Source organism: Vidua macroura, chromosome 4 (genome assembly GCF_024509145.1).
Source record: "Vidua macroura isolate BioBank_ID:100142 chromosome 4, ASM2450914v1, whole genome shotgun sequence".
Lineage (NCBI taxonomy): Eukaryota > Metazoa > Chordata > Aves > Passeriformes > Viduidae > Vidua > Vidua macroura.
Window position 1 is genome coordinate 38,554,594 of NC_071574.1, and position 144,179 is coordinate 38,698,772.

The 144,179-nt window shown below is 35.8% G+C and overlaps 3 protein-coding genes across 21 annotated transcripts; 2 read left to right on the forward strand and 1 right to left on the reverse strand.

Annotated features, from left to right (window-relative positions):
- The first annotated feature begins 1,842 nt into the window (after positions 1 to 1,842).
- WDR17 (WD repeat domain 17) lies at positions 1,843 to 67,664 on the forward strand. Of its 7 annotated transcripts, none has more exons than XM_053974918.1 (33): positions 10,416 to 10,484; positions 12,766 to 12,883; positions 14,060 to 14,160; positions 22,081 to 22,209; positions 23,163 to 23,346; positions 25,106 to 25,336; positions 28,366 to 28,617; positions 29,341 to 29,463; positions 29,791 to 29,978; positions 31,225 to 31,393; positions 33,373 to 33,464; positions 37,745 to 37,827; positions 38,720 to 38,806; positions 39,519 to 39,683; positions 40,565 to 40,767; positions 40,899 to 41,048; positions 41,147 to 41,277; positions 43,071 to 43,196; positions 45,382 to 45,537; positions 45,816 to 45,880; positions 46,256 to 46,388; positions 47,624 to 47,715; positions 48,849 to 48,948; positions 50,061 to 50,200; positions 52,561 to 52,581; positions 53,535 to 53,646; positions 54,347 to 54,488; positions 54,576 to 54,678; positions 55,531 to 55,632; positions 56,656 to 56,751; positions 56,919 to 57,102; positions 58,819 to 58,942; positions 67,637 to 67,664. In XM_053974918.1, exons 2-32 carry the CDS (start codon positions 12,796 to 12,798, stop codon positions 58,936 to 58,938), a joined length of 4,068 nt encoding a protein of 1,355 aa, XP_053830893.1. In that variant the 5' UTR covers positions 10,416 to 10,484; positions 12,766 to 12,795; the 3' UTR covers positions 58,939 to 58,942; positions 67,637 to 67,664. The 7 variants fall into 7 exon arrangements, with proteins under 7 accessions (XP_053830896.1, XP_053830897.1, XP_053830893.1 ...); XM_053974917.1 differs by lacking the exon at positions 67,637 to 67,664 and adding an exon at positions 60,546 to 61,300; XM_053974919.1 differs by lacking the exons at positions 52,561 to 52,581; positions 67,637 to 67,664 and adding an exon at positions 60,546 to 61,300.
- Positions 63,910 to 104,637, reverse strand: ASB5 (ankyrin repeat and SOCS box containing 5). Of its 13 annotated transcripts, XM_053974931.1 has the most exons (12): positions 103,885 to 104,273; positions 103,415 to 103,560; positions 103,242 to 103,288; positions 101,619 to 101,870; positions 97,735 to 97,888; positions 74,572 to 74,639; positions 71,137 to 71,216; positions 69,980 to 70,087; positions 68,492 to 68,642; positions 68,224 to 68,358; positions 66,043 to 66,234; positions 63,910 to 64,634 (listed from the first exon to the last, which is right to left on the reverse strand). In XM_053974931.1, the coding sequence occupies exons 6-12, from the start codon at positions 74,627 to 74,629 to the stop codon at positions 64,507 to 64,509; spliced, it is 852 nt and encodes a 283-aa protein (XP_053830906.1). In that variant the 5' UTR covers positions 74,630 to 74,639; positions 97,735 to 97,888; positions 101,619 to 101,870; positions 103,242 to 103,288; positions 103,415 to 103,560; positions 103,885 to 104,273; the 3' UTR covers positions 63,910 to 64,506. The 13 variants fall into 13 exon arrangements, with proteins under 13 accessions (XP_053830906.1, XP_053830903.1, XP_053830904.1 ...); XM_053974928.1 differs by lacking the exons at positions 103,242 to 103,288; positions 103,885 to 104,273 and adding an exon at positions 104,549 to 104,634; XM_053974929.1 differs by lacking the exon at positions 103,242 to 103,288 and having other exon boundaries at positions 104,081 to 104,273.
- On the forward strand, positions 104,397 to 112,234 carry SPCS3 (signal peptidase complex subunit 3). The gene is made up of 5 exons (XM_053974937.1): positions 104,397 to 104,623; positions 107,135 to 107,208; positions 109,753 to 109,829; positions 111,265 to 111,380; positions 111,791 to 112,234. The coding sequence occupies exons 1-5, from the start codon at positions 104,481 to 104,483 to the stop codon at positions 111,921 to 111,923; spliced, it is 543 nt and encodes a 180-aa protein (XP_053830912.1). The 5' UTR covers positions 104,397 to 104,480; the 3' UTR covers positions 111,924 to 112,234.
- The last annotated feature ends 31,945 nt before the right edge of the window (positions 112,235 to 144,179 follow it).

Here is a 144,179-nt window from a genome sequence, read left to right on the forward strand (position 1 = left end):
GAGTCATTCTCTTTTACTATATTATGATCCTGTGAATCAGTGAATCAGTCCTTTGATCTGCAGACTGACACTTTTCTAGGAATAAGCTCTAGGCAGTTCCAGTCACCCTAGGCCAAAAGAATGACGTTTAACTAGAAAAGATAAAGGCAACATGTGTGGTAATTTGCATTTATCAGTTAGATCTTATCTAAGAGTGAAAGTTGGTTAGATCTCTTCAGCTGGTGGAAGGTTTGGCTGAAAAGAGCTATGAAAGCATGAACAGAAAAAAACTGAACAGGAAATTATTTGCTATCTATTATTAAAAAGAGAGCACATGGATTTCCAGATGGATGTTTTAAAAATAACAAATGCAAATGCTGACTTTAAAAATAGTGTTCAGTGTTGTGGGATGTTTTGGAGATCAAAAGTCTAGGATGATGGATAAATGTATGGGGTACATAACCATGACCTCGAATGCAACATTTAGTATAAGAATCTCATAGTTTATTATTGCCAAAAGATACAATATTAAGAGTGAAAAAATACATTTATTTTCCTTATATTTTTTTGCATTTACCTCTGCCAGAACCTTTTCTTGAAGTATAATACTTAAGGCCCTTTTGTTCCAATCTCTGTCTGCACCCACTTCTTGTACTGACTGTTGTTGGATATGGAAAATAGTGCTTGGGACTATGACCAAGTATGGTTGCTATGATCTTCAAGATCATTTAGGATCTACTACAACATAACATTGTCTTCTAAGGAAGGAAGAAAATTAAAGTTTCACTGGCAGATTATGTATATTGTAAATTTTCTGCCCAGTAAATCATAGACAAAGTGATTCCTTATCCACCTCTTCTCAGTTCCTTCTGCTAAAGAAGAATCTGTCAGGAATTACACGCTACAACAAATCAAGAACTGTCTTTGGGACTGTAGTTTTACCCACTCTATTGGGTACCTTCCTACTGTTTGCATCACTTTGACATAAACACAGCAATGGTGATAAACTGAGTTGGACCGGGAAATTCTTCTGTCTGAAATATAATACGAGGAAAAATACTTTTCACTAAACAAGTTCCACACTGCAAGCCACCATCCAGCTGCAGAAACAGTTGGAGGAGGGAAAAAGTAGAAGAGAAAAACAAGTGGATGTTGTCCAATAAGTGTCTGTGAATCTTAAACCCACAAATGTACGTGATAACTGCAGGTGGATTGGGATCCGGTGGAATGCATTTTATGACTCCTGTTTGATGGGATTAGTGCGTGAGTCTGCAGTTCCTTTCAGCCCCTCAGCATGGAGCCACGGTCTCTGCGAACGAGGTGCAGTTGCAGCTAAATGAGTCAATATTCATGTCACTTCATCAAACTGAGTCAATTTCATGTCACTTTTCAAGTGCTTGGCTTGACGTCTGGGGGTGGACCAGCAACCCCCGGAGATCCTCGGGGAGCGCAAAATCGGCCCTTCCCGCCTGCCGGTGGTTTCTGGTGCTCTGACAGTAACGGGGAATGTGGCTTGCGAGCTCTGAAACCTCCTCTTCCCAGCCGCCGCCCCAGCCGGAACCCGCACGAACAGTCACGCAATGACAGCATCACTTATGTTGGAAGAGATGGATTTGCCTTCAAGGCCACCCAGTCCCATCGCAGTAACCCCTAAGCCACGACCCGCAGGCCCAGCCGGTGTCTGTGTCTGTGGAGCAGGGGCAGGGCCGCTGACCCCACACGGCCCGCGCGCCCCGCTCCGAGCAGCCGCGCCGGGGCCGCGCTTGGGGTGCGCGCGCGGCAGGCGCGTTGCCCGGTAACGCGGCGGGGGCGGGCGCGCGGGTTGCCCGGAGACGGCGCTGCCGTGCCCGGCGCTACCGCGGCCGCGCTGTGGGCGCTGCGGGCGGACAGGTGAGGGAGGCAGGGAGGCAGGGCTGGCGCCTGCCCCCGCGGAGCGGGCGAGAGCTCGCCCGTCGAGCCGGGTCGGGCAGGGCAGAGGAGGTGCGGCGCAGCGCGGCGTCCCGGGAAGTTGCGCGGGGCTTGGCCGCGCCGCGCCGCCCTGCGCCCACCTGCGCTCCGGGGACGGAGCGGCCCCGGGGAGCTCTCGGGGCTGCGGGCGGTGTCTGAAGCATCCAGAAGCCGTCTGACGGTACTGTCGGGATTTTACACTGTTTTGGGGACTGTCCTACTCTGTGTGTGTCTCTTTACAAACGTGCTGGTGCGGAAACGCGAACTTAAGATCGAGTAAAGGCGGAGGCAGCAATCTCTAAAAGAAAGCAAACGCTTGCCCTACGCTGGGAGGGAGAGCTTTGGGCTTGTTTATACTATAAATGCTTTTCCCAGCTGGCACGAGGGTGGGAGGGGGAAGCAAAATCAAGCTTCGAGAGTTAAAAAAAAAAAGTCATTCAAGTACAAAAGCAAATTACAAGCAAAGTAAGCAAAGCTTATGAAAGTGAATTTAAGACAGCAGACTGCAAACGAAGAAATAAGTTTAAGGGTTTCTCTTTCTGTACAGTAAATTCTTCTGATATCTTAAGAGATGTTGCTTCACATAGACATTGTCATGCAACAATTTGAAAAACTGTTTTGGAAGGCTTGAAGATGGCAGGTATGAAATCAAAGTCTGTGTGAGATCTTTAATTACTTGTAATGCTGCAGTGAAGAACATAATCCTGGATTTTAGACTCAATAAAGACCATATTGTTCTTAATAATGGGCTTAACCATGGAATGATATAGAAAATAAATACTTGGCAATGTCCTTTTTGAGTGCTAAACCCTGTTGGTTCAAGAGTCTTTTTCTGTTTGCCATGCACTTAGTCTTTCAAAAATTTAATGGGCTGGGAAGTTCATTGTATCTCTTTCTAACTAATTTTAGAGGGTTTTTATAGGCGTGTTGAGCCTTGTGGTTTTGTACCTTGTTTAAAAATTTTGCCATGAGATTATGCAGCTACCTGCTTATTCGTAAGAGTATAATGGGGAAGAATTCTGGTAAGAAACACATAACAGTAAAATGTTCTTCAAACTTTAGTACAGTTATTTCTGGTGAGGCATATTTCCCACTGTTTTAAAATAAGTTCAAGGTTCTAGTCCTTGCACTTCCTAATTTTTTGTAGTCGTAAAGTAGGGAAAATATACATCGGTTGTGATGTTTCTTTCCTAATTACAGGCACAACTGTATAAGTTACTGATACATTTTGAGGTTTCTGTTAGAGAATAAGTGCCTTGGACAAATCAGTCTAGATGACTTTGTGATATTATATTTTGCATTTCAAAACTGTTCAAAAGCTTCAGTTAAGACTGTAGTCATCTTCAAAAAATTGTAACCCATATGGAGACATGGTGGTATAAAGAACTTGCAAAGGTAATTTGGAGTATGCATGGAAGAATACAGATAATGCAAAAATTTTAAAATATCATGGGGCTATTGTTTTAAAATATCATGGGGCTATTGTTACTGTTTTTTTTTTTTTAATTTTTACTTATTAGTTATTCTACAGTCTTTATCCTCAGTTTCAACATTCTCTATGTTCTATTATACCAAATCTTGGACTCTTTGAGTAGCCTGGCTGTTTAAAGGACTCGTAACACACAATAAATTTGTCATTTGGTCATCTGCTATGAGGAAAATTCCCAAATAGCAAGAACAATGTAAGAAGGTCCTTGGTGAGTCCTAATGGTCCATTTAATTCAGTATTTTATTTCTAGCAGTGGTAATAGGAGATTATAACTTAGGGAAAGCAGTATTTCCTCTTCTTGCAGTCTGTGAATTAAAGTTGATGTGGCCAGTAAGAGTAACTTCACCAAGACCTGGTGGTGATGTTGTGTAACTGACATTATTTGTTACAAAGCAAAATATAGGCAGCACAAGAAGAGAAGTAAATATCAATATAACATTGGAATTACAGAAAGTGGCTACAAGAACTGTAAATTCCCCTGTAGGGTACAGGCAATTCAGTGACATCCTATCACTCAGGCTAGCCATTATTTATGGTAGCAGCTGAGCTGTAATGCGGGCACTGGAGAAAGACAGAAGCTTTTATGGTAATCTTTTCCCCACTTGCATCCTATAAGTACACCTTGGCTTTATCCACTGGGGCCGTTTATTCCTTATCCTGTTCTAGTACTGGTTGGAGAATTTGTTATTTCTGGTATGTGTGGGATTTATTTGATTATCAGTAAAGGCCTGTAGAACTTTGCTGACTTTTTTTATTTGTTGAAAATATCATGTATTAGTTCTTGAGGCAGTGTCAAGTGTGGGAACTTGCCTCTTCTAGTTCTTTCTTTGCTGGTATTTTAATTTATGCTGATGACTTTGCACTGTTGTGTCTGCTAAGTCTTCTCCTTATATTTTTTCTCTTGAACTACTTTAATTGTATGTGGAAAACTGTTTGTAAGCAAACAAGTTGATAAATAGCAATTTTTTAGATCTTCATCAGTGGTGAATCTTTTTTGTTGTTGTTGTTGTCCAGAATCTAATTTTCTATTTATTGATGGTAGAGGCTCTCAGAAGCAGTTGTTGCAGTGGAAAAGGATTGATGTAATCTTTTTTTTTTTTTCCCTTGTGCTGTATATTATATGTCTATTGATGAGGCTAGTAGTGCCCTTCCCCTACTTCATGAAGTTTTTTTTCTTAATGCTTCTCTTGACTGTAAATTTGCTTCAGGTTCAGGAACCTTTACCTACCTTCTAGCCACCGTGACCAATTTGAACCCAACTGCTTAGTATGTATGATATCTTGATTCAAATAACATTTCTATATCTCTGATAATTGCCTCCTTGTTTCATTATTTTTTAAACCCCTGTATTTGAAGTCTAAATCCACCTCTCTTGAATGGGCTAACCAAACATAATGTATGAATGACTGGTAAAATGGTGTTAGGCCTCCTTCTGTGTTGACAATATCTTTCCTAACATATTGTACATCTCTTCTGGCTACATCCTGTTGGTGGCTCATACTTTTCCTATGGTTTATTGCATTCAATGTTTGCCTGATTTTGTAAGGGTTTTTTTTTTTTTCCTCTTTCTCTCATTTTCACTGATTCCATTCTGCTTGATGTACTGTAGTTGCGTAGTATGTACTCAATTTCATGGTCTCTTAAAACCCACCATCTCTATTTGCTTTTTTTTTTTTGGGAGGGGGAAGGGGACACACCACACAGAGTGTTTATCTTGTCCCTTTGATTTATATGTTTTAAGATCCAGTTTGTTTCTGTCTTAGGTGTAATTGTTGACATTTATTTCTACCATTAGATAACGTGCTCTGTAACACCTGTCTTAATGAGACATAAATGGCCTAGTTTGTGGACAGTCTGAAACTTAATTCTTTGGTTTTAAACTTATGTATTTTCTTTTTCAATTTGGCTAAAGAATCATTTGGAGGTTTTATGTTAGAGTTGATTATATTTAATTTTTTAACCCCACATAGGTTAATCAAGGTCTAAGAGAACTAATTAATGCTACTATTTTCCTTCTTGTAACTTTCTTTTCAAGTTGTTACCTATTGTCTGAAAATACCTGTGATGGAGGACTGATAATGATTGAGTGAAAGAGGATATGTCAGATCCAGGAGATCAGTTTTGATTGGTTTTGATTTCAGGAAAGAAAGATTGAGACATCTGCTGTGAAGTGTGAGGTTAGTGTTGAGAAGAGCTCTTCTCAACACTAATCATTTGTTGCTAACCTAAGCACATCTTTTATACCTAACTTCTGGCTGTCATCAGGGTATGTAGTTGTATCCCATTCTGGTTTCCCAGAGAATAAAGGACAGTCTTTTTGCAGTTAAAGAGTTTCTTATTTTGGGGTTTGTTGTGATGTTTGCTTTTTGAGGTTTCTTTTGCTTTTATGGATATTTGGGCACAAGTGGTTCTGAAGTGTCTGAATAAACCAGTTAAACTGACTGCTCTGAAAAAATTCCTAGGGCAGAAGATCTTATGTTTTAGAACATCGTATTGGAGATAAACTTTTTAAGAATTGACCTCTTTTTTTAATAAAATAAAGTTTTTCTTGCCTACATTCAGTTTTAACTAGTTCAAATTTGGAAAATTTTTAAGTTGATATACAGCTGGATATCATCCCCATTTTGACTGTTCAACCGTTCTTATCTCAGCAAATCCATTAACAAATACAGTTGATTTTAAATATTACTTCTAGTTTCACAGCTAGAAAGAATTTAGTTTATTTCATTAAATTATTTTCCTACTTTCAGTTTATTTTCTTTGTGGTCTTTTTTGGGCTACAGATGCTGACATTTTTTTCTTCATAGAGAAGTTTTTGGTACATGAGAGAGTGTTTGTTATTTCTTATATCTGCCTTAGAAATTTACTTTATAGTAATTATTATTTAATTTATATTTATCCTAACATCTGAATCAGCCAACTATAGTATAAAAAGTCGATATAATTAAAATATTTACTTTATAATGTGTGCATTATAATTCCAGACAGGGATTTGCACTATTATAATCTAAATCAATTAGAATCTGTCTCTGAAGAATATGTTACAATGAAATGATTTAGCTAGACATAGATAAAATCTTGTGATCGTGATACTAAAAAATACGTGCAATATGTTTCTTGGCATATGAACTATTTGCTGACAGACCAAAAAATCATTAAGTGGCTGTGTGGAGTTAGCTATCTGCCAGGTTAAATCTTAACTGGGGCACTTTAATGTTGTCTACATTCAAATTTTATACAAGTAGTAATTATGAAACTAAGACAAGTATTTCAATATAGACATAGTTTTATGAATAAGATTGTAAATTTTCTCTGTAAATATACTGTGTGTCCTTTTTGTCTTTTTTGGTCAAGAACACAATTGGAGATATTTAACTTTGTCATTTTTATATGTATTCTTCACAGAATTAGAATGGCATCTGATAAGCCATAATAAAAGTGGTACCATAAATATATATAAACTTATAATTTTTTTCTTAAGCGATGTTAATTTATTTTCTTGGAAAAAAACTATAAAGCTTCATGTAATTTATTTTTACAATCCAGTCGTAGAACATCCTTAAGAAGATACATGATCAAGTCCAATCCACTGCTATTGTTGGTAGCTAAAGCTTAATCTCCTCTTGTAAACTGATAAAGCTTAATCTTAAAAGTAGCTTGTGACAAGGTTGTGTGAAAGTCTCAGCCCAGTGTAGATCTGGTGGTGATGATAGTGTTGTACATCTGTTACTAACAACTTACTCTAATCACTGTGAGGTGGCCTGGTTGTTTTGTATGTCATCTTGTCCTGATAAATCCATACAGCTTGTTGGGAAAGAGCAAGTGAGGAAAAAAAAAAAAGAAAAGGACAGCTATTTAGAGCCATGCTGTGTTTGTGCCATTAGTAGCTTGATAGGAGTTGGAGAAGTCCAGGGAAATCTAATTGTTGCCTGACCTCGTATGACATAAGATCACTGAGGTATAGGTTTGCTGTGTCATTATCATATGATTGGTTCTAGCACAGCTTTACTGTAAACATTGTATTTTAGGACTTATTTTAGGATACATGGCATCATTACATGCTTTGTGTTCTCAGTGTAAAGATTCTTAAAGTGCTAGTTAAGAAATAAAGCCTGAGGATTTAAGTGACTTCTTTACTGTAGATGTTAGTGTAATGAATTTGCATAATGGCATATAAATTATGAAAGTAACTAATTTCTATACTTTTGTAATTAAAGGAAATTTTAAAGTATTTTATTCTTGGGTTATTTGTTGTGCATTTTTGTTATGAGGACATTCTTATAATGAGTTTTGTGTCTAAAATGCAAAGTAATTCAGTAGTTAAGACATAATTTTTAGAGTTTTGATGGGAGATATTATGAAATTATGTCTACATGGATTGGCAGGAAATTTTCTCACAGAATTGACTACAGCAAAAATAAAAAATTCTGAGGTAAAAATTGAATTAATTGAAAATAATTTTTAATTTTGAAACATATATAATGCTACTGATTTATGGCAAGAATATATCAAACATGACTTTTTATAGAAGTTAAACAGAGAAATGTCTAAATATTTCTGTATATAATAGTTAAGCAGAAACAGAGCAGTGGGCAAAGATGTATTTGAAAAAAGTTCATGGTTGGTTGTACATGGTGGGTACAGTATATCAACTTCAAATTATTAATTAACAGCAAATTTGGCAATAAAAGTGGAAGATCAAAATAGAGGTTTCTTACCTCTCATCAGTTTCTGAAAATCTTTATTCATAACTCAACTGCATTGCTGACTTCTGATATTGCCAGATAACATGGGAGAGTAGCATCAGTTTGCTCATTTTGATGCAATATAGGACATTCTTTTCAGATGTAATCTTTTATCCCATGTTTTCTATGTAAATTTTACATGTATGTTGTATTTAGGTACAGGGTTTTTTTAGTGTGTAGAGATTGAAGCCACTATACTCTCCAGCATATTCTTCCTGATTCCTAAGGTCATGTGTTTTGTAAAGGGCAAGGTAGTAAGTAGCTTGCTTTCATAGTAAACAGATATCTGCACTGGAATGACCAGAAGATCAACTTTCATATTAAATATAAAGAGAAGATAACCACTGTTTTTCTTGTGTTTTTTTGTGTTTTTTTTTTTTTTTTTAATTGTTTTTTTTAATGATTTTTTTTTTTTGAGGAGTGGGGTGGTTGGTTGTATTTAGTTTCTTGTAATTCTTGATCATTGTAGTGCTGAACTTTAACAACACATTGTGATGTTATACTACAGCATTATTATTATTTTCAACATCCCTTACACTTTTTCCTTCTGACTCTTTTAGTTTTTTTGTATTTAGGCCTATTTAATATGAAATAAGCTAAAATAATAGTACTTAGTTCCAAAGGGAGGATTGTGAAATGTCTGCAGCAGAAGTTTGATCATAGAATCATAGTATTTCTCAAGTTTGAAGGGCTCTGTAAGGATCATTGAGTCCAACATTCTGCTCCTTGCTAAACCACATGACTAAGAGCATTGTCCAGATGCTCAGTGAAATCTGAATGATTTTGTGTCATGAAAGCTTCAGGAGGAATCTGTCCTAGTGTCTGACCACACTCTCAGTGAAGAACCTTTTCATAATGTCTAACCTGAACATGTCCTGACACATTTTCATGCCATTTTCTTGTGTCAGCTCAAGAATTAACCAATTGTTTCTGCATCAAATTAAAAGGATGTTTTGATTTATTTTATTCATTCCAGAATATTGTAAACAAATTTATTGGGCAGTATATTATGTATAAGACTTTATATGCCTTGATGATGTCTCTTTTGGTCTGATCTATTTGAGATCAAAGAACACTTAACTGGAGGTACCAACTGGACTTTAGGTTAAGAGCATACTAAGTTACTTATAAAGCATTTAATAATATTATTAATTACAATAATTTAAGGGATCAAACACTTTGAGGTTTTAAATATTTTATTATAATATTTAGTACACATAATTTTATTAATCCTACAAACCCACATTTTGTTATACCTGTATGTCATGGTTTGACCCCAACCAACAGCCAAGCTCCACTCACCCACTCAGCTACTCTCTCACTCCCCCACCAGCAGGACTGGGGAGAGTATCTGCAGGGTAAAAGCCAGAGAACTTGTGGGCTGAGATAAAGACAGTTTAATAGGGAAATCAAAAACCAATCACACAAGCGAAGCTAAACAAGGAATTCTTTCACTGCTTCGCATGGGCAGGTAGGTGCTCTGCCATCTCCAGGAGAGCAGGGCCCCATCAATGGTTACTTAGGAAGACAAACACCATGACTCTGAATGTCTCCCCCTGCTCCTCCTTCCCCTTGCTTTATGTACTTGGCATGATGTAGTATGGTCTGGAATATCCCTTTGGTCAATTGGGGTGAGCTGTCCCAGCCTGAATTTCCTTACAACCTCACATGCACTCCCAGAAAATGCCTTGGCTCTGTGTAATCTATATTAATTATAATCTCTGTGTTGTCAATTCTGTTCAGCACAAACCCAAAACATATCCCCAAACCAGCCACTGGGAAGAAAATTAGCTCTCCCCTAGCCAAAACCTGTGGCTTTGCATTCTTTTCCCCAGTCCCGGGCAGCTTGGGAGCCCCACTAAAGGCACTGCTTCTCGGCCAGACCGGGGTGCCGCATGGCCCAGGCGCTCTGGTGTTCAGCACACCAGTGTGGGGCTGGCTGCGCTCTGTAACCAGCACTGGGATGAGGCAAAGAGGCGAAGGAGGCACACCTTGTCCTGCGTGGCTGGAGAGGGTTTATTGCCACGTGGTGCTGCTATGGAGAGCAGCGTCTGCCCTCTGCGCCCACATGGACAAAATGGCAGCGAACAAAGGAATGCATGGGGGTTTTATAGAGGGTAGGCAGACACGGGCGGAAACCCCCCTCGCCCAATGGGGACAGGCAACGGGGGAGTGACGTAGACTGCGGCAACCAATGGGAACACGACAGGGGTGTGTACAGAGTTCCAGGATGAATGGGAATGCAGGGATGGGGTAACAGACACAGAACTCTCAGGAGTGGACAGGGGGGATGGTTACAGGAGTGACATGGGGATGCTCCAAAGGTAAGTGATGCAGAGCAGACCATAGTGCAGGGGAAATGGGGGTACACAGTGGTATACAGAACCGGCTAACTAACATTTATCAGAACCCGTAACTAAAACCCAGCTCGGGATGCAACAAAAACTGGTACACTATAGTATAATAGTTTTCCCAGCACTTGGAGATGAATCATGAAATAGGCAAAAACATATAATTGCCTCATAATACATTTCCAGTATTTCTTGTTTTTATTTTTTCATGTATAATTTAACACCAAATTTCTTAATTTATTCATGGGTAACTGCAACAGATATTTTTAAGCTATTTAATTTCCCATCTGCTATCCTGAGAAGATTTTAATTACATCTATACTTTTGAGTTGAAGATATTTACCAGTTTATTGAAAGGATAATACAGTATCCATATCCATTTTAGCCCATGCTTCCCTGATGATGCTGAAACTAAATGTGAGTCACAGTGTTTGTCTGTCTTGTGAAACTTATTGTTCTGACAGGTTGGTATTGAGGCTAGAAAACTCAGATCACGTAGATGGTGGAGCAGCTACAGGCTGTTGTAGTTTGACACTGGCCAAACTTCAGGCACCCACAAAAGCCACTTGCTCACCCTCCCCTGCCACAGCTGAGCAGAGGAGAGAAAAATTAATGAACTGTTCATGAGTTGAGATAAGGATTGAGAGAAAAAAAAAAAGCCCAAGGGCAAAACAGGTTCAACTTAAAGGTACAAAGTGAATTTATTGCTAACTAAATCAGAGAAGGATAATGAGAAGTAAAATAAGCCCTTAAAAACATCCTTTCTTCCCCCAACCCCTTCCTCCTTCGCACCGACAGTGCAGGGAGACAGGGCACGGGGCTTTGGTCAGTTTGTCAACCCAGGTTTTCTTCCCCTGCACAGGGAGAGGAGTCCTCCCCCTGCTACACCATGGGGTCTCTCCCACAGGAGAGAGTTCTCCATGAACCTCTCCAGAGTGGGTCCACTCTCATGAGCAGGAGTCCTCCCAGAATTGCTGCAACATGAGTCCCTCCCACGGGCACACAGGCCTCCTAAAGCTGCTGTGATGTGGGTCACTCTTCCACAGGGTGCAGTGCTCCAAGGACAGGCTGCTCCAGCCTGGAGGCAGGAAGCCTCTCTCTCCATGGGTCTCCCACCGGGTCACAGCCTCCTCCAGGCATCCACCCACTCCAGTGTGAGCACCTCCTCCACGGGCTGCAGGTGGATCTCTGCATCCCCCGTGGATCACCACGGGCTGCAGGGGCACAGCTGCTTCACCATGGTCTCACCACGGCCTGCAGAGGAATCTCGGCTGCGGCGCCCGGAGCAGCTCCTCCCCTCCTTCTCCACTGACCTTGGTGTTTCTGTTGTTTCCCTCACATGTTCTCACCTCCTCCTCTTGTCTGACTAGAAAAAAAACTGGGCACTTTGTTTTGATTTCTTTCTTAAATATGTTATCACAGAGGCGTTACCAACCCCTTTCATTGGCCAAGCCTTGGCCAGCAGCATGTCCATCTTCAGAGCAATCAGGGATTGGCTCTGCCAGGCATGGTGGAAGTTTCCAGCAGCTTCTCACAGAAGCTGCCTCTGTGGCCCACTAACTACCAAAAACCAGAGGGTGCAAAACCAATACACAGGCATAAAAAAGAAACAATTTTTTGTAGATGGTGGAAAGTACAGCTACAGGCATAAAAGAGAAACAAGTTTGATACTATTGAACTACTTGTAATTAATTGATCAAGATTCTCAGTGATACTATGTGCCCTTGTAAAAAAGACAGATAAACCCTGAAAGCAGAGTTTCCTTAATGGGCAAATACTAATTTACTTGAAACCATGATTTTCATATGTAACAAGCAGTAATAATGTGGATATGTTTTAACAATTTGTAAAATTTTTGTTCACAGAAGTAGTACCTCAGTAATGTTTTTCTTGTGCTCATAGACCATGGTTATGGTCAGGGATTTCTTCAGCACTCTCATTCGAGGTGACTGATTTGGTGCTGTATTTCTCATACAGTTTATGAGACCATGCAATTCTGTGCACTTTGTATACTTAATGTTTGAGCTGAAATCTCAAAGGACAAGTAATTTGAAAAATTTCAGCAGTATTGCAGGAAGTTCTGTATATTCTTGTGTCTGTATCCATTTACATGGATGACTGTATAACTACAAAAAAACCTGATAGTCTTGGAATGCTACTTCCTATTACTGGGTGTCTTGATTTAAATATTTATGGTTTTGTGCATGTGGTTTGTATTTTTAGTTTGTTTTCTTTTTTTCTCCTTGGCTGTCAGAAATTCTGAGTAAGAGGTTGTGAACCAAAAATGTTGCTGTTTTTCTTTATTCCCCTGGAGAATGCCACCTGCCTCTATAGTACCCTTAATGGGAACTACACATTCTGGGATAGGACAGGTAATGACACAGAATTACTCTGTGAAAATGCTAAGTAATGTCGACCAGTTAGTCATTCCAGCTACTTTTCCTACTTTGCTTTGTTTATTTCTTGATTAAACAATAGACTTCCTTGTTTAATATTTGCATTTATTATATTGCAAACTGTGGGGAACAGCTTGTTAAGTCAGTATAGAAAGGCAGAGGTTGTCTAGATCCTAGGTTTCTTAAGAGACTGGGTTTTTTTTAGGTCTGCACAATCTCTGTTGAGGATTTGATAGTTGCTGTAACCATGCAGTTAGGAAAATTTGTATGATAAACAGCACAGCTGAAGAAGTATATTTCTGCAGTACTGAAATGTGGTAGTACAGCTTTTATTCTCTTTTACCTTTCATTTTTACTGGCATAATGCACTGTGAAATCAAATGTGAAACTTGGAAGCATACCAAAAAGGATGCTACCTGCGGAAGGGATAAATGCTGTCAGATGTGTGAAACTCTTCTGAGGAAAAGAAGCAGATCCATTCCGATGAATTAATTAAATTAAGCTTTTTACATTTTTCAGCCAACAGTGATGGCTGCAGCTGAGCCCTTTAGGCTCTGCTGGCTGTGAACAATGGAGTTGCAGATTTTTTTTTCCTCTTAAAAAAAAAAAAAAAAAAAAAAAAAAAAAAAAAAAATTAAACCGATGCTTGGTATTTGTGATAATTTTGGCCCCTCCTACTGTGCCAATTGAAGCCACTCCCTACATAACCAAAACAAATCATTCCCCATGATTCTAAGGATATTTTACATTTCAGTACAAGCTTTTGTGCACTGAGCTAAATTTTGTAGATAGTACATTTTTAAAAAATGAAAGTAATTTTTTAGGAGACAGATAAGAATGACTCAAACAGCACCTCATTTTCGGAGCTCAGAAGCACAGCAAAATCAATCTTGAAGCACTAACCTGCTGCAATTTTAAATACTGGAATATATAATCTAATAATTGCTTTAATATTGAATTCTGTTTTCCATTAGAAAATTCAATAGGTGAAACATTTAAATTGCTGTTAAAAATATTTCAGATTACATATTTATGAATTTAAAACTTATTAATCTCAAATCATACCACAGACTTCAGATCTGATCTTTGAGTAGCTTCTTGTAGTGTTGAGTAAATTTTAACACAGATTTTATTGTACTTATATGTGTTCAGGTTCCATATTTTTTATTTCAACTGTGCCTTCTTTCATGGCTTGGATGACTTATATTTCCCACTGGTTTGATGAAGATGATTGGTATGAAGGACAACAAAGAGTAAGAATTGCTTAAAGTAATATTTTCTCTTTTACTATTTTTATATTTTTCTTCTTTAAGCTGCCCTTTATTATGTTATTGATAGTGTCAAAAGTAGTATTTCTATAGTGGTATAGGAAGAGATTTTTAGTAGTTTTAGTGAGGTCTTGAATCATAAATAAAGCATATCCAAAATTAGTTTTTTGAAAATTAATGTTACTAGCTGGTTAAAAGGTACTGGAAGTGTGACAACCACCTACTTGCATTTCTTAGGTTGCATAATTTAAAAAGTAGAACTTTTTTAATATGCAATGAGATGGAAAGCAAACATTTCATTCTGTTGTATTAGAAGGAATTAATATACTATGCATGAACTAAAAAAAAAAAGTTATAATTAGTAATAGAGTAAGACAAAAATATTTGGGAGAGATTATATTCACCTAGGGTCATTTCCAAGTTGTATCTTGTATAGCTTTATGTTTTTATTAACATTTTTCTGAGGAAGAGTTGTTACTATAGCAACATTTTCAGGATAACTTGGATTTATTTTTAGCATTTATTATCTGCATGTCTACAGCTGCTTTCATAGATTTATGGTGGGAAATGAATATAAGTCACATTTCTTTCAGTGTATTAAGCTCATTTATGGTACCTTATATTTCTGTGATTTCTTTTTCTTGTTTTCAGAGTATATGGTCAGCTAATGAATTAGAATGCAGGAGATGCTGGTGAAAGCAGCTGCTTTCATTGTATTATTGTGTATTAATTGATAATGCCAGCTATATGCTCATAAGTATAAAAAAACTGCCAGGTATTAATACTATTCCACTGTTCTCATCTTACATGTCATTCATTATATGGATACTTCAGATGTAGAATCAACTTTTAATAGCTGTCATCAGGGATTCAGATGTGAGATGTGTCAAGAGGTAACTTTATCTGAAATCAGAACAGTCTTGGCAATTTGCCAGCAGAAAAGCAATCTTCTGGTGATTGTTGTAGCTCTGGATTGGAAGATGCGAACAGAATCTTATGCAAACTTAGATGCTTCGTACTGTGATCAGACATGGTTATATACATATCTCTGTATTGCACACAATATTTGCAAACTATGATTAAGCAATACTCCACAGATAATGGCTTTGTTATCACTGCTAGATGGTTTCATATTGATTAGGTGTGTAGTCTAACATTGCTGGTGATTTATTGTTAGAAATATCAGCATTTCTCCATGCTTGGGGAAACGTATAGCTAGTATGGCTCTTTAAATTATCTTGTTAAGGTGGCACAATAAAGGGTATTCTAGTTAAATGTACAAATAGTATAGTCAAGACAGTCAAAATCACTACTTTGTAAGACTCACTATGTTACAATTTTTTTAATGTTATTGTCTTATGTTTTCTAAACAGGGTATCTGTCTTGGATTAATATATTTGGGTTTTATTTTGAGTGTTTGTTTCTGAAAAACAGTCTCAGGCTGTGATTTCAAGTTTCAAGCTTTAAGGAAAGGTCCAAAACTTCTTCCCTTGTGAAGCCAGAGATCCTGTGGTTAAATCAGTTCTGGTAGTGATTTGGGTCCAAGTTTATTGAGGAGGTTTAAAATGGCTGTGAACATAGTAGAACATTTGTTAATTTCAAATAATCTTTTAAATCAGAGTATTATTTTCCTGGTCAGTGTTTGGATAAGTGAATGCACATCTTGAGCACTTGCTAGCTTGTCATAGGTTAGGAAACGTCATCTGCAAATTCTGGTTGCAAGAGTCTAGCCAAAGCTTCAGATATTTTTGAGGAATCTTGTTGAAATTCAAACCCAAGGCACCCTCTTCCTGACTATGGTTAGCCTTTTGATTATCTGGGATCTATACATGGCCTGTGTGCCATGAATTGTATACAAAATTAGAAAAAACTTTTCCAGTTTTTGCAAACTGTCTATACTGCTTAGTGGTAAGCCAGCAACTAGCCTGGAACTTTAATAAGTAGTAGACTATCTTGGTAGAATTCTCCTGGAAAGTATGAAGGGCTTCACTTGTGTAGAGAAGTACATGTGTAAACCTACATAATTATTCTACATTGTTCTACATTGTGGCTGTCACTACTGTCAGTATAGGCAGACTGCATTCATCTTTTGCCCAGAAGCAGTTGCTTGAGTAGTGTGTGTTGTCTCAGACTATTCAGAGACCTGCATTAATAACTGCAGTTTAGTAAGCCACATCAAGACTGCAAATTGGTTAGCATTTTGAAGTATTCCAAAGTAAGAAGAACTTTTGTTTGTTTGTCAAAATTTTCATATTGTAAGTTATCTGTTGGCTTTTAAGCTATATACGTATACCAGAGTATTTCCATATATACCAGAGTATTTCCAATTACCCTTATTTCATGGGTCAGGAAAAATTAATGAGCATTTCATTTCGTAACATGGCTATAATGTGCTTGGTGTTTCCCAACTCCACTGGAAGACCACCAGTGCTAATTATGTTTGTGGTTTTACATGTGTCTCAGTGTTGTTGAGGCATACATTGTCAGTCAGAAGTCATTTTCTGCTCTGTCTTGCAGACATGCCAACATTTCTTCATAAGTTTGAAGACTTTCATGCTTTTAGCAAGATAAAATGATTGTCCATTATCTGGTGCTTCTAACTGGTCCCACTGGATAGGGTAAAGAATTTGAAACTCTGTGGTTCACAGGTGACATTTTCATCTCCAATGGATTTTCTCGCAAAGATGGGTAAATACACCCGATGTTTTTAAGGAGAAATAATGTGATATAATGTCTTTATATCACTGAAGATCTTACTAATTATTATGTTATCATTCATTTGCTGACAAAAATATTGGTACCTTGGGACAGTAGTCTGGATGAGATATAACAGTTTTATATGTCAAACATACAGGAGTGACAGCAAGCTTTCCACATAAGAAAAGAGACAAACCTGATGGAAAACAACAATAGAGTGAACAGAAGCAGAGGACACTAGCACTTTACTGTTGTAGCTGTTAAGAAACTACACTTTGTATACACAGAAGCATATTGATTGACATAAGGCTACTCCATATACTACACTTTCGTATGCATGCCATATTGCATATTTGGATAGGTCATATACCACATGGACCACAATCAAAGCACATGTGAGCATCTGGTGTTACTTGTGCTTGATGGTTCAACATTTATGGATACTGATAACATAAAAGCACTGTATTGATAATGAAAGTGTTAAGTGACGGGTTTAAAGAGCTATTATTATTCTACAAGTGTTATCATAGTGCAATTGGGAAATACAGTGAGCAATGAAATACACTCAGTAGCTGAAGCAGAGAAAAAGGAGTTACATTAAAATTAAAATGGTGCCTGTTAAAGAGCTGCAGTTGCCAGGCTACTGGCACTGCAGTTTTGTGTGTGGTGTGACACAACAACACAACACTCAGTCTTTTCTCCTGCATCCTGTAGTAACTGCATTATTCTGTGAACATCAAGGTTTAGTTCCTCCATATGTCAGGTAAAGTGATTTCATTCTACAATGAGAACAATATTTTCCATTTTTGGTACCAGCAAGGTATTGGAATGAACATGGAAATTCTAAAGTGTTTTGCAAAAAATGATACCTATACTAAGGTAGGGATTATTAGGCATTTATCTTTAAGTTATTGATATAAAGCCATGGTATGTATCTAGTCAATTCAGTTGTTATTTTTAAACAATATTTATGATATACCAAATTTCAGTTTATTGTGGTTGGTTGTTGGGGGTTTTTTTCTATATTAAGCAACACGGAAGGACCTAGAATGTTGCTACTTCTGCCAATTGAAATGAAAGTGTTCTGTTGTCCTCCCTCTTTCCTTGATCTCCCTGGAAACTGTGAGCACACACTGCTAGCTTTCCCAATATGGTATACGTTTTTTACATGCACAGGGTTTTTTTTCATTGTATACTTAAGAGTCAAATATTATTACTTGTACATCCTTTATTTCAAAATAAAATACTTTTTTACAAAGTATTAAAAATATCCGTTGTATAAAAATGCACCATGTGTGAAATCATGCATATTTTCAGTTATGCTGCATTTCTATGTTTTTGTCATTTTACTCAGGCTGTTCTGATGAATACATCTTTCTCTTTTACACTCTGCTTACTCTGTTAATTATGCATAACAGAAATCTATGATGTTTGAAATGATGTGCAGGAAATTGCTTTAAGACATGATACCTATGAGAGAGCACATCAGTATTCCACAGAACTGTCATTTCTTCTTCTAGATACTATCATACTGAATTTTAAGGCAAATGCTTCCTCTTGTAAAATGGTATATCATTACAAGAAGCAGGAAATGATAACAAGTCTTAAACAATAAATATTACTAAATAAAATGCAAGTTCTTTTCTGTAATAAAGCTCAGAATATATTATATATGTAACTTTTTTATATATACTTAAATTGGGAAAATCTAGTTGTTGTGGGTTGGTTTTATTTAGTCAGATGTTTTATTAATGTTAGTTAGGTTTGTTCCTTCTACTTCCCCATTTTTCCCCTCACAGTGGTTTATTCCAAGTTGTTTACCCCAAGAATTCCCACCACTCAGATCCACAGTTACCTGTCAGTCTTCTTACCTCTCCCTGTTTTCTCCTTATTTGGTTCCATCAGTCAAGGTTTGTCACTCCCTGTTGAGTGTCAATCTTGTAACCACCCCCAGCTTCTTCATGAAAGTTCTGTATCAATCACCCCACCTTAGCCTTTCTATTTGTCCCAGGACTCTGTACCCACCTCTGTTATGTTACCATTGGTTGTTATAATCTATGTCGTTTCTCTATCGTTTGTCCCCATTGGGCGAGCCAGGTTTCCACCTCTGTCTGCCCACCCCCTACTTAACCAGTTGCCAGCCTTTGTTCTCCGGCATTTTGTCACTGCATCCATCCAGGGAGCATTTTGTTCCAACCACGCCTGGGGGAATAAAGGCTCTTTGGGCCTGCAAACAAGTGTCCTTCTCTTGTCTCTTCATCTCCTCTCAGCATGTGAAGCTACCAAAGCTGGGTAACCCACGCCGCAGCACTCAGCGCTACCAGGGTGGCAGACACCATACCCCTGGAGTGTCCACTCAGGTGGCGCCACCCGGCCTCACACAGGCAGTGCTAGCCAGCTTATTTCATTTGCTTGAGGTCGTGGCAGGTAGCCACTGCATCTAATCAAAAGTTTAAGAATACTTATTAAGCATGAATTCTTAACACAGTGAAATAATGCTATATTACAAAGAAACATTTTTCATCTAAAATTGAAAAATTTCATCTATTAGCAGTATTTTTATAGAGATTACCGCAGAATCTGACAAGACAAATCTGTTTTTACTCTGAAAGAAAAATCTGTAGAATTCTGTTTTAGCATCTGTAAGAGATCTTAGCTTTATGATTAATTTTACATGTACTCAAACTGAAAATTAAACAAGACTTAAATCATATTTTCTTACTGATTAAAACTTCATAAATCAAGAATTCTTAGCTCCCATATGAAAAGGTAAAAAAGAGTATCTGTACAAAGTGAGAAAAAATATTTTATTATTATGAAGTAAAGGCTTGTGTAGTCTTAGGTTCTATATAGTCGTTGACTTTTTATCAATCTCACATGATGGTTTTCAGGTGGTAAACCTGCAAACTAAACCTATGATAATCTAATATTTTACAGCTAATCCTCCTTCACCATGGCTTTTTATTCAGTTCCTTATCAGTTTGCTGACACACCTAGAGTTTTAACCATTGCTTTCTCTGGAGTCAATAGCAGAACGCAAAATTTCTAGTTCCAGGTGTTCTGTGCTTTTCTAAAATAGTTATCTAATCAGCTGGAGGACTTTAATTTCAGTAAAAGAGGTTGTTAATGGTGCCAGTTATTTTTTCATGGGAACTAGAAGATGTCTGTTCTGAATGCCCCAAATCAAATTATTTCTCTGCATATGTGATTTACACTTTAATTGCACAGAAGGGACCTCTGGAATTTGTAATTTTACTGAACAGTAAAAGAACACTAGAAATTTGGAGGCTATTTTTGCCACTTGATGATATTGATTCTTTAAATAATTAGATAAATTTCTCTCTGGGGAACTCATATAATTTAGAACATGAGATGGATTGCAAAGAAGCTCTAAGATCATGCAATTTATAGAAATGTTCTCTCTGGAATCTCTAATTTGCTGCAGAAGTCAGAAGACTAAATATTATTGACAGACAGAAAGGAAGTCTAATAGCCAAAGCCCTAGTCTGCAACAAAGCTATATCTTGTAATTTGATTTTCTATATATTTCTGTTCTGCTGTTGCAGTCTCTTTTACCAAAATTTTCAAAGGTTACATGTGAGCATTTCATTTCCTTCAGTAGTTTGGTACTCACTCAGAATGTTTAAGCACTTTAGCTAGGGTCAGTGATATCTTTGAGATGATCAGTCTCAAACATTCAACTGATCCTGATCTTCTGCTAAAGAAGTCCCCAAAATAAATCACTCTCAATTATTTTCTTTTTCTTTCACACTTTCCAAAGTGAGAGAAACATGATGTTATGAAATTTGCTATCTATAATTATTCGTTACTGTTTACCTGCCAAGCAGATACACTAAACAGAGGAGAAAAATTTAAAATAAAATTAATCATTCAACTTTTTTTATCCCTAGTATAAATGCATTAAAATAAAATTTTGATAACCAAAACTGGCAACCAGTTTTTAGTTGATAGTGACCAATAGGTTCCTTTGGTTACTGTAGATCACTACTGCAATACTTGTGTAAGGTTTGTTCTGTATGTGCCTTAATACTACTGTCATCCAGAAGAATATTTCCCGGTCTATACATTTCACATCAAGTAGGCCAAGACTGATCTACAGCAACATATCTGTGCTAAACCGTTACACAGCAATGCATTGAGTAACCAACCCTTGTACGTCATCAACAGTTGCTCCCTCAAAATGCTTGATTGCTTTTGAAGTCTCATTTCTCATTAATTCCCTTTCCTTTGTGGAGCTTGAAATGGTACCCAACACTTGGTAAACTTAACATAGCTCTCCTTCTGTTTCAGGATTATAGTCTTGGCTCTTTGACCTAAAGATGTCATCCTCCATATTCCATGTAATATTTTTCCACCTAATGTCCCTCAGTCCATTAATCTATCCACAGATAAATGTGACCCTGAGACATTCTGTTACTAGGTAATGTGTTGACATTATCTGGAATGAAATGGGGGCTAGGTAAGTTATTGGTCTGGCCCAGCAAAGCATTTCTTGCATTTTTATGTTGAAGTCCGTTTTCTCACTCTGAGCACAGCTAGTACTGTGAGATTTGTTCTGGACAGAGAAAGCATTGTTTGCTGTTCAGTAATGTTACCCTAAGCTTTGCTTTTGATTTTTCACAGCTCCCTCCAATGTTTTTGTTAAACAGTAATTATTAAGAAAATTTAGAAAGCTTCTCCAGAAAGGATGATAATAAGGAGGATTATATGATAAAGAGTTGTTCTATGCAAGTGGTTTGAAGACCTTTCTACATGTCAGTTTTACTTAAAACTATTAGTATATGGTTTATTTTGTCTGGCTGTCAGTGGGAGATAAATGGGAGAGCAGAAGAGGCATTAAACTGTAATAAAGAAAGTACTGAACCAGACCACAGAAGAAAATGGACATGATGAACAGTTTCTGCTAGTATAAATCAAGAACTATTCAAGTTTTTATGGGTGGGATCTCTTGCCCCCCTTTTCTTCCAACTGGATTGTTGTGAATGGTATTAGGCACCCTTTCTTGTGTGGCACTGAAACCTCTGAACATCTACTTGTATTTATTTTGGATACATTCATTTGTATCTCAGGCGAGTTATATTTTTAAAGTAGACATTTATAAATTATTTATGGGAACAAAAATGTATTATTCTATTCTTTAAAATTCTGTCATGCAGTCTAATTTAGTCTAGAATTTCTGTTTTAAAGGCAAAAATGTCACATGTGAAACAAGTAGGACTTTTAGCTGCTGGATGTCAGCCATGGAACAAGGATATATGTGCTGCTAGTGGGGACAGATTTGCCTACTGTGCTACCCTTGCTGTTTATATTTATCAGGTAAGATTATTCTTGTTTATCAGATTAGTTACACTTTTACATTGTTTTTGATGTCACTTTGAATCCTTTCAAAAAATGTTTCTGCAATGCTTTTGCAAGTATGGTTGCTGCTGAGATACCCTTGAAGTTGTGTGTGTCAAGAATTATTTTTAGAAGACAGTGCAGCAAACATTTGAGATGAGTGAAGTTCAGTGATAGAAGACTGGCTTCTGAGGGAGAAATTAAGTAATTCCACAATTCCATTTGAAACTGTAGTATAAAAGAGTCTTTTGCACAGTGGTTTAAAATATTTCAAAGTTGTGGATTCCGTGTCTCGCCTTTATTTAATTTGGTGCCCAAGCACCTCAGCACTGTGGTCTTCTGAAGTTTGCAGTTTTTATACATCAACACCTAACTAAAAGCCAGAAATGCTGTGATACAGGATTTTCCAAATTTTCTGATTGAGACATATGTGAGGAAATAAAGGATGTTCTTACTTTAATTTTAAGAGTTATACAGGTAGTAGGATTAAAATGTGTCATGTTTGAGCATTTTTTTAATATATGTTTTTAACTGGTCTAAGTAATTTAAAAAATGAGAAGGATTTCAATCTTATTTTTATATTCTTTCCTGTTTACCCCTTTGGAGATTACTAAATGATTGTTACCATGCCTATAAATAAAGCATTTTAGCATTTTTTAAGTACACTTCTAAATGAAATATAATGATTTATAAGTGGCAGGAAGATAGACATAAAACTGTTTTTTGATAGGTGGATATTGGGCAACCTTTCTTTCCAAGTCAAATGTATGAGAATTTATTTTATTGAGATGTGAAGTACTGGCAATAGTTAAACACACTATAAATTAATCCATAAGTCTAATACTGTTATATGAATTATTCTCCAACCCAGAGGTATATAAAGTAAGTTTACAAAAAATGTATTTCTAAAATGAATTTTACTATTTGTTTAGCTGGATCACCGATACAATGAATTCAAGCTCCATGCGATTATGTCTGAGCACAAGAAGACTATCACAGCCATATCTTGGTGTCCCCATAACCCTGACGTGTTTGCAAGTGCCAGTGCAGATAGTTTAGTGATCATTTGGAATGTGAATGAACAGAAAGTTGTGGCCAAGCTGGACAATACAAAAGGTATTTTAGACATGGAGATCTGTTTTATCCATACAACTTTATCCATGGGTATGACAAATACTTGATGTAGTGTAAACTCTATAGTTGGTAGGTTGGAGTTTTAACAATTGCCTAACACAATAATAATTGCCTAACACAATTTGACGATATTCTTGTCAGATTTGTTGCAGTTCATTCTAGAATATAATGATAGTGTGTTTGAGTAAATTGCCTTCAACCATTTTGTATTTGGTAAAGAAAGACATTATTCTTTTTCTCTAAAGAACTTAACCAGTTCAAGGATTAACTCTGCTAGTGATTTCTTGTTGAGCAGGGGAGAAAAAAATCCTAAAGCCAACATTATTTTCATAATAAACAATTAAATTTTAAAATAATAAATTTCACAATGACTTTAGCTAAGTAAAAGCAAATAAAAGGTAGCCATAACAGATTCAAGTATAAATCATCAGTGAATTTGAAAAACAGCTTTTGTTTAAATACCCTAATCCTTGTCTACCTGAATCTTGTCTCAGGCCTTGAAACTGCAGGAGATTGTATTACAAGTCTAGGGGGTTAAGCATCTGTGTTACAGTTACATTTCTGTGCCCAGTTCTGCTTTATGCCATTTAGTCAAAACCAGTACCTATATTTCTGTTCTTACAGTCAATCTCATCAGGTGTCCTTGACTCCTGCATTTTCATTATTGGAAAGTGGGTGCAAACCAAGAACAGTTAGAATCTCAGGATCTAATAAGCTATTTTGGGACTCCCTACTCTGTTCTCTTCAGAGCATTTAGGGATACCTCTGGAAATCTTTTATATCTTGCATATCATGCAAAAGAAAACTCCACAGTGATTTAATCTATTTCAAAAGAAATATTGTATCAGTTTATGCATAAATAGAAATGCTCATACTTATTTTTCAATACATAGCTTGTTTAAAAATCTACTTTAGCCAACGACTACACATGAAGAAATGTTATTACTATTTTCATATTTTAAGAAACTAAATTAAGATAATATGTTGGAACCTTCTATTGCTTTCTCTTTTAGTCCCTTTTACACTGCCATATAAAAATGTCTAAATACAGTTTTAAGTTTTCAGCTTGAGGAATTTGTCTTACTGTCATTTATTCCTTTAGGCACACATTATTAAGTTATGAGGATTATGAGGGTTGGAGATATTAAGATCAAAATTCTTAAATGGAACTGCCTACAGTTAGGTATTAGACAACAGAATTAAAACTGTCGTGTATCCAGAAGAAAGCTATCGAGAGTTCCCTTTTATTATGGAACTAGCTTTCAAATTTTGTCACAAATATCTGCTTCTGTTAGATTTATCTCTAAATTTCATTGTATTTTGCTAAAATACGCATTTTGAAATTCTCAGTATTTTACTATCTTAGTAGTAAATAACTTACAGCAAAACATAGTAGTGAATGAAATTCTGAATGAATGAAAGTATTGTTTGCAGGATCAGGCTTATCCTCTTTCAAATGTGTGATTCTCTTTGTCACTGATGAAGTATAGATATCATGAAATACGGCCCATCAAAGTAGCATAAAAGTAATTTGGGAAATTATTTTACTTCCTGCCTCTGGAAGTCTAGTTTACTTTTACACTGTAAGATGTTCACACACTTCTCTAAATTTCAGTCTAGCAATTTCTATGTAGAAAAATTATTTCTACTGTTTTTTCAAGACATTTGCTGATACTGGGTCAAGGAATACTACACTGAATTTTGTGTCCTGGTTCTTAGAGGGTTTACCTGTATGTTTCAGGAATTCCTGCATCCCTTGGCTGGTGCTGGAGTGCAGGTGATGCAGTTGCATTTGTGTCCCACAGAGGTCCGCTGTACATTTGGACTATCTCAGGACCTGACAGCGGGGTAACTGTGCATAGAGAAGCACATAGTTTCTTGTCAGATATCAGTCTGTTTAGATGGCATCCAAAGAAAAAAGGAAAGGTCGTATTTGGACATACTGATGGAAGCCTATCTATTTTTCAACCAGGTAAAAACTCATATGACAAAATAGTTTTATATATGTATCTCTAGTTTCTCCATATGCATGTAATTCTTCTTTTTAAAATTAGATTCCATAATGTAGATACATATACATACAAAATATTTGTTCTTAATTCATAATATTCCTATTCTTTCCATATCACAAAAATATGTTTTCTTACATAAAGAATTCAGAGCATTTTCTTTATGTCTCCTGCCTTTTGTGACCAAAATAAGACTGCATTTTTTTCACAACTGCAGTAAACACTTTTTTTTTGCAAATTGTAACAGCCATGATCTTCTACTGAACTGTATTTTCCTGCAAGTGTATTTTTCTGAATGGAAAGACTTGAAGACTTGTTTATTTTCCTACTTTTGCATTTGTTCTGGAGTCCTCTGTTTCATATTCTAGAATCCTCTGTAATTTTATAGGTAGAGTCTCATGTCATACTTAATAGTATCTTCATGGTTCTGTACTGTCAAAGGATAGATGGGAAAATATTCATCTCTTTTTGCCTGAAATCCACCACACACATTTGTGCATACTTTGTAAATAGTCTAGTTCTCTGCTAAGAAGGTGTCATGTTGATAAGGTCATTTGAAGGTAAAATTTCACTTGCTTTCATAGTTTTCTTCAAAGACAGATATCTGTATTAGGTTGACTATATTAATTTTTTCCTGACTGCTTCTTCCTTGAATAAAAATTGATTTTCAACTTTCTGAGAAAAACTGTTCTTTAAATAATGTGTTAATTTTACATAGAGTTGTTCTCCAACAGCCATGCAAAATTTATTTTCCTTCAGTTTACTCTACTAAGCTGTCACACAGGATGTCACAGAGAATAGATTCCCTTTATTCTTGCTGACTGAATTAGCATTGATGTTGGGAAAAGGAAATCAATTTTAATATGATAACATCTAAGTATTTATCAGACTGATACTTTTCATGAAGTCTGTCTAAAATTATTTGATTATGAAAACAGAAATAATAGGAAAAATATTTAGAATATCAGAATTATGTTCTGCAAATGAAAATAGAATATAGGGTAAAAAATCTAGGCAGTGGTAGTTTTGTATGTACCACAATTCAAGTTGTTGTAAAAAACGTATTTAAGGAAAATTATTACTGTTGGGGATAAAACTATTTGCATCAACTCAAAATTTAGATAAAATTATCAAAGGAATGCTGCCTTTCTCTGTATTTAGGATAGTTTTCTTTACTATTGTAATATTACACATCTTTATTAAAATAATTTTAAAATTTAAAAAAATATATAAGTTGTTTCCTGTTCTCAGCATACATAAGATTCTTCATTTCCAACAAAGAAATAAAATTTAAAAGTTTATATGCAGCTGGGTGAAAATCTTCTGCATAAGTAGCAGACTACACAATGTTTATTTTAATTGTTGTTACCTACTTAGTTTTCTCTCCCATGGCTGTATTTTCTTTCTTGTTAATTCTAGACTATGCATTAATGTATCAGAACATTTAGTTCTGATACATAATTAGATACATAAAGAAAATATATGCAAGAATATAAGATTAATACTCAATTCTTAGGGAGGTTCAATGCAGTCATATAGAGCCAAATATTTTCCCTTTCATTTGTTCTCAAAATAAGCACAGCTTACTTAAACGACCTGTGACTCAGTTACATGATTCATACTGTTTATGTCTTCTTTGAAAGGAAAACAAAATTTAACAGTTAGGTTTTTCATGAGGTTTGCTTTTAGACTCTTTTTTTGAAACACAGGTAAAACTGAATGACTCCTATATAGATACTCTCCTATACTCTCCCACCAGGTGGTTGTGCTTTTTTGGGGCTGAAGTGTTTGAATATGGATGGCTTCAGTCACTCAAGGACTTTTTGCTTTTAGTTCTTGTATAGCTAACTGAAAAATGACAATTCTGCTTTGTTGTCTGTTCTTGTTTTTCATTTCAGTGTTGATTTGCAGTAAAACAAAAAGGTGACAGAGATGTAATGTAAACAGGGGACATTGTTTAAAAAAAAGTGGGAGTTCTCAAGTTTTTGTCAAATTAAAGCAATTATCATGCTTCTGCTGTTATTCCCAATGCTTCAGAAGAGTGAAAAAAAATGGAATTGAAAAATTGGTTTATGCTGTTAATTGTTGTGCAGTCTTAAATTATTTCTCCCATTTCTGGTACCTGATTTTATAAAGTTGCCTTGGATGTAATGTTTATGAACCAGTACTAAAACTGAAAATTAGATTGAAGATGAATAATGGAAGGTGTCACTTCCTTATTTCTAGAAAAGCAGTTGTTTGTTTTTTATTTTTGTTATAAGATCACAACTTCAAAAATACAGATCTATTTCATTTGGACTGTACTCTGTCTTATATAACTGAGATTCATCTCTCTGGAAAAATAAAAAGTGGGAGATAAATATGATATTAAAAATGATATTAAAATATGATATTAAAAATGTGGGTTTCAATAATATGGATCATCAAGTGAAACATCATCTTTTTTGTGGGTGTCAGACTAGATACTTAATGGTCTGTTTTGGCTACAGAATCTATAAACACTTTATACCTGCACACACAGTTTTAAAGAAGAAAAAAAGTCTAAAGGCAGTTCTTCAGAATAAGCCTTTACTGCCACAGTGTTTTTCTGGTTCTTACTGCCTTTATTTTGCCTATATGTGCTGTGGTTTGAAGATTTACTTACAACCAAATGACTTGTATTTTATGCTGTGCTGCAGACCCTTACTCACAGAAATTCTTAGAACAATATATATGATTTAACATTCTTTCCTTTCCTATAAAATTATATTTATAAATCTGATAGCTGTTTCTGTTTTCTGCTGCATTAAACATAAAGTCGAATCTGATAGAAAAAGTAATACAGTAAGTCAAATATTGCCAAGATATCTTCATTAATTTCACTGCTGCAGACAAGAGAGCAGGCTAGTGAAAATTTCGGGGAGAGAGGAAAAAATTATGTTTGCCAACCTTGTATTGAAATTGTGTATTTGATTTAATTTTTAAATAACCTGTTTTCTTGTGCACTTTAAAGGTTCTAAAAATCAGAAACATGTCTTAAGACCAGAGTCTCTTGAAGGAACAGAGGAAGAGGATCCAGTTACAGCTCTGGAGTGGGACCCTTTGTCAACTGATTACCTTCTTGTTGCTAATTTACATAATGGTATTCGACTAGTTGATTCTGAATCTCTGTCCTGTATCACAACTTTTAGTTTTCCCAGTGCAGCAGCATCTGTTCAGTGTTTAGCCTGGGTTTCTAGTGCACCTGGAATGTTTATAACTGGAGGTAAGGCTTTATATCCTGATTTATACAAAGATAACAAATACAGGACTGAGTCTTACAAGTTTGATTTTTCTGTTTCATAATATTTTTACAAGTAGAAGAACACATGAATTGTACATAAAAAAGACCATAACACAAAGCCAGAAAATAATAAAACTACACTTAGCAGTATTTTCATGTTTTAAAAATATTAGCTACATAAATATATGACTTTCTACAATTTTTTATGCTAAATAATATTTTCCTCATGCATGCTTTAGCAAAAAATATATTAATTACTTTGGGAATAGGAATAAAAATGCATTGTACTAATTGATGTCACTTCAAAGATTTAAAAAATTAAAAGAAGAAAAGGATCTAATTCCTGCCTCTTTTCTACACCATTGACATTATGGCTCAGGTTGAACTAATGAATAAAGAAATTAAGACTGGCAGAATATTTTATAAAAAGAGAGGTAGAATTTATCTGTGTTTAAATAGCTAATGTTAATAATGATTGTTGTTAATAGTGATATGGCCATGATGGAGGATAAATAGGATGCCATGGATGTTACACTAGATGATCTCCAGAGGTTCCCTCCAGCCTTAACTATTCTATGATTCTGTGGAGTTAATGGTGCCTGCTTAAAAATTATTCTTAGGACTTGAAGTTTAATTCACTGCTGTTTTTTGTATAAATCAGTCCTCAAACCACATACCTCTGTGTTTTGTTTTCTTAAACCTCAGATTCTCAGGTTGGTGTGTTATGTGTTTGGAATGTTTCGCGTACAACACCTATAGATAATTTTAAACTGAAGCAAACTGGTTTCCATGGCTTGCATGTGCTAAGTTCTCCTCCGAAAAAAAAGTGTAAGTGAAATTTTGATTGTTTTTCATTGTGATGGCTGCAACTTAAGAAAATCTTATTTATGAGTCCAGGTCAATCTCTTTAGCATTGCTCAGCTATTTACTTCTTAATTAAAGTACCTTCTGCTGCTAGTGGATTAGACAAATACATAAAGGATCAAGTACTTTATAAGGTCCTTCTTTATTAGGCCAAGCTTCATACAGGGATTCTCATTTTTCTTTTGTTTTGAATCTCATTAGAATACAAGCATTTTACTCTTTATAATTTCACTTATTACACTTTAATAAGAAATAATCTTCTCTCTTTGTCTTTTGCTTTATATTATTAAGCATGTTCATCACAGTATCCTACTAAAAATCGACATACATCTTCAACAAGTGAGGCTGTTCCTCCTCCAACTTTAACCCAAAACCAAGCATTTTCTCTTCCTCCTGGTCATACCGTCTGTTGCTTCATGGATGGTGGAGTGGGGCTTTATGACATGGGAGCCAAAAAGTGGGATTTCCTTAGAGATTTGGTATGGTTCATCTCTGTCTTTGAATAGAGATTTTATTTGGCTTATGCACTTTCTTCTAACAGCAAAAAACTGGAGAATGAAATATTTGCAGTACTGTAGAGCAGTTTCTATTGTTAAAAAGAGCCCAAATTTCTAGGAAACAAAATGAAGTTCTGAAGTTTAAAGTAATCTTTTATTGGAAATTACTGAATTCTGTTGGAAGTATTCTGACAAATTTTTTTTAAACCTGAAATAAAGATTTACAGACTTGTTTTTAGGTTTTTTTTTTATTATTTTTAACTGAATTTTTAGTTTGATGGCCTTCTCAGAAATTTTCTCTGATGGGTTTTCTGAAATTCAGAATAAAAGTTTGAGTCTAATCAGAGAGCCATATGGTGAATGCACTCAGTTTAACATTACAAAGACTGAATTATTAAATTTTCTGTGAAGCTGAAATTCAGAAATAGGTTTAACATATATCAGATGACCCTTTTCTTCACCAGGCTTTAGATTATTGAGGTTTTTGAGGATATTTTTCTTTTTCTCTTTCCAAGTTCCCTTTTCACTGACAAAAAACCCCAAACAAACAAAACCCAAATAATTTTCAGCTGTACTCCCATATGCATTTGAATAGAGGCTGCTGGTTGGTTTTCTCTTTCCATTTTTATTGGGTATGGTCCTATAAAGCAACTGAGGCTTAAAAAGAATTCTTACACAAGAATACTTGTGTTTCATATATCTATCAACTTAAATTCTACAAATGCATGTCTTGGAAAACAACCAGTTGATACATTAAACTCCAATAGATTGATGTTTAAACTGCAATAGAGCATAGACTGTATGTAGAAACACAGAATATTCAGTGGGGTACTAGACAACTTATAGAACATGTTCAACATATAGAGCTTTATTTTTTCAGTCAGGTACTTTTTACCAAAAGGGAAAAACTGTCCCTGTGTTAAAAAATTAAGTTTTTTTTTTTTTTTTTTTGCTTTGTTTTTTAATTCAATTTTTAGCAACACAGTTCCAACATAAAATGCTAACAAGTTCCTGGCATTGTGTACCCTGTGGTTTTAGGAAAGATTTTTTTTTTTTTTTTTTAATAATAATCTATGAAAAAGCATGTTATAGTCCAAATTATTTTATGCCTTTTAATTTTGACTGACAATTAAATTAAATACTATGTATTTTAGAGTTTGATCTAGAGTTGGACTTATGAAGAAAATCAAATGTAATAAAAATGGATTAAATATTTGTTTCATTTAAGGGACATATTGAGACCATCTTTGATTGCAAATTCAAACCTGATAACCCTGATATTCTTGCTACAGCTTCATTTGATGGCACAATAAAAGTTTGGGACATAAATACTTTATCAGCAGTTTATACATCTCCTGGTAATGAGGGGGTTATTTATTCCATTTCTTGGGCTCCAGGTAAGAATATTTTGCTGTGTATCTAAATGTTCTTTGAATTAGCATTGACTGCAGAATTTGTCGTATAAAAGTATTAGTTTTATAGAGAAAGGTATCTTCTAAGTTTTAAACAAAACTTAATTATCTGTGAAACCAGCAGAATTCAATGCTTCAGACCTTGTTGAAGCTTACCCTTCTGAGTAATGCTCCTAGTATTTCATACTCAGAATGGAGGGAGGAACAACTCCAGAACATTTCTAACATGGTATTATACAAGTGACAAAATGTCTTGCTTTGCATGAGAAGCAGCATTTAAAGGAATTCAGATTATATTTTATGCTGAAATAGTGGAACATATATGCATTTAGCTCTTTTTCTTCTTTCTTTGTGTAGGAGTCTAATCACTGAAGAACTCTGCTTTAACCTTATTAGAATAGGAAGTGTCTTTTCTGCAAAGCATCTACTTTTTCTTAGACAAATCACTGGACTCACTGGGAAATTTTGTTTACAAAGTTGTTCTGTAACCCTCTTTGGTATACCTGAAAATACACTTCTGATAGATGTTAATAGTTGACAATAAGTTTACTTCCCCGTTGTGTTTTATTTCATTGGACAGCAGATGTATTTTTAAAAGATCTAAATAATTCATCTCTCTGTTCTCACCTGCACTTTTAAACTCTTAAGAAATAATAGCTGACAGAAGAAAGTTATTGTGGTGGGAAGCTTAATGTAGTCTGCATATGTGAAATAAATTTGCACTTTTTATTTTCAGAGAGTCTCTTGCAACTTATATTTCTCTTCACAAGTAATTTGTCTTGCTATATGGAAATCATAGCAATATGAAATACAGTGCTTATGCTTGGTTATTTAATTTTGAAGTTTAAATTCAATTTGTAGTTGTATCTCACACTGAATGAATGTTTGTTGCAGGTGGGGTGTGGGTTTGTTGCTTTTGGTTTTTGGTTTTTTTTTTGTTTGTTTGTTTTGTAAAGAAAAACAAAGTAATTTGGAAGTACATGCTTCAGCTTTGTTCTTTAGCACCCTGACCAAAAGCTCCTGTTCCTCCCAGCCAGAACTTTTGGTGCTTCTTGCATCTTACTCCCAAACAGTTCCTATCTGCCTTGTACTTTGTTCTTAATATATAATCTAATGCATGCCACCATTTGTTTGGTCTCAGACCTTTGAAAAAAGTGATTGCTCCTTTTTCTTTTTTCTCCCCCATCATTCTCCTCCTACCTGAGTTTATTCCCATTTTATATATTTACGTTGCTAGACTCCTCCTGCACAGATTGTCTTTTCTGCCTCTGAAGCTTGGAATAGAAGAACAGTCAAAACTTTCCTATAAATCTGCTATTTAATGCAAAACATAGCTATATTGGGATAGAGAGTCACTGTGGTGAGGAGAATTTGGTGGCTTTTGGATTAGACCTGAATTGAATTTTCTGGTTCTCACTGTAGAGTTTTTTACTCAGATTTTCCACCCTGTAGAGTGTGGTTACAGAATCAGGTACATTCTTGATGGTCTTAGGTACAGCAGTGGTGCAAGATAAAGGAAAAAAAAATACTGTGAGGTGTTCTCTCTAATTTTTATGATTTGCCTTTATATGTAGGGAACTCTAAAGGAAAATGCTCTAGTTGCTACAACTTTAAGCTTGAAACACTAAGGTTACCTCTCTTTCAATTTGAGTCATATGCATCATGATCATTAATTTCTTACATGCAAGACTTTTAGCAGGCATTAAGACACTTTTTACGGGAATACAATTTTTATTTGTCCATTCCTCAAAGCAGGAATGTAGAAAAACAGGTCAGGCTTTCACGGAAATTGATGTTTGTGACTTAGTAGCAAATGCTGGCCTTAAACTATGGAAAACTCATGTTCATGTACCATGGATGTCTTATGTTCATATTACATTTCTTCAATTTAAAGTAGAACCGCTGTCAAACAATATTGTGATTTTATAATTATTGTAATATTTTACAAACATCTCTCTTTAAAGGAAATTTGAACTGCATAGCGGGTGGAACATCCAGAAATGGTGGCTTTATCTGGGATGTTCGAAAAGGCAAAATGATAACCAGATTCAGTGAGGTAAAATGAGATTACTACTTTTTTTGTCTATATGAAATGTAAGTTAGTCATTCCCTCTAGTGTCCATAAATAGAGATGGCCAAAGTACATATATTTTTAAAAGGTGCTATAGTATTAAAATCTATGGAGTTATGTTGATGCCAGTTTACATGTGTGGCAGAAGTATTTTTACTTCCTCAGACTGGATTTGTGATATGAGACTGGTGAAGCATCAGATGGACTCCGTTATCTTAAAATTGGTCTTGTAGGGATACCTGGAAAAAGCATTGCTGATTCCTTAACTGTGTAAACATATATGGACATACAGACTCAGCATCAAAATGAAAACTGTCTTCTGTATTTTCAAACATAAGGGCGAGAAAAAGCTTTCAGTACCTGATGTCTAGATCAATAAAGCTTCATTTTGCAGCACATTAAGCAGTATGACTCATTTAGTGGCTTGCCTTGTATTACCTGAAATTTATCCAGGCATTTTTATGTCCTGAAATAGTAACATAATTTTTATTGGCAGAAGGAGTTGTGTAATACTATGCTGTAGTATTTTACACTATTTTGTGTATTCCCCGTGTATAGCTGTGAACTTCAGATTATACAGACATAATCATTTAAGTATAAGATCTGCATCAATGTACAGGGAATGATCTTTAAGAAGAGAGGTGGGGGAGTGAGGAGAGGCACAAGCAGAAAACAAATATACCTACCTTCAGGAGTTCTGGCCTTCTAATACTGATATTAGCATTTGTGCTACTAAATACTTTTCTGTAATACTGGTCCTAATACACGTCCCAATTAAGTTTTCTCATATCACAATTTTTCATGCCCATATACTCCATTATTCCAACAAATAACTAACCTTTATTCAGAATCACTGAATGATTAACACTGGAAGGGACAACAGGGAGTCATCTGGTCCAACCTCCCTGCTCAAGCATAGTCATCCTAGACTACTTTGCATGGGACTGCATCCAGATGGTTCTGGAATATCTCCAGAGAGGGAGACTCCCCAGCCTCTCAGGACAATCTGTTCTAGTGCTTGGTCACTTATACAATACAGAAGTTCTTTTTCATATTCATTTGGAACTTCCTGTGCATGAGTTTCTGCCCATTGCCTCTTGCTTGGCACCACTGAGCAGAGCCTGGCTCCATCCTCTTGGCACACTCCCATCAGATACTGACAGACATTGATGATCACCTCTCAGTTGTGACTTCTCAAGACTGAATAGGCCCAGCTCTCTCAGTCTTTTCTTGTAAGAAAAATAATTTTTGTTGACTCCTATTGGACTCTCTGCACAAGTTCCATATCTCTCTTGTACTGAGGAGGACAAAACTGGGCACAATACTCCAGTTATTCCTCACCAGGGCAGAGTAGAAGAGTAGGATCACCTCTGTTGCCCTGCTGAATGCTCTTCCTAATGCATCCCAGGACACCATTGGCCTCTTGGCCACAAGGTCACACTGCTGGCTCATGGACAGCTTGGTGTCCACCAGAACTCCCAAGACCTTCTCCACAGAGAAAGAATAAACTCATGTATCAGCACAGGCTGGGGCTAATACACTGGAAAGCAGCTCTGTGGAGAAGGTCTGGACCCTGCATTTGCCTTTGCTGAATTTCAGCTGGTTCCTCTCTGCCCATCTCTCCAACCTGCCAAGGTCCCTCTGAAGGGCTACACAGCACTCTGGGGTATTGGCCACTCCTCCCAGCTTTGTGTCATCACTCAACTTGCTGAGGAAGCATCTCCCCCTTCATCAAGTCATTGATGAGCAAGCTAAACAATTCGGGGACCGATATTGAATCTTGAGGGCCACCACTGGTGACAGGCCTCCAACTAGACCCTGTGCCACTGATTACAACCCTCTGGGATCTGCTGTTCAGCTAGTCCTCAATCCACCTCACTCTCCACTCACTCAGTCCACACTTCCTGAGTTTGACTATGAGGACTTTGTGACAGTGTTGAAATTCTTGCTGAAGTCAAGGTGGGCAATATGCACTGCTCTCCCCTCATCATCCATTGAGGTGAGGCTAATTGGCTATTAGTTCCCTGGGTCTTCTTTCTTTTTGAAGACTGGAGTGACATTTGCTTTCTTACAGTCCTCACCTCAGACACCTCTCCTGATTGCCACAGTCTTTCAAAGATGACCATGGGCAGCCTCACTGTGGTGGTACTCTTCCAGCATTTGTGGATGCATCCTGTCAGGGCCCATGGACCTCTGGATGTCAAATTTGTCTGTGTGTTCTCTAACCAAGATCATCTTGATTAAGGGAAAGTCTTCCTTCCAGCATTCTTCTGTGCTGGTCCCTTGAGTCAGAGATTCCTGAGAGCTGGTTCTGTCAGTGAAGACTGTTGTAAAGAAGTGTTCAATAACTCTGCCTTTTCTTCATCCTCTGCTACCAGAGTCCCCCCTCCATTTATTAATGGGCCTACATTATCCTTGGTTTTCCTTTTGTTATTAATGGAGTTGAAGAAGCACTACTTGTTGTCCTTGACACCCTTGGCCAGATTTAATTCCAGATGAGCCTTTGTCTTCCTTATCTCATTTCTACTTATTCTGCCAACCTCTCTGTACTAATTCCAAGTGGCCTGACCCTGCTTCTATATCCTGTGCTTTTCCTACATGCACTTAAGTAATGACAAAAGTTCCTTGGTCATCCATGAAGATCTCTTGCCCCCTTTCCCCAATTTCTTGCTCATCGGGGTGCATTGTTGTTGAGCCTGAAGGAAGTGATCCTTGAATATCAACTGTTTCTCTTTGACCCTTTTTCCTTGCAAGGTGTGTTTCCATGGAACTGTTCAAAGAAAATCCCTGAAGGGACTAAAGGTAGCTCTGCTGAAGTCCATGATTGTATCTAACTTGCTGCCCTGCTTCCACCTTGCCTGATACTGAACTCCACAGTCTCAATGGTCACTATAGCCAAGATTGCCCCCAACCTTCACATCTCCCACAAGGCTTTCCCTGTTTGTTAGTATAAGATTCAAGCAGCACATGATTCCTTGTGGAATCATACACTACCTGTGACAGGAAGTTGTCATTTTCCAGGAACCTCTTGGACTGTTTGTGCTTCACTGTGTTGATTCTCCAGCAGATGTGAGGGTAGATAAAGTGCCCCGCAAGAACTAGTGCCTGTGACTTTGGGGTGCTTCTAGCTGGCTGTAGAAGGCTTCATCCACTTCTTTTTACCTATTAGGCAGCCTATAGAAAACACCTACAACAGTCTTTTATGCAAACCATAAGCTTTCGACTTGCCCATCATCCACCTCAAGACAGAGCTTGATACATCCTAAGTGTTGCCTCACCCAGAGGGAAATTCCACCCATGTGACTTCCTGGCCTGTCTTTCCTAAACATTGTGTAGCCTTTTTTGGCAACATTCCAGTAATGACAGTTATCCCACTGTGTCTCTGTAACCACAGTGCAGTCAAAGGCTGCACACAGATCTCTAGTTCATCCAGTTTGTTCCCCATACTGCATGTGTTGGGGTAGAGGCACCTAATAGAAGTATTTGATTCTCTCCACATCCCAGTGGAGGTGCAAAGGGATGCCCCATAGTCCTGTCTAGTGATTATGTCTTTGGCTGCTTGTGCTTGCTCCAGGTACTGCCTCTTAAGCCTCCTAATGCTACTAGAGTGGTTCCTATTGTTCTCTCCATCCCTACACATTCTCTCTGGCAAGCCTGGCCCTGGTCTCTTTCCAAACTAGTTTAAAACTCTCGCAGTGAGCGCTCCTGAGCTACAATCCTTTTTCTCTTTGGAGACAACTGGACCCCATTTGTTGCCAGCAGGCTTGGTGTTGTATAAACTGACCCGTGATCAAAACTCCCAAAACTGTGCTGGTAACACCAGCATCAAGTCCAGTTGTTCATCTGCATGATCTTCCTGTTTCTTGCCACATCATTTCCTGCAACTGGCAGGACAAAAGAGAACACAACTTGTGCTTCACATCCCATGAGCAGTCATCCCAAGGCCCAAAGGTCCCTCTTGATTGTCCACAGTGTTGTTTATTTAAGCTTCAGGTTTATATAGTTATGGATTCCTCATTCTTCAGGTTTTGTCTCTTAGATCCTGGAGGCTATAGCAGTTTTAATACTTATCTCCATAGTCCCAATGTTTTGAACTTGGACTCTCAAACATCAGGTACTCATTATAATGTGGTTTTGTACAGTATACTGTACTGGAAGAAAAGGGCTGAAGCCCACAGGAGAATAAAGTAAAAAAGATGAGTCAACAGATGAGAGAAAAAGGGGTGAATTATTTCTTATTGATAGGTATTTTGCATTTTTTGAAGCATGGAAAGAATGGAATCTTCTGCATTGCCTGGAGTCATAAAGATTCCAAAAGAATAGCAACCTGCAGCAGTGATGGATTTTGGTGAGTGTTATTGGAAGAAAAAAAATTGATAAATGCACTTCTCAAGTGTTAAAATAAATTTTGACAGTACTCTCAGTAATTAATTTTAAAACTTTTCTTACTGAACAAAAATTATATTACTCTTCTGTACTTGTTAGGGTATGTTTTTTATGATTTTAAGAAAAAAAATAAAGGAAATGTTTTCAAAAGGAATAGTGTCTAAGACACGCTGATAATGAAACTAAATACTGATTTTTATTTGGACAGGAATATCCTTCTAGATTTCTTATCTCTAGAGGACACTTTTCAAAAGCCATCCAACTTTACTTGTCTTAATTTTAATTTTTTTTTTGTTTTTTTTTGTTTCAACGACTAAAAAGTACTGTTTCAGAAGGAAATAACTACAAGTGCACTATCACAGGAGTATAATACCTCATTTCTAAAAATGCATAAATGTCCATTGAAAGCAATTTTGCATATATTTTGTTTCAGTACATTTCAAAAATCCGTCTTCATTTGTTTCCTCTGCTACCTGTGTCATTCCAGCTTGAACATAATGGGCAGAAATTCTAGAAAACCATCAACTTCCTTTTAATTCATAAAGATCTATTTGTGCCTTAAAGCCATGACTACAACTTTGATTCTGGACTATGAGGATATAAGAAAGATGTACCACAGTGAACATTTTTAAAGCCCCTCTGAAGAAACATAGATACTGAAGTCAAGTTAGATGTACAATCAACATCCAGTTAAATGTTGTAATTGAGGGGCTGATATTTTTGGTGGCTGTTTCTCCTATTCTTTGTGTATATCTTTTTGCTCTCTGGTTTATTTGCACAGAATAAAACTTAATTTTGGACAGACTACCCAGAATGTATTTTTCCTTGTAATATCACATTATAACTGTTTTCAGTATTATTCGAACCATTGATGGCAATGTTCTTCACAAGTACAAACATCCAGCTGCAGTGTTTGGCTGTGATTGGAGTCAAAACAACAAGTAAGTAAAAAGTAATGCAAAAAATTGACAATATTTAGTATTTTAATTGATTACCAGTAAAGTAACACAAAGTTAGCTAGAATGTGGTATTCACTGTGATAGTGAACACTGAAATTATCTCTTCCAAAGTAGGATATACCTATAGCAGCTCTCTCTTCCCAGTAGTATATTTCATTGACCACCATGAACTTTCTTAACTTTCAAAGGAGGATTGTTTTATGTTGATCAGAGAAAAAAAAAATTACTTAGCTGAATATATAATGGGGGGGAAAAAAGCAGACAAAAAGCAGACATTCAATACCAGGAAAGGGGGGTGTAGATTGGTGTCCTTGTAATGACTACTAAGGTGAAAATGTAGCAGACAACTAAATACATTGTGATTATTGTAAATTTTGTAGATAATTCCTAATAATGACTCGAGAGCTTTTTGTAAAAAAAAAATAAATACAGTAATTCAATTTAATAATAGTTGTGTATTGGGTGCATAGTCAGACGAGTGCAAATACATTCCCCATGGCAACTAATGGATCTTTATCAGGTTTTTTCTGATTTAGTTTTTTTTACTGGATTATTCATAGCTACATCTTGAAGAGATGGAGGAGCAAAAATTTGCTATTAAAAAAAATTTCTAATTGCACATAATATTTTTCTTAATTTTAAAAAAGCATTCATCATCTCTGTGACCAAGGATTTTGCTGCTTTTGTTTTGCAGAGATATGATAGCTACTGGTTGTGAGGATAAAAATGTTCGTGTTTACTACTTGGCAACCAGCTCTGATCAACCACTGAAAGTTTTTACTGGACATACTGCAAAGGTGTTTCATGTACGGTGGTCTCCTCTCAGAGAAGGAATCCTCTGCAGTGGCTCTGATGATGGGTGAGTATTTCTGAATTATTAGAAAACTTAAACCTCAAGCAGGACTATTGGAGAAACTTACATCTTTACTTGTAATGGTATTGCCAATACTTAATAATCTAAATCTCTGCCTTGTTCAGATCCAGGTTTTAGCTTTGCTCTTATCTTTATGTAGTATTTGGGCAGCAGGATCATTATCTAAAACTGTCACAACTGCTGTGGTAGTGCAAGTTTCCATATGCTTTCACAAAAGTAGGATCAATGCCTGATACTGTTACTGCAAGGAATATCACAAGGAGGATACCACATTACATCTGAAGAAACAAGTGCAAGACCTGCTCTTATTTGATATTTTTCAAAAGTATACTTAAGTAGAATCTGTAGAGAATTTTAATGAGTATCGGATACTTCTGTTTTTTGGTTTGGTGCCATTGCTTTTGAGGGAGAACACATCAGTGCATGGTAAGCTGGAGGAAGCATTTTTCTATGATTCTAAGCCACTTCCCTGCAGAGTATACAAGATATTTTTGTAAGAGATATTTTGTAATGTTTGGAGTATTGGCTTCTATTGCTTTCCCATTATCATTCATTAGAGGTTTATGCTTGAAGCAAAATCTATTAGTTTATAGTGTAGTAATTCATGACAGGAGACAACTTGATAGCAAACTTCTTGACAATAAAATACATTGAACAGGACTGGCCCTAGAATTGAACCTTGAGGAGCATTGCTGCTGACCAGTCGCCAGCCAGATTTAGCCCTTTTCACTACAACTCTTTGACTCCTGTTTTGATGCAAATAAATATTCTGATAAATTTGAAGCTTAAAATATTGCTGAACTAGGGACATAATTATATTTCAATAGGTGATTTGATGCAGATTGTTCTCTTTTATCCTGTTTCAGTACCGTTCGGATATGGGATTATACACAAGATGCTTGTATAAATGTTCTTAGTGGACATACAGCTCCAGTACGTGGACTGATGTGGAATCCTGAAATTCCTTACCTTCTAATATCTGGCAGTTGGGACTATACAATTCGAGTCTGGGACACAAGAGATGGAACATGTTTAGACACAGTTTATGATCATGGTGCAGATGTATATGGTAATATCTTTCAAATTTTATTTCTGTATTGAAATGCATTCTAATATGTTTTAAAATTTATAAAGTAATTTAATCAAACAGGTTATTAGATAAACTTATTTGACTACACTTTTAAATATCCCCTCTACTAGGATTAACGTGTCATCCTAGTCGTCCATTTACTATGGCATCTTGCTCTCGTGATTCCACTGTGAGACTCTGGTCATTGACACCTCTTATAAACCCTCTACAAATAAATATCTTAACAGACAGATGTTGGGATGACATTATTGGCAATACAGGTAAGCAAATCACATAAGCCATTGTTTTAATTTTCTTTATGTTCATCTTCCTATTCCTTTTTGGTTTAATTTCATATATAAATCTTTGTGTGTGTTAGATCGCGCTGTGGAGTGTGGAGCTCCTCCTTTGCTGTGTGGTAAAGTTTCCAGGGATATTAAACAAGAATTGGAAAAATTGTCAGGAAGTCCTCAAGGAAAAAAACTAAGGTGGTTTTCAGAATTTTTTTCAGTAAGTATTCTTCAAATTAAGGATGTTGTCAATGTGCATGACTTTCTTTTCTGAAGTCAATCTCCAAAATTGAGATTTCTTTTTTTCTCTACCATTTTTTTCTCTCTTTCTTGAAGGGAACTTAGAAAATAGGCAGAAGTAAGTTCATTTCTTAACAGGTCGGCATATAAAAATGTCCATGATTGAATTGTTTGTCAGTTGTGAAAAACAAATTTCACTAATTTAGCATTGCAAAAAAGAAACCAGCTTTTTGCAAAGTTAAATTAGTGAAATAATATTATTTTCTATAGGAAAGGTTAATTTGACAGCAATTTGCTATTGAAGAAAATTAAATTATGTGTTTAATCAAACTGCATTAGAGTTTTTAAAAGAATACCCTCATTACTGATAAGTTTTGAACTGCCCCAGTGTCTGTGCCCAAACTGCTCTTTATGCTTTAGGAACTGTAGATCCAGATGACCTGTGCCTCAGTATCCATCTATTGACTTTTCTCCATTGCATAGTAATGTTTTCTATAAATCATTGCAGCCTGTCAGTGCAAATGAGTTAAAAAATATTGAATCCTGCGAGTTCTTACCTGAATAGGAGCTGCACTTGAGGTACGACAAGGACAAAATTACTTGGAACTACAGGTTCTATTACTACTGGAACTTGTGTCAAACAGTGTTGTAATTGAAATCAAAACACTGATCTTTCATCCAAAATATTTGGTTTGAGTTCTAGCTACATTGAAGTGTATAATTTAGAAATGATGAAACAATATTTCTCAATTTCAAACTTAGACATTTTCTCTTTTGTTAAAAATATATTTATGGAATTCCTTGTTTTACAGAAGTTATAAATTTTGATTTCCGTTGTTGATTTGACAGTAAAACTATTTTAAGAATACTTTAATTTTCCAAGAACAAAAGCTTTTTTGATCAGGTATGGTCAGTGCTTTTTGAGTCCAGAAATTAGGTATTGTGCTAAACAATGAGGAGTCTAATAAGAGTTTTAGTGGACAGAAAAAAGAGAGAGTAGTCTTTTTTTTTTTTTTTGGGGAGGGGGGGGGTGAGGTTTCCCTAGTAGGATTTTATGCTTTTTACCAGCTCAGAAATAATTGGACTTCTAAACTCATGATCCTGTTATTCTTAGAAAAGCTTCTTTAGGTCAAAGGTTTAATGATTTTTTTAAGCTTTTGAATACTCACTCTCTTCTAGAGTTATTCAGTGTTAAACTGTTGTCCTGTTTCTACAGAAGGGTTGATTCAAAGGCTAGACCAATAGAAATGCTTAAAATTTATTTTAAAAAATTATTTTGTGCATATACTGTTATACTATATGTGTCTATTTTAAAATTTACTATTAAGATAGTAAACCAGATTGTGACATTAAATCCTTGAAGCCCTTTTCTACTTGGCCCATGCCTTTGTTTTACAGAAAGTAGTAAACAAGTCCTGGGTGAGCTCCTGCATGGCAGCAGCTGACTGTTGGTTTGTGCCAGCAGGAGACACAAGATAGCTTGTATTTATTTGAGAGCAAAAGGGAAAACTAATGGCTCAGCTATGAGCCCTCAGCTATGTCCACACATACCCTAGTACGTTCATCGATCTCACTGTATCTTTACAGCCTTCAAGAAGACTGAAGGACTTGTAGTCTCTTGAACTAACTCATGTTTGCATAATAAAGGTTCTAATATTGAAATTGTCTGAAATTGTATTTCTTGGAGTTGACTGATGAATGTTTTCCAATATCTTTAGAAGTTGTTTCTCTCTTGAACATAACTGTAATAAAACTCTTCCCTAACAATTTTAGCCTCCAGGAGGCAGCAAAAATTTATGGGATTTGGTTGCTGTAATAAAGGGACAGGATGACAGTTTGCTTCCACAAAACTACTGCAAAGGAATTATGCATATGAAACACCTCATTAGATTTAGACTGGTAAGTGAAGCACAAACAGTATGTGAAAATGGTTGTTAGTCCATATAGTATTTCACTATTTAAAAATAACATTCAATGCTTTACAAAAGCTCACAACTTCATCCAAAGATATTTGTGTAATACCAGTTCTTCACTGCAATACTAGTCTTACAATAGTATCTAGCTGTACATAGTATCATCCATACTTAGTGTTAAAATCCTAGGTTACAGTTATTAACTAGAAAAGCATTTTTCAAAACAAAAGCAATTGCAAGGAATTATCACTACAGTTTCAGTTATGAAGTGATTTGCCTTGCCTTTTATATACACTGTATTTCTATGTCCAGTAAAGTCAAATTATTTATTTGTATAAACATGAAGTGTGTAGCTATGTTCAGATGCACAGATAGAGGAATTAATGTCTGAAAATGAGGAAGGGTCAGCAGAAATATGTTCTGTAGCTCTCTAGAAGAAGGAATGGCAAGAAACTGTCCTTAATGCAGATATGCAGCTTGAGTGACTTGGATGAGAAAAGGAAAATCAAGTACTAGGCCATAAATTTATTAGTAGCTGCATTTATGAATATGCAACCAGATACACACTTTGTGTAGAATATGAAGATTCATCATTCTGTCAGGAAGTTCGTAGGAGTACTAAAGAATCCCATATTCTAATGATTGGATTGTAAATAGAGGAAAGATGATCTACTGGTATGAATCAGGGAATGCACTTTCCAGCCCCAGGGCTAATACTTGCCAGGTATCACCTGTTGTTTGCTGTTACATGCTGTCTCTTTTGTAAAATCACAGGCTCTTTTAGAGTGTCCTATGTTCCTTATGACTCTCAAGTGATTAAAGTTTATTAGTGTTGTTAACTGTAATAATAGCAGCTGCTCTGCTAATCCTATGAAGCTCTGTTTGGGTGTCCATGTGTCCAAAAAAACCAGTTTTTTCAGCCAGTTAGCCTGAGAAGACATTAAATATTGACTTCTGCATTGCCAGCAGTCTGTTTACCCCTGCAAAATGATTTTATGCATTTGTAACTCCAGTGACCTAGAGTAACTACAGTAATTGCTGGTCATTCAAACACCGGATTAAGTGTTCACTTTAATTAAAAGCTTTTTTTCCCCTTCTTGCTGACACAATCTTGTTTGAAAGCTTTAAGAGAAAGTAAGGGGTAGGGTAATGCTGACTGCTTGTTAAGGACTGCTAATACTCTCTTTTCCTTAGGAAACTAAATAATGGCGCTGCAGCACCTATACATTTCAGGATGAAGTAAGGATGTAGAGCAGCTCTGTTTTTTCTGTTTTTAGTACACAGAGAGGATGCATTGGAGACTTCAGCATGTAAATAATAAAAAAATATAGAGTTGCTGAGGAAAAAAAATATTATAGTATGTATAAAAAAAAAAAAAAACAGATTCTTGGGAGCTGTCATTGGTCTACATGGCAGTTTACTTTGGTGAAGAATGTTCAAAATTTGTTCTCCATCTTCCATATATGGTACTGCAAAGTCATGAATAACCAAAAGCCATCATTGTGCTTTGATGATAGAATTCAACTGAGAATTCTTGAAATGGGAATCTCCCTGTGTTGGTTTTTTTTTTAGCCTGTACATATAATTCTGTTGCTGCCTGTTTCTCAGACTCTGCCAGATGAAGAAATTTAGTCTTATTTTCCCAACTAATATAAAAATTGCAGAAGTTGGGAATATAAATAATTTTTTGGCCATAAGGTTAATGGGGCATGACAGGTCAGATCACAGAGCTTATTGTCTAACAGTTAAGCCTAATGTCTTTGTTACTCCTTTGTGTGGACATTATTATAATGGTAATATGTACAATTTTCAGCCCTGTATGGTTTATGTTCACAATTTTTTTTTTAAGTTTCAAAATATCAAGATTTTTATGAGGGACATCTGGATGAATGATTATTATATATGACAATAAAAAAAAATAATTTATTATAGGAAGATAATAAATGAAAATGTATATGAACCATAAAATACTAACACATTTACTTTAACAGCATAAATACGGTTCACTGTAATCTCATTGAAATCTCCTTCAATTAGCCTTTTTGCTAAAGAATTTTTTTCTTAAATTGTAACCTTTATATTCTGCTGTAATATTTAGCAATAGTTCATTCTTAAGGAAACTTTTTTCATTACAGAAAACTTCTAAATCTTTTTTTTTTTTTTTTCCTCAGTCCAAGGCACAAGAACTGACAACAGTAAAGATGTCTAAATTTGGAGGTGGTATTGGTGCACCAAGCAAAGAAGAAAGACTCAAAGAAGCTGCAGAAATACATTTAAGATTAGGACAAATTCAGCGATATTGTGAGCTAATGGTAGAACTTGGAGAGGTAAAATATCAGAACACTATTGAAGAATAAAAAAAATACGAAGGTTTCTGAAAACCAGCTACCCTAGCAAAGATGGGGAGGCAATGAATGGGTCACAAGTCCCCAAAAAAGTAATATTGTCCCACTTATTTTTAACATATGCAGTGTAAAGCATAAATCATTCCTTATTTAACTCTTGAGAAATATATTTTTAATGGAAGAAAAGTTACACTAGTTTAAAATATGGTTGCTTCTCAAATGAAAATTATCAAGTTAATTGTATTACTGCTTTCTTCTAGTGGGACAAAGCTCTCTCGGTTGCACCTGGTGTATCAATGAAATATTGGAGGAAGTTAATGCAAAGGTAAGTTAATTAAAATGGGATGGCAAATTGTAGCTTCAGTTCATAAAAGGACACAGACAAGTAGGAAGGATGGATACTATTACCAGATATTCTTGTTACAGCATTCTAGTGATGTTACTTTTTGTTCAGTAAGCTTTGGGATAGAACTGTGGAGGATTTCAACAATAACTCTGTGTACAAGAATCAAAGGGTTGAACATAAATTGCAACTTTATAAACTCTTTAGGGGCAGTATTCACAGTTTGTAAGTCTGGAAAGGCAGATGGTTTCAGTGAACTTTATTCGGCTTCACTCAACAGCTATCCCATGTAGTTAAGTTTGGTGATTGTTCATATATATGGTTCTTTCTTGTTTATTTATTCATTTGTTTAATTAGGAGAGCTGATCAGTTAATTCAGGAAGAAAATGATGATGTCATCCCATACTGTATAGCTACTGGAGATGTGAAGAAACTGGTTTCTTTCTTTACTTCAAGAGGTCAGCTTAAAGAGGCTCTACTTGTTGCACAGGTATTACTACCAGTATATATACCAGTGTGGGAGATGTATTTAGCTCTTAGCTTGTAAGTCAGAATATTTAAAAGGCATATTTAAAAGGCAAAATAGCTGAATAATGATGCCCTAGTCTTTACTTCCACGTGGTATTGACCAGTTTTTATACAGAAATCATAAGAAGGAGTTACCTCATGTTTGCAGATTTAAAGCCTGATTCTTCTAAACTGCAATCAAATGACCCTAATGAAACTGATGTGTTCAATTTCAATTGAAATGGAACCTGATTTTCAACAGCTGGTATTACCCTTAATGTCAAATTCATGTGGGATTTGATTTCTCTTGAATTTCTATTGAGAAATCATCTTTATATTTTAGCTAAATAGCTGAATAATGTACAGAATGTAACATTGACACATGCTTAGATTGTTTTGAACTATAGTTCAAACTATAGTGTTTGAACTTTAAAGCAAGTTAAAGCTCCATAAAGATCTTAATTTTTCATGTAAGAGAGGTATTGCAGAGCTACTACAATTCATAGAATAGTCTTTGTCTCAAAGGTTTAATAAGATAATAATGAGCAACAAAATGCCAGGATTTACCTTCCCTTGTAACTGAGGCCTGAAGTTTAAGGCTGTTATCCCAGCTACATCTTAAAGCATGTGAAAGAATTAAAAAAAAAAAAAAAATCACAGAATCAATTAGGTTGGAAAAGATCTCTGAAATCACTGAGTTCAACCCTTGACCAACCACCACTTTGTCAGCTGATTTCATTTTAACCCACACTGATCTCTTTGTATTTAATGTTAGAAATAAATTATTGTCAGATACAAAGAAAAGTTTACTGTAAGCCACTATATGCCAAATCTTTCCAGATTTGCTGGTATACCTGCTGAGAAGTATCTGTGGACTTCATTCTTCCCTCAGAGCTGCTTGCTCCTTGGGGTGTAAAAATCAAGCTTGTAGCCTTCACCATCTATTATATCCAAATGCTGAAGAATCTGGCACAAATGCATAGGAAGGAAGAAGCCTTTTGCTATGGTAGAATTCTTGTATGGCTAGATAAAACTAGCTAGCTAAATCTTAGCTATGAATAAGTTCATTAGTTTAAACATTCAAACATTTTCTTTGTTATAACTGGGATTTAGAAAGTTCTTTATATATCTTAGATTATTTTTATTGTTATAGAAAAATTTCATTTCATCTTCAGTTTGTATTCTGCATTAATTAATCTATATTTTATTCATTTCCAGGCAGCTTGTGAAGGAAATATACAGATGTTACCACTCTCCACAACAAGTGGAACTTCAAATTCTGGTGGAAACAATACGGATGATTATAATGAGTAAGTTGTTCTAGTTTATAACTATAAACCTCATTTTACTGCAGAGTGTAAAGTCATTAAGGGTGACAAAGCATAGTGGTTTAATTTGGCATCAGCAATGTAGAGTTCAACAAAGTATTGCATCTTCTAGTACTTAGTAGAGTTACTAACTACCTGATGCTACACTAATTCCCCTATTGTGCCTCCTGGCACAAAATGGATTTTTCATATGTGTGTATTGTAATTATAAACGTCCTTTTCACTTGCTCAATATGTAAGATGCATTCCTGTGCACTAAAATATATAGCATATTAACTGAGAACTTCTGGTGAGTAGATTTAGATTAACAAGTGTCTATGATCCCCTGGTATAACACATAATCTCCTCCAGAAACTTTGCTGTTTGTCACCAGTGAAGGTTCTGATAACATAAAATAAAATCAACCTAAGAGAGTAGGTTTAGATTAGATATTAGGAAAAAATTCTTTACTGTGAGGCATTGGAACAGGTTGCCCAGAGAAGCTGTGGCTGCCCCATCTCTGGAAGTATTCAAGGTCAGGTTGGATGTGACTTTGAGTAACCGAGTCTAGGGGAAGGTATCCCTGCCCATGGCAGGATGCTTGGAACAGAATGATCTCTAAGGTCCCTTCCAACGCAAGCCATTTTATGATTCTATGATTCTCATTGTCCATGCTCATAAAAAAACCCCAAATATGCACCTCTCATTGTCTAGAACAGCACTCAAAAACCTGAATTACATTATCAAGTTATAGTTGTAGTAACAAAAACAGTTTGGAGGCTGTGTAGTTACTTCATTTACATGAGCAGTTTTTGAGCAATTAGAGAAGTACTAGTATCAAGTTTACAGGTACACATTAGATATCCAAATATTTGATTTTCCTTCTGTCAATCTGAAGAGACATTTCCTACTGATGGAAAACTATGGGAAACTGACCCACCTCAGTATACACCAACACAAGTAGTGGATGAAGCTCAAACAGATTGCATTTTTCAAGCTACTAGTGTCATTATCTGTGAGCCAAATATAGCAACTTTTAGGGTACAGAAAAAAATGTGGTGAATTTTACATAAATTAAGACCCAAGGCACTCCAGCCTTGAAGTGACCTTGCAGAATTCATTTTTTGTTCTTGCAGACTCCTGCAGAAGGTCAGTAAAGAACTGGCAGATTGGTATTTCCAGGATGGCCGCGCAGTGCTGGCAGCATGTTGTCATCTGGCTGTTGAAAATATAGAGGTAATTTTTTTTTTCTTTAATGATGAAAAAGCCAACATTTACTTCCTTTCTACATCTCTACACATTTTTTAAAATGTATGTATCACATTCTAAAATTGTATTTGGCATTTGATTTTTTTTATATTTATGGAGAATTAGGTAGTTTTATTATTAAAGTTAGTAGCAGAACTACCTTGATTCTATTAAATTCAAGGTTTCTCTCATGCACAGAAGGTAACATGTTGCTGCTGAATTTTATTTACAATATCTTGTTATATTAAACAATATAAGATACTTAAGTATCTTAGATATATACATCTAAGTGTTACTGTTTATGATGACCCAAAATACCCATTCAGAACTGGAAGTTATTGTGCTAAAAAAGATGCACTCATCCACCTTGACAAATCTGCAGTCTAAATTAAGAAGTATATAGGAAAAAAAACACCCCACCCCTCAGTAGAAAAATAGAACTGACATGTAGGAAACATTTTATTATGTTTTTTATTTGCTTGTAGTTTTACAAATTGTTTCTTTTCCTCATTTTATCTGGATTTTGTTATTGCTGAATTAACATGTTTTTCCTCCTCTATCCCCCCAAATAAATATAATTCCATCCCAATGAGCTATTCTGAGAGAAACTGAGAATCAGTTAACTCCTGTATTTCTAAATAGGCATATTTGAAGTTGTTGTATAGTAGTCTCATATGGTTTGACATTCTGCTATGGCTATCAGTGATTATGCTCAGAGAGAGTAAGAACAGGACAATCTTTCCTGTTTTCTGGGGTTTTTGAGTCTCCTTTCATTGAAATTACACACTCTGAATGCTAGTGTCCTTAAGATTAGACAGGATTCCTAGTATGTATTTTAGTTATTGTATTTGTGTGATCTCTGTAGTTGAATAAAGGAAGATTCTGCTAAAGGAAATCTATTTGGTTGTTTAAAAACACATTAACACATGGTGCATAATTATTTACTCACTCAAGAGACCCAAAATATATATAATTGAGTTTAACTATTGCATATTTTGTCCTTCTGTAAAAAGTGTCATAAGTGAATAAAATATGTTCAACATGATGAGTGCCCAAAACTGCTCATGTCCCTTAATGATATCATTTTTTCATTGAGCAAGCTTGCAATGGCAAACCTGATTCGTGGAAATGAACTGGAGCTGGCAATCAGTGTGGGTACTGTCTTGGGAGAAAGTGCAGCACAAGCAACACATTATGCCCTAGAATTACTAGCAAGAAAATGTATGGCAGTAATAACATGGTAAGAATTTCTTAATCCAAATAAGATTTTTTAAATTTTCTCCCTGATAAAGCAATCAAGGTGTTTCATTGTGAAACTTTTGTAGAGATCAAACCACCATAGAAAGGGAGAATAAAAATTGCTGCTTGAATAAGAATTGCTATATTAGACCTTTGAAGTACAAGGCATGCAAATGTTCTGTTTTAATCTCAAAATATATTATGTATGCATTGTAAATGAGAGAGGAGTCATTGTCAGAGTATGAAACCTACTGAAAAAAACCCTAGCTACTTGGGCAATAGGTAGCTTATGAAGTTCTAGTTTGTACTGAGTAAAAAGAACTGGATCAAAAAAAGTAAGGCTAGAACTGAGTTAAAAAGTCAAAAGGAAGAGCTCAAGGATATGTGAAATGATTTTTAAGTACTTGATTGAAAAATATAAAACTGTGAGTCTGAGGAATTGTCTTTTAATGCTGTTAGGAACACAAGACTCCTGCAAAGATTTAAGGATGAAACAGGATTCTATTTAATTCTGCAGAAGTAACTTCTCTCTTGCATATAGGGGAAGCCTTTTGTGGTAAATTTTCTTTTCCTCATTGTAACGGTTTTACTTGGAAGAATACAACTTCTTGTTTTTTATCTAACAATGAAAAAGCAGAAAACCCTTCTAAGATGTATTTGGCAGCTGTATAACTAGTTTGTAATCAACATTTCACAGAAAATGTGTACTTAAACACTTAAAGATCATTTTTTCTCTACAGTTAGTATTTGCTAATGTATCTAGAGGTAGCCTGGGAGAAACTCCTCTCTACAGAACATTTAGCTTTCATTAGATAATGAAGCATTGTAGAAAAAGATAAAATAAGAAACTGGTGACTTGCTGCTTTCATTTTGCAGTGGTTTTGCATGTCTGCATTGCACCAGTCTTAATAGGGTTGTTTTGGCAACCCCATCTGCAGCTTTTAAGGTGTCTGAAGCTCCTTCATTGTTAAGGGTGATTTTTATGTAGCCTCCAATAGGAAGCACTGGATGTGGAGTTAAAAAAACAGTGTATATTTTTTTCCAGATCCATAACAAAAGCTTGTTCTGATCTCAGGGCTGTAATTAAAGCTTATAATGGTATGGCATTCATGTAAACTTACAGTATGTGTACACTGAAGTCTACATGGTGATAAAGTCTATAAGTGATAAAAATTTTAAATGGTATACTGCATATTGCCCAAGTATACATCTGGATTTTTCAATGGGTTTCACACATTGTACTAAACACTTTGCAATCCTGGATTCTGATTTGCAGCCATTGCAGCATATTTTTTATATTCTGTAGGAAAATATCAGAGATTCATGAATCTCTTTGTTTTGTAATAAAGAGATTTTCTCACAGCATAATCCCCTTGGTTAACTGCACTCATAAGATCACATATAGGGAAGCTGGAGTTCAAGGGTCTCTGATATTTGAAGGGCTCCCTTTTTATTTTTACTGGTTGTTATGCTTAGGGATATCCATCAGTTAGAAACAATTCACTGTAGCAAAGCACTTTATTGTAGACAGCAAAAGGAATACCGGAAGGATCCTGATGGATTCATAAAGAAATCAGTTACTGGTGGAATGTTGCTTGGGTTTTGGTTGGCTGTTTTTAGAAATGCTCTAAAATATAAAATAAAGCCAAAAAAATTATTTAAAACTAAACTTTCATGCACTTTCCCAAATATAGAGCCTTGAGAAAATGTGTGAGTGTTTAAGGACACATTTTTATTTGTATTTAACACCTAAATACTGTCAAAAGCAACTTTCTACTGTTGAAAAAGCTAGTCATATTTTACCTGAGATACTGTAAACTCAGCCACCTTATTTTGATCTTTATACTCAACAGTGTTTTCAGTTTGATTCTTAAAAATCATTCCAGTTTCTTAAAAATTCCAGATTCTTAAAAATAATTTCAGTTAGCACAATTTGTAGGCCATTATCTTCTTTGAATTTTTTTTTTTTCAAATGAACGTAGGATTTCAGTTTTTTGACAATTTCTAATCACTTTAAAAAAGTTTAAATTCCATATGAAGATTAGTACATATGAGTGACTGATCTTGAAAATAGCTTAAGAACTTGTGAAATATCCTAGATCCTGAAAGAATGTTTCTGTAACTTGGAAAAGTGGCTATTACACATTAGTAATATCACAGATTTTCTAAAGACCTTTTGGCATGAGTTTCTTTATGTTGTCAGAAGGCATAAAATAGAAAGCTGTTTTTTTGTTTTTGCTGTTGAAGTCGGTTACCTGACCCTTAGATTTGCTGCTGTAGTTCAATTATTTTCTATCAGATTTTTTTTTTGTAAAATAATACAAAATTTCATTCAATACTATTTCAATATCTTCCTTTTAGCTTCCCATCACTTGGATACAGGTATTTTGCTTTTTTGGAGAATGTTTAAGCTTATTTTTCTCATAATAAAGTCACAAGCTTTTCAAATTTCTCTAAGTGTCCAAATTTTTCATTGTGATTAATACTTGAAAGTGAGATAGAAAGCAGTTGCAAATAATGGATAATAGCTTACTTGAACATTTTTAAGCTAAGGACCATATTCTGAAAATCCAGAGGAAATCAGTAGGATTTTTAGCCTTACAGAGGGGCAAGTCAGTTTTGAGGTTCACAGGAGAAATGATGAATAGAAGAGTCACAGAATAACCAGTCATTAAAACTTAAATAGAACAATATCCAAATAATTTCCTAATATTATACGTTCCTTTCAGCTGTTTGTTGTATGAAGGATAGGGTAACAAATGGTAAAAAGTTTAGGAAAATGTGAGAAATATCAGTTTGCTAAAATAGTTTTCCTTTGAGAAGGATGAAAATAAGTATCACATTTTTTTCCCATATAATCTCTCTATTTCAATGTCAAATGAGCACCAAGCCATTCTGGATGACCGAGAAATGTCCTATGTTGATGTCATGAAGCTTTAGAAGCCTGGAATTTTGAGGATGGTTTCATGACAAAGAACCACATTATCATCTTTTCTTCTCTCAAGTTAGAGGGTTCCCACTCTCCTTTCCAATCCCTGCTCACATATTCTTCCATTTCACTTTAAGATGGCTCTGAGGCTTAAGAATTGCACAGCTGTTTAATTCAACCAACTAAAGCAACAGAAAAGTAGTGAATGACTTTCCCAATATGATGAATAATTAAGCCTCATTTATTGAGCAAAAATAGTCTTAGAGACTGAGCTTGCTTCTGGCACTTCTCTGGAAATAATATTTTTTCAGTAAACTCTTCTTTTATAAAGAGTGTAAAAGAGAAAATTGTTTCCTTCTATTACAAACCAACAAGAGTAACAATATGTCATCTTTTGTTTGTGCAGGGATTTAGCAGTTGATCTTCTTATGATGATTCCTGATAATAAACTGCAGTTAGTAAAACTATGTGCTTTTTATCCTGGATGCATAGCAGAAATAAATGACCTGCATGAAAAGGTACAATGTAAAAGAGTTTACCTGAATCTAATAAGGTTTTGTACTGATTTATTTACTAACTTCAAAAAACATAAGGATATATAAAACCAGGGATGAATTTGTCTCTACCGTCTTATATGTAACATATTCTTTTCTCCTCTATTAGTCTTTGTTGACTTTATTTTCAGTATTGTAAAATAAATTTAGTTCTTCATTTCTATCCTTGGTGCAGTCTTTTCCTGACACATGTTACTTTCTGAAGTAGCTTATGATTTTCAGAATTACCTGTCAGTGTGATTTATAACCTACTAGAGTGCAGCCTAATCATGTTTTGGCAGATCAGCTTTCTGTAGTCTGAATTGTTTTATTTCTGTAATGTCCATAAATGCCCCCTTTCCTCTTCAGCAGCAGAAAGGTCTGCTTTGGATGTACTCCCTTAGGGTGCAACTCAGACTGCACATTTATTAAACAGTAGTAAAAACGTCACAAAAACACTAGTAATGAAAATTGGAACTGCTTAAATTAAAGTTACAGAGCCTTTTCCAGTGTTGCTCTGGTCTAGATGACTTTCTTAATGTGCATTATATGCAGGTATGTCTTTCAAGGACTCCTTCAGAGAGAATTTTTTCTTATTGTTGTGTGCAAATATCAGTATTTCTCAGCATCTTAGAGAAGTGTTTGAACATTTCAGTAATTTTCTGGCAAAATATTTGTTTTCTAGTGTAATCTTCCTGATGTGGAAGAATGTATGCGAGTGGCAGAGACAATGCAGGCAGAGGGGGATGTATTTGAAACAATGAAGTACTATCTGTTAAGCACAGAACCTGAAAAGGCTCTCCCTGTTGGCATTCAGTATGTGAAAGGTAGGTAGCTGGATGAAGACAATTTTAAAGCAAAAGTCATCTGTATAACTTTCCTCATGAGATATTTTTCTTTTTATTTTTCAACAGAACAACTGTGTGGCTCAGATTGGACTTTAGATTCAGTCTTTCCATATCTTGATCTTTTAAGTTACATACGGACTGAACAGTTAATGTTGCCTAAGTGTAGTGAGTGAGTATATTTTCCTGACTTAGAAAAGTGGGACTTTCCTTAAAGGAATCTTTCCAATTGTATATATATAGATGCACACTGTTAGTATAATTTTTTTTGTTTAACAGAAGAGGGACACAAAACAAATTCCAGCAAGCATGTTTGTTTCCAGTCTGGAGAATAGAATGTGAACTCTCCCAGATTATGAAGGTTTAGCAAGGAAAAAAAAAAAAGATATTTTACTGCTTCTTTCTCTGTGGAGTATTTACAATGTGTGAATCAATATTAGTCTTATGTGAAGAGCTTCACTTTGATCAGCTCTGGTTTCAGTTTGCTGAAGTGGTATCACAAATCATGTGGGCTTTTATGTCAAAGTGTTAAGGAATGTTGGGCTGTCACTCTCAGAATTAACTCTAAAATAGTTGGATAGCTCTGGTTCACCTTTGTGATGGATGGTTGCAGCTAGGCCTAGGTACCTACACAAGTATATGTGTGAAGAATGAAAAGGAGAAAAAAAGTTGGGGAAACTTGGTGAAACTGAAATCTACACTAAGATTTGGGGCAGTTTTATTTACATTTAGAGTTCCATCACATTAAAAGTGAGTGATGTTGTTTGTATAACTCTATTTGATTGTGCTTAAAAATTGTGTTGTATATGCCATTTAAATTTTAATACTAGAGATCAATATGAAGCAGATGGAGTCTGTTTTAACAAGTTCATGACACAGAAAGTAAGCATAATTAGCAAACATATATTCTCCACAAAAGGTGGATGGATAAATTAGGTTTTAAAATTATAACATGAATATGAGCTTGTTTAATGTTTTTCCAAATGCTTGCTGTTTTTCACGATTGATACTTGTTCATTTATAGATTTCGGAATGAGTTGCTGATTTTGTGTGGTTACATTGGTGCTTTACTTGCTATGAGAAGACAGTACAATAGCATTGTACCTGCACTGTATGAGTATACAAGGTAATACTGTGTCATTAATTCTGAGGAATCTCAGTCCTTATTATGACATATACCATACATTGAGCCCACTTCTTCACATCCCATCCCAAAAAAATTAAAACATGTCTTTTCTCTTAGCTATCCTCGTGTCTGAAACTTGGTAAGAGGATTGGGAAAAGGGAAAAGGAGCATTTGTTTGTTGTTGGTTTGTTTTTTCCTTTTCTGAACTAAAGAAATAACAAGATTAAATACAAGCTTTTACAGAAGGGCTATTTTGATATGGATATTGTTAGACAAGTAACAAGCAGTCTTTGAGACTCTGTGATACTTTTGGCTGTAAGGTTTTCAATTACTTGTTATGTAAAGAACCAGAGAACAATACCGCTCAAAGTTTCATTCTTGGATTGCCCAATATCTTCAAGACTCACAGATTTTTAGTTTCTGGCCCATCTTAAACTGGACACTTACCTGCTTAAGGTGGACAATTTACATGCTTAAGCAGGACATTTTTAAGATATACCAATACAAAGGAAAGATGGTGGAATTAGGTCAGGTAGTAACTGCCCCCTATATTATATTTTGATAAATAAAAAATGCATCCACTGCAAGGGCTTTGAAACTGCTTTCTGCAAGTGAAACACAGCTGTCCAAATGTATGTATTGAACCATGTTTCTCTACTTGCATTTTACCATATGTGGTACATGCAGGCAAAATGGATCCTTAATTTTAGTAAAGTTGACAATATTAAGAAATAAAAACACATAATAGAGTGGCCTCAAGTTAAAAAAAATACAGCAAATTAAATAAGGTGTAAATGGGGATAATTAAAATAAAATTTAAATCTAAAGCTATACTTCTGTAACTTGTATGAGTATTACTGATTTTAATATAGTGTCTATTGTGAGGGATTAATTTATTTCCATAGTTATTCCATATCCAATCAGAAATAGTTTTATTTTACTACTCTCTATCATGTTTTGCTTCTAAGAAAATAGTCATTATTAGGACTAATTAGGACTTTAATTACTTGCATTCCTTTTCAGTCAGCTTTTAAAAAGACGGGAAGTATCTGTACCTTTGAAAATTGAACAGCTTTCTGAGGAATTAGATGCATGGAGAGTTTGCACACAATCAAACAAGTAGGTGGAAATATATAAAATTACCATGAGTAAGACTAGTAGTATTTAACTATTTCATTGTAAATTTATTCCCTTTGTAAAGTCTGAATGTCACTGCTTTGCACATCTTAAGTTCTAACACAAATTAGGAAGCCAAGTTGAAAACCAAATTTCTTTTATGTTCCTAGGCCTACGGATGAGTTGCCATGCACCCCGCCGTCTGAATCGCAGAGGGCGCTGTATTCAGTACTTCTCTCGCGAATGCAGGGGGAGCCTCTGAAAGGAATGGTTGGGCCAGACTGTGTCACTGGATCAAATCTTCCCAGTCATTCAGATGTTCATACCTCTTGTTTGACAGGGCTAAAGATCCAGGTATGGTTTCAGAGAGCTGAAGTATTCTTTCTTGCTGATAGCACTGACTACTTGTGAGGTTGCCATAAATCAAAGGTCCCTCCCACCATTTAGCTGGAAAAAGGTTTACCCTGTTATCACAGGAGCAGAGTTAAAGGTGACAGGCAGTGTCATCTGCTATATAAGAAAGGCTTTGTAAAGAATTGTCCAATCAAACAGTTGTCATTTCCCAAATCCAAAACATTTTAATTTACACGTGAAAGATTTCCTTTGCCAAATGTTGTGTCCAAAGTGCATGCATCTTATTGGCTACTCCCACACCACAGCTTGAATAAAAGCCAGGAAATTATTTGTCTTCAACCAGATACTAATGTTCTTCTGATTTTGATTTTTATCGCTATGGAAATGCATACTATAAAACTTGGAATTCATGACTGATTAAATCTAGATATTGGAAGACTACATATTCAAATATATTTATTCATCATTTACATTGAGTTTTATGATTAATACTCATTAGTCCTCATAACACCTCTTTAGCATGTCTTGTTATTTTAATAAAGAGAAAATGGAAAGATTCTGAAAACACTACTCCTGACTCCAGACAATGCCTCAGTGTGAATTTACTTTCCTAGGTGACGCTGAGTCTGTTTCCTCTGTCCAGTGTAAGACATCAGCCCAAATATTATCAGGGTGGTTTAGGGACTAAGAGGGATGGATAGTTTTCTGACAAAAATTGGAGTTTACAAAATGCTAGTGGGATTTTTGAGGTAAACAAAATTCTCAACTGCTCACCATCAATCTAAGAAAACTTGCTCTCAACACTTCCAGATTAGATCAGTGGTCTCTGTCTATGGCTGTACTCCCAACATTTGCTAACAGCCATGTAAATCTGCCAGTGCTATAGTGCATTCAACAAGAATAGCAAATATGGTGTCGCCAGCTTGTCATCTACAGGATCCTTATTTCTGGATTAGCATATGCTAGGAGTCATGGCTTTAGGCATGCAGATCAGCTCAACAATCAAAATCAGTTAATACTAAAGCAGGGAAGCCTACTTGTATGGGTTTACAGGCTTTACATAGTAAGTTTGGAGAGCATAACTCTTTAAGATAAAGCACTGAAATTGAACTGCAGCTTTGAGAGCAGATTTTGTCAAAATAATAAATTAGCAAATAGCTCTTTTTCCATCACATGAATGAGTACTTTCTCCTTTTCATAGTGAATATTTCTAATAATTCTGTAGACTGTATGTAGACTCAGTTTTCAAGCAATTCATGGAGACATTATATTGAGGGTTTTTTTTGTGCGTAGGAAAAAGCACAGATCAGCAGAAATAGACAGACATGATGAAATATGGACAGTATTCTGAAGAAAAATGCTTGTTACCTCAGTTTCTAATTCAAACTAAGTTTAACTCTGGAATAATTGACAAGCATATATAAAATAACAACAACACACATCAAACTAAAAAGTAAAATATTATGAAATGTTTGGGAACATAAGTGCCCTCAATTCATAATATGTAGCTGTTATCAGAGTTTTAAGTGGGAAAAAATACAGTGGATATGTCTAAACAAGGTTATCAGAGTTTTAAGTGGGGAAAAAAATACAGTGGATAGGTCTAAACAAGGTTTTTATGTTCTTCTGAGATAAAATGTGCTTCTTGTTGTGGCCTTTACACAATTAATGTATAATTTCCTTTTCTCTCCCTTCCCAAACATTTTTACTTTACAGGGTCCTGTGTACTTCCTTGAAGATGGAAAATCTGCTATTTCACTGAATGATGCTTTGATGTGGGCCAAAGTGAATCCTTTTTCACCATTAGGAACAGGAATACGACTTAACCCATTTTGATGAGGTGTTTGCTCTGTACTTAATAGCGCTTAAAATAATACTCTGGGAGTTAATGCTGATTTAACCTTGATTGTCAAAGGACAGAGAGGTGGTAGTTGATTCCTCCTGAAGGTCAATTACTTGAACTTTGAAAATTTTAAAATGAGAACAAAAGGATTTCTATACAAATGTTTGTTGAGAATCCAAAGAAAAAAGTTATTTGATAATCCAAAGAAAAAGGCCTAATTTCATATATAGCCATGTCATTTTTTTTTAGTAAGACTATTGTCATCAGACAATTATTTTTGTCAACTCTGTGTGAATAGATGCTTTGTAAAGTAAGCAACTGTCTACATATTACCAAAATATTGATAGCAAACTGTGAAACCCATAAACCTTCTTCTAAATATATAATCATAGAATGACTTTATTGACAGCAAGTCCGGCCTTTTCTTAGAATGACTGGAATATTTTGGCTGTGTCACACTGTCCCCCTTTTTGATTTGAACTAATTTTTACACACAGGGTTCTATAGCAAAAGTAAAATTTAAAGAGTAGGTGTTTTTTTCATCTACTTGTAATTGTGCTTTAATAGCAGTTCAAATAGAAGGTCACTTATGTTTTATTTAGACTATCTATGTTTTGTTCAGATTATCTATTTTTTATTTATTTATTTAGATTATCTAGATTACAAAATTGTATTTTCTAATAGGATCATATTTGGCAACATTCCCCATTATAGTTTCACCAGAGGCTAAAACTCTTTATAAACTTTTTTGCTTTTTTTAACAAAGGCTTTGTATAGAACAAACTGCATATTTATTGAAGTAATTTAACTATGCTATGTACATTTAAAAAGCTTGTTTTCTCTTTACATTTTGTATTAGTTATAAACATGCATATAATATGACAGACCAGAATAAAGTACTTGAGCATATATATTTTTATTTACTAAATATGCGCTCAAATGGAAAAACAGTTATGGCAATAGAAAACTAAAAATATTTAAAATTTAAAGCTGTGTATAGTATGGAATTTAATTATAAGGCAAATATTATATTTACTATTCTTATTAATAATTCTTAGAATTGCTCACCTGTAGAAAAGATGCCTTGGTTACAATACTCTTTATTAGCTCAACTGATGGCACATAAGTAGAAATCTACTTTATCTGTTCTTACATTTTTTGCTGCTGCTTTAAAATAAATGTTAAAATTTATTTAAATTCCTGATAGTTACATGAAATATAAAGAGGTTGCAATTTAAAATTGGCAGAATTATTTCTATAGCAACTGTTGTAAAACTGGAAATCGTATCAGTTCTCTATTTTCCTATCAGAAAAAGCCTCAATGTATAGGTAAGCCTTGCCCTTATTTAACTATAGAAATAACAATGCCACCATGCTGGAAAGGTGGGATGAAGATTAGAAATAAAATAAAATCCTGGGTTGTTTTTTTTCCCTCCTCTTTAAAATAGTAAAATTTCCCTCTGGCAATGTTCTAGAGTATTATTACAGGGTTTCTGGTGTAAGAATATATTGGGTAGAGGGAACACAGCTGTTTTGTACCCTAAAAACTCCATTTTTGTATGTATTTGGGTGCTGGAACCGAATCTTTTACTTCCTGCAGGTATTCTTTGACAATGTTTTTCCTTTGTTTACTTCATGGAGCTTGCAGAAGAAGAATTCAGTTTCAGAAGTTAAAATTGATAGTTTTTGAATGAATTTTACATCTGTCAGTATCTGATCTTGTCTCTGTCAAATGAAAGACTATCTGTCTTGTAGCACAAAAATCATACAACCTGGTATGTAAAAGTTGTTGATACAGAGGTGGAGAGCAAACACGAGAACTGAACATGCAGCCCCATCACTGAGGATTGGGATCGGAAGCATTGACTCAACTGCCATTCTACTATATTTAAAATCTTTTGTTGTATCATAACGATTTTTACTAATATTTCACAGTTTAAATATCTTAAATATGTAGTATAACTGCATCAATGCATTGCATATAAATTGTGCCTTAACATAGAATTTTGGGCAAATCTATTCCCTCTAAATTACAGAGCGAGGGTTAAGAATTCTTTCCTTATGAAAATACAAAAAATAAGTCAAAGGGCATTTTCTATATTTGGGATCCATCAGGTAACAGTCATTGTGAATAACATGAGGTTGCATTTTCCTTGAAGTTGTTTGTACAGTGGGGAGTGAGGGGAATATGCAGAAAAGGTTGTAATTGTGTCTGCTGTTACAGCTGTGGTTGCAACTGTCAACTGGTTCATCATTTTTAATTTCAGTTTGCTAATATGTAACTTCATTGTCTAGTACAGCAAGTCAAATACAGGTATCTCCCCCTTAATATTAAAGAATACTTTGTCTTCAAAAGACTGTTTGACTCCTCTGTAAAAGTAATATTTCCATTTAAATGAAAAAAACACATGAAGCTACACAGCTAGTGCTTTCCAATTACTATAAAATCTCTCTTATGTTCAACATCCCTGCAAAACCAAATCCATTGTTCTATGGAAATAATCTGTCCAACAGTACTGACATGTTTATAAGCTTAAGAGACAGCTTCACTGGCAGCTGCAGTCTGAGATAGGAGATTTGGCACTTTAAACCTATGTTGTGGGCTGGAATGATGCCCTGTTTGTTCCACCCTGTGCAGGGCTCCAGCCAGGCTGGGCCAGTAATGCTGCACTGGCCATGGCCAGAGCCGAGCGTCCCAACAGGCCCAGGAGAAGCACAAGCAGAACCTTGTACTCCATGTGCTTTCTCACCTGCCAGTGCAGTACCTCCTGTGGGTCTCCGGAATACTTTCAGCAAGCCTACAGGATTTCACTGTTGGATTTCTTTCCAGAACTGACATATTAACACTGCTATTTTTTTTCCCTGAAAATACCTTGGAACACTTTTTAACTGGTATAACAGTTCATTTAGTAAGGGCTTTATTGTAGTAGGGCACCTAAACAGTGCTCTGACCTGGGTCACTGTTTGCTTCACATTCTGGTTCCTAACATTTTAATACATCTGACTAAACCAACCCAACCCACAACACACAACATTTATTTCATACTAAGAATTCAACCCATCAAAGCCACATTGGAATAGGGCCCTGACAGCATGAGAACAGTAATAAACCTGTCATTTCTGGCTAAATAAGGGATCATTTTTGGAAGGGATTTTACCAAGCACTAACACCAGGTATTTCATTGCCCTGTGTTTTGGTATGTGGCAGTAGTATGCTCTGATCTGCCAGAGACCTGTCCCAGTGTATAGTCCTTCTAGGCCAACCACATCCATTCCCTCTTTTGTTTGTCCCTGTCACATACTAATAGGAGCAATGCCCCATCCAACTCGGCTCAGCTTGCCAAAATGAATTCCATTTTCACACAATTATCTGTTAGCAAAAGATGGAAGTTTATGTTGAAAAGTACCTCTTGCCTGAGATCGAAGTAATGGTATTACCACAAGCCAGTTTCTTTTGACTAGTCTCCTATTCTATATAAGTACACAAAAAAAAGAAATTGTAGCAAATACCCATAAACTACAAAGATGGTCTTGTTTGCTCTTTGGATGGTAGCAGGAATCAAGGAGAGTGGTAGGAATGAATATTGCAAATGCCACAAGAGCATGAACACACCTATTTGCAATGAGATGGCCTGGACTCTGGTGTGACTCTCAGCAAAACTTTTAACTTTATCTAGTTGTGTTCTGAACAGGTGTTTTGCAGAATAGCCATGTTTGCTCCCAACTGATAAAGGTGTATAAAACATGAGAGCTTTTTTTGCCACTTTGTCTGAATCAAACTGGAAAAGCAATGCATACACCTGAAGGTGAGGTTCTAAATGAGCTCATTTTATGTGGAGAAGTTCAACAGTGCTGTGGTTGGCTTGGCAGTTCAAAGTTGGCTTGTTTGTCAGAGTAATACAAAGTAATGGTGTTCTACCTAAAACCACAAATTGCTACCTTCTGTATGAAAATAAAAACCACTACACTCACTCCAGTACAGATTCAGAATATCATGGACTCCTAAGCAGCTCCTCATATTTGCATTTGACTTTCCTTTACAAGGACTCCAGAAAAGGCCCCTAACCAGAGTTTTGCAGGGAACAGAAGCAAATTAAGGTTATTTAACAGTGTCAAGACAGCTACATTTTTTATAAGGAGCATAATATTTAGCAACTGAGTAAGCATTCCTCTTTGTGAAAGCTTCATCTATAGTTAGTTCCTCACTTATCATCTTTCCAGTAGAAACATAAATACTGAAAGGAGTCACTGAAAAGGAATGGAAGAGGGTGAATCACCAAGGGCAAATGGCAAGTTTTCAGGTGTCCTGTGCTTTGGTTTGGAGGAATTGAGTATCAGTCACTGAGAAAGTAATCTGTTTTCAAAGGAACAGCAAATGAGAAGAGGGAAAGGAGGAGTGCTGCATTTTAATCTATTCAGATCACAATCATCAAAAATTCAAGGGCATAAGCAAAGCCTTAGGATTTTCTAATGTCTCTTAGAGGTGTCACCATTCTATCTCTGACTAGAGTTAAACAATACCTTTTCAAGGAAATGCCTGCTGGAGTATTCTGGGAATTTGCAATAGGATTTTTGGAGCTGAGTAAACGTTTACAAAAGAGGTAGTAAGAGAAGTAATGTCCTTTCATGAGCTGTACCCATCTTGATACAGAAAACTGATATTTTTGAAACCTTGTATTCACCTCCTGAACTTGAGCTTGAAGATTTAGTATCCACATCTCCACTATATGCTTTCAGAAACCTCACAGACACTACACATTAAAATATGCCTTTCTCTGAGGCAAATAATTATTTAATATGCCCATTAAATGCTTGTGATACAGCACTGTTGTGAAAAGATAAAGCAGGAAGTGCCTATATAATTCTGTTTTGTAAGAGGATATCTAAAGTATCTCTGCAGTAAGGCTTTTTGAGAAATAAGTTACTAATTGTACCAGTAAACAGAATTCTATAAAAAACTGAGGTTATGTTCACATCAGTTTAATTACAATTCACAGCACAGGCAGTGAGGAAGAGTAAAGTAACTTTCTCACTGTGATTAATGAATTTTCTGTATAAAGAAAAAGAATTGATGTCTAATTGTTTTATTTTTATCAATGCATATAGTGCACCCATTACCAAGTATTTTTAGGTACATGAACAACAGAAATTTGAAAATACATAAAATATTGACTCCAAATGGACAAACTTAACAAATAATAATGAAGAAACTCTTTGTGGTTCAGATGTGTCAAACAGATTTTAAAAACATAAACACAGTTAAAGTTAACAGCACTAAAGCACTAAAGCTATAAAGGGTTAAGATAAAGTTATACAATCATGTCCCAGAGTATCAGCACTTATTCAATTCAGCTGGATTAGCACCTTGGCACTAGTTGCTGAATGGCTCCCAATTACTATTACATTACCAACACCAGGTGTCAAAGATACCATTTTTTTAAAGCAATATGCAAAAGGCTTTTTTTTTTTCCGCCCAGCAGTTCCTTAGATAAAACATACAATAAACAGAGAGAAAAAAAATGTACTTGCTATATTTGAGTTTCTAACAATTAATTACTATGTTATCTGTACTGTAAGAAATTCTTAAGTATTGTTGGCAGCTGGAGTTGTGGAACAAGATGCAGTCTAGCTCTTCCTATGTAATTTCGGATACATAGTCGGCAGAGCTGACAAAGAGAAGATGGTGTGGCTGCAAACAATAAAGAAAGGAGTTCAATTGTACAATTATTAAAGCCAACACTTTGTTTTACAACAGTCTTGCACAATAATGGGATTTCTAAAAAAACAAGGGAAAAAACTTCACATTTTGCAAATTTGACCTTTTTCTCCATTCCATTTCCTTCATTGCCTTTCTGCCCTCAAAGACTGGGGCTGCTTAAACCTTAATAATAGTTAGGGAAATACTAAAGAAAGCAAGACAAGGTCAGTGGGTTTTTTTGGTTGTTTTTTTTTTTTTTTTTTTTTTGTTTCTTTTTTGTTTGTTTGTTTTTTTTTTTAAATAAGAACCAGCTCCCAGAAAAATATCTGATGTCAATAACTTTAAAAATTGGAGACTTGTTGTTTTGGGCTTATTCACAGCACAAGTTACAGACCTGCTACAGCACTGCCAGCTGCACTACCAATGCATCACTGCAACAAAAATAAGCAGGAAAAATACCCCAAGATCCTGGACCATATTTAGTGGTCTTACTAGTTAATCATAATGTCTTTATCACTCTGCCTCCCACTCCTTCAAAATGCTATTTTCTTTGGACAATAAAGCTGTATCTTGTAATGCCATGTAATTTTTTTCTTTGCTCTAACTTAAAGACACTACTAGTCTTGGTAAATTTGTGAAAAGATACAATTTTTAGTAGGATTTTATTAGTAGCATTCAGATTACAGGGTATTTTTTGGAAGAAAACATGAATCAGTGTTACTTGTCAGTTCACCTCTAAAGAGATGCTCATGGTTATTGAAATAGTTTCATCCTCTTGTTGCTTATTTTTACATTATACATAGTTCAGTCTGAACAAGTCCAGTTCCCTTTGGAATATTCTCTCTCTCCAAAGCAGACAGACCTTTAAGAGGTTTGAGGAACTATAGACTCTTTCGTCTCCTGTTTCTCAGGTTTTTAAAACTTGGTAAAGAAAATTTAAAAAATTAAACTTCTTATGCTTTTTGCTCACAATCATAATAATTTGCTTTATATGCACATAAAATACACATTTAAAAAGATTATGACAGCTAACCAAAATGAAATCTATTTTTAACCTGAAATTTAAATACTCTTTTTAACAAGATCTGTAAAAAACAATAAAAATGTAGCTTTAATGTCTACTTTAGTAAACACCCAATAAACATATGATAATAATTTTTCAGCTTGTATAAATTCTGATGCTGATTGGTCAATACGTTCTGGCCTGAGGCTAAATATTGCTGAGCATGTTTATAGTTAGAAAGGAAATTACTTGAATGCTCATATATTAATTTCATACAGCAGTGTTACCTTCTATAACATGGGTTGTTTGGACTGTTAAGTTAGGGGTTTTTCTAGGTGGGTTTGGTTTTTTTAATAATACAAGTTGCAGTTTCAAATATAAACAGCTAAAACTTACCCTCGTGGAAGAGCAGCAGTCTTTCCACTAAACTGCTTGGGGCAGCTAAATCAACAGGCCTCTCAAAATCTGAATTTTTGGCATTTATGTCTGCCCCAAATTCAAGGAGTAAGTTTACAATCTCTGTACTAGAATGCTGGGCAGCAGCATGGAGTGGAGTTTGCAAATGCTTTCCTTTCTGCACGTTGGCACCTGGTGGGTAGATGCACAAAAAGAGACGTAAGAAGAGATTAATTAAATTTGCCACTGAGTAAGAAAGACAAGGCTACAAAACAAACAAAAACCAGCACTGCCCTGGAATGCCACAGTGCATTTGGTCACTTTATTATTATTTTATTGCATAGAACTATAACTAATCTCATTAGTGTTTTGTTTGGGTTTTGTTTTTTTATCCTAGGTTTTATTATCTAAGTACAACTAGACAAAAAGGTATCAGGTAACCAATCAGGTAACACGAGCATCACTGTTGCCTAATCATAAAAAGAACTTTTTGTACACATTTAAGAAAATTTGCATTACATAAAAAACATACTTTTCTTATTTAAGTATTAAAAAAAATCACTAAACCGAAGTTTTGTATGTATATTTTTGTGAGTACACCAACTCAAGAAAGAATCTTGAATACCTTATAATTTTTCACATGTTGAAGCTGGCAAAGGGTTTGAAATAGACTCCCATCCCATACAACCTTTATTTATTAATCTATAAATTAGTTTTAATTTTAATTAAGGTGAGATACACAGTCTAGAAAGCTAATAGGGGAAAAAAAAAAACCCAAACCATTAATTCTCCCAATCCATGGGTTCTAATTAGTACACTTTTATATTAATAGGTAATTTTTAACATGTTTTAAATTAAAATGGACTAAAATAATTGTAATAATACATTCATATTAAAAAAAAAAAAATCCATACAAGAGTTAAACTAAACGAGCTAGTATGGAAGAATCTGCCTTACACAGGGAAGCTGTTGGTTCATCTTAAACCCAGCCTTCTTCAGACTTCTTACTGACCTTGTGAGACCAAAAATTGCCTTCTGTACCAACTTTACTCCCTGAATCAAAACTTTTTGCATTTTAAATGTCCATTTGAGTAAAATGATAATGTCACAGGCCTATAGCAATTGGTTCTGAAATCTGAATAATTTCCTGTTCTTAATATTAACAATTGGAGCATGCTTCTGCATTCTTTTGCTTATTTCATTGTCTATCTGCTTTTCAACTTCTAATACATTCTTACAAACTGATAAAACATGAAAAAAAAAATTTACATAAGTAGTTACTTATATTCTCAATTTACATACCCTTTTTTACTTCAGGGCACCAACAAATGTAGAATATGCACTTCTGTTACTGTTTTTTGTGTATGGTAGTATTTGAATCCCAAAATACGCTAATTATACTTTTCCTATTCTTAACCATAAAAAATCGTGACATAGGATAATTAATCATCCAAGGAGATGGACTCAATGAGAAGCACTTTAACTGCTTGTTTAAGTTCTAAATATAGCATGCAATCAACTAAAAAAACTATTCTGGTGCAATGATAGCAAGGCTGAATTATTCATATATACATTTTAATTCCTTGTTCTGCAGGATGCAAAAGCCCTGTATGTAAATACCTGAAACATAGAGAATTGTCTTTTAGCTATGCCAGTTGTGTCCCTGGACTTGTGCTGAAACAGAGCCAGCCTTCAACATCTCTTACCCATTGATTAAATAAATAATCTGAAATTTAGGATCAGATGCCTTTTACCTTACCCCTTCCCTCTGCAACTCAGCCTCTATGCCTTGTGCAAAGATCAGAACTTGCTGAAAAATGAAAGCAAGTGCTAAAATAGTTTGACTGAAATCTCAATGATTATTATATGAAATTTCTCAAAGCTCATTTTCTACCCTTGTTTTTCCTACAGAAAATTAATATCTACAAAGCTGCTCTAGGTACTGAAAATTTTGAACATTCATTCTTACTGGTCTTGCTTCCTTTTTTTCTCTTCTGCTTACTATGGCACCAAAAATAAAAAAATAGTAAGTTATAAGAAATATGAATCAGCATAAACTTTGAAGTAGAACCCTGCAAGCAACGGTTCCAGTTCAGTTGGCTGAGCACAGCTGACTTCAAAGGCAAATACAATATGCTTATTTTACCAACCAGAAATATTTTTATTTAAATGATGACATACCTGCATAAAGAAGCTTTCGAATGCAATGGATCTGCTGTGAAACACAAGCTACATACAGAGGTGTTCCTAAATGAGGAAGATCTTGGTCAACATCTATACCCCAGGATATCAGTACCTCCAGACATTCACTGTGACCTGTCAGTACAAAGCATGACAGTTTGCTCCACTTCAGTATGCTGTCTCATGGACAAAACCACACATATTTCTTAACCCTCTTACTGAGACATTGCTCAACTGCTTCATGTTTATTGAGGAGCTAATTTCTTACCTCTGCTGGCTGCTTCATGTGTTGGTGATGGCAGACAAGACTCCCACTGAGCTTTGGCACCATACTGTAACAGGAGCTCAGCACATGCAGCACTGCCTCTCGAACAGGCATTAAATAAAGGTGTCACTCCATCAATTGTTGTAGCATTTACCTAGAAAATATAAAAGCTATTTACAAAAAGAATTGAAAGAAAGGTAGATTTTTAAACAGGAAATAGTTAGAAATTGCATTAAAAAAAAAAAAAAAGTACTAGTTAAAATAACAAGTTAACTGACCAGTCCCGGTGAAACTGTCTTCCTCTTAACATGCTTCTCAGTTGGAATTAGTTTACTATTATTCTTGTTAAACTATGTTGGATAAATACACCTGGAATACTAAAGAGCATATATTGACATCTGGGCAGTAAATAATTTTCAAAAGTCATTGCACTGAGCTTGTTTCACTGATAGAGAAAATTTACACTTTGTGTACTAACAAGATAAAGGGATCTTCTCTCCACAGCTCTGGCATTATTTGCCATTTTCTTCTGTAGTTTTAGTCTCCAGGTTCAAGTGATGTTTCACAGGATGGAGACAAAGCTAATAGCATAGCCTCACTGTTTTAATACCAACCTCACCACCTCACGCTTCAATTGAATATTTCCAGTGTGATAGAGTAAGGAGACAAAGGGCTAATAATACTAAAGGAAGGAACACAGGTATGAGGAGAAGGCTCCTTCCAGGATTCTGGCCCATCTTCTTCCATGCATGACATAAACCCACCAAAACAATTAAAAATACTAAAAATAAACCAGGAGGGAAAATCAAATTTTTTCTATAGTTTTGTATCTTTAGAATCCTTGTGCTATTTGAAGTAGGGAGAAATTTGCTTTGGAAATATCTATGTATCTTTTTTTCTTTTTCTATAATAACACAGACGTATTCCACGTGGTTCTGAAAACTGAATTTTAAGAACAATAAATATTTCCATTACAAAGATCAGAGACCCGGGGAGCTATGCACTAGAACTCTGATGTCAGCAGACATTGCACTGAAAGTGATCCGTAAAGTCCCATTTTCTTTCTGGGATAAAAGATAGAGCCTCTGTCAGGAGCACAGAAAAGAGACTGTGCTTTTTTCTACTCATACCAAAGAATTTTAACAGCACGCAGGTGCAGTGTGACAGCAGACATTCTGAAGATTAAAAGAACAGTCTCCTGAAAGCCACTCAAAGCAAAAGGAACACAGTAAAGTAGAGGAATGCATTCCGTATTTTTGAAGAGAAATATCAGAATGAATACTGCTAACAGATTCACTCCAGCTCATTACTGTCTCAGTGGCTGCCCATCACTCTCATTGGCTAGCATTCAGATGGCAGCTGTAATTTCATGAGATGAGCACAGCCAATAGGGTGAGACCAATTACATTAAAATCAAGGAATATATCCTTCTCAGTTAAACCAAGGCTAGAATTGGAATTCATATAAAAGTAAACAAAACCAAAGCCTTACATTCGCTCCTGCTTCAAGGAGGATTCTTGCACATCCTACATGGTCTCCCAGGCAGGCTTCATGGAGTGGAGTTACTTGGTCAATTGTTAACGTGTCTACATTGTACCCCTAAAATAGATGTGAATGGTTTTTAAAGATCATACAAAACCTATTAAGACTCATTTCCTCACTCTACTGTTCAAATGAATAGTTTACAATACTCTAAATAGGCTTAAAACTCAACTTGCAATAAATTAATCCTCAGTGAGCATTTATTTTTAATCAGAAATAGGCATAAAATATGCAGACTGTTTAAATGCACAGGGCAAAAGGCAACAGACCCAAGTCAGAACATAGCAAATTCCAAGTAGCTATGTGGAAAAAAAATTAACTGGGGGACAGTGAAACCCTGAAACAGATGAGAGAAAGGGTGGTGCATCTCCAATCTTGGTAATCTTTAAAACCCCACAAAGACCTGAGTCTAAACTCTTCTACGATTCTACCAGCCTGTGACTTAAGGTCTGAAATACCCAAAGCTATGAATTTTAGCACAGAAAACATTTACTGGATTGATAAAATCACCAAGCCCTCTAAATTTTTTGCAGTAGATGTTGTTTGATTCTCAAGAACTAACAATTGTATCTACTTGTTTTCATCGAATGTATTCTGTAGTATAATTTTTCAATATTGAAATAGCTAATAGGACAATATTGTAATATTAAAATTTAGCATTTACAGTTTCTCCCTTTGATATTAGCAATTATTTTTTTTTATGGAAAAAAAAAAAAAAAAACAGAATCTTTCAGTAATTCTTCCTGTTAACTAGTATCTTCCTGACTAGCTCTATTTACCCAAAGGCTTGAAGCAGTGAAACTGCTTCATATTGATTAATACCATGCAAGAGGGGAAGACTGACATAAATTTAGACACAATTTTGGTTTGGTTGTTTTTTGGTTTTGTTTTTTAGGGGGGGAACAGGAGTTAAAACATGCAGAGGAATATTTGAAATACTAGCTTACATCTTAATATAATAATATGAAAAATTCCTAAATATGTATTGTTCTGAAAAATTCAAGTGAAAAAAGCAAAACAAAGCATACTAAATCTGCACTGATCATCTATGCTGTGAAATTAAATAACATTAAAAATGAAAGCAATTGTAAAAACAGAGGCTTCACCTGTGACAATAAAGTCTTCAGAGAAAGAAGACGTCCTTGACTGGCTGCCTCATGCAGAGGTGAGCGATCTGCCCAAGAACCTATATAAGAAGAACATATTGAGTAAGCCATATGAATTAGAAAGGGTTTGGAATGCGCAGAGCAAAGCAGAAAATATGATGAACAGAATGAAGTCAATGAATCCTATGAAATTAATTTTTCCTCTTTAGAGACATAAATGATCAGTTTCTAAACAGTAAAAAAGTAAAAAAGTGCTCTATTATTAATTCTAAAAGTATCTAATAAATCATTACGTGGTCCACAGAACAAAATATTGAGATATTGATATCAATAATCTGATTGAATAAATTCATTGATTACCATATTCCATTTCTATTTTTGCATTGTTCATTTTTAATACACATAATAAAACTTTGTAGCTGGAATATAGGCATTATTTGAACTTAAACCAGATGTAAAGCTGCCTGAAGAAGCCACAAAGAAGGTGGTGTATATGAAAAGCAATGTGGGAATCTTTATGTATGGTGAGATTAATTTGAAGCTACTACACAAGTGCAAGGAGAGAAATACAGTGAGAATCACAGTAAAAAAATTACTATAGTATAAAGAAGATATAAAGTCTAAGTTCTCATTCTATAAAATATTAGGCTTCAAAATAATTTGATATGTTTACTGTAGAGGTTTGGCCTTTTTTTTTTTATTTATTTATCACCCCCAAAAGAGAAAGGTGAAAAAAAAGTAATCCAACTACAACCCTGTGTTCACACACATGACCCTCCCTAACTCCCAGCCCAGCTTCCAGAGACATCCTGAAGCTCTTGCTGAAGGACCTGCCCTTTCCTCTACAAGACTGCACACTGGCAGGTCCCTTCTAGCCAGCCATGGTTGCAGGCAGAACTGATACCAATTTATGGCAGGAATTTTGAAAATTCAGTTTTGAGGGCTGTACAAGGAAGAAACATCTTCAAAATGTATTATGAATCATCAGTATTTATTCCTCTAAGAACAAAATCACTAGAAATGTAAACTACTGATGCAATCCCTTGTGTGAGTTATATCAAGCTGCCCAAAATTCCTGAACACATATAGAGAGAATTAGCCTGGCATGATGAATAGGTAACATTGGCAGATGACTCTTCCAGCATTCAGGTTTGACTCTGCCATGGGCAGTGTCTGCCTACAGAGCCAGCCACTGCATTCACTGGCAAAGCAATGAGTCTGAAATGCAAAGGCTGTTACTCAATCACTGGCAGTCATCAGCCTAAGCTCTAAGTTTACTACACCCCAGAAATAGACCCTGTTTCTCTTTCCTATTGGACTCCTCCTGCCCACTAGCCTGTTTCAGAAAGTACACTTTTGGTTACTATAAACAAACACCTCAAATCACATCAAGAATGATTAAAAGATTAAGGCTATTTAACCTGAAAAGAAATCAGGGCCTAGTTAAAAACATATGAAATGGTGCACAATAGGAAAATGTAAATAAAACCTCAATTTTTCTACTGGTGTTAGTGAATGAGACTAAAACACAGACGTATGACTGCATCTTGGAGAACATAGTGCACTTTGTGACTCAGCACTACTGAATACTATTTGGCAAAACAAAAGCAGAGATGATGATTTAAATTATGCTAAGACTACATAAAGCTAATCACAGAAGTTTAAAAATATGACAGTAAGGTTTTATAAACCTGATTTTAAAAATGCAGGGAGATTTCTGTCATGTCAGAGTATCCTGTATGTGTGAAGCTCCTTGAACTCTTTCATCCATGGTAGTAGATGGGCTATTGGCAAGATCCAGTTTCCAATCCTCTGTCAGAATTATTTGCAATAAGTTCTGGTCATCTGTGTGTGCATGTACATATACATACACACACATTGTTCTGTGTACTTTTTACTTCAGGTTTATTTAATGTAATGTTTTGAAAGTCTTATTGATAGTCTGAGTAAAAAAAAAAAAAAAAAAAAAAAGAAACAAAACCAAACCAAATGAACTTAAAAAAAAACCAAACCAAACCAAACCAAAAAACCAACCAAACAAAAAAACCACACACAAAAAAACAAAAACACCCAAAAAAAAAAAAAAAAACCAAAAAAACAACAAAACAAAAAAACTTTAAAAATCCCACACACAAAGTGATTTGGATTATAAGGGCTATTATACATAAAAAACCTTGAGTTCACAAACCTTCAAGTGACCCAATTTTGACAAACCATCAGTATTTTCTTTGTCATACCAATAAGCTCATTTAGACACTGTACTGTGGTTTGGATGTGTGTAATCACTATGAGTATTTCAATCAATGTTTTTCTTCTTCTGCAGTAGTACCTGAATGAGCACTCAAGTTGTTCTAATTCAAATGAATTAGATCCATTAAGTTCTCCTGCTGGCTACTGCAAGAAATTCCTCAACTTTAAATCTGTATTTAGAGGTTGCTTTTGGTAATTTTCTCCCTCTGTGTCTACAGATGAGAACATCCCTTTCTCTACAGTTTATCCTACTCAATGGAAGGAAAAAAAAAAAAAGAACTGATTATATGGAAAAACATCTTATAAAAACAAAGAGTTATGAAACTTTTATGCTCATTCAATACATTTACATTTCAGACATTTTTGTAGCCATGTATAAACACAACAAAGATGCAGGTAGGATCTGAAAGCAACAATTTTCCACCTTTATTTCCTTCACCTCCTTCCATCTTGGATTGATCCTACAAATGTCTATTAATTACTCCAGTGACATTTGATAATCAAATTATGCCAGATCCTGTTATAAGCTCTGATTTGTACCCAGACCCACCCTATATCCCTATTTTCAGGCAGAGACATTCAGCAGCCAGCTGTTTCTGATAAATCTATAAAATGCAAAATGCTTGTATCATCTCTACTACAAATAAAATCTACAAGCAAAATGCTGCAGAACTATTTTGAGCTGACCAAGTTTGGAAAAAGAAAATTCACATTCCAACAGAATTTTTGATATACATAGTAATTCGTCATTAAATACCACAGGGACAAGAATATGTTCAACATAAATATTTACCATAAATAAACATCAAAGGTGTTCTTAAATTCTTTGCCTAGATTACTGCCTTCTGCTAATCTACAAATTATAATGTCTCTCATATAGAAGTCATTAGCAAAAATAGAAATACTTTCATTCATTGTGTTTGTAATAGCAGTATTAGCAAAAAAAGTCTATTCCAAAATTGATAATGCATTAATTCCCTGCTGTCTCTCATGATGCTGAATACAAAGTATCACTTACTATATACAGAAACCACATTAGTTCCAAGTTCTTTGATGTATAGTTTACCAGAAGGGCAAACTATTACAAAGCATCATTGCTTTGTAGGCATTAACAAGAAAGAATAAATATATTCACTGCATTAACAGGTGAAGTTAAAAAAAAATTTACAAATTATTATACAATACCTAAATCTCCATCTCCCCATGGCACTTCCAGCCAATTGCAATTATAAATCCTACTCATTTCTTTCAATCTGGAAAATAAAAAAAAATTAAAATAATAATAATAAAAAAACCTGCTCTTGCTAGTTGGACCTGTTCCTAAAACACTCTGGCTATGTTTGGAAGATCAGCAGCTCCCTGTAATACGAACTTTCAGTCTTCAGTAAACACAACTTTAAATATGAGTGTGTACAAGTTGTCAGTTTCTTATGGTAAAGGACTGCTGTCCTTTTTTGCCAGTTTTTCACATTTCTTTCTTTAACAAAACAACCTCCCAAAGTGCCAGTATTTGTGCATTGGCTTTCCAAGACAGATTAACTGGAATTTCAACACAAGAGAAACTCACAGTGAAATCAAGAAAACCTTGACATGAATAAACTGCAGGAAAAACTCCTTCTTTTTAACCTTGTGCAAAGACATACAGTTTTGTGTCCTTAAAAATCAGTATCAGTACACAGATTTTAAGGGAAGCACTACCAAATGTCCCTATGTTATTTTACTACTTATTCATAATACATCTAGAAAAGAAAAGCAAAGATATTCTGAACGTGTTTCAAATGCTGTTTGAGCTGTACCGGAACTGTGTTTTTCTCTTAGTAGTTCACTATTCCTTCAATTATGTTCTAAAATATTCTTTGATTGTTGAATTGGGGTGTTGATAGCTATTCTTAGTAGTGAAAACATCCAAAAATAGGGATTTGCAATTCTGACTTTGATTCATTTCTAAGTCATTAATGTTCTTTTCCTCACGTTTCCCTACAGACTTCACTCCTTTACATCTACCTGCAATTATCTATAAGTCATTCCTGCAATTATAATCATAGTAGTAAAATACTAAGTAAAAATATTTTCACAACAGGTTTTACCTCCAGTCATGTCATTCCTTTTATATTTATTTCTAAAAATTTGTGAAGTCTCCAAAAGAAACCCAAAAAAACAACAGAACGACAACCCCCAACTCAGTATAAAAAGTACATTAAAGGTTAGAATTTCAAAAGGAGGACTGTCATGAATGAAGTTCTTCTTGCTAACTTCACTGGGAGAGTATTTATACCATGGCTCAGCACTTTAAAAAATTACTGCTCTACGCTAATTGAGTCCCAGTCATCAGAAGATGATGCACTATCATCAAAGAAGAACTGAATACAGAAGCCTGACATAGCTCATTGCTGGGAGATGAGAAACACAGAGTATTTGGAAAGCGCTGTAGTTAATATTTATTTCTGCAAAACCAACAAAAGCTATGTATTAACACAAGCACTGTTACCTTTTATTTCGTAAGATGCATCTGAATGCTTCAGCCTCTGGCAACTGAAGCAACAGACAGGATCAATAACTAAAGAGAAAAACTCTGCAACAGCAGAGTCCCAAGATCAACATAATCACTTCACTCCCATTGCTGACAGTGTCTGATATTTTGTATATCTAATTAGGTTCTAAAAGATTTTTTTGTGGCACTATAAAATTACTAATTTGTCTAAATCCCTTGTAGGATAAAGAAGCATGTCAACTACTTAATTGATATTTGATGTTGAAAACTATTAAAAAAATCTTCAATGAAGGATTTAAACTTTAAGAAATATATCTATGATGCTTAAGTACCATGATTAGATATGGCCAGAAAAACTGAAGCCACTATTTTTTAATAAATGAAGTTTAAACAGTTAACACTGAAGAACTCCAAAAGAATCAGAATTTGGGCTAGAGATTATTAAAATATGTCTGAAAGAGAAGATGCCATTCAAGTGGCATTTACATATGTCATTTCAATATTTCAAATAATCTGAAAATTCTCTAACTATATAACTATATAACTAAATGTGTGTATATATCTATATCTATGCATACAAACAATGAAAACCTTCCAATGTTTATCATAATGTAGACTTTCACAATTTGGGGGCTTCATTCCAAGTGTAAATGCTAACAATTTTCTACTCCTAAAAACCATACAAAGCAAATCTACATTCCCACACAGTTCTGTCTCTAATGCACCTGCACCGCATGACTGCACATTAGTTTTGCCATTCCAGTGTTGCATTCAGTGAATGAGTTAGAATTCAAATTTTTTTTTATCTCCACATCTATCAGGATCTCTTTAAGACATGTCATCCGAACTACAAACTCGCTGTAACATTGTTAATTTTCTACTGCCTTTTTCATGGTATTGTCCCAGTAATAAAAGAATACTTCAACTTCCCTATTGAACCAATATCAGAACATCATCCATTCATACTATTTTATAACTAAGGAACTAAAAAACAGAGTTTTGGTGCTTGAATTATAAAATCATTCTAACAGCTTTTTTTTTTTTCTGAGTTCTTAAACATTAGACTGCACACTAAAAGCACAGTTTAATTGTGGTTATGAGAGCTCTAGGCTTCTGAAATTTCAGCTTTAGATAATAATAACCATGATCAGCCAAAAGGCTTTTACATCAGATGATTGGTCTTAAAACACAAAGGTTCCAAAGCAAAGACAAGAATGGAATTTACTTTTAGGGGCATTAAAATATTAACCCTTTCTCCCTACCATTCACCACATGCCTTCTAACCTTTGCATCAAACAGCAGAACATAGGGTATGTTTTTTCTGAGTATAAAACCAATGCATTCTCAGATCATCATTCATGTTGCACAGCTAAGGAGGCTGGGGCTTTGTGGAAGAGTATTTGACTGTGCTGTCAAATACTGGGCTATAATGCACTGAGTGGTCAAATCAGTGTGGAACAGGTAACATTTTGAGTGTTTGGCATTGCACTTTTGCATGTTCCCACAGAAACATGAGCCACTGAACTCTATAAAAAAGCCTAGAATAACCCAACAGCAATTTCCAAACACAGCTTGCATGGTTCCCAACAGAAGGAACATTATGCTCTGTGAAGATGATGGCAATGGCAGGGGTGGGAGCAGCAGCAGTCACTGCTGGCTCTGTGCTCAGCCTTGCCCATGTGGGAAGGAGAGTGCCAGGCCCCTTCTCGTGTCACGTGAAAGCACAGCCACAACTCCACGTCCATTGCTCAGGCACAGGTTTTTTTTTCCATCTTCTTGAAGCATCAACAACTGTTTGGATATTTTTCTAACCTAAAGTAGCTTGCAAATTCTATGTGCCCAAGCTAGAATGCCAAGATGTAAAATCACATAAATCTCCAAATCCAGTAATCTATTAGATCTCTTCAGATATGACGTGAGTAGGAAGAGCAGCTGGAAATATTCTTTGGCTGTTATTATTTCCTTGGACATGTCACTAAAACAAAGTAAGGGTTTTTCAGTCCCCTATCCAACAAGAAGGTGACAGAAAAAGCATATGGACATTCTGAGCTGAGTTCAGACTCTGAAGATTAAAGTCTGGAATAATTTTGCTCCTCAAACACAGTCTCAGCCTTAATCCAGAGTACAAACAATTTTTCCTAAACTGTGCTGAGAATTCTCTGTATTTTCCCAGCCTGTCTGAGAGTGAATGCAGCCCAGGGTCTAATCCTAAGCCTTATAAACAGCAAGCAATTATACAGCAAATCTGGGCCCAGTGTGTGATTTTTGTCACATGCACAAGATTTTGGGGTTGTAGCCCCCCAAACCAGTAGGCTGAAGGGCTTTTCCCATTTTGACTCTATCCTTTCACCCTTCTATCTGATATATTCCTCCCTCTGCATTGCTTTCAGTCCATTTTCCAATCTGCCCATTTAATTACAGACTGCATTGCAGTATGGCTCTCTTCCTTTGCTCTGCAAGGGTGCCTGTAGAGCCAAGTCAGGTTTGGATACCTGCATGGATGAAATAGAGAGGAAGGAAAAAAAGCATCCTTCAGACTTGATAAAAGATATACTTGTTATTCAAGTGCACTGCAATAATCAGAAGCCTTAAATGCAACAGAACTCTCAGTACTTCAGGATGTCTATCAATAAATGTCTATTCCCAGCAAGGCAATCACAAAGAGGCTCTAAGTAGCTAGACCCTGTTAAGATGGATTCTACTGAAAATTTTAGTTTCCATATTTTACTCAGATTCTGAGAATTTCAAAACTAGAATAATTGTGACCATTTCTTTGCAAGAGTAGCAAGAGAGCCTAACCTTCAATCATATAATGGAGTGGCTAGTACTAACACTGATGAATTCTTGAGAAATTTCTTTTCAGCTGAGGGATATTGTCCAAGTTTTTTCGGATAATACTGTCCTAAAGAGCTAAAACGACCATAAATAAAAGTTTCTTTAGGTCATTAAATCTTAGCCAAAACAGTGAAAAACATGAAGGCAAAAGATGCTCTGTGTATTAAAACTGATGAATAAATGCAATCATACAGTAACATTACATTTAAATAGTTACTTGGAAGATAAGGCAATTGGTGCTTAAATTCTTGAATAATGCTGAGTTATAAAACTGTCAATACTGGAAATCATCAAAGGTATTTTAAGAATATATTTTAAGAATATAGCTAATATATAGCTATATTTTACATGGTAAATTCACAGGTCCTTTATGTACAACATATGAACTCACTCCTGTCTACTACTTTCATTGACTATTTTAACATTTCCATTTTTTATTTTATATCATATTATCATGAATTTCAAGTTTGACTTCCTTAATTTCTTTTTCTGTTTCACTCTAAACCTTATGATATCATCAATATTAAATGGTATTATGATCACTCTTTCAAAAAATTCCTCGTAAGACTCTTGCAATTATTCAAAGCTCCTTTTTACACACTTGGACTATGGAAAACAAAATTACATAAAAATATGGCACAGGCAATAGAAGTCCTAAACACTTCTAACAGAGTTTATTCCTCATTGTTGAAAATGTCAGTGTTCAGCAACTTAAATGCCTCCTAAGTATTTCTCAATGCAAAGCCTTACAATTATATTTTGTCCTTAGTGTCTTAGTACAGGACAATAATTCTGTCACCTGTGTTCCTCTATTGCCTCTTATTCCAGCTGTCTACAGACTCCTTACACATAAAGTTATATGTAAAGTTTACTCCTCCCCCCCCTTTCATTCCCTGGTTCCCCATAGTAAACAATTAACCTTTAGTATCCAGTTACCTCGTGACAGGACAGCAAAAGTCAGGGTAAGTCAAGCCTTAAACACTTGCATAAAACAAATAGGGCAGATAAACAAGAAATGGTATTTTAGATCAGCTGATAAGAGAGCAGAAAGAACGAAAATAGCCTCAGTACCCCTGTGTTAACCCATGCAAGACAATAAAGTCTCACTAACAAGAGCATGCATTTACAATACAGCTAGGAGAAAAAAAAAAAAGAAATAAAAAACCAAAAAATCAGTTTTATAGCTAGACCATCATAAATTGGGTCAGCTTAGCATATTTCAGTACCCGGTCTCTGAAATGGCTGCTATACTAACCTTGGCTGGTCAGAATACCCCAGCTAGCTTTCCGTTTTGCAGGACACTCCCCTACACTTTCTAGGCGTCTTTTGGGGAGATTCTGGCTCCTCTGAACAGCAGTGTTTGTTGCCATGATCTGTTTCTCGAGGAAAGCCTGTCTGTCATTGGTGCAGGTACTCTGCTCTGACGAACATCCACAAATGATCTCTACTACCTATTTTCCTTCTTTCGCTTTTTCACAAAGGATCTTGCTGTACTTACTGTAGAATGGCTACAACACTGAAATCCATTCAGTAACATTTACTAGCTTGGACTAGTGACTACAGAGTGGGGGAAGGGAAGGACTGCTCCAGCATTTTCTATTTTTAAAACAGAGAAAGAATCAGCTTAGCTACAGCATGAGTCTTAACTATTTACATGATTTAAATGGAAAGGTGTTAATTTTTTAATCATTTAACACAAAAAAAAGAAACAGATTCTTAAAGCATAAGTATTCAAATGTTTTGCTGCTTGAATACCAAGCAGCCTAAAACAGAAAACCAAAATTATTTTATCAGAATGGAAATTCTTTTAATAATAGTAACAATATTTATTACTGCATCAGGTTTTACTCATATCTAATGTGCAGTGAAGAGTGATTTCAGAATTCAGGAGAATCCATGAAACTATGAAACACTCCTGGTTTTCTATGGTTTGTTGTATTTTTTTTAATAGGGGGCAAGTTATCCTACAAATGTCAACAGAAACTAAGTCCTGAATAAAAGCATGTTTTGACTAAAAAAAATTATTATTTTGAAAGTCTGATCCCATTATGAAAGTAAAAGTTGTAGTCTTGTCAGAAGAAGCACAGATCAATATTTTTTTAAAATAGTAACCAATCAAAGAGTGCTAGAATTTTGTGTTCATTACTATGTATCAGGCTGATACTATATAACAGAAATCTGCAGAGACAAGCAATCCATGATAAAATTGCATCATAGTAAAAGACAGTGATTTCTCTACAATAATAACATGTTAAAATGTTGCCTTTACCTCCCTGGCATTTTCTTGTAGTATTTCCTCATTATGCTCTTCTACAGATTCTACATATATTCTTCATATATTCTACATATATTCTTCTACATACATTCTTATACAGATTCTACAGATATATAAACTAGCCACTTGTAAATTTTTAACAAGCAAATCAACATTACTGAGTTTCACTAATACTACTCTATTCAGGTACCTGACAAAACTGGGTCCCTAAAAACCTGAAATAATGCTCAGATGTTTAATGAAATTTTCTATATCCCTCGATTGTCTTTAGGAGAAAAACAGAAGCAATATTATAGGTAGATAGGGTGAGGAGAAGAAGAAGAAGCAGCTGCAAATTTCACCTTGAAATTATAGCACATAAGAGCTGTTTTACTTGGAATAGTGCTATACCCTTTACAGAACAGAAGCAGGTGGGCTACTGCTCTTCTCACAAGACAGAACAAAACAGCACTCTCACAGACATTAAGCTGCTTTCAGACAACTGCCTTCCTTGGGTTTTATCTAGCTGAACAAATCAGAATATCTCCCAGACTGAAATAAACACTTCAACATATTCAATCTCTGCATGTAAATCTGAAACAGAGCTTTCACAAAAGGGCTCATTATAAATGGGACATTTATAATCATTAAAGTGATTATAAATATATCATTTTAATACTAGAATTATGCTTTCTTCCAAGTAAATAGATATTGGAAGATGAATTAACAGGAGAGCATAGTAGGGATGTGTACACATGTGCCTGTGCAGGAAGATACCAGCATTATTCTCCTGACAGTTTTGTACTTGCCATGGCTCTGAGGCTCATCTCAGTTTTAAATTTCCATTTGGAATGGAATTCCAGGACTCTCAGGAGAAAGTGGTGAGGATCAGGATCAAGCAAAGCATCTGGGACTGCAGAGCAGGAATTGACAGTGGTCTGGCAAGAAAAAAAATATCTTTTTTTTTTTTTTTTTTTTTTTTTTTTTTTTTTTTTGTAGGAGTTTTGTGGGTGAGGTTGTCAGCTGAGAATGAATCTGCATCTTTCTACAGGAGTGGTACAAACCTGGAAGGACTTCATACAAAGGCTTCCCACATTGATTCCAGCCTCTGTTCTCTCTTACTTGTCTATGAGGTGTCACTGGCAGGAGCAAGGAAACCAGCAGGTACACAGACAGCTGCCATGGATTCAAAGAGGCAGAGCCCCACAGGAGCCAGCATCATCTGCTCTCTTGTGCAGACAACTGCACAGGAAAAAAGGAGCTACCCATGCACCCCTAAAACCCTCCACAGCATGGCTTATAGGAAAAGTATCTCTATTATACAGTGATATTCCATAGATGCTTGCCACTCATTGAGTTACTTTGAATATTCTAGAGGACATTAAAAAATATGCATTTTTGTGCCTTAAAGAAGGCAAAGCTTATCCGGTTCAGGACCCTAGAAGGAACTTTTCACTAAATTCTGCTAGGCCCAACCATTCAACCTTCAGGCAAAGAACATTAAAAAGTCTTATTAAAACAGTTCGCAAATATGAGATTAAAAAAAAAAAAAAAAAAAAAGCAGCTAAACCAGCACCAAAAAACATCTGAAATGACATTAAAAATATATTCGAGATGAGGGAATGAACATGGTTAAAACCATGGAGTAAGGCTGAAGACCGTGCTATTTCACTTCCACCTCGGGCATGGAATTGCTATGTGATCTTTCTCACGTCAAACATCTATGCCCTGGACTACATTAGCTACCAAATAAAAATTAGTATCCTTCAACTTCATTAGGTAATAAAACTATTAACATTCAAAACTACAAAACCACTTAGGCTTAGTCCTGAGATTATGTTCTTCAGATTTTTCTCTATAGAACACATTCAAACACTCCCAAAATCTGCCAGAAAACCTTTAACAGAAGTCTAAGTAGATGTCCAAGTACGTAAAAAATACAGTTGACCATTATTTTTCCTGACTTGGCAAACAAGCAATTAGGGACAGCATTTAGATTACAGTTACTCATGGAAGCAATGCAGTTACCTTTGAAAAAGTAGCCAGGGGAAGGGGCAGATGCTACAGTCTGAGAGAGTAAGGAAACCAGAGGACTTTACTGATGGGTTTGGAATTCTGGCCTAAATTAGTACACAAGCTTTAAATAAAGCACTATGTTAAATTTCATTAATAATTAGTTCTGTCCAAATTTATAACCCAGAGGAAGAAGTGTTGAAGGAAACTCTCAAAATCTTTTGATTCCAGACTTTTGTAAAAGGAAATATGAGTAAAGTTTCAACATTTCCATGTCAGCACATAGCTCTGAGTTTAAAGAGGCAACAGTTCTTAACAGGTGGGAATGTAAATAGAAGTAAATTTTTGTTCCTCCCTTTCAGCAGGGAACTCTTTCTATTTTCAAGATTATTTTTAAGGCAACAGAGATGCAATTGTGGTAACACACAAAAAACGTGTTAAAAAAACCAACAATACCCAAAACCCCCTTGATCTTTCAACACATGATGCAGTCCAATGCAATACAGTCCAAACTCCTATAACAATAATTTATCTTAGGAAAAATTGCACAAAATTGCACCATTTTCAAATGGTCACAGATCAGTATTTTGTGTGCAACCGTCTCAAAACAGCAAACTGATGACCCACCTTGCTTCCCAAACTGTTCTGTACTCCTGTTCAGGTTACTCTGTTTTCATGACCAGGATTATTACGGGGTCAAAGTGACTGCATGGAACGTGCCACACTAAATTCTGGAACAGGACTAGAAACTGATTCTTCCTGCTCATGTGATCCACACCCTGCAACCATGAAGCTGAAATGACAGACAGGCTCCCTGTGGCTCAGTGCCAGTACCCCAGCAGTGGCCTGTTATTTGACATTGCCAAAAACAAACCAGAAGAAATATTGAGCATTCCTCCCTGTAGGAGATGCCAAGATGAAGCAAATTTTAGGAAGGACTGAGGAACTGTGGTTTCTGACAAAAACAGCATCCTACAAGGCCACAGTGGTGGCCACTGTTACATTCTACAGTGCCAGCTCAATGCCAAAGAACATAAATGCATCATTAAAGTACAGGCATAAAGCTCTAGGAGCAGAACAGGGGAAGGCCTGGAACAACTTTTTATTTGTTCGTTAAACAGATTCTTGCATCAAGCCATACTTCATGGCAAGTATGATGGTGATGTAAGTCATTAGCAGGCAACCAGAAGCTTAGGCATTATCCAGATCACCAACCAGTCCTCTTAACAAATACCAGCAGATAGGTAGATATGCTTTAATGGTCACTAGTTACTTAAGCATAAAATGACATTTCTTTACACCATTATAAGCACTAAAAAAGTCTATTACATACTCTTAATACAATCTCATCACTGTCTCTTAGCTGGAAATCCAAATCAGGAGTAGTAGTAATAGGAGGAGTAGTAGCAGTAGCAGTAGTAGTAGTAGTAGAAGAAGAAGAAGAAGAGGAAGAAGAAGAAGATGATGATAATGATGACGATGTTAGCAACAGCAAGGCTGGCTGGCTAGCAATTTCCCTACCTCTTCTCCTGAGATTTCTACAGTCGTTACACCTTATGTTCCTGGATGCTGGGAATCATAACTGAAGGCTGAAAAAAGATTTAAACTTCTGATATGACAAAGGCTTTGTCTCAGGCCTCCCAGAAGTCAAATACAGAAAAATTACACATTTATTACATTTCTTGGCTTGTTTGCAAGCTGTCAGACTCTTCATGCAGTAACACAGAATACTTGCTAATATGTAAACTAAACTAAATCACAGAAGTCATGGGGCAGAACCTAAGCAAATCAGTTACCAAGCAGGCCTGAGGTTCAGATATTGACAGAAAGACAGACACAGGCATGAAACCAGTAGTCAGCATAGGAGTGGTAAAGGACACCCCAGAGAGAATCTTGAAATTACAGTGAAAGGACAGCCATAAAGAGAGAGAGCATATCTATTGCCAGAAAGACTCCAGACATGGCAGAGAGTAACATCCACTGGTGCAACAGATGCAGCATGCCACAAAGGATTTATGGCCAGCCAGCATTGCTGCAGTCATGAGCAGAGCTCAGTACTTAGGCATGCTATGCAATTCCCCCCAAGCCATCATCCTCTAACTGGCAGAAGTTCACTCGCTGTTTGCCTGCATTGCGAATGTTTGAGAACATCCCCTACAAGAGAGGAATGTGAATAGCAAAACCCTGGCCATAAAAATCCAGTGGCTGAAGGAAGGAACATCACCTTCAGGAAGCTATGCTATTTTGGTCTTCCCCTGTTGCCTTATGACCCACCAATGCAAGAAAGACCAGTGCAAATGGTACAACTGAGCTTGCCCCAAGCCAATACTGCCATTTTCTGCATATTTTCCTCTGACACCAATTCTTCTTAAAGGCTTGCTTCAGAATTGCCTTTCAGTCTTATTGCTATGCACCTTTAAAACCCCAGGTTTTAAGATACATCAGAGTTCATACTGTTAATTTTGTACTTATTTCATAAGCTTACTACTGATTTCACACACAAAAATACAGAATTTAATTGATGAAGGGCATTTCCATGTGAGTCTAGAGTGTACACTCCAAGCAAGCAAATGGGACCTAGGTTGGTAACGAGGTCCATATTAAAAAAAAAATACATTTTAAGGAGGCACACCTGAATGAAACCAACCAAAAAATGCACCTGGTGGACCTCAAGGAGGTCCTGACATAAACGGAAGAGTAAAAAACTCCACAAACAAATCCACATGACAAGCTATATCAGTTTCTTTTAGAGAGGCAAGTATGCAAAGAGGCTCCAGCACACATATTCCCTAGATGTTTCTGTGGACTCAGAAATTTTCTTTGAGATGAGGGATGTAAAAAATGAAAAATTTGAACTAAAAATTACATGCCTGCCAACAGATGTTCTTGCTTTTTGTTGCTTCAAATAAGTCAGGGCTCTGGCCATGCCAATTTAGTTGCATTATATAACGCTGAGCAAAACCTCTTTAAGGTAGAATATGTTCTTCAAAAATAATGTTGTGGTATTTGTCTAATATATGGTGTAATTTTCTTCCTTCAAAGAAAGTGCCTTTTTGGCTTCATTTTGAAGTCTGACTTTTCTTTGGCATTTGTCATACTAGGGAAACCTATTTGGCATACAAGAGAAAGTGATGAGCCCCATCAAAAAAGTTCCCCCTTCTAAACTTTCAAAAAAGAATATTCACACTATCTTAAGCATTTTTACACTATTAGCTTATGTGCTGCAAGTGAAAAACAAGTGCTAAATGTGGTGCCTTACACCAAGTGGTATGGTGAATAGGTATGCCATACAATATTCCTATCATTGCTAAATGAATCTCCATTGTATCCAGGAAGCTAAGAGAGGTCTTGTATGGCTTTTATTAATAGAACTGTGATCTCTGTGGAATGCAAGTTGAGAAAATGCCTCATGCCTATCTTCCCTACCTAACAACTGTTGCTGAGTGGCATTATCAATTGCAACTTGTTAGGATAAAATAAATATGAAAACTTTGCTCTAATCATTCACTACAAGCCTTCCAAGCAGTAGATCTCTGACAGTGAAACACGGCATTATTGCCTATTTACAAGCTGTATTTTAAGGACTGGTTATTTGGGACTACCCAAGTAGTTCTCAGTGTACAAGAAAAAAAGGAAACAGAAAACTTCACAGTGTTCACCAGTCTCTGGGAGAAGATGGAGACTCCAGTAGACTGAACTACCACAATCCTGTCGATGGCTCAATTTAGCCCAATTAGTGTACTAAGCTTTCCTACCATGACTGACCAAGACAGATACAGAAAAATGTAGCTTAGAATTTGCTACAGTCATTCAAGAGTAGACTTTCTTAAGCTTAGAAGAAACCAGGGCATATTCACCTCTCCCGTTCTGCAAAATCAGTATGTATTTTAAGAAGCATACTATAAACACAATTTCTGCTTTCAAGTAACTTTAACTTACACACTTATGGATAAAGTGAAATTTCTCACAAATTTTTGTGAAGAGAGGTGACATCATTAAAAAATATTTTAGACAAATCATTTTACATTCTCAGAACTACTTAGCTTGTCTATCAGACCTCAGGTATCTGTATATGTACATGACTAGCTGTTTGTTGTTTATGCTACATTAACCTCTGCAAATTTATTTTTTTTCATAAGGTTCCTCTCTATCACTTTCTGCTTGTAGCTAATTACTGAGTGTCAGGTTTACTTTTGACAAAATAGACACCTTATGCCTTATAAAGAAGTTTGTGAATGGGAACTATGCCTCCTTCTATAAAGTTATCTGTAGTAACAAAGTATAGGCTCTTTCATACAAACCAACATCTTACCAGTATTTGTAGAGTTTATATCTCACAGACCTCAAACACCTGATAATAGATTAATTCTTTAGATTTGATCCACAAACTTTGAAATCACCTCATACCACAGCACTATTACCTCATTGTAAAGCAACTAAACTGTAAAACTCATCTGAAGCTCCAAGCCAGTGCTCCTATACACAGAGCACTTCCATGATATGACTAGTTAGTTGGTATAGTAGGAAGAGTCTAAAAGCTGCTTTTGATCCTCCAGTCTTCATCCAGCAACAGCTGTACAAAAGGCTGAGTTATTAATTCTTCACAGATCTGGAAATACCATGAGAGAATAAATGTTACTGTGCAGATCACTGTCATTACACATAGTTTACTAAGGAGCTAAATACACCCAAACTTAATTTTCAAGTTAGTTTATTCTTGTGTATCAATTTGTAGGGCACAGAATTTTAAAATGGAGCAAACATATACTTGCTACGTCTTTACCCATTAAGAAAGAAATTAATAAAATGTTGACTTTTGGAAAGTTTCAAATGCAATGAATATATAAATGTTCACTTCAATACAATAAATAAAGAAACACTAGGCACCACAACCTATTTCCAACACAGCTCTAGTCCCTGACTGGACAGGACTTGGCTCCAAACAACTAATCAGTCCTTTTCAAATCAATGGGGCAAGTGTATATGAGTAAGTGTTTACAAAATTAGTGCCAAAGTTAAAAATAACCCAGCAAATGGCACCTTTATAATAGAATGGATCCCTTTTTCATTTAATTTTTTTATGGTACTAATACCACTGACTTCACTGAAAAAAAAATAATTCAGCTCAGTTTATTAGGACAAAGGTCTTCACTTTAAGCAAATGTAAAAGACTGCAAAGTTCTGTCCTGCATTTGGTGCTATTCAGGCTTTTAATATTGTGAATGATAGAATAATGTATTTATTTTTATGCAGGCAGTAGATGACACTAAACTGTAGATGCTACAGCTGCTCAGAGGGAAGCAATTCAAAACAGACAAGTAAAACAGAGAAATTGTCTGATACCAAGATAGCATGAAATTAGCTGAAGGCCAGTGCAAAGTACTATACTTAGAGAGGAAAAAGCAAATGCACAATACATTGACTTTGTTTTAACATGTGGTTTACAGGCTACAGACTCTATCCATAATACTTTCCTGCTGAGGGGGCAGCATCATTCAAGGAGGTATAACATAGGATGCCATATACATGGCACATGACATAAGTGTTCCACTTGCATACAACTAAAAGTTCCCCCAGTTACACTCATAAAGTCTCAGCTGGAGCCCTCTGTTTAACACGGGAAAATTAGACATCAGTAAAGATGTCTGCAAACTATATATGAACTGGCACAAGTCCAAGGGACAGCAACTGCAGTAACTCCAAGTGCTAGAAAATAAGACTTACGAGGACAGACTAAGTTAAATCCTTTTTACTTTATTACAGAAAAGAAAAAAACAGCAGAAGTAGGAAAATGCATGATAATAGTCCTTAAATTGATTACTTCTCATACACAGAGAGAAACAATCATTTTTCATGTATTTATTTTTCAGAAATAAAGATTTAGGTCAGCCTTGGGGGAAGTGGGAAGCAGTTTAGTGATGAGAACAGAAAACCTGCAATTGGTTGCATAAGGATGCTGCAGAAATCACTATCACTAAGCATTTAAAAAACAGGTTAGCCAAACATTCACCAGAAAACTCATGTATATTTGATCCTAGAGCATTCAATTTACCTCTGAAGGGACCTTTGAGATATATACAAGAAAAGCTTTACTCAGACATTATTTCCATAAACAAATGAATATGCTTTATAATTAGAAGAGCTTTTACATGCACCTTTTTGGTCTTAGCTGATGCTGAACACTGATCTAGTTCCTGTATTTCAATGTCACATAAACAGTATAATAATTTCTAATTAATGATTGTGACATTATCCAGCCATTCATATACACCTGAGAGCCAAAGGATAAATGGAGTGTAAATTGCTGACTATTGAAACTGAAAATATTCCTGAAATATTAAGGAACAAAGTAAGACCCGTTTCACCACTAACATTTAGCAACAAGACCACACAAAGCAGATGACACAGGCAAAGATGTCTCCTTGTATTTAATAAAGTGACAAAATAAAGCCTTGAAATGCATGATCCCTGGGCCTCAATTCCTAAACTGGCCTCTATACCTTCAGTTTGACAAAAAGAGTTCCACCAAAAACTACCTCTCTGTACCCGAAGACTTATTTTAACTCAAGGGGTCAATTTAGAAAGTATGAAATAATGCCTGTGCCTAGTAGCACACTATTTCCAAAGGTTCTTTTTTCTTCAAAATTATAGCACTCTGTCCTAGCCAAGCCATTATAACAGCAATAAGTAATCTTTTGTTATTAAAAGCAAACCTAAAATACCATTCCTAACAGAATTTTGAGAGTATGTAATCAGGTTAAAACTAGAAAATAAAAAGAAACATTTCCTCTAATTTGAATTACTTATTGAAACATTATAAACTTCAATTAGCTAATGATAGATGATAAGCTAATTATCTGTCTTGGTCGTTCTTTGTGTTGTGTTTTTTCTGCCAAGGTTTCTCTGCTACTTGAGAAAAAACACAGAATGGATCATTAATTAGGAAGATACTCAGTATTTAATTATACAATGTAATGTTTCAAGCAGTTTCATGCTTCATGTTCCTTATTGTACATCTTTTAGATATCACTTTTAACAGGATATTTTGTTACATGTATTGCATGAACTCTATTGAGGCATCCCTGTGTTTCACCAACACCAAAAAAATCAAATCCCACAACATATTGTGAGTTCAGAGACTAGCATGCCTCTTTCCACAGACATAGAACTAAAGTATAGAAAAGTTAAGATAAAATAATGATTCTGAGGAGAATTATTTGCATCCCAAAGAGCAAGGATTGCTGCTGTTAGTCACAACAAGTGGATGAATAGTAGATTCTGTAACACTAGCCGAACATGTGCTTACAACTGTTACAAATCCAAAACCAGCGACTACGAGCTGGACAGTGAAAAATGAAGGCACACTGATGTTGAACTGTAAAAAGTACAACTTAAGCACAAAATAGTTGCATTATCCATTTTCTTTTAATAAAACAAGCAGAAAACTAGAAAATCTACCATATGTTTGATCCTTTAAATCAATAAAAACCTCTGCTACCTGATCAAAACAGTAACCTGCAAGAGTGATAGATTTTTATCTTTTGCTTTGGCCAGCTACTAGAAGGCTTAATAATACATTTCTTTAGGAATGAGATAAGACTTTTGACAAATGACTGAATTACAGATTCCTGGGTTCAGCAACAGGTAACACCATAGACAGTACTTTACTCTCCAGCCTGATGCATGTTATTCCTTTCCCTCCAGTTCCTCCCAAGTCTCTTTCCTTCTGTGCCCAGCTCATGTGTCATTCTCCCCATAAAGAGCTGCCTTAGAGCTAGCAAGCAGTTTCTGGCAAAAAATTCTTGACTTCAAGTAAGGCCTTCCCCATTCTCTGCAAGTACTCCTGTCTATGCTCCTCTTATCCTACTGTAGTGAATATATACACACATACCCACACCCTCCCACACATATATGTCTGCACATAAACTCACACACAAACACACACATGCATAGTAGTTCAAGTGGTGTCATTAACAGGCTCAGATGTAAAAACCCTGGGTTTCAGAGCTTGTGCAGAAAACACATGATACAAATCCATCGAAAGTAAATCTGCAAAGTAAGCTAATTCCTACTTTAGGATTTAAGCCTTTCTTTCTGGATTGTAAATTTCAACACCCCTACACAAAATGTCTAGCTTCAGTCCCAACATTGAAGACCGAAAAATCTTTTGAGTTTGAAACTGTTTCTGTCTCATTTCTATAGTTTCTCTGTTTACATTTAACTTGGGCTATGTCTTCACATTTGTGGTACCTAGGGATGAGAGGTAAAGGCAGAAAGAGGCAAGACAAGTCTTCCTGTTCCATTGCCTAATTCAGCTTGATGCCATCCCAGAATACAAAGAACAACAATAAAAACAAGTGAGGTAGCAAGGATTCCAAGCTGAGCAAAATCAGGGCTCAGTCATGTACCAACATGCCACAATTTAGAAGAAAGAGGGTTCTATAATGCAAAACTAGAATTGAATGAAAATGGTACCTCACTACAGATGAGCTTGGGGCAACAGTTCTGCTCAAGTTCTGCTTGTGTGAACAGAAAAAGGAATTTTCACAAGAGCTTTCAACCCAGTAAAATTTGAAGGGTTTCCACACACATGCCCAAAAGTTGGCCCTGACAAAGTGTTACTAAGGTTCCTGCTATATGCCAAGAGACATCTTGTTCAAGGTACATGAGGACTATATCTTCTCAAAAACATTACTATATGAAAATTTTACCTTAATCAAGACATAATTTTCAGAAATATTTGGACTAGTTTCACTAGAGTGGTACAAAATAATCATATGCCAAACATGGAAAATTTCAACTATGCATGGTATTCTGGGGAACATTAGGAGCAATTCGGAAAATAGTCCCAGATTGGGAAGTATTCGGCAACCTTATTTATATACAGCCTCTCTAAATATAGGCCTCTCTCCTAACAGAAAACTGGCTGTGATATTTCAGTTTTATTCTGAACTTAATATTAATTAAAAAAAAAAAAAAAGCCCCCAAAAAAGCTCACATAATCTAACAACACTCCTACAGATATTTTTTGTTATAAAAAACACAGCAGCAAGTACAGAAAAAAACCCTCACTCACATATATCATTTGAAAAACTGAACATATAGCAGATAAGTAATTACCTGAAAAACAAAATCCCCAAACAGTAGTGATAACAGAGTATGTACAAATATACCTTGTCCTTGAGGAACTCCATAAAATTCAGCAGCTATCCTTGCTGCTTCCTTACGGTTTCCTTTCACAATGTAGAAATGACTAAGTATAGCAAGGCTGATCTTCACAAAAAGTTTAAAGCAAAAAAGTGAAAGTATAGTAAAGTAGACATTGGATAACTGCTGTGCGAACGGGCGACTTTCTTCTATGACAGTCATTGCTGCAGCAAAATCTCTGTCAGTGTTTGGGTCAGGCTCTCAAATGTGTTGATAAGATCATATGGCTCCAGCCATGCACTCCTGGGAACAACTGGTCCCGAGGAAAGAAAATATCAGCTGGTCATGATGCCTGCTGCTCAAAATATGACGATTATTTATACTGTACATAGTACTGAGTTCACTACCGCTCTTGCTAGCCCAGTGATATTCGTGTGGGACAGCAGGTTCCAAGATCCTAGATTGTACTTGTTCCATTTAAAAGGTCTGTTGCATTCCAAATTCTGCATTTGTAATTCATTTATTTACATGCTTAAAATCTATTTTCAAAAGTATTACTATAAAACCCTGAAATTCACGTACTAAACCACGTAACTCAGATTATGTTTTTGCTAAAATATGTTCTGCTGCTTAAGTACAATTGCTCTTTTCTGATATTTCATTTTATGTCAGATTAATATTCTTTCCTTAAAAAACTAGAATCATAGCAATAAATAATTAAAGTACACATTAATAAATAAACAGAGATTTAATATATACCAGCTTTGACAGTCTCTCATTATTTTGCTCAGGCTGAATGAAAGTACTTAGTATACAAAGACTTAAACACTATACAAAAAAAGAGTATTCAGAGCAGGTGATACGAATCAAACATTTGGATATTTTTTATGCATAAGACCTAGAGGACCTAAAATTAAATTAATTCAAATGCAATGGTAAAATTTCAACATAGAAAAATTTTAATAGTTATGATATATATTTCATTGTGCTGCATCATATTATTTTAAACATATGACATGGCAGGCTTTATTTGTTGGCCAGTTTTAGAGAGGGGAATCTAAATTCCTCCAACTTTTAAGAATTAATTTGCTTTTAGACCATAAAGCTATTACTCACAGTCATCAGCAGTCACTCACAAGTTGTTCCATTAGTGTGAGTAATTGCTCAGTAAATTGCTGAGTTGCAACGTGATACAAACTGAGAAGATGCATGACAGAACCAGATTTCTAAGTGAACTATAATCCTAAAGTAAAGACTCATGGCAGCAGAAGAAAGGATCCTGCTCTAAACTTTTATACTTCCTTCTCAACTAAAAAACAGTGTATTGAATTATAACTTAAAATGCGCTACCTAAAGTAATCCTAAACCTTTCTTTTCTACCCTGGAGTCTCTTGTTTGGTGATTAGGGAAAAAAACCAAAAACATTTTAGAATGTTGGCACTGTCCATCGGGATAAAAGGGTATGATCCAAATGTCACTGAATCCACAGATCACCCTGACTTCAATGAACAGAATAACAGATATTAAGCACTATAATACAAAACTATTTCTGAAAGGAAAGTGATAACAATAAGGCACCTCTTATGATCTGACTCTCAGAGTAGTTTATTGGAGTAAGAAGTTATAATGTTTTCTGAAAACTAAATTCAAACAAGCCTACATAAATGAAGAAAAGACAATGATAAATGGAAATATTCTTCGAAATAAAAATCAAGATTTTAACAGACAGGAAGTGAATTGCGATTATCTTGAGAGAAACAGGCATCAGGTATTTTTCTTTGAAAAAAATTAATCCATTTAAAAGTCAACCATAACTAGAAAAGGCAATTAAAAACTAGTTTACACTAAACTATAAAAGTTGGTAAAAAAAATGCAATTTTTTTACTAAATTTCATTTATAGACATTTTCTCATCCAGCCAGAATAGGAACTGCTTTCCTCATACCATTCTTAGAAGTGGGAATGAGTACTTAAAATGCCAGATGAAAATCCCTTTTTATATTTGGCACATTGTTATCTGACACTGAATTGAGGTGTCATGTTTTCCACAAGTATAAAAGGCATTATATTTTGAGCTACCACTGCCAGGTTCTGTTTCAATCATTAATAGAAATGGTAACACACATTTTCCTTAGTAACACACCCAGTATTGGAATTTCTTACTTTTTCCATATTTATACTAGTATTACTAAGCTTAACTTGATCAGTCCACAGAATTCCCCAGCCATCTTATGGACCTGTTTCACGAATTTACCATGCAGAACAAGGAAAAACCATAATTATGTTACAGAAATCTTTTTCTTCCTTACAGTGTTTTACCTGACCCTTTTCCCCTTTTTTCATATTGTGTCATCTAGTACCTGCTTTCTCATCTGGACTTCTCCCACATTTTGTTAACAAACAAAATAATCATTCTTTGTAGAGGCAAAACTCCAAATAGCAATTACTATAAATAATGGCAGGAGTTAAAAGTGCTCAGAATTCATCTTCTCCTTACAATACTGTTTCTGCTGCTTCTTATAACTGCAGTAGATAAATCACAAAATAAATTTCCCAATTGACAGATAGTTTTCTTCAAGTTAATACTTTCTGTTTAGGTTCAAAAATATTAAATTAAATACTACAATAATAAGGCTAATATGCATTTAGTATATTGTAAGCAATGTTTCAAATAACCTCACGGATTTGTAAAGTTGCTTTTAGGAACAAGATGAGAATTGAACAGGAGGGTTACTCCTGTATCAAAACATGCCTTGTGTCCTTTCAAAAATTTCCCTTATCAGTAATAAATTACATAAGGATGAAATACTACATGAAATCATGAGTTTTGAGAATTCCAGCTCACACATACTCATTAGAAGCTGGCAAAATTAGTCTTATAATATTTCCTCTTTTTTTAGAGCTCTCTAACTCTTATGTGTCAGCTTAGCTTGATACTCTCCCAACTGCACAGAACCAAGTCTATCCTAATCTAAGGGTTCTAAAGTGATACAGAAATTACCATTACAACTTGTTGGGAAATCCATTCTATGAGGCACCCAGTCATGAAAACTGAGCAACTGCTTAGAAGTTAACGCCCACACGGCATTTTGGGAGAACCAATAATGTGAATGCTGAGATCTGAACACAGAATAGCTGAGAGGAAGCCCATGCAGACTGGGAAATCCAGAAACAGAAAGCCACAGCTGTTGTAATGGAAATCAGAAAACAGAAGCATAGGTAAACAAATGAAGCATCTGGCAGTCAACATGGTGACATGAAGGACTGTAAAAAAGTGGGACGTAAGTGTCCCACATTTTCTATTGCATGGCAATGTGAAGTAACTGAAGTCAGATCTTGCAGCACTTCAGAATAATGAGAGTTTCCAAATGGAAATGCATCATATGTAACAAATGTACAACACTATAATGACATCAAAACACTTGAAAAGAGCAGTGGCTTAATCTGGATATTTGCATTTCCCATGTAATTTTAACTTTTGGGAAAGAAATTTCTTGGCCTCATTTCCTCACTAGTAAAATGGGGAATATTCTGAAGTTAATTTCACTGCTGTTAAAAAACCACTCAGATATCCTGGTGAAAAGAATAACTAACTAGATATTTAATAATTTTTATTTTAATACAAATTTCATATTGCAAACCTAAATAAAATGAAATCTTGACTGTTCATTCACTTAATGTTAACAAAAGAGATTGGCTGTAAAACTATTTCATCATTTAGAGTTTTATAATAGCACACAAGAAAATGGCAACAACCTACATTGCAGATTAACAATATTTGTATTTTTATTTTGTTTAAGAAGATAGTAATACTGTGGCAGACAAGGATACCCTCACCTTGACAAAGTAGCACATTTCCAGCAAATAAAACAAGAACAATGTAATGATGCCTCTGATATGCTTCCCCACTTCTGGCAATTAACTATTTTAATTTTAAAACCACTTAAGAAACTTCAAATGCTGGAATTTATGGTCTTAAGAGTTCCCTTTTAATGTAGCTTGGTCACCTATCATTTCCCAAGAACATAATCTGTATAATCAAGATAGCAATACTGCTGTTTATAATGACTATAAAGTGGTTAATTTCAAACTCCAGAGCTCAGACAAAGCCTGGACTTTAATGCTTTGCTGTGTAGCAGCCAAATGCAGAAAGAAAGTATTTAGCAGTGGCACCTGTTTGTGCTAATTCAAACTGTCCCAAATCTAGTGTACAATTTACCCTCAACCAAAGTAATTTTTAGAAAAAAAAAAAAAAAAAAAAAAAAAAAAAAAAAAAAAAAAAAAAAAACCAAAAAAAAACCCAAAAAAAAAAAAACAAAAAAAAACAAAAAAAACCCAAAAAAAAAAAAAAAAAACCAAAAAAAAACCAAAAAACAGACACCCCCCCCAAAAAAAAAAAAAAACCCACAAAAATTATGCTCTATAATGTATGATTAATTGCACAACCACATTCATAAACTACTTTATTCCGGCAATTTTTCATCAATATTTTAGATGGCTGGTGTGTTTAATTTTCAGTAAGTAAGATACACAAGAAAATTAACACAACTGATAGAATACTTAGTCTTTGAAGGCATTTTTTTAACACCAAAGATTACAAAACCCTTAGAAATAGGATTTATTTGTAGCACATCCTGTGTTGTTATATTTGGAAAACATACTTCCTTCTAATAATATTTTTTAAAGTAATATATTTAAACTAAATGATAGAAGATGTAAAAGAGTAATTATATTCACAGCACAAATTCCATTACAGTTAGTCTTAACAGTTTTCTTCTGTCTTTTGGAGATGCATATAAAACTCTGAAAGTCAAAATGTTTATTTTAAAAATGAGATAAAGATGAAATACAGTACAAGGAATTATTTGTATGACACTTCACCTGCATGTCTTCCTCTACATGTAAGAGACATAAATATACACAAGAAGTTGATAGTCATCCTGGTTCTGAAACTTCTGTCCAATAACAGGTATAACAGAGACTTTAAGATAACAGGCAGAGGAACAGGAACTCTTAGGTGCTTTGAAGAATTGATTATTTTATACATTATAGGCAACCACCCAGGAGAAATTTGTAAAGTAATGCCCTTGAAACAAAGAATTTAAAATAAAATACCAGTAAGAAATCAAGTTTTAGTACTGAGTTTCTGATGTGAGCATAAAATGTTACATGAAGGACTCAAAAGAAGAGAAGCATGAGCTAGTGAAAAAGAAATGTCTAACTCAGCATGAAAAATTCCCTGCTTTGTGACCAGCGGACTTGTATTTTAATGAGTGTATGAGATGCTAATCCTCAAAAATTTACCTACTTATCTAAAGCTACTGAATGTTATGTTATTTCCTCCTTAATCTATGTTCAGTATTTTTTTCTACTATTTTACATTCAAAGCATTTGAACTGGAGAAATCTAGACTCAAAGGAACCATTTTAAAATTTATTTCCTCATTGTTCAAAATGTTACCTTATCATCAGATTGAAGAAACAAAAGACATACTTACCATAAAACAATCTTCAAAAAGTCTTAAATGTTCTTCTCATTAATATAATTCTTAAGGATATTGTGCATTTATGCTTAGGCACAGAAAATAAACCCAAACAAGTCATATTTACCTGAGAATTACAAGAAATTCAGAAGCTGGACTGAAATATCAAGCAACTGCTGTGTCCTTTTCTAAACAGGAACTCAAGCCCATTAGTACAATCCAAATACTACTCTTCATAAAATATGACGAGAAGAGGTGGCTGAAGTACAAACTGTGTGCTACTGTTTTGGGGGAATGAAAAGACAAAAAACAAGACAACACAAACTTTTTCATGCAGAAAAGAGGAAACTTGGTTTAGATCTGAACTGCTTTTTCACTGCATCCCATTGCTATCCTTAAGAATGCTACAGAATTACTTGAGCATCATAACAAAGCCATACTATCAGCACAAAAACCTGAGAGTTGTGTTGCCAATTACAACAGATATAACACTGTAAACCAAAGAAATGAAAGGCTCATATCTCCTTTTTACAGATTTCTTCCTGAATGCCATGTCTACCCAGGATTTACACAAACCATATAACATGAAGTTACAACTCATAACCAAAGTTATGCTTCATTCCGATTTCTGCAGTTCCCATAATCCCTGCTAATAGCCTAATAACCCAACCAAAGACTTGAACCAAAAGTCTGTTTCAAAATGCAATGCAATGACATCCTAGGTGGCACAACAGGGAAAAATGAGAGTGTCTTAAAACGCTTCTCCTCATCGTTGAGCTCTGGGTTTTGATGCCCATTCTACTTAACAGTTGCATATTTAGACACCATTTGCATTCTCTAATAATTAAGCACAATAGTTCCTTTAAAAGAGCTTTAATGCACAGAAATTTATAAAGATTTTGTTACATAAATACTTTCTCTCTACATTTTGGTATAGCACATTATTTCCATCAGCTCTTGAACCGCTCTAGAAAGTTCAAATTTATGCCTTTGGGTGGTATGGTGGTACTTTATTTCATCCAGTATACTAAAATCGTTGGTCTGACACAGCTTAGGCTCTATACAAATCAAATAATTTGAGTACATGAAGGATGCAACCTTTCATTTCTAACATTATGAAAAGATTATTTATTCTACTAACTCTTAATGAGTTCAAAATTGTTTCATTGAGGTGTTTTGCCTTTTTTAGTAGTTGAAAATACCACTCCTATCTTAAAAAATAGTTCTAGCATATAGACTCGTATGTCTGGATTTCCAGAGAATGGAATTACTGGTCAGGGATTAAATATCAATCAGTATCTCTGCACATAACAGACATTCTCCATATGACACGTATTTAAAAGCATAAAAAATAATTCAGATACTTAAGCGATTATGAAATTTTAGTTTTCTAACTTTCTCAGTTCTTGAAAAAATAACATAGTAATGTTAAATCTGTACCCCTTTGTTATGCACCACTGGATAGCTGCTTCTTGTAATGGGGATAGATCCTCCTTCAGCTACAAGTCTGGTATCAGCCAATTCTGCTGTCACATTATCACATGAACATGCTTGTTCTGCTTAATCAGTCCATCTAATCACTGACAGCAACGTTCTACCCAGAAGGGAAGTAGCTATGACCAACAAGCCTACAAGCAAATTCAACCTGAGTTTTGCTAGAAATGTAGTAAGTTTATTTACAGTATTTGTTGCAGTCTTCTTTGGATACCTAACATAACTCAACTATTAAGAGTATTACAGAAGATTCCAAAATAAGTCATGTGTGTACTTAGAGGCATTACTAAACCCAGAAACGTGTCAGACTGCAGGCACACACAGCCTGCTGACAGATGAACTCTAGCAAATCTTGCCCCCCAGAAGTTTAAAAAGTTACCACCTCCAGCTGCCCATTCCATTCCTCAGCAAAAGGTCCTGCCCCTCTCTCTCCCTTGCTGGAAATCAACAGGAAGGAATGTGTATTGGTACATTCTTCAGTTCAAAATCTGGCAATTTCAACTGTTGATAAGTTAAAACCAACCTGTTGGACTTTACACTGAAAAAAACACTTACATCCATCCCCTATAACCCATTCTGCAACAAGGCAAATGACCCCCTGGAAAAAGTCGTAGCAAACTATGAGGGGAGAGCAATGTCGAAATGCACATACTCGCTACCTCTTCGTAGGGATACTTAGGCAGAATTTTTGATGGCCTTATGTACTGATACAGGTGTATCAGTGAATCTTGGGAAGAATCTCCTAATTTCACACCTCTTTCCCTTTGTATAGCTCCTTTCTTGGGTCCAAGTGATTTCTTTCATTGCTAACCATGTCTACAGAACTCTGTGGCGACTAACTCAACCTCTTCCTTAGGATCGTGGTACCACAGAACCAATGCTTTTGGTATTTCAACTAGCTTGACAAGCTAATTTTGCTTTTTCTCTAGTAGGCAGTGCAACCACCTTATTAATCTGAATTCATGTAACTAAACCTGGTATTTTTGCAGTTTTCAATAGTTAATCTTTTCTTCGACTAACAGTAAAAATGTCACAGGTTCTTATTAAATAGATGCCTCTAAATAAAAACAATACTTGAGCTGTGAATCTTTTGTCATCAATTTGAATTAATTTCAAAATTGTTAATTTTATTCTACATTACAGGCTTTAATTTTTTCTTTAGCTGTTTAACTTTTTTATTCAAAAATAATTTTTGTTTCTCAAAACAGTGAAATCATCCATTTACTTTTATTCCCCCTTTCTTCAAACTTTGTCAGGTTTTCTTCTTGACTAAGTAGAAGTGGTTAAGTGGTTTAATTTTTCTTCTTTCCGTGTAAAGCATATTTTGGTGCCTAAGAATGTTGTTAATAAAAGGAAATTACACAGTCAATAGTAGGGATGAGAGTTAAGTTTATTCTGTAAGCTTACATCATTATATGCTGACTTCCATGGCTAGTGCTCATAACAGAAAGGCTTTTTCCATCCACTAAAATTGGTATCAGCTAAATGATATCACCATGACATAGCTAGTAAACTATCTTTTTCTTCAAGCTAAGGCACGGCAAGGGTCTGCTCGGTGCTTTTATGAGAGACATAAAAATACCTTGTGATGAAGACTTGCAACTGGCTGAGTGAATGAGGTTAAAACCCGGCTGAGGTGGAGCAGTAGCACTCGGGCTTTTAGCCCAGAATGGAAAGCACAATGAAGTGAGAAAGGTTAAGCTAAATCAGTAATGTTTGAATGAATTTACCTAACCTGGCTTTATAGGCCATAAAATGGGCAAACCTCACAGGAGCCAAAAATTAACTATGTTAGGCTCCAAAACATACTGACTTTGGAGCCAAGAATATTTGGTTCTCTCTGTGATGCAGCTTTTATTTTGCTACATATTATGCCACTAAATTAGAAAATGTTGTAAAATATCAACTTCATTCTGAAATCAGAAATTAAAAATTCCCTGAGATTTTCTTGCTGAAGGATTCACAATAATACTACAAAGACAAGAGAAAATTTCTTCTTGCTTATTTTCTTATTCTGCATACCATGTAGATCCAAAGTTTAAAAAATGGAGGGGAGGAGAACATTAGAATCAAATGCAGTCCAAAAAGCCTCTTCTCTTAGTCACAGCCTTTCCACACCAGCTGTAAAAATGAGCCATCCAGAAGAGGTGTTAACTGAAAGGGGGCTGTTGCAAGAGACAGCTGATCATGGGCACATTTATTTTAATCTCTATCTTCCTACCCAGAGCTGCCTAAGAGGCTGTGTGCTGCTACGGTCTCTTAAAGAATTAACATTTCAACAATTAATAAAGGACAAATACAAGAAAGTATTTAAACATTCATGGTAAAAAAAATCAGGAAGTACATCCATCTCCCTAGATCAAAAAAAAAAGGTCCTCATCTATCTAGGTGCCAAAAGAGGCCACAGGAACCTAAACTTTCACCTGTAAAATTAGTCAGAAACTTAAGCCCCAAGAAGGCTAAAGGTGCTGGGCTGAAGTTAACACTTCCCTTTCACCTGAAATTCACAACATACACCTCAAAGCTTCCATCTGTGTGTTCCATGTTAGAACCAATATGACTTCAATGGGAAAACAAAGAACTCATAGCAATCTCTGTTGATGGTCAGTGTCAACACTTGCTATTTTGTTTACAGATGATGAAAGGAATCGCTCGGTAACTTGAACATCAGAGTAGAAACACGTCAACCAAAGAAAGCAAGCTACTCTCTCTCAAAAGACTACTAATCATCAGCTGCTGACAAGGATCAATCCTGTTGAAGTGCCGGCACTATAAAAAAAAAAGAACACATGTTTAATAGATCAAAGAGTGCACAAAAACTCATTTTCAAAGTCAGATAATTTTAGGGTGAGGACTGCAGAAGAATGGCAAATTCTACATTTCAGACCTGCTGCCAATCCTATCTCTGCATTTTTTTCAATGAGTTTGTAATGAAAAATATTCAGCCTGAATACTGACACTCCTTGTGCTCTGCTGGTCTGGGCTTAAGGACACTGCTTGGGTGTAATGAATACCATTCCACTGCATCTTGGAAATGGTCTCCCAAACTTTTCTGCTTCTCCAAGCTCCTTTAAATTTGTTTCCATAATTATAGTATTTGCTCAATTCTCAGTAACACAACTTATTTAGCTGTCAGCGACTTTTGATATTAATATTATGTCACCATTCTTCATGAAATATCAGATTTTATATCTTTCAAAGAACAATCTAGAACTTACGAGCAAATAGCTATTGTGAATAGCTCCCTTTCTTCTAACATAACTGCCTTATTTCAAGGTATTTTTGTATTTTGATTTTGCAAGATTTCAGTCATTAAAAAGCTATAGGTTTCTTTATTCCAAAACAGTAACAGATCAGTCCTTGAACAAATTATACCATCTGTCTTCCCCTGTTTACTGTGCTTTTAAGTGACATTCACTTAAGGTTTCTACTAAAATAAATCCAAACCTCCACAAGCAATAGCCATATTTATTCAATGCCTTAAAAACACATTAATTTGGCAAACCCCTTTGATTTTGGTCTTTTGCTGGTATCTAACTACTGCTTTGAAAATTTCACTACTTTATTACTGTAACTTCTGCCCAAGAGCCATATTTTTTATTAAACAGTTGTTTAGTATGAAAAACTCTAAATAGCAACTACAACTAAAAGCAAGAACAAAGGAGACTAAGCCTTTTTTTTTTTTTTGTAGATATGAAAAAAAATGGTGTTCACATTTGAACTATCCTTTTGAAAGCAGCAGACATTTTTTAACTTCTGAAATGATTTGGTTCCCCAGCTTACAGTAAAAGTTTCATTAATGCTTCTAAGACTTCAACTATTTTGGGGAAAAGCACCCACTTTTCAGTAAAAATAATCCAAGGTTTCAGTAACAACAATTTCCAGACCATAAACATGACAATAACTAATATTTTAAATAGCATAATATAATAACAAGCCAACATCTTTACACAAGAAACTCTCTGTGCTGCTGAAACTCTTATGAAATATCAGAAAGGCCAAGAATTAGGCAATGCAAACCAGAAAAGACCCTACCCTCTTTGGGCCTGTGACTGATTTCAATGTGGCAAATGCACAGGCACACAGAAACCAACTGCATAGTGGAACACAGGGTCCCCAAAGGAATGTCTCCACAGGTACCTTCACATCCTACAGGCTAAACAGACATGCACTGCAGGTACTCATGTCTGGGGGAAAACAAAAAGCCTCATTATGATCCTTCTCCTTTTCCATTTCCTACCTTTATCTGCAAAGATTATTCTTCCCTGATTCATAGACCTACTCTTGGCTACAGGTAGGAAAAGAACCAGTACCATCATTATAGAGCACAGAATGGCTTGACAGTCCCCATCTTCTTCTCCCTATCCCTTCAGTCGCCATGAGGCCTTCCACCCTTTCAGACTCCTGCAGCTGAGCTCCTGCTCCTACTCCCGGTATTTGCAGCACTGGAACCTTAGGGCTGGGAAGAGGAAATTAAACATAACTGGATCACTGCTGACACCTGTTGGCAGCCCCGAGAAATCCCTGTTAATCGAGCCTGGTATAGTTAACACAGGCGAATACAACGGTTGGGAACACCAAAAAGATCGGCCGCAAAGCACAGTAAAAGCTCTCAGCCCCCTTGGTGCTCACATGGATAATGCTGCAGGTCCGGGAACCAGGAATGGGCACCAAAGAGGGGCCCCGGGAGGAGTTAGGAATCACCTCATTACATAAACTGATCTTTGCTGGTACCAATTAAAATTGAAAATTCAACCAAATTGGTGGGAAAAGGCTGCCTCACCCTGCCAACGGTGTGAGATCACCATGGCATCCGACAAAGGATGCCAGGAACAAGCCCAGCTATTAAAGGAAATTTCTAGGCAAGGAGACTGACATAATGACCATGTGTGTACCAAAGTGGAAATGAATAGGAACATCCTATAGGAAACAAGGGAGGGAATGGCAAATAACACCACCAGTGAAATCAAGATACAGACATCAAGTGAAAATACAAGCCTCCGCCTAAAACTTATTTGCGCTTTTCTATACGAATGCAAAAATCCAGCAGAAGGACAAATCCCAACTCCCCTGTAAAGGGGTGCCCTGGGAGCACGAGGGGCAGCGGCAGGCAGGAAATCCGCAGCGCTGTGCCAGCCCCAGCCCGGCCGCCATGCCGCGCCCGCGCCCGGCACCGGCCCCGCCCATCTCCTGGCGGAAGAGGGCGGGGCTAGTTAAGGGGCGTGGCCCCAGGGAGTCCGCCCAGCCGGAGCGAGGCCACGCCCCCTCGCGGCGGTCGCGCGCGCGCCCCCCCTGCCCGCCGCCGCCCGCTTCCTGCCGCGTCCGCGCGCCCGCCCCGCCCGAGCAGCGGCCGCAGCCCCGGCCGGGCCCAGCGGGGAGATGAACACGGTGCTGTCCCGGGCCAACTCGCTCTTCGCCTTCTCGCTGAGCGTGATGGCGGCGCTCACCTTCGGCTGCTTCATCACCACCGCCTTCAAGGAGCGCAGTGTGCCCGTCCGCATCGCCGTCTCCCGGGTCACGCTGTGAGTGCGGCGGGGAGAGGGAAGGGAATGGCGGGGGAGGGCGGGGCCGGGCCGGGCTGCAGCCGCTGCCCGCTGGGGAAGTGAAGGGTTCGGGAGCCGAGAGCAGGGGCCGGGGCGGGTGAGGGGACGCTGACGGCCGGCAGGGGCGGCCGGCCCCGGCTCCTCGCGCGGCGCTCGGGGCTCGGCCTCCTGCGCTGCGGGCGGGCCAATGGGGGAGCCCCACGACGGCGCGGCCGGGCGGGGGCCGGGGCGGCGCTCGGGGACCGGCCCGGCCGCCTCGGCACGGCGCCTCCCCGGGAGCGGAGCTGCCGCTCACGGCGGAGTCGAGCCAGCTGCTGCCCGCAGCTGTGAAGAGACAGGGACTTACAGGAACGTGGAGTTTATCCTATGAACATCTATCCGATCGTAGTACCTTTTCCTTTTAATTAGTAGTTCTCTTTGGTTTCTCCATTGATAACCTAGTATGCTTTCTGTCCTATGGCCCCAGAGTGATTGGGATGGCTTTCTCCCTGCGAAATGCTCCAGGTGTAGGACACAATACCACAACAAAACGTATTGCCTACACAGATAAAATGGGCTGATGCAAACTTGTGCTGGGGGACCTTTTTTCCCCAATTTTGGTGTTGGTGTGGGGTGGGTTTTTTTCTCTGAAAGGAGACTTCCTCACAGAGAACTTCCATTAAGTTAATGGAAGTTACATGCGTGGTGTGGAGGGCAGTAGTTTCACAAGCATTTGAGCAGCTGTTACAGCCACCTATGAGTAGAGGTCTTTGCTCCCGTTTTTGCCACGTGGTTCTTTACTAGAGCTCCACGGGAGAATCTGGCTCCTAGGACACTTTACTGAGCTGCTTTACCTCAGCTCATGTTTTTTTGTTTGGTTGGTTTTGGCTCAGATTAGCGAGCTAAAGCAGCACACTTTTGGAAGTGTATAGTGCCAGGTTGGATGGAGGTCTGCACAACTTGATCTAGTGAATGGTGTCCTTGACCATGTCAGGGAGGTTGGAACTTGATGATCTTTAAGGTCCCTTCCAATCAAGGACATTCTGTGATTTGGTGATGATTCTGTGGAGCTTTGGAACCACCCCAAGATAAGTGGCACCAGTGGATGCCTAATAGCAGAACTTGAAAGGAGATATGAAAGCAAATAAAGGGAGTGCCATCACCTTTCAGACTGGTTTAATAATACCACAGGAAAAAAAAAAAAAAAAACAAACCAAACATGTATTCATGCTACACTGAGGATTGCAAAAGCATAAACTTGGCATAAAAGCCTGTCTTTGAGTGTTATGGTGAGCTCAGCATATATAGGGCAGCATACTAATGCCTGATTTGGGTGAAATGTGTATTGCCAGTCCCTTCTGTGATGCACAAATCTGGTGTCATTGGGAGATGCTATACCTAATCTGCTTCTCTTGAATGTCTGAGAAGTTCTGGAGACCCCAAGCTTAAGGCCTGCTACTTCATCTGACTGACAGTGGTTAAGATGTGAAGTCAAGTGCTTGATTAGGTTTACTACTTAAAAATATACTGCTTTTTGCAAAGAGATAGAAATTCATACCAAGGCTTAAATTGTGAAGATTTGGTGGTGTTTTTCTTAACCGCTATCTCCAAAAGTGTTTTCTTCACTTGTAAATTTTTTTTTTAATTTGAGATTACTGAACTTGGTTTTAATGAAATAATGTTTAATTGACTAATTTCAGAACTGGAATAAATATAACTATGAAGTTCATAATTCATAAAAAAATTTGTTCAATGAGGAGTTAAGGTTCATAGTTGACTGTCAAGCTAATTGCTTATGGTATTCCTCTTTGTAGATGGTAACTTTGGTAAATTGATAAGCTTTATGAACACATATGGAAATATCTGCTCTGTTATTTTCTAGTTGCTCTTTCTATTTTGGTTTAGTGTGGCAATGTGAGGTACTCTTCCAAATGTAGGTTTATAAGTAAGCCTTTCAAAATGATACAGTTTTCCAGAATGTAAAGGAAAATAACTATTTTCTTCAAGCTGTTACTTAAATACATCACAGGAATAAATCTTGAAACTTGTGTGAACTATGCATGTAAACTGTTGTATTGGAATGGTCAGAGCACAAGAGGCTTTGTTTTTTCAAGGAGAGTTGAGAAATAATATTGAACATGGTTGCCAGCAGACTGCTATGCTGATGGTGTCCCAATTAGTTTTACATATATGGAGATGCTAAAACATATTTTACAAAAATGAAATGTAGTCCAGCTTAGATACAGATTTTTGTTAGCAGGAGTAGTCAATAGGCTACTTAAATGTCTTAGACACTGTGGTGGCAAGGCCTGACATTTAAAACTGGGACACCATAATTTCTGGAAGGTAGGTGTTAGTTTGTAATGTTGATTGCATTTTAGCCAGAAGTATATAAAGCAAAATACAGAAAATGGATGAGGGAAATATGTAATAAGAACCATAATTTATGTAGTGTGCAAGCTACAAATAATGAGAAAGGATAATCGTGTGTTATGTTTTGTTTTCTCTTAGAAAAAATGTAGAAGATTTCACTGGACCTAGAGAAAGAAGTGATCTGGGATTCGTCACATTTGATATTACTGCAGATATCCTTAATGGAAAAAATGGTTTGCACACGTTTTGGTATAAGAACACTTTGATGCTGTTTTTGTTACCTTATAATCTTCAGATATTCAGGACTTGGGGAAAAATAGCAATTTGTCTTAAAATAAAAATTTAAAGCAGCTAAAAATAGTATTTTGCATAGCTATGGCAGTGAAATAGAACTTAACCCAGCTGTTTGGTCTCTAGTAGATTACAAGTTGTTTAATGCCTGCTTTTAAAATCAGGCTCTTTTGTGAAGTGCACTGTATCTAATAATGGGGAGTGCAGTTTAACATCTAGACATTACTACTTCTAAGCAAAGTTTGTATCAGTGTTTTGAGGAGTGAATTAATGGTAGGGTTTATATAGCATATTGTTTTGAATGTCATACCTAATCTAGGGAACTGCACCTTTCAAACTCACTTTGTTGTGAGACTTTCAGAGTCCTGACTGTATAATAGTTGCATAGAAGTACCTGTCATTTTCTAAAAATAAAAAAACATTGTAATCCTTTACTTGCTTAGATGTTAAACACTCTAACTTTTAGTATTGAATAGTATGAAATTCTTTGGGAAGCATACAATTTACTGAAAGATGTATCACATTGTTTTTTGGCCTTCTTCTCAATTGCTGTTGCAGTTTTGCAGTTTTTCTTTTGTATTTCTTTGCTTCCCTGCTAGTCTGGATTTAGGCTCTTGAAAGAGTTTTTCTGCAGAAGTCAGTACCAAATAATAGGTGGCGTGTTCAGGTGATTACACTAAACCGTGTTTTGCAGCTGGTCTGAGAATCCTGGGATTTTTCCCTGTCTGCTGTTTTTTGTCACTGTTAGGAACTGGTCACCTCTGTGTTTTGGTTTCACTCTTTTGAAGATCTGTGTTGTGTGAGCAGACCACACAAAATATAACTCTTGATACAAATGATGGATAAACAGGCTAATCAGATTTTTGCAAGTCTGTCTGCACAGGAATAAGAGGATTTTTTTTTTTTTTATCAACTGGCAGCAGGAGAAGTAAGTTCCTAAGTCTGAGTTTTACTTCTGAAATGTTTATACATATTAAAATCGGAGACTGAAATTCTAAAGTAGATGCATAGACCTGTACACATTGTGTATAGAGAGAAGCAGAGCAAGGCAGGACAGGACCTCTAAAAGAAATGTTCTTATTCAAGAATTAGTCTGCAATATGTGGGCATAAAGATTCCATGTTTGAATGACTTCTGCTAGTAACAGCCTTTTTTTTTTTTTTTTTTTTTTTTTAACAATTCTGACTGAATCTCTCATGCCTGGCATAAATAAAGCTTGCAATATTTAGAGCTGTAAAAGTCTGGTAGGGTTTTTTGTTCAAAATTTGTGAAGAGATACAGGTACAGGGACTGTCTTAACTACCAGAAAGAAGTTGTTAGTCCTGGAAGACTAACGTAACAGTTAGAAAAAGAAACTAGGCAAAGGAAAGGGAAGCATATAGTTTTCACGAACTACTTTAAGCTTATTTAATTCATTGCTAACTTTTGCAAGTTATCTAACTTTTGCAAGTGAAAATAAATCCTGTCAAGGAGAGCTTCAGAATCTTGTTTGATATTTTGAGCCAGACAACAAAAAATGTTCAAGTAAAATATTTTTGCCTATTCTTGCAGTGACAGCAGTTAAATATTTAATTCTTTCCTTTCCTGCCCTTTGAATTAGTAGCTTAAAAACATGTTTGTCTTGGGATGAGTGGAAGAAAAAAAACAGATTTTGAGGCTGGTTAGGGAATCTATTTATTCTTTGAGATAATGGCAAATAGAATACAAAAGAGGACTAGGAAATAAAAGATTACAGCTAATCTCTATTGTGAATTAAAACGTCTTTTCCTTAGCAGTCACATGTTACTGTTAAATAAACAGACAACTGTTTAGAAATCCAGCATTATTATACTGTTTCAAATGGCAGTCATCAGTTCTTTACTGTTGATCAAAAATCTGAGCAAAGTTTTGTTCTAGTCTAATTAGCTTTCATTGTTGTCAGTAGGGAATCGAATTTGCTAATTTTTTGAGTCCCTTCCAATATGAAATACTTCCCGTATTATAATTTCTCTAACATGGGCTTTAAAGGCTCTTTGAATTCTCTACACTTCACCAATTTTGTATTTATATATTGCTTAACATTATTGTATTTGGATACAAAGGTTCTCTTACAGTATAAAAAATTGCCTTGAGGATATTTAGGGAAGAATTCTGTCGTGACTTTTATGTTTAAGGTTTTATAATAGGTTGTCTAGCAGAGAATTCTGGTTACTAGCTTACAGTGTCAAATATAGAACTCTTAAATTATTGGAGGAGAAATAGCTGCTAGATTTCATAAATAGTAAAAATAAATACCTACTTAAAAACCTGTCACTTTATTATAATTAAAATATGTGTTCACACTGCTGGCAGTGTTCTGATTTATGAGTAAGATGAGGTATGTTGAAAGGTAAGAGCTCGCTGTAATGATTATAGACCACTTAGATCTAGTAAAAATATAACAAGGTTATGTAAGTACAGTATGGTATTTTTCTTAACTTGCATACATCTGCAGAGTATATTTGATTGGAATGTTAAACAATTGTTTCTATATTTGTCTGCAGAATATTCAACGAAAAACAATGTAAGTATTAAAAAAAGGTTTGAAGCAATTACCCATTTTAGTACTGCAGCTATTTTTAAACATTCTGTAGTTCTGCTGAGAAGAGTTAAGGCCACCATCATTTCCTACTAGCCTGTGCTGGTTTTACTGGCCTTCATGATTATTTTCTTGACAGTTAAACTGTAGGTTGGGAAGTTTACCTCCATAAAACCTAACTTGATATATGCCCAGTAGAATGGGAGAAAAGTAACACATGCTTTGTGTTGCAGTATACTTACAATAGTATACTGTAAATGAGTTTTTTCACCTTTTCTGTCCATTTTCCTTTTTTTCCTAAATTTCTGCAGTTGACCTGCTGTTAGAAACAAGAGAGAGTGGCTTCTGGGCTGGCCTGATGGGGTGTGTGTTTTGTTCATAGATCACAGTTGACCCTACCAGTTACTGTAGCTCCATAATGCATTTACATTACCTTGTCATACTTCACCAAATAATTTGCCTTGCTCCTTTAAATTGGTTGCTACTGAGCCTTCCCTTTGGGATAGCTGAAAAACCTTTTTACTGATCTGATAAAAGCTATGTGGAACAGCCTTTAAAAAATTACTTTAATGCAACACCATGCTGCCATGGTACCACTGAATTCTAGTTAAAGCTTCTGTGGTCACATAGCAGGGATATGGTGAAAGCTTGGGGGTTTTCTTAACTTGCTGTACAAAACTGGCCTTTCTTTTTTAACTGGCTTTTTTTAAAGTACTGTAGTTATATTAAACAAGATGGTGGATATTGTATTTGTACTAGAATAGTTTTTAGAGTTTCAGTGATTTTATTGTATTGTTCCATAGTTTAGATTTTTCTTCTACGTAAATCAACACTTCTCACAAATACTGAGAAGTATTTTTTTTAATTCTTCTATAAATTACTAAGACTGTTTAGCATCTACTTAAAAAAACTTTACACTTTAGAGTGTAAATTCCAGTAACATAAGAACTTGGGATCTCACCTTTTCAACTGTTAATAAATTTTTTGGGGGCTATGCTTGCAATTCAAGTAGAGATTTTCATTAAAGTTGGAAAAATGTTAAGGACGTAAACAGAGTCATGATAACTCAGTTTAAGTCCTTTATTTGAAACAAAGTCTAAATACTGCTTTAAAAGTGACTTACCTTTGCAATTCAGAAGGAAACCCTGTTATGCTTTGTAATTCTTCTAAAGCATATGACTTTTTTTTAAATTCCTTTCTTGTGTTTTAAGATGTTCCTTGTTGTTTCCATTTTTTCCATGCCGCACTTCAATGTGTAGTAGTATTACATTACCCCACTGTGAAGCATTATTTTGTTAAATTAGTTATGGATTGCAAGCATGTACTTCAGGGCTTTTAGATGAATAGTGCAATGAAGGTCCAGTGTCTGAATGTGATCTGGTAAGGTACCTTGCTGACTTAATTACAATTGTGATTTTAGGCCCTAAATCAGGTGGTCCTTTGGGACAAGATCATGTTGAGAGGAGATAACCCGAGGCTGTCCTTAAAAGACATGAAGTCAAAATACTTTTTCTTTGATGATGGAAATGGTCTCAAGTAAGTAAATATTTGTTTTATTACTGGTATTCATGATATCTTGATTTACTTATATACTTTGCATTTAATACATGTGTTCATTGGTGTGGTAAGGCATCTATATTCTATCTGATACTCTGTTAGAAGATGGCCTTGGGATACAAAATATATGTATTCTGTAGACTAGAAGTTGCACTGCTATTATGAGCAGCAGGTTTCTGTGTTTCTGCCTTCAGCCTGTGTAAAATTGGTTCTGTGATGCACTCAACTCCAAAGGAGTCAAGTAAACTGAAAGTAGGCAGTAACTACCTAAAATTAAACAGATAAGCAACGGCCCAGATAAACAATCTGTATCCTAATGTATTTAGTACTATTAACTGTTAATTGAATCGCTTGAGTATTTGTGCTGATAGTCTTTGTTGCTTTTGCAGGGGAAACAGGAATATCACCTTGACTCTCTCCTGGAATGTTGTACCAAATGCTGGCATTCTACCTCTTGTAACAGGATCAGGACATGTGTCTGTACCTTTCCCAGATACCTATGAAACAACAAAAAGTTATTAAATTATAGTACTGAATCATAAGCAAAATATTTTTATACTTGTATATTGTGGATACATTTTATGGCAGTTTCTTCTTGCATCCCATGCAACTTTTCACTGAATGAAACTTAATTTCCTCAGGATAGTAGCATAGGAAAAGGAAATGAAAATTCAGGGTTTTTTTTTTTTTTCAGTAAAACATTGAAGCTGAAACTTAAGGGAAAGGTAAATTGCAGAGTAATGGTTTTGAGGGGGGAAACAGAGGATTTTTTTTTTCTTGGCCATTTAAGTATAGATCTCCTTTTCTTTTAAATAAATATTTTTAAACCAGAAGATAGTCTTCCTGTGTTTGGACTTTCTAAGTACTGTGATAGTTATTTATTTTGTGTAGAACTCAAATATGCCTTCTGGAGTCGGTTTCTGGAAGTGTCTGAAGGAAACAGCTGTTCCATTTTAGGGCATTTTTTTAAATCCATGTGCAGTATATTACAGTAGGCTAAGCTTGGTCCTTTCTAGCACTGCCAGCAGCTACTTGGAAAACTGATAGATCATTATCTGTCAGTCAGCCTCAAATCTCAAGTGCCAGTGATGTAGCCCACATTCAGTTCTGTATTACAAATCATTTTAATAACTGATTGCAATGCAGCAAACTGGAAGAATAAAAAGAAATCTATTCAGTATGAGTCTTATTTCTTTAAGCATAAGCCTAAGTCAGTAAGAAAGGTAAAAGCTTTAGGTAAAGAAAAACTTTCTGAAATGGAATCTCTGAATTTTTATTGGGATCTGTTCATCAGGAAGAATGAATGTTCTCGTTCCAGAAGGGGCTGAGACAACTGATATCAGAGGGCACCTTCCACAGCAAGGAATAGGGTGGATGTTCCCTAAATAGTCTAGGTAAATGTTTCCAAAACAGAGGATTTCCCCATGGTACTATCGTATTATCAATTATCGAGTAATTGAGGCAGATTTACCAACTTGAGTGTCAGTGAGTCTACCTGCAAGGCTTGCTGAGTTGCATGAACCAGGAAAGGTAGCAAGCAGCGTGCAGCAGCTTCAGGCAGCACCTCTGTGGAAAAAGCGCCCTCTCTGTGGCTGCACATCCCCCTGTGTGTGCTCCTTCCCTCAGCTACAGCTGGGTATGCTGTTGGGATTGGGAGGAGGGAAGGAGCAGGGTACCAGGATCACCTCATGGCAATAGGATGGTTTGTAGTGATTGGCTGGTGCATTCAGGCCATCCAGGAGATACCCAGGAGAAGGAGCACACATGTTGCTATCGCCTTCCTAGCACAGCCCCTAATTTACATGCGTATCTTCAAACAAAGCATGACAAGGGAATTCATTGCCAGACAGGGAATGTTCTGGATGTACTGGGGACTTGGAAAAAGAGGAAACTAAAACTCAGGTTTTAATACTGTAAATCGGAAAAAAAGTAATAGGAAAAATTATGCGAACTGCATTGTGAAAACCCTTACAAAAGAAGACATGCAGAAGATTGGAGCAGAGTATCCCCCTTTGTTGTGAGTTCACCTAGTTCCCTGATTGATTTTGAGGGAGCTAACTTGCTTCTAAAAAGGGCTCCTTAATATTTGTAAATTATCCCTAAGCGACTATTTAATACATTCTTCATGTTGGTATATTAATCAAAAAGGTCTTGAAAATAATTCCCAAAAGGTACAAACAAAATTTTAAGTGCAAAAACTAAAAATTTTTTTTCACGTGAATGTTGTAGGAGAATTTGTCATTTGTATCCAACATATTTGCATGAATTTCAGTTTTCTGAACTTGTGCTGTTTTCCACAGATGTAGTATAATCAGCACATAGAAACATGTACTATTTTTGCTGTGCTTTCATATCAGTTGTATATATGGCTCTAAAAACTGTTACAGAGAACTTAAAACTGTCATAGAGAAGGAAACCAAAATATTTTTAGAGATAATTGGGCAAAGTTGTGGCTTTGTTTTGGTAATTGCTGAATAAGTGGTTGGTTTTTCATAAAATATATTCTTGAATTGTTTACTGAAGCATTTCTTGTGGCCTGGCATTCAGCCACTTCCCTGCATTCCGTTGGCAGTATTCTTCCAATGACTATAATGTCTGCCTATTAAAGAGAAGCTTTTAACTACAAAGACAAGGATCCACTGTCAAAGCATCAGGGAGAAAACTACTTTCTGTCTTAAAAAATGGTATAATCCTCCCAGCAGACAGTAGCAAAATTTCAAGACATTGAAACAGTAGTTTTCAAGTGTGATTTTTGATGCTTTACTAGCCTTTCCTTGTGAAGAGAAATTATGTTTGAGGTAAGCTTGTTAGAGGGATGAAGAAGAAACCACCACAGAGTTCAAATTTTTGAAGACCTTGTTTTTATCCTGAGGAAAAGGCCAGCATAGATGAGCACTTGATGCTGTAATAGCTTGTTTTTTGCTCCTGAGCCACTAAGTGAGACGGGGTGTTGGTTCAGAGTTTAAGGAGGCAAATTCCTCAACTGATGTCTATAAGAAAAAGTAAAAAGCCTTTCCAAAAGTCAAATGGCTACTGTATTTTGTTGTGACAATTCTCAAATAGTTTTCAAAAAGAATGTGCTTTTTGAAACTAATGGCATTTACTTCCTCTTGTCTCATGAGGTACTAGTATTGCTGGCAGCTGAGTGTTCTCTTCACTGTGTTGCTGACTAAATATTGGTGGTTTATGGAGTAATATGTACAAACATGGTATTCCCTGGCAAGTGATCTACTTCATGGGAAGAGGCTGAACTGAAAATGCTGAAGATACATTTCAGATAGTAATTTTTAAGTGAGGTTCTGGAGATAGGAGTTCAGGTAGCCTGGGTTTCCATTTGCCATCAAAAACATGAAGCACTACACTGACAGCTTTATGCAGGAGGGCCAAAATAGCTTTGAAAAATATATGTTTAGAACTCTGCTGCCCTGAGCAGGCAGTCTTATTTATGGGTGGCTCTACAGTTACTGAAAATAGAAAGACATTGAGACAATAAATTACTTTTATCAGTTAATTCTTTTAGTATGTTTCTTCTGAACAATGAAGTTAAAGCTAGCTAATATATTGCTCACTAGCAAGATTTAAATAGAGTTCCTGCATAATTTTTGGATTTCAACTGTTGAAAATGTTCTGAAAATCGCTTCAAGAAGATAGGTTTTGCAGAGCAATTCTGCAAAATGTAAGCTATTTAGGCTGAAAATTCAGGTACTGGGGAAGCAATCTTACTCCAAATTTGTGTCAGAAAATACAGAATAACTTTGTTAGACTTTAAGAAAAGTTTTTCTGGTTTATTTAGCTGCTATATTTTGGATTTTTTTTTTCATTAAAACAGTTAAAACTTATAAAAACATTTTAAACTGTTCATTCAAACAAACAAGTCAACAGACATATTTACCCTGAAAATTCCCATTCTGCACATACTGGTAAATGCTTATATTGCAGTAGTTATATCAGGCATCTTTTTATTAAACAAAAAAATCTGAAACTTTGCTTGAACAAGCCAAATAATTTCTGGATCATTTTCTGGTGCCCTCCAACACTTCCCTCAGACCATCTTCTCAAATTGGCATGTTATTGAAGATAATGGGCCGAAGATGAGGCACAGATGGAAACAAGTAATTATTATTATTATTCAGTAATAAGAATGGTCATAGAACAACTTGGTTGGAAAGGACACTTAAAGGCTGTCTAGTCCAACTCCTCTACAGTGAACAGGGACATCTCCAACCACATCACGCTGCCCAGAGCCCCATCCAGCCTGACCTTGAATGTTTCCTGGAATGGGACATTTAACACCTCTGGGCAACGTGCTCAGTGCTTCACCACCCTCATTGTAAAAATCTTCTTCCTTATATCCAAGATAAATCCACCCTTCTTCAGTTTAAAACCATTATCCCTTGTCCTATCTCAAAAAGCCCTGCTAAAGTGTTAATGCCCATCTTTCTTTAGGGCCCCTTCAAGTGCTGGAAGGCTTCAATTAGAAGTCCCTGGAGCCTTCTCCAGGCTGAACAGTCCAATCCTTTCAGCCATCCCTCTAATTATCTGCGTGGCCAGGATTTTTCTCTCCATCTCTCTCCACCCTCTCCTCTTTGCCTCCTCTCACCCTTCCCTCCTCCCTCACTACCCCTCCCCCTGTTTACTCCAAACTTCAACACAACTGTGTTTTTCCATCATTAATGAGATAATAATGAAATTCTAAATCCTCTGTGAATAAACTATTTAGAAAATAAAGTGGAAAAGGAACAACTGGAGGTTAATCATGGACAAATTCATCTGGAACTTTCCTCTGCTTCCCTACTGTATTCCCTTTTGCTCCTTAGTAGTGCTCACCTAAATTCTGAAGAAATAGCTAGCACTCTTATAAAATGATAAAACTGGCAGAAATGAGTTAGAGAACACACATATTTCCAGTGCTAGATGACCATGACAGTGAGCAAGCATTTCTGTAATTGGAAGACATGTTTGTATTATACCACTAACTTTGTTAACAGCAGTCATCATGTGCTTTGCAGTTGTAATGCAGTGATTGCCAAGTGCTTTACAAGAAAAATACACATTTAGTTCCAAAAAGAGTCAGCCATACTGGAAGAGCTGTTGAAAGCCAACAGTCTTCAAAACAGTACCCTGGGATAACTAGAATTGCTTGTGTGTCATGTGATAAACCCACCATAGATTCCCCCAGCTGGCTGCACAGGTTGGTAACCAGAAGGGATAATTGAGGACCCTTAATTGGGTAGTCCTTTGGCAGAGCTAGGATTTGGATGCTGCATGTGGAACTTTGCTTCTCTGTTGCAACGTGCACAGTAGGTACAGTGCTATTCATTGAGTCTGCCTCCTTTCTCAGTGTTTCTTCCTGCTTTACCAGGATTTGCTTTTGTTTTCCAAGAGACTGCTATGGTGTGCTCGTGCTGGAGGGAATTTGTTGGATTTGATACACAGATGAGGTTTCAGAGTGTGGTGGTAGGAGCTATGAGGTGGGTAAAGAAAATAAACCAAACACTAATTCCTGAGTTGAAGGGTAAAAATGTTTATGCTTAAGAATGGTTGGTATTAAATGTAGTTATGAAAGGCAGACAGAGGTGTGACATAGCAACTGAAGATTGCAATAAAATTAGCTGAACTATTATTTGGAAGAAACAGTGATGAGATTGTTGCTGCTGAAGTCTTTCTAGGCTTTTTGTTGTTTGGTGGTGGTTTTTTTTTTTTCTTTGGTTGGTTGATTTTTGGTTTTTTGGTTTTTTTTTTTTTTTTTTTTTTACTTTTATTTCTAAAAGGTAAATTTCTTTGTGTTTTCTTTCTTTCTCTCTTTTAGTTCTGAAAGAGAGAGCAGGAAAGGGTTTCTTTTTCTTCCCTGCCTTTCTAGTCCATATTGCTCATTAAATATTACTTGTTCATTTACATTTTGCTTTAGGAATTAGTATAGTAAGAAAGAGAGAAGGGCACTGGTGCCTGCATTCTAACTGCACATGTGGTAACAACCAACATCAACATTCTTCTTTTTAAGGACTGTTTTTTAGGGTTTTTTCTATTTTCAGGTTTTAAGATTAAAAAGTGAAATGTTTTGTATGGTTTAATGCTGTAATGAAATATCTTAAATGTTATGTATCTCATCAGATGCATTATCTAAGCTCACTGTAAGGACTGCCTCATTTCACAAGCTTTGATCCACATGAGCAGTGAACTTTGCCTAGTTGTCATCTCTCTGTATTGTCAAGTATCTCTCCTAAAAAGGAGTATCTCCTTAGGATTTGTTTTTTCAAAGTTAATAAAACTTATTTTGACTTAACAGGGTATAGGTAGAGCCTTTGACTAAATTACTATCTTTTTCCCCTGACCCTCACTTTAATAAGTTATTAATCAGAAATTTGTAAAGCAGATGCTATCCTCAACATGGACAGTAGGCCACTCCTCAAAGTGAGATAACTTGTGTAGGAATCCATCAATATTCATCAAAGCCAGTGGGTGTCTTCAGATAAGAGATATCTGGGTTTGCTTGTTTCTTTTTTTCTGGATACTTGGCATAATAGTAATGTCATTGGTTTGGTAGTGATGTCTCTTTTAATGCTCTCCTGATCCCAGGATGAGAATTTCCCACTACTCTGAAATTCATAATTTCTAGTGTTAAACAAAGAATGGGGAACTTCCATTTGTACTTTACATAACTGTTATAACTGTACATACATAAGCTGTTATCCTTTCAGGGAGATCCAATAATTATGTATGCTATATGTGCGTATCTGTTGTTCAGTGTAATCCTTCAAGAACTGGTCAGCACCAGGAAACTTCGGCAATTTTTATTTCAGTGCTGCTTGTACTTCAGAGGAAGCAACATCAAACACTGAGTTTTATCTGGCCACTTCTACAGGGTGCAACACCAATTTAACCCTTCCCCCAGGGAGCTATATGAGGTGTAAATTAGTTGTTTTCCTGGATCCAAAGTGAAGTTTTTTGATGGCTTGGGTTTTAATTATTTTTTGTCTTTCTTTAGCTCACTCTTTTTTTTGTATTTATTGTTTACCTTCTGTCGAAGAGAATTGCAGACGGTTTGCTTTCAGAAAACTGATGTACATTTGCCATTAAATTTATGATTATTCTTTTATGCTCTCTTTTGGGTAGTATAGTGTTTATGTTGCTCAACACCAGAAATGCACATTATGATATAGGGATTCAAGAGAAACTGTACCTGGTTTTAATTATACTTGATTGTTTTTGTTGGTAGAGGGGGAAAATGAAAAGCCAAAAATGAATGAAGGCAATAGCTTTTACTTTACAAAATAAATTCTTGTCAAACAAAGTTTTATTTTTGTTTGGAATGAAAGATGAGTTTCTCTGGCTGAAGAAGGACTTCTGCTCTTTGATATCCATATAGGGTTTGAGCAAAGGTCTGTTGCTAGCTTTGGAAGTTTTTTCCCCTTTTAAATTTTGTCAAAAATACTTTAGTTTTTTTACCACTTCCATATTACTCCATATTAAAGAATTCATACAACATTTTAGTTTCTCATTTTCCTCATTCTTTCCTTCCCAATTTCTACTTGTGATCCAGCAAGATTATTTTAATTCTGATATGCTGGCCCATTTGTGTACAAAATTAGTTTCTGAATTGTGTTTCAGCAAGACATTGTGTTACAAAGGTACATCATAAAAATTGAGTCCTAATCATCCATACTAAAAATTCCTCAGATCTGAGAAAAAGAACTGTGCAATACATGAGAGGGTGAAAAACAGAAAGCCTTCTTTTGATCAATTCTGGGGCAGTGCTCTCTGCTGCTTTTTCAAGAGAAATAGCCTTTATTTTCTCCCGTATCTTTCCTGGGTCTTGAGAAGTCTTAAAAAAAAATGTTTTGTATCCTTTGTCGCAGACTGGACTCTTATAAATCAGTATTTTAATAGGCATTCCAGTTGTTTTATCCAGCAATTATCTTTTTGGAAGCATGACTGAAGTGTAGTACAGAATAGTGTAGAAATAGCTTTTAGAAGAATGTTCAATCTAAACAAAATGGCAGTGTAATAGCACAAATTGCTCTTGCTAATTTAGTATAGTAAAAATAATGTATAGTATAGTAAAAATAATGTTTAGTATAGTAAAAATAATGTAAACAAAAATCATGTTGAGGAAAAATGATTGCTTTTCATGTTGATTTTTTAAAGACTGGATTTGATCATTCTTGCAGGGAAATTTTGTAGGAAAATCTAAGAACCTATCCCGAGTCTAATAAGTAAAAGCAATATTGATGCAGTTCAGTTTTGAAACCTCATGTAATGATTGTAATAATTTTAATCTATCTTTTCTTTGAATAAATTGCATATTCTAAAACATCTTCCTTAGTCTAAAAACCATAGTTTAATTTAATAATATGCAGTTTGTATATTTACCAGCAGATGTCAGGCATTCACTTTACAAAACAATGGAGCATGAGAAATGTTCATTTTCAGAGTAGGATATATAAGATATTTGGATTTTAAGTTTAGGTATATAATGCTATTATGCAGGTTTTTACCTATTAGAATTGAGAGATTTTAATTTAAAGGAATTTTCAGAGTGTTTAGATTTAGACAGTGGTGGTCTTAGTGTAACAATCTTTTTTTAAAATATTTAAGTATTCATACTTTCGAATGTCATGTATAATACAGTAAAAAGAGATGAGTCAATTATGTACATGTGTACACAAGGGACATCCTTGCATTTGTGTTCTCTAGGCAGTGTCTGGTGACATTTAAGAGAGTGCTGTTTAGTTTATCCCTGGGAATCCCATCCTTGGGATGGGATTTGCCATCATCTGTTGCAAATGAAAAAATCTTTAAAATCTGTGACAGACTTGGGACTCTGGGATGTTATTCTTGGGTCCTCTACAGATCTTTCATGGGCCAAACAAGAAGCTGCAGATGACAGATGCAGAGGAGTTTTAAACTATCTAGGGAGTGATGGTTGGTTGACTCACAAGCATTTTGAAACCTAATTCATTGCAAACGTAAATAAACTTTTCCAACTTTGAATAGTATGAGTAGAGATTTCTGTAGGGAATCAAAAGTCTGGGCAACATCATCTTCTTTCTGAAGCTACACTGTTGTAGCGAATATGTTTAAGGCAATTTTCAGCGCATTTATTACCTGTTACATGTTTTGAATAGAAAACAAAAATATTTTTTGTAAATATTTGGGCAGTGGAGCAGGAATAGCTGTCCTTTGAAGTGGCGTGGTATTTCTATACAGATAACCGCAGTGACCCCGTTCTTCAAGGTAAATGTCTGTGTTCTGAGCATCCACCCTTGCTAAGTGGGAACAGCTGCTTCCCAAGGAGACAAGATACAAGTCAGTTGCTAGTGCTGTAGCAACAGGAATCTCAAAGCAGCTGTGGTTAAAACAACAGAAAGCATGAGCATGAAATGAGAACTGCTGCCTCTGCAGCTCCCACTGTGCTAGAAACAACCAACCATTTTTATCCTCTCCCTACCAACTTTATCCACTACAAGTAAAAAATACCAAGATAACTGCTCTAAGAAAATATTCTATTCTGTATATATGATAAAGAAATGAGTGCTACATTTATCAGGGACCTTCTGGTTTTGTACCTGTTCCAGAGTGTTGTAGGTTTTTCCCTTATGCACAAGCACTGGGAAAGTATTGTTTATCCAATTTAAAAGGGAAAGACAAGGATGATATCGGCTATAAATAGGAATCAGTAGTGTTCATAAACCACGTTGAAAGTGTCAGGTAAGATATGAAAGAGGATGACTTAGTGTAAAAGTAAGAAAAAAGACTTGAAGAAAATCTCACACACTTCTTCCACCTTTAATGGCCTGACTCAAGGGTTGGGGCCAAGTAACTTTGAAGAGGTACTGATCCAACAGTTTTCTGTGAATAAATGACAAGTGCTCCTTCATGCAGGCAGAGAGAATCAGTGAGTCTGGACTTAGTCAGATGGACAATCAGTCTCATCACTGGACTTAGCAGCCTGGGCTGGTCAGCATCACTTTCTTACCAGAGGCTGGGTTTCCGCTCTTCTTATTTGGACCTCATTCATTCTGTTCTGAATTGCAGGAAGTTCAATGAAATAGTTGCCTTCAGTGGCTAAGTCCAAAGCCTAAAAATAACTCAGGGCAACCAAACTTGCTGTCATGCACAAAATAACTTCTGGAGAGTAGCAATATTTCAAAGACTGTTTGGAAAAATTTCAAAGATTGTTTGGTATATTACACTAACAGACAGGTAAAGTTAAGTCTGTCAAGCAATTCTGTGTGCAAACTATGATAGGCTCTCTGGAAATGTCCTCATTTGGATTTTTAGCTGTCATGAGAGTAGCCAGAGGTAGTGCAGTGCAAGCTCTCCAGGGCTGGGATGCACACCACAGGGCTTGTAAAGCTGAAGGGAAGGACCCTGCCAAGGCTGTTGTCAGTTTGGGGTTTGACTGTGTCCCTCTAGAACATTTATAACTTTAGCAAGATGGTACTGGAGCATCTTGTGCCTGTTCAAGGAGATTTGCAGTGTCACAGTGAAGTGAGGCTGTGACACCCTGTTTATCTGACCCTCTGCTTGAGAGAAGGCTGTAACCTAACAGCATATGTATGTTTTTCATCTTCAGCACAAGTCCATTCATTTCTGGCTTAAGCCTAGCTTAATTTAAGCTGTCGGTTCTTATATTTATTGTTTTGAAAGTACCTGGTATTGATAAGGTGATGGCGTGTAAGATGTGCACCAGGAGAAGGTTCAATTTTAAATGTAAAACCAGTAAAATTATTAATATAATTTTCAGAGCACTAACAGCAAGGTCTGCATCCGTGCAAATAGTCCTGTGTGATCTATTTTTCAAAGAGAAAATACTTCCACTTCCTACTAATATAAAGGTCTTTTCCATTAACAACATTAAAAGGTACCAACAAGACTGCTGAAAAGCTAATTATGAAAGTGCAAACAGACAGTGAGAAATATTTTAAAAACAATCAAATAATAAAATTTCTTTCCCTATTAAACTATATTAATGATTTGAATAATCTTTTATTAACCCTAAGCTAATACACTGAGTGAAATTTTGTTAGGGAAAAGTGATTGAGTATAGTCTATCAGCAGAAAACACCCTTACATTGAGTCACTAGATGGCAATGTAACACATGGCAGAGGGGGATTTTCATTAAACTGTACGAGCAAGTTTCTAACATCGAGAGAAAACAGGTTTTTGAGACAATTTTCATGGATACAAGTGCAGCAAATGAGAAGCTAGATAATAATATCACAAGGCTGTTCCCTAAAAATCATATATTTATAATCTTAACAGGAGAGAAATGTTAATATTTGTGGCTGGGTTTGAAAGCCTTGGTAGTTATGGTGAAACAGAAATTGCAGTAGGTGTCTGTTTAGGCAGAGTTTGTGTCAGTGCTCCTTCATGAAAGGGTAACTGGAAAGTTCTTGGCCTCTGCTGTCCACCTTGGTAGCTGAGTAAAATGAAGTCTAGGCTACAACTTGTTAAAGCTTGCATGTCTTTAGTGAAACTAGACTATTCCCCTTATTTTCATGGCGTTTTTTCTGTTTGTTTCGTGGAGAGCTGTTTGGTTTTTAACTTTCAGTCCCAATACTAGGAGAGACCAAATAACTGGGGGAACCTGATGCAGGAAAGTAGCACTTGGCAGAACCTGATGTGACAGTACCACACTTGTGTCATTCTCAGAAATTCCACTGGTATCAAAGGGAGTTCCAAGGGCATAACACACGAATGGCCCACAACACAAAGCTTGCATGCAATGACTTATAGAGGGAAAACGAAGCTTTTCAGTCTCTTTCACTTATCCCAGCGTGCTTGGCTATTGCACAACAGATGGGGTCGAGTGACCTCTTAATGTACGTACAGACTAGTGCTCATTAATCTTGAAAGGAGGTAAGATTTCATGGTTTGTAAAGACTTCATTTTTTTCCCTTGTGCTGATATACAGAGATGCTGTAGGGAAATGAAGCTTTGATGATGCATTGCCTTTACACAAATGGCATATTATTTTAAGATTAAAATCACATCCCCCTTCCTTTTTATGGTAATGGATCATAAAACAAAGTTGCACAAGATGGATGTTTTTTGTTTTTTTTTTTTTGTTTTTTTTTTTTTCTTTTGTTCTTAAGGAGTTTCATGGCTCCAAAGTTGAATTAAGTTCATATTAAATGAGTTCATATTAAGTTCTTAATTTCTACAACAGCCCTAAAAATCAGCAACTAGAATTAAATGTTAACTTTTTGTTGTCAGGACATTTGAAAATCTATCACAATAGTTTTCTCAGTCTTTCTTACCAATGGATACGTTTCCATTACTGTTGTTCATTCATGAGAACAAGGGAAGTGATGCAGGATGAGCTGGTGAGAAAATTTAAAGGAAACAATAGTAATGACTCACAACTGAAGTCTGTGTTTTAGAAATTCCCACCTTTCAAAGACGGTCTGCTAAAGAAAACCCAAAGTAATGTTCTAGCCAAGTCAAAGTTATATTGGAGAAACGCTATGGCATGCAAAGTATTGTTTTCAGACAGACAGCCCAATCTGCTTCCACTTTTGATCTTGACTTTTTTTGGTTTAATGGCATGCTAAAAACTGCTTGCCCAATCTATTGTCTTCAGAGACTGCCCTTTCTCTGAAGACTTACAGGAGTTGAATTCTGCCAAGAGCTGACTTCTTTATCTGGCATTCTCCCTTCTTTGGGGCTGTCTCATTGAAGTGTTTAGCAAAATATATTTAATACTTTAAAAGGCTTTAATACTACAAAATACTACTAAAGTTTAATACTACAATGTCTTAGGACTTTCAAATGTTAAATTCAATGTAACAATACATGAAAACTAGCAGTAAAACAGTAACAAAAAGAGGACTGTGGATAGCAATGTGATAAACTGCAGAGGTTTGATGAATTTTATGGTTTAATTTTAATGCACTTCACATGTTTGCGATGAAGGAGTGATATTTTCAAACTTTGCTCCCTCTGAGTTCTTCAGTAAAAGACTTTTTCCCAGCAAGTGTGCACACGCCACTAGAGTTTCCTCAATGCTCTTTGTAATTATACTTGGCTTCAAATGAAGTCACATGCCATACATGCATGATTTTACCATGTGAGAAACATGAAAAGTGGTTCTGATGTGGTGGAACCTTGAGCAAAACTGTATCTTGGGGAAATTGAGTTCAGTATAGTAAGATTTTTATCTACTGCTGGTATGTCTCTCTGCATATGGCTTCTGTTACATGACTGCTGAAAAGAGTTATTTTCTGGTGAATGCTTGTAGCTGTCATGTTAAAGGAGTCTTGTTTATCTGGGAGCTGAAGTTAAAGTTACAGAAGTTGCATTTTTAGTGTTGATTTGATGTGTATATAGCACAGAGAACACTAATAGGCTAAAGTTGTCTGTTAATCCACTAAACAGAAAACATACTATGCCATATACAGTCATTTTCATGTTAATTTATTAGTGCTCCTTAACTGCATCTGGCAAACTCTTTAAACTGTCATCTGGAAGAGTTGTTTCTAAATGTGTATGTGTTCTTTTTATTTTTACAGTAAAAATATATATTAAGCCTTTTTTTATGAATAGTTAATGTTACCAAGTTACCAGATATTTAGTGGTTATCTACTGAAAATCTCTTCAAGACCTTGGAATGCATTAGGGTGGGAAATATAATAAAAGGACAAACAAAAACCATGGACAGATGAAGTGAAATATGAAATGCAATGTATTCAAATTCATAGAGCAATATTGCCTAAATATATAGACATATGATAATATGTTAAGTCCCTAAAATGAGATAATCTTTGAAAGAGTAGCTGTATGACTGACTTCTGTGAATGTTTCAATTGTGCATATCTGTATACTTTTCAATTTTTTAGGTTTTGCTTTAATCATTCTGCTATGCCTCTTTCTTTACAACTTCTTTTCCCTGCTTGCCCTGATAGCTAGTCCTATGTGCTGTACTCTGATCAAACACTAAACTCAATTCAGTGCATCAGTGCTTTGAGAAGGTGGTACAACAACCTCCAAAGAGGGACATTAATATCTTTCCATCTTTCCTTCCTTTTCATTTGAAATTTTCCTCATAAGAGAGACATGGAATGTGGAAAGTAAGTATGACTGTAATTTTTCTTAATTCTGCATTACACAAATGAAGAAAGAATGGTGATAAGTTGAATTGTATTCTTTTTCACAGGGAGGAAGAAAGTTTGCTTTTCTTTCTTAAGTGAACTGCCCCCAAGTGTGACCTATTTTTTTGTATTATGTATTTCCATTCCTATGTGCCACATGTGATATTGTGTAGCTATCCTTATCAAACAACCTTTTTTTGTCAAGAATTTTTGTCGGGTCATATTGTACTGATAAATTATTTAAGTAATTGAATTATGTTTACTTTCAGCTTAACCATAACTTGCTGCTGAGAGTTGGTCTTTCTCAAAGATAAAGTTGTTCTTTTTCAAACGCATCTCTTACATGCTACTTTCTTTTGTGCTGCTCTTCCTTAACCAAACCTTTCCGGTTTAGCAGTACTATGTTTTCAGTTCCCCTATGGTAGTTCAGGGTGTCAACCCAGCCCACTGCTACAGCAGCTTGCTTAGCAGCTCCTCTGTGCTCCTCAGCATGCCTGTCTTTTCAGAAAGATTGATCAGTAGTTGATCTGATGTCTGTGTTGGGCCTCTGGTACATGTGGATGTAATTAAGTACCGTGAAAGGTGGTCTAAGGCAATGTACTGCTTTAGTGTAAATAATTTGGGATGGAATTTCATTATAGAGCTAAGGTGCTAAGCTGTGAATGAAACTACTTTTTGCCTGGATCAGGCAGTGCTGGGAAGATGTTTATGTTTCAAAACCTGACCTTAGTATCAACAATTCCTTCTGAGTCTTCCTTCTACTCTACCAGTAAATTACTTCTTGCAATGTGCTTGTCCTGCTGCTCCTTCTGGATGCAGCTCAGGGATGTCTATGCTGTATAATACTGTACAATGTATACATATCATTCTGTTCCCTTGTGAGATTTTTCTGAAAGCTTTTTGTGAAACTGAGCTAAATATGCAGCTGCAAAAAGTAAAAGTCTAATCTGTAATCTAAACCAAAAAGTAAAGTGGGATAGAAACTCTTTAAAGGGAATATGTAAACATGGAAACTGGTACTCTGTTTCTGGAATGACTGATTTTTCTCTGTGGTTTCAGACCAGCTATTTATTTACCATCTTTATTTACTCATCTGTGAAAGAAGATGTGATAATTATTTACCTCAGTGGAAGTTTTAATGGTTCATTAGTTTGTTTTCAAAGAGCTCCATGACAGCTGAGGCAGACCAGCATACACGCACATACAAATTTTCAGTGACCAGGACCTAGCAGCTCAGTTATGTTGATCTCTGCCTAAACAGCTGTCTCCACTTCTTCAGCAGGAAAGCCAAGGGTGGTTTTGAGTTGTCCTATCTCTCTTCCCTATGCCTGCCTTAGATTTTTATATTTATACACATTTTCTCTCTGTGGAACCTCTTCTGTGGTGTCTTTTATGAGAGTCCCTGAAAACCGAACTGAAAAAAAACAGGTACATAGACTTATGATCATTATAGAACAGTGGTCCTGATCCAGATGACTTTCTAAATTGTTTGAAGAACTGGAGAGTTTAGGAAACTTATGATTCAGATTTTGTAGGAAAAACATGGAAATCTAATCTGCTTACAGAGACAAGACAATTACAAGCCCTGTTAGAAAAAGGCAAAATTGGGAGGTGCAGTTAAGAGAATAATAATACTCGAGTTGCTTTCTAGCAAAAGGGAGCAGAAAATCACAAAAAGGGTTAGATAAGGTCTATTTCACTGTCAGCATATGTGAAAATATAAGCTCCGTTGTATTAGGAAACTGGGTAGTGTTTGCCTGGTGCTTGGAAATGCAGTTTTTGCAGGTGGAATATATAAGTTCTATACATGTCTTACAACAGGCAAAGATTGTCAGAGATTACCAAAAAGCTTTGAGGCTACTAAATTAAAGATTAATTCCTTTGCCAAATAATGGACATGCATCATATCTCAAAATATACAAAGTTTTACAAGACCTGAAATAAAGTAAGGCTTTGTGCATTTCTGGTACACATTGTGTTGTTGTTTTTGGTATTTTTACAAATATGAATATAAATAAGAAAATAACTATGGCTAAATATTTGCCCTTCCACAAGGGCAAATTAAGAAAGTTGGCAGTGTCAGAAAGGCATTTTTTTTAACTAAATATATTCAGTTTTGCCCATAAATCGACAAATTATGTCTCATGGAGTTAGATAGGCCTGTTGAAAAAGATCAACTCTCACAGTAAGAAATAAATAATGAGAAACACAATATTGATTAAACTGTGTCAACAAAGTGAAGCTGATTTGAGATAAAGATGAGAAATTACTACTCACTGCTGATGTAATGGACCTGATATCTAGTTGTCCCTTAAAGATTATTTAATTAAATAGTTGTGGTTACAAACAATTTAAAAGCTGTTGAAATGCTTATATACAAAGGACAATGTTTTAATTTAATTGTTCACTTCAATTTAAGCAGCCCTTAGGTTATTCCAGACATGAGAAATATGTGAATTAGTGTTGCAAATTCTTGCAACCAAGGCTGCATTCTTTTTTCATGTAAAAGCTAAATGCAAAAGTTCTCTTGTTCTTCTGTAGTCTTTAACCCAGTTGCTTAGGCAATAAGAAATAAGGTCCCATTCTCCTTCACCCTTTTTTTTTCCCAGTGGTTTTAAGGTCTTAGTATTCCAAAATGGGAGAAAACAATGGTTCCTCATGGTTGGCTCTGTCTGTCGAGACTTGAATCTTGCATGTATTTTTTCACTTCTGAAGTATTTTTAATCTATTTGTGTTTTCTTCATAATGGTAGCATGAAAAATAGGAAAAAATACACAAACCACGTTTTGCAAAAAAAACCCCACAATTTGGAGAACATTATCCTAACCTTCCTACTGGCAATGCTTTCCTATGGCACCTAAGTTTGCCTTCTTTTTCAGCAACGTCTTTGGCTGATGAATCTGTACAGAATAGACTTAGGATATTGTGCGCCACTTACTGTGTCTGAAAACAGGAGGAGTCTGTAGTGATATATTTGAAATAATGGAATGTCTTCTGGTTAAAAAGTAAATGGTTAGAGTTTTTTAACCATAAGGAATTCTTAATTAGTCATCTCCTCTGTAAGGCAAATTCTAGCTTTCTTTATGAATGCAAGTGTTCTTCTTTTAGCCTTCTTATAAGCATAATAAAAGTTATTTTCCTCTGATAGTCTGACTTTCAGAAATAGTTCTGTCATGGCTCTTTTTTTTCTTATGCTGATGAAATCTCTGCAAGTTCAAAGTCAATGATGCTTAAGAGATGTTTCAACTGGAAGCTGCTTCCAGAACTTTGCAGAACGAGGGCTGTGATCATAAATGTGATTAATATTTGCATCAGTTCAGGGTGGCCAAGTACTTGAAAGAGATCTATGGGTAGTTAATACACAAAAGCATATATTAGCCTTGACATAAATTTGAGATGGAAAAAGTTAAGGGGGTTCTTCCTTGCACAACCACGTATATATTTTCCCAGTTCTTATTTTTCCATTGCTGATTATCAAGGTGCCTACCTAAGGGGGTGCCTGTTTTCATCTAATATTGTTTTTCTGGTTTGCCATTTATGTTCTCACTCACCTTTTTGCTTATTTTCCTTTGTGTAATTAATTAAAAATTAAGCAGATCAATAAAAATAGAAAATATAGCAAACTATGGCAAAATACATACTTTGCACATAGTTGCATATTTTAGTATGTAAAATTCAACTTGGGGTTGTGTTTACTACTCATCCTTCTTGCTGGCTTCTCAGTGAGTGGATGCTGGGAACCCTGAAATTATCCTTGAGACCTCACACTACTCTTCCACTTTGTGCCTTGGCTCCTGAACCTTCCCCAACTAATTCAGAATGTATTATTGGGAGTGTGTGGCTTTTTAACAATGCTCCTTCACAGTTGCTTTCCTTATGAGATGCATTTTATTAAAAGCAGGTATTGCAGCATATTTGGCACGCATGTGACACGCAGGTATATGAAAAAGCATGTGTTAAAGCGCTTGTGTTGTCATGTTCTGTACATACAATACTATTAATGGATTAGTTCTATATGTATATTGAACATTTATATTTTTATACTTAGAAAATGTTTTACAATTGTTTCAATTGCTTTACGAAATTTGAATTGTGATGCACTCATTTCATTAGACTTTGGAAAAGGGTTTTATTACTTTTAAAGAACTCAATTTTCATATTAAGCTATTTTTTCACAAACAGATGCAGTCAAATATGTTTAAGATAGGAGTCATGACTCAGCACTTTTCAGTTGCAGGTCAAGTTGCTGCATGTGAAATGCAGTTTGGGCATCATAACTGTTGGGATTTGTTTCAGATCCTTGAGCATTAAATACTTAAGACCTCCGTTTTTAAAAAAATCAGCGTCATTCAGTTGAGTGAGAAAATACATATAAAATCATCTGGATTTCAGGTTGTGTTAGGTACGTCAAATATTTACATCTTAAAAAACACCCCCAGATATTCTTGTTTATTTGTTTTTGTAATCAGGTAAATTAGGGTAGTAGGACCTAGATTTACTTCAGATTTACTTCCTGCAAACTCCTTATCTGGTTATGATTAATAAGCTGAGCCCTGAAAAACACTTCAGCAATGCAAAGTAGCAGCATTCAGTGCTGGAGACTGTGAGTGTATGGGTAAAATGCTTCCTTGTTTTAATCACTTGAAAGCACGTTTAAAGGCTTCCAGGGCTCAGATATTTGTTGGCTTTGGGTTTGGTGTTTGGTAGGATTTACAGGAATTAAGTGCCGGTGGCTTATTTTTTGCTATTCATACTAGCCATGTCCTTTCCTAGTGTTAGATGTGTTGAGGGTTGCTTCTATACAGAATAATACAGATCATACTGAAACAAATACTTGAACTCTGTTTTAATTTTCATGCCTATGCATTATATACTGGGATAAAAATCATGTAGTCATATTTTGTGTGCTTAGTATAGAAAGAATTATCTTTTTTATAACAGTCAATTTTTCATTTTAAAATGCAAACTTTAGTTATGGAATCAACATTAATGTTAGGAGTTCTATAACATCTTCATGGCCCAAAGCATTTCTCAGAGTGGCAGAAAAGAATTTTTTTTTTCTGCTCTTCATTTTCTCTGTTGAATTCTTAGGCAGGTTGTGTTTCAGAGCTGAGAGGACTTCTGAAGATCTCTTCATCATTAAAAGATTCTATCAAAAATTTGCACAAGGCAAAATTGTCTTTCTTCTGGCCCTGAAACTGTCTCTATAGATAGGCTTTGAATAAAAGTATTAACATTAAAAATTGATGTTGATGAACAGGAAGCTGACTAGTACTTCTATGATTACTTGTTTCCTTTATGTTTCTTGTGCATTTCTTTTTTTTTTTTTTCTTGTGCATTTCTTTTTTTTTTTTCTTTTTTTTTTTTATTGTAGCTAGGTATCTCGCATCTATTTTTTTGTTACAAATTATGTGGCTGAATGTGTTTCTCTCTCTTGTAGCTGTTCAGCTTTATATAAATGGGCTGTATCTCATAATAAATCAAATTTGTCTGTTGCATTTATTCCTGGAATACTGAAAAGTTTGTAATTGAGAAGAAAATTTCATAAGCTAGTTTCCATGTTTGTGATCCATTATTTGTATCAACAATCAAGCTGTATAACTACAAGTTTAACTGGCCTAATGATGAGGGACAACAAATTTCATTATTTCAGATTTGAAATAGTATAAAACTGCTACCAGAAACCTTTAGCGTTAAATTGCTCGTCTTTCATTGGGAAGATGTGCATTGCAGACTTTAGAAATAGCTATGAAATCCATCTGTCTGACCACCTAAGCATTTGCAAATCTTAATGTGGAAACATTTAATTCCACTTTGTTTCCTGAGGTGACCTCAAACTTTTGGTGGTAACCTGCTAAACTTCTGCCAGGAAGTGCTTAGGAGATGGTCGGGTGTACAAAGATTTCCCTTGACAAAGCACTGAGCTTTCCATTACGAAACTTGTTATACAAGCGTGATATAACTATCAGTCACTTGTTTTCATTACTAAAGAAAACAGAAGTGACTAGAAAATGAACTTGATATAATTTTCTGTTGCTATATAGCTTGACAAATGAACGGATGGAGGTAAAGCAGAAAGACTTGAAGATACTTTTTTCTTTTTTCCCCTTTTCCCTCCCCTAAAGTTAAGATTCTAGTACTGTATTTAAGATAGTTTGGCAACCTGAATGAAGTTTAGTTTGTGTAAATAGTTCTTTACATATGTTACTGAGATTATTGCTAAATCTACAGACCTTCATATGAAGTGTGACAGCTCATCAGGCATTCTAGACTCTGGGACTGGCTCTTGTGAACACAAAAACCCAAACATTCTTTGGGATCTGAGTACTGAGAGTGCACCATCAGAAAATGGAGATACTCAACATTACTTTATTAGGGAGGTCTAAAGATATTTAGTAAATAAATTTATCTTCTTCCCACCAAATGCAAAAATCCAGATTTGTCTGTTTTATTTCCCTCCCCAAATAAATAAAAAAATTATTATTAAAAACAGAACAACAACAAGAAAGATAGAATTCTTACTTTAATATTTCAATCTAAAAGCTCCCATTTTCAGTTCATACCAAATTTTAATCAAAATTTCAGTTAATGTAAAACAAAATTATTGGACTACATTGGAATACTTATTTGTCTTAATTTTTTATGACTTTGAATTTTGCTGTTAATTTGTAAAAGGAAGACAATTTGAGGTAAGAAGTACTTCCACAGAGAGGGAAATTTCACCTTAGCTTCAGTCTAAACTGGGTAACAATTCTTAATGGGTAGGCCTTAAGTTTTAGAGTATTGGAATTTGGATCTCATCATCTTGGCACTTCACAGTGCATATAAACATTGCCACTGCCTTGCAAGCCAGTTAACAGCTGTCCAATTTTAGAACTTCAGGATCAATGCACAAATTTAAAGGGCACCCTAAAACCACTCTTGAATATGGTTGTGTGAATTACTGAATTCTCACAGACCACAGTCTGACACTAAATATAGTGTCCATTGTTTCTCCTTGCATAGGAGGATGTGAAATAGGCAGAGAAAAACTGAAATCTCTGAAATTTATCTACCTGCAAAATGGCTTAATGACATTTCCTTCCTTTTCTTTAAAGTATTTTGAGATCCCTTGGTGAAAAATGATGTATAAGAACAGAATAGCAGTGTTTCTTGGTACTTCTACATTATAAAGAAATCTAATGTATTTTGTTCAAGTTGTATTAGCTTCAAACTCTCATTGCAAAGGATAATCAAGATAAAAGAAACATCAGGTTTTTTTTGTTACAAGTTATTGCTCAGACCTCTCTCTTTGTAATGATAAGCACAAAACCATGGGTTAAATATGATTTTCTAGCAAGAGTCAAAATGATAAATGCCATGATTTAGAAGGTTATTGCATTTATGCTCTAATGTGAGTTGCATTTCTTCCCAGAAGGCTTGAGGTGCTTTATAACTAGCAGAATTTTACAAAGTCTAGTAATGCTGTAATGTGTGTTTTTTGAAGGCAAGGTTTGGTGCCTGATTCTGTTCCATTCTTTTTTTGAGTCAGCTAGGAATGAAGCAGATAACCAGCTCAGGACTTACTTCTTAATTTAAGAAGCCATTGGTTTTTATAATTACTCTAATACGTAAATATGTTTGCATAGTTGCCCTAACATGCATTAATAGGACTTACCTTCTGAGTGCTAACTTGAATCTCATGTACTAGTAGAATAAGCACTCCAAGAGTATGTGCTTTACAGTGTAGTTAGGAATTAGGATTATTTATTCATGTACTGTACCTGTGAAGAGATTTTTTTTTTTTTTTATACAACTATTAGGACCTGAAAAGCCCTGACTTGGGTTTAAAATTAGTTCACATGCTTGTGAGAATGGTGGAAACGAAATGTATTGCTGTTGATATGTTTTGATTTTTAAAGCTTTTACAAATGGTGAACCATGTGTAGATAATACCTGCATCATTAAAACTGCTAAAAAATTACATTTTACTGGGGGCTGATCTCCAGAGGTCCCTATCAACCTAAACATTCCTGTGATCCTTGTATCTTAGTATCTTGCTGTGTTGGTGCAATAATAAAATATATCATCATCAAGTTGTGGGATCCCTAAATAATTCAAGGGAGATAATACTAAGGAGAACTCAGGAGGCCCAAAGCAGAGCAACCCCTGACTTTAGGCTGCAAGATATTGCCAAGGCATAAATACCTTTCCAAACTAAAGACACTATTTAGCATGGTGTTGTGAACTTTTAAATAGCGATTATAGTTCTGTTGATAGTACCTGATCCCAAATTCAGTTTTCCTTTTATAAAATTGTTTGTAAGTTGTTTGTATTTGGCCTGATTTGCTTGAAATGAAAACTGAAATTTGCAGCTTAAGCGAAAATTACAGCAAAAGCATCTATATGCTCAATACTTTCTGTCTCCGGTTGATTGAGCTGTCTAATTTGGACTGCAATAGTCTAAATATTTTTTTTATTATAATGGAGACAGATTCCTTTGAAGCACATCAGGTTCTTGTGGCTGAAGTGAAAATTGTGTCGTTATTCCAAGAGATTTCCGTTTTCTGTCTGTGTTGGTGTAGTTATTGTGAATTTTAAATTCAAGCTGGGTTTAGAAATTAGTTACTATAAGTGACTTTGTCTATCCCTTGTCTAGCTGTCTTAATCTCTTCCCTTAAGACCTGCCACTTTGTCACCCTGAAGAGATCTGAACTTGTGTGTGTAAGAGAGTTGTTCTTTTACTTATTTGGCTACTTTGTAGTCTGTGTCAGTCCTATAGTCCTATAATCTGTTGAACTATAGTTGACTATAGTCTTTGCTGCTCCTAGATGTTGCTATGATTAGAAATACTGGGGAGTCATGGAGGCTCATAATGAAGGAAGGAGGTTGATATGGTGCTGCCAGAGCCAAACAAAGATTTAGCCAGTTAAAATTCTTAAAATCTTTTGTGCAAAGAAATAAGTTGTTAGCAATCCTTACAGTTGTCTTAGCAGTGACTTGCAATCAGAGATGGTCATTAGGGGCAGAACTGCCATTGTTATGCAGGGGCTCTTGTTTGAAACTGCTAATTGAGCATACCCAGTGCATGTTAAACTCAGGGGAGAATATTGAATCTTCCAATAGCATCACACAGTGCCCGATGAAGGAAAAGACATGGTCTGTGTCTCACTTTTAGAGACCTGAAGATATGCAAACATACCAACATCTGGAGATTTCTGTGGAAGTACTGTCAAGTCCTCTCTGCCACATACTTTACTTCATGCAGCCATGAATCTGTGCAGGAGCAAAGATGTAGTTTTGATTTGTAGAATCATCAAATATATTGATGATACCCATGTCATCAGTGCCTACAACATGATTATCAAATGCATTGTTCATGCATTTGAGTTATTTTCTGGAAAACTTACAGAAGACTATGATCATAGGTGTTGTTATCTTTGATGCTAAATTATTTACTTTTATAACACGCTATCTATCCATGTAAATTTGCATTATTTTCTAACTTTTTCCATAATTTTACATTGAAAACTGATGATCAGGTAGCCTGGCCCTCTAAACATGGTAGGCCTGAGTTGTTAGGTGGGTGTTCTCTATGCACCCGTTCTTCAGTGAATTTTTGTGTCTTCAATAAAAAACTATTTCATTACCTTGTTTCCAAAGCAAGTAAATGACAAAGGTTTTAATTTCTCATTCAGACTGAGGATTATATTTTTGGTTTACATTAACTAATTACTTGAGTCTAGAGAAGGCTAATGCTGTCCTGTATGTGCCACTAAAAGCAAGCAGAAGAAAATTAGACTGCAAAGGAGAATTTCCAGGACTAATTTGGTCAAATGCATGTTAGTATTGGGAAAAGTGCATGAAAATGACAGCATCTGATCAGGGCTTAATTTTCACTTGGATTTGTGGGGCTGAACCCATTCTTTGCTATATTACTTTACAATCTATATATTTGTTATTAAGATAATTTTTAGGAAAATATTAGCTTGGTTTAGGATTTGTAAAATCATTTTCAGAATCTTCATCCTGCAAATCAAGCTTGCTGCTTTTTAAAAAACAAATGAACAAACAATAGTGGAGCACCATTTGTCTGAGTGCTTACAATTCACAGCATTAATGTCACTAATTTTCGCAGTAATGAAGTATTCATTTTTTAATCTATTTTTAAAATTTTATTTTACTTTACCTGTCAAGAATATATTTGATATGGAAAACCTTTCATAAAAAAAAATAATAAACATCTTCAAGATGTCTAGGACAGTTCCAAAAATTTTTATACAAGCAAAGTTTTCTGATCCTTTTTATGTCTGCAACAGAAGAATGATTTGCCCATATGCTTACAACTGATAAGAACAAATATTTCAGCTATATTTTTCTTTTAATATCTGTAGTTTTTCTGTTCAGAGTACTACTGCCCACAGAAAAGTACACTTTCTCATGCTTGCTTAATCACTTTAATATAGTTAAGGTGCAGCCTTCAGTGATTAGCATGGTATTTCTCGTTTCCTAGAGACCAAGTGCTAAGTCTATTAGACATTTCCTGCTATTCTTTTGAATTGTAAATACTATTCTTGTAAATTGAAAAGGCCAGTGTAGGGAGATATTCTTGTAATTTCCTATCTATTAAAGATGTAGCTTTGAGAATGGAGAAATAATAAAATGCAGTTTTTCACAGAAATTAAGGCACACTAAAGATGAAACTCACTCTTGAGCATTCACAGGGATCAAATATTTGGAATGTGAGCGCCAATTATTTTCCTTTTCTCATCATCTGTTTGAAGAAAATATCAGCACATAACTAAAGCAAATGGTGAAATTCTGATCTCTGTGATACTGGAAGAAAGTTTGTACTACCTCTTTTTAGCATCAGTGAAATTATTCAGTGGCATCAGTGAGCTCAGAATTTGGCCTCCTGCTTTATCCTTTTTAGAAAGTGCTTCAGTATACAAATGCAGATGTTGTAATTCTTAAATGAAGTGATTTGGCTTGTATTTGGAATAGCAGCCAGTAGGAACACAGAGAGCTTACAATATACACTGAGCAATGTACACTGTTTGTAAGAATTCATGTTTATAGCCAGATACAGCTGATTTTGGGGCAGGAGAAAATGGAGGGAAAAGGAGGAGGAGGTGGAAAAAAAGACATTCAGGGAGGGGGTGAGGTGAAAGAATGAAATCACACAATCTACTGAATGTTAGCATGCTGTGTCAGCCTGAAGAGGACCACCCATGGGGAGGACAAGTGAGCCTAACCTTTTTCTTAAAATTCTGGCTGCCTGTGAAATGCACCATTCTATAAGCAGCTGCAGCAAAGTTTTAACTAGACTCAAGTGCAGGTGTAAACTTCACGCTATCCAGACTTCAAATGCATCCTGTCAGCTGTGTTTGTATATGTTGATCTAGAACACATGACATGCATTTGACTTGGTTAAACTTTACTGGCTTAAACTTTGCTGGTGTAAGAGAGCTTGGACTTGCAAGGCCCTCCTGCATTTCAGGAGGGCAGGTGGTAGCTGTGTCATTTCTTTGCTTAAGGATTCTGACAGGAAACAATGGAATTTCATTATGGCTTAGATTGTGCAGAAATAGTTTCTGAATATAGCAGTATTTTCTGAATTTACCTGTTTCTTGAACATGGAGCCTCAGATACTTTGACATGAATGTTTACAACATCTGGTGTGATTATTTTTCTTTTTTCTGCCTTGACTTTTTAAAGTCATTCTCTTCTCTAGGCAGACTTTGAACCCTTTACATCATTATACCTTTGTGGCTGAGTCTCCTGCAGAGGCTACAGCAATCTAAATCAACTTCAGATGGTTTGCCAAGAAGCTTTTAGGCAAAGTACATGATCTGGCTGCATGCTGGAGGGAGTATGGCCATAGTATAAGTGCAGAGGGACATGTCTGTATTGTACTCACCTCTTACTCTCTTGCAGAGAGACAGTATTTGTTGTAATAATTCCTAAACAACCCACTCTAATCAGGACGGTTTTCTGTTGCCTGTGGTTTTTTACCTGACTGGAACCAAAAGAAGTTGGGATAGCAACAGCATCCAGGATTATTTACATCAGATTTTTTCCTTTAAAACAACAACAAAAAAAAAATAGGAGTAAAAAAAAACAGCATTGTTCTTTCTCATGCACAAGGGCACAAGAATTCAGCTTATTTTGCATCTTCTGCTTCTTGGCAGTCCTTTAAGAAAGTGCAGGGCAATGCTTGTGCTGCAGTAAAGAAAACTTGCAGGTGCAGCTGTGTTTTCTTTTCAGGGGTTTTGACTGTGAAAGTAACTCCTTTCTTTCTCTTGCTCACAATGGGTGTGCTTTGTTCTTAGAAATAAATGTTGTCCAGTTTACAGAGTAAGAATGTTTTCTTTTTTTCCAGAGGCTAGCTGTGAGGCCTGGTTCAATGACGTCAATAGTTTTGTCTTCAAAAGCTCTTCAGTTGCTGGAACTGGTGGAATGGTGTCTTCTTATAGCTCCCCTCTGCCATGGGGAGCTGGAAAGGGGAAGGCATTCAAGTGGGATCAGTTTTTTCATTGACAGAAGTGCTTTGCTGTGTGACTGACAAAAGCCATACATATCTATATATATATATAGATATATGTGTGTGTATATCTATACTCAGTCTTTTTCACTTGTGCAACATGGCATACTTTAAAATAATATGCTCTGCACTTGGTTTTCATGCACTGAATAGTAAGTATGTATGAGCTACAGTCAGTCATTTTAGAAAGTAGGCAAGGCAGGTAAAAAGAGAAAAATGTTTTTGGTGTGTTGTGTCCTGCATCAAAATTCTAGTGTGTGTGTATGCACACATGTTTTACTGCTGAATTATATGGATTTTTACTTTTTTTGAAAGTATAGATGGGTTTTCATCCAAAGGTTTTATAGCAGGGAGGGTAAAGTAAGACATGAGCTCTTGCCAAAGACCTCTTAATGGACAAGAGTTGAAGGTACTAAAATTAAAACAACTATTAATTCCACTATTGCTATATATTAATAAACCAATTATTTCCACTATTTTTGCTTTAAAAAGATCATTATATATTGCAACTGCTGCACATTGACTGTTTTTTTATTAAATATCACTTTTCTAGTAACAAGTCATACAACTGGTTCTAGGTAAAATGAAATCTAACAATAGTAATGCTTGTATAAGTACCAAGGTTAAAAAAAAAAAAAAAAAAAAAACAACCTAAAAACTTACCAGTAGGCAATTGTGATTTGTTGTGCTTCATCCTATGAGCTAACTGTATGCTGCTTTTATTTTAAAAATTTTTGTAGTCTGAATGGTGGGCTGACTCAAGAAAATCAAAAGCAAAGGTGGCTTCCTGTGGCTTAGGAAGTCACCAAGTTTCAAGTTATCTGGAAAATGGGGGAGTATTCAGGGAAAATATCACTACAGACTTGCTTTATTTATTTACTTTTCCCAGTAATTTTGTTCATTCTTAGAAAAGGTAATTTAGTATTTGACTAGATGTTCCTTTGGCCTGTGACTTTTCTTCTCATGAACTTGGATAGGAAAGTCAGGTAAATCAACAAGGAGTTCTGGGTTTTTTGGCTACAGCCTGAAGCTGTCTGCTTTTGCAAGTTTAACAGAAAATGTTATGACTCTGGAAGTAACAATAGAGCACTTTTATTATGGCATGTTGAAAAAAGTGGATGAATAAACACTTGTGTAGACTGTGTGCTCTTGTAAATGTTTGGGGCCATATTTGAAGTGGAAAATACGGTCTCAGATAGTTTCTTGCAATAAATCTAGTCCTAATAAATCAGTGCTCTGAGTGACACATAATTAAAAATTAGAGCAGCTGGAAGTCAGCATGGACTGCTTCTCGGCTTTTGCTGAGTAAGGATATTTGTTTTTTTCCCCTCCTCTTTCTCTCACAAAAACTTTTTCAATTTTTTCTTTATTTATTAACTTCAACAGTGTTGTAGGGTTATTTGTCAGTAGCAGTCCTAGAGAAAAAAGTGAAAAATTAAGCAAAGTAGAATAATTTCTGTAGAAAACCAGAATTGTTTATTTCCCCATTTTAAGAATAATCCTACACTTTTTATTCATACCAAGCCTCTTGAAGGCTTTTCACTTTCTGGCACCAGATGTGTGTTCAGAGCAACTGTGTTTTGTATTACAGTCTTGCGCTGGAATATCCTGATGTTAAAGAATATTTTCCCTTTCCCATAGATGCCAGCCAAGATGTGCTGGCAGTAGAACTATTATTATGTGAAAATTACTAGCTATTGTGTGCTTCATAGATGTTACTCCTGCCCGATAATAACCTCTTTCTGCAAGTGTGTGGCAATTAAGGAATCATTCACGTACCTGATCTAGCTCAGAGAGCTCTACTAAGACTTGTATGACTCCAGCTCTATACTGACCTTAACAATGGCAAGAAAGTTACCATTTGTGTAATTCAGAGTTTGAATGGGATGGCATTAGGTGCAAGTGTCTGTTTTCAAATTGGGAAGGTAAGGTTGCTTGCAAGCAGTTGTGGAAGATGATTAAGACACGGACCTACACCACTAGATCTTGACAAGCATGAAAAGCCTACTGCATCAGTTGTGTTGAAATAATGGTATTATAATATCCTCTCATAAAGATATTTGTTCAGATAATGCATGTATGCTTTCTGCCTGCTATTTTTCCAACAAATAGGTGATATTTTCTTTAAAAAGGCAAAAAATACAGTGAAAACTGGATAGGGCTAAGATGATCATATAAGTTCGCCTATAATCGCCTATACAGAGAAATGGCAAATAATGGCAAATTCCTTCCATAGGAATGATTGAGCTGTTTCTGATAAGAGGTTAAGGGATAATTAAGTAAATCTAGCTGAGAGAGAATCACGGAAGAAAGCCATGAGGCTAAGGTGTTTCCTTTCCAGTAAGAAGGGAACAGAGCAGGAGAGTATGTTTAGCCACCTCCAGCTGAAGATGAATGAAATGCACATTCTGCTGCCATGGTATAATTTAATTACTTAATTTTTTTTTTTTCACTTAGAGTGCTCCATAAAAGCATGCCAGATGTTTCTGTTCAAGTCTACTTTGAAATCAAAATGCCTTGGTAATACAGTATACCCATCTCTGTCCCTAACATTCTTATTTATATTTGGATGTAATTTTGTCATACCTGTTCCTGCCCAAATTAAAAAAAGAAAAAAGTGTCTATTTGTATGCTTTAAGCAAGCTGATGCTTCTAGTGCTAAACAGAAATGGTATAGCCTAATTCTCTAAATTGGTACTTACAAAATTTATAGGTAATAATTGAATAACGTAAAATCCGTGTCTTTATTTGCTTCTTGATAATTGTGGGGAAAGATCTACAGAAAAGCAATAAGTGACTCTCATGCCTGACTTCTAGAACAGAAAATGATGAAATAATGGAATTCTGTTTTGTTGTAGCTCAATGGGGTCTTGCTACTGACCTAGTCTGAGCCTCATTCCCGTTTCCTATGGGTTGCACCCTGTGCTAGGAGGCAAACTGAAGCTGTTCAGCAGAAAGGGTTATATAACTTAATGTTTTTGGTATCTCTGAATTATGTGAGAGGACCTGGAGTTAGCTGCAGAAGCTTAAAGACAGCTAAAGCCTTTGTGCTGACCTGAGAATGGAGGCCTGTTTGCACTTATGGCTTGGTATTTTAATTGTTACATCTCTGTGTTTTTTGAAGCCTGATGGGAAATATTGTAAGTTTGTTCTAGTTTATATTTCAGTAGTCATCCTTGCTGGTAAGGAAATTTACAGCTCTATTTGATATGTTTAGTTGTATCAAATTTATCTAATTCAAAACCTCATGAAAGAAAAGTATCTGCATCTAGCAATTACGCAGTTCTGTATTTATTGCCTAAAGTTTCAAGGCTGATAAAAAGTTATTTACTCTTTAAATATTTTCAACTCTAAGAAAAAAGAAAGCATATTTTAGTTATCTTGTAGCTGTCATGGATATGAAATTTTGCATAACCATGGTTATGGTTTCTGGTTGTGATGAAAGCACTGATGTGTTCCGTGGCTGTGTGTACATTAGTCCTTTCTGTTAGCTTGGTAGGTTGTTGCGTCCTTCCTGATGCTGTCTGCCTTCTCAGTTTGATGTAGGACCTGCTCAGTTTTCTGTCAGGAGCCAGCTGTGCTTGCACATGTTCTCTGTTATATTTAGGAAACAGGGAGAAACCTGACACACTTTTGATCAGAAATGGTTGCTTGTAATGTTAAGTAGCCAAAACTAGTTTACTTTCAAGATATGTTTTTCTAAAAAATCTGAGTTATATTGAAAAATTGCTTTATTTTTTCAAGAAAACATAATTTTAAATTTTATTGACTGTGATAGAGATGTGCTTTTCTTGCTTTAACAAAGCCAAGGTTCTTTCCACAAACCTGTTATACATTGAAGAATGAGTTAGATCTTACAAGAATGGCATTATGGCTGGTTTCAGCTGGCTCAGGGGGTTTCAGATTTCAGTGCCTGTTACACAGCCACTCATTTCCCCCTTCATTCTGCATATGTATTTGGTCACTGCTTTGGGATGAAAGACCATGAAGAATAAACTCTCTGACATCTGCAGAAGGTAGTAGTTGTAACTCATAATAGAGGTTACCGGTGGGACAGGAGGTTTGTATTGTGTCCTCTTTTCCTGCTGCCAGTTATTTACTTTTTATGGGCTTTAAATTTCAAAATAAAAATGATTGTACATTATAAGCACTTCCTCTGATGAAGTATACAAATGTCATTGGAAACAAAGTAAGCTAATCCTATGGATGATTTAGATTAAACTTTCCACTCGAGTAGCTTTATGTTAGGACTTGATTAATTTACATCATCAGCATTTAACTGCCATTTTAACTAATTTTCCTATTAACAAGACCCAAATGACAGCTTCCAGGCCAACCTTCAGAAAAGGCCTAAGATGAGCCTAAATAAATGTGTTAACTTTAGAAGAGATATTTTTCTTAAATGACCGTATTCTTATAGGTAATCAGTAGTGAAATAGTTTTTGAAAGAACTTGTAACTCATTTTCAAACAATGTGTGAGGTCCCCTTTAGCCCAATAGTCTATGATTGATTCTGTGAATATTCAGACAAACATACTGTCAAGCCTATATTCTAAACTCATACTTTTTTATTTCTTGTTGTAGTTAAACACACCTTTTGTTCATTCTTAGTATTTGTGTGAGGTCTCATGGGATGAGGTCTCATGGGATGGAATTAATTTTCTTCATGCAGCCCATATGGTTCTGTGTTCCAGATTGTGACCAAAACTGTGCTGATATCACTGATCTTTTTGCTATTGCTGATTCATGCACAAAGTGCAAAGGCCTTCTCTGCTTCTCACCTTGTTCCCACAGCGGGGAGGTTGAGGATGGGCAAGAAACTGGGAGGGGGTAGCACTGGGACAGCTGATTTGAATAGGCCAAAGAGCTATTCTGTGCCTTATAACATCATGATCAGCAATAAAGTTGGCAGCAGATAGCTCTCCCAAGGTAACCTTTACTGTAGGACTGGCTGGACAGCAGGTCTGCTTGTGGGAGGTGGTGAGTAATTGCCTTTGCATCACTTGGGTTTTTTTATAGGTTTTGTTTTTCTTTACTTTTTAAACTGTATTTATCTTCACCCATGAGTTTTTCTCACTTTTGTTCTTCTAACTCTCTCCCCATCCCACTGGAGCGACTAATCAAACAACTGGATTGGGAGTTCAACTGCTGGCTGGGGTCAACCCACCACAGTGTATGTCAATTAAAAGCTTCTGCATTCTGTTTTTGTAAGGATGCTAGAATTGTGATGTTACATTATAGCTTAAAATTTATAGATTTATGATCTTTGTACAGAGGGAGAAAGACCCCAAGTGCAGAAATTAACGTAAGCCCTCTTTTCTTGTGCCAAATCTGAAATCTCTTGATATGGGTAATTTCCTTACGTGGGTAGAGAGAAGTAGTGTCAGCTGCAAAAACACTGAAAGCTTTTGAACAAACTGGTGATCTTCCCAGAAACTTCAGTGTGTTTAGGTGAAAATTGTTATTTGCCAACTGAAATATACATAGAGTATACTTTATTTCTTATTTAATGAACATAAGCCAAGATTAATTCTGTCAGTTGGTTTGAATTTAGTGTAAAACAAACATGGGTACCAAAACAGTCGTAGTGATTGTGCATTCACATTATGTGAAGTTAATTCAGACTCTTTCAAACTTTGGAACAAAGTAATCTGGAATGAGAGATGTTTGAAATACTAGTCCAAATTTATTCTCGGTTCTGGATATCTCTGCTGGAGTGTTCAGAGGAAAATGTAATTTAGTAAGAAAAATGGGCCATTGTAGAGGTAAGCAGTAGCTTTGGGGAGGACCTCCAGAGAATTCAGGTTAGAGCAGAGCCTTCTGAACTGTAGTATGTATATCTTTAAATGCATTGAAGTGTGGCAAGTTAAGAGTGTCAGCTATTAATGCTGGTAGTTGTTGCAAATGTTACTGCTGCTGCTACTACTGGAATAGTTTTATCAACTTCTGAATGGGTATTTAAGATTACAAAATACATTCATTAAAGACTGCTGGACAAATCATATGGTAAAGAGATCTATGAGGACAAGAGGCATTAAAACCAAAGAGACAAAAGCTAACATTCCAGAAACATAAAACTGAGTAGTGGGGCTTAGGCTATGTTTCTGTAAGTAACTTATAGGAGGGGTTCTCAGAAAAAGTAAACAAATTTCTAAAAATTA

Bases quoted from the DNA above. Each gene is read 5' to 3' on its own strand.
- WDR17 (XM_053974918.1), top strand. From the start codon at position 12,796: ATGTTGCTGTTTTTCTTTATTCCCCTGGAGAATGCCACCTGCCTCTAT. The intron at 25,337-28,365 runs GTAAAAACTCAT...TGCACTTTAAAG, and splicing joins CCTATCTATTTTTCAACCAG to GTTCTAAAAATCAGAAACAT. The intron at 28,618-29,340 runs GTAAGGCTTTAT...CTTAAACCTCAG, and splicing joins TGGAATGTTTATAACTGGAG to ATTCTCAGGTTGGTGTGTTA.
- SPCS3 (XM_053974937.1), top strand. From the start codon at position 104,481: ATGAACACGGTGCTGTCCCGGGCCAACTCGCTCTTCGCCTTCTCGCTG. The intron at 104,624-107,134 runs GTGAGTGCGGCG...GTTTTCTCTTAG, and splicing joins GCCGTCTCCCGGGTCACGCT to AAAAAATGTAGAAGATTTCA. The intron at 109,830-111,264 runs GTAAGTATTAAA...TTGTGATTTTAG, and splicing joins AATATTCAACGAAAAACAAT to GCCCTAAATCAGGTGGTCCT.
- ASB5 (XM_053974924.1), bottom strand. From the start codon at position 92,348: ATGACTGTCATAGAAGAAAGTCGCCCGTTCGCACAGCAGTTATCCAAT. The intron at 68,359-68,491 runs GTAAGAAATTAG...TTGTACTGACAG, and splicing joins ACATGAAGCAGCCAGCAGAG to GTCACAGTGAATGTCTGGAG. The intron at 66,235-68,223 runs GTATGTCATCAT...TCTACCCACCAG, and splicing joins TCGAAAGCTTCTTTATGCAG to GTGCCAACGTGCAGAAAGGA.